This window comes from Clupea harengus, chromosome 22, assembly GCF_900700415.2.
Source record: "Clupea harengus chromosome 22, Ch_v2.0.2, whole genome shotgun sequence".
NCBI lineage: Eukaryota > Metazoa > Chordata > Actinopteri > Clupeiformes > Clupeidae > Clupea > Clupea harengus.
In genome coordinates, this window is record NC_045173.1 from 14,527,138 (window position 1) to 14,663,093 (window position 135,956).

At 40.7% G+C, this 135,956-nt stretch overlaps 3 protein-coding genes across 5 annotated transcripts in view; 1 reads left to right on the forward strand and 2 right to left on the reverse strand.

The window, feature by feature from the left end:
- The first annotated feature begins 25,388 nt into the window (after nucleotides 1-25,388).
- Nucleotides 25,389-120,717, forward strand: asic1c (acid-sensing (proton-gated) ion channel 1c). 3 transcript variants are annotated; one of them, XM_031559263.2, is made up of 10 exons: nucleotides 25,389-26,419; nucleotides 102,795-102,945; nucleotides 105,002-105,129; nucleotides 109,406-109,556; nucleotides 109,895-109,951; nucleotides 110,243-110,396; nucleotides 110,690-110,781; nucleotides 112,127-112,206; nucleotides 112,347-112,418; nucleotides 118,002-120,717. In XM_031559263.2, the coding sequence occupies exons 1-10, from the start codon at nucleotides 25,856-25,858 to the stop codon at nucleotides 118,104-118,106; spliced, it is 1,554 nt and encodes a 517-aa protein (XP_031415123.1). In that variant the 5' UTR covers nucleotides 25,389-25,855; the 3' UTR covers nucleotides 118,107-120,717. The 3 variants fall into 3 exon arrangements, with proteins under 3 accessions (XP_031415123.1, XP_031415121.1, XP_031415122.1); XM_031559261.1 differs by lacking the exon at nucleotides 25,389-26,419 and adding an exon at nucleotides 97,816-98,875; XM_031559262.1 differs by lacking the exons at nucleotides 25,389-26,419; nucleotides 112,347-112,418 and adding an exon at nucleotides 97,816-98,875.
- A 2,360-nt stretch (nucleotides 120,718-123,077) lies between these two features.
- On the reverse strand, nucleotides 123,078-131,334 carry cdk5 (cyclin-dependent kinase 5). Its single transcript, XM_012815369.3, has 12 exons — nucleotides 131,111-131,334; nucleotides 129,850-129,938; nucleotides 129,687-129,754; nucleotides 129,506-129,566; nucleotides 129,267-129,323; nucleotides 128,917-129,012; nucleotides 128,137-128,211; nucleotides 126,992-127,088; nucleotides 126,790-126,859; nucleotides 126,136-126,196; nucleotides 125,866-125,946; nucleotides 123,078-124,791 (listed from the first exon to the last, which is right to left on the reverse strand). The coding sequence occupies exons 1-12, from the start codon at nucleotides 131,145-131,147 to the stop codon at nucleotides 124,705-124,707; spliced, it is 879 nt and encodes a 292-aa protein (XP_012670823.1). The 5' UTR covers nucleotides 131,148-131,334; the 3' UTR covers nucleotides 123,078-124,704.
- Nucleotides 131,335-131,601: 267 nt separating this feature from the next.
- abcb8 (ATP-binding cassette, sub-family B (MDR/TAP), member 8) overlaps nucleotides 131,602-135,956 on the reverse strand; it is a 9,705-nt gene continuing 5,350 nt past the window's right edge. The window contains exons 5-16 of the mRNA XM_012815391.3: nucleotides 135,621-135,726; nucleotides 135,230-135,391; nucleotides 134,838-134,923; nucleotides 134,523-134,620; nucleotides 134,276-134,381; nucleotides 134,060-134,093; nucleotides 133,809-133,945; nucleotides 133,594-133,688; nucleotides 133,380-133,513; nucleotides 132,852-132,999; nucleotides 132,428-132,678; nucleotides 131,602-131,999 (exon numbers count right to left, since the gene is read on the reverse strand). Of these exons, the coding sequence (XP_012670845.2) occupies nucleotides 131,916-131,999; nucleotides 132,428-132,678; nucleotides 132,852-132,999; nucleotides 133,380-133,513; nucleotides 133,594-133,688; nucleotides 133,809-133,945; nucleotides 134,060-134,093; nucleotides 134,276-134,381; nucleotides 134,523-134,620; nucleotides 134,838-134,923; nucleotides 135,230-135,391; nucleotides 135,621-135,726 (1,441 nt within the window). The 3' untranslated portion in view covers nucleotides 131,602-131,915. The remainder of the gene's footprint in view (nucleotides 132,000-132,427; nucleotides 132,679-132,851; nucleotides 133,000-133,379; nucleotides 133,514-133,593; nucleotides 133,689-133,808; nucleotides 133,946-134,059; nucleotides 134,094-134,275; nucleotides 134,382-134,522; nucleotides 134,621-134,837; nucleotides 134,924-135,229; nucleotides 135,392-135,620; nucleotides 135,727-135,956) is intronic.

Genomic DNA, 135,956 nt, shown 5'->3' on the forward strand with positions numbered 1-135,956 from the left:
AATTACCTCATTTCCCCCAAAACCTATCGATTGTGTGTGTTTGTGATGTGTCACACATATCCTTTATCAGTCATTCAAGTTATTTACGTTTATTTACCGCTAGCGATTACACCGACACAAGTGTAATTCAATTGCTAGCTAGCTAGCTAGGTAAATTAGCTTGCGTAAGATACTGTACTTTTTAGCTTACCTATTACCTAATTATCACACAAAAAACATCGATTACGTGTGTTTGTGATGTGTAACAAAAATCCTTAATCAGTCATTCAAGTTATTAACGTTTATTTACCGCTAGCGATTACACCGACACAAGTGTAATTCAACCGCTATTAATGTTAACGTGACACAACATTAAAAGTCAGGCATCAACATGGTTCCCAAAGAATAAATCAAAGGTCCTTGTCCATTTCTGTTCAGGACATGTGACAAGTTTTATCCAACCAGAGTAAAGGAGTAAAGTGACGACTTCCAGTTTCAATACGGATCCTTTAGGAAATACGTTATCTCTGCCGACAACGCTTTCTACCCAACAATATGCTAATACTACATGGTAAACTGCTAGCTGGCTACGTGTGCTATTTGAGAGGACTGTTGCATGTGCTAGCAATCGATGGGTTACCACTGGGTTTGCAGATTTATCTCATTTGGTTAGAGCAATCAATGTTCCACATTATATCTAGTCTTAAATCAAAGCTATTCAGCAAACTAAGGATTGCTGCTTAGCATGTTAAATAGTGGTAGGCAACTCCTTAGGTTTACAAAAATGGTTTTACCCCAGTGCTCAGCAGCCAATGGAAACTTATGACACTCACCCATTGAAATTGGACAGCTGGTCAAATGGCTCAGAATTATGTGAAATTGACGTCTGAGAGCACACATTGACAACGTGTTGAGAATTTGTTTTCTATATGTTAACGTGTAACATATGTTACGTAGCGTGTATTTAAGTTGTTAGTTGACAGTTTTACATTAACAGTTTTGTCTTAGATACACACAAAGATTATTCATCATCTTGGACTGACAAATACTAATTTTGAAACACGTTGGATATTTATTTGTAAGTAGACCATGGTGTTTGTTTATGATGTCCCTCATCTCCCTTATATTTCTTTCAGTGTCCAACAGAAAGAACAAATACAGTGTATCATGATCCCACCTTCACCAAAGACCACATTTATCAGGAAGAGTTATCTGCTATATTCAAGGTATGTGTTTTCGGTTATCTACACACTGAGCTAATTAGAGGCAAACAAACAACCAGAGACAAAAGGATGTTGGTGATTGTAAAAGAAAAAAAACTGTCTTTTTATTGCTGTGATTCTCATCTATATGCCTTCATTTTAATGTGTGTGAGTTTACAGGCTGAGTTGTTGTAACCTCACAGAGAAGATCTGTGAAGATTTATCTTCAGCTCTCAGCTCAAACTCTTCCAGTCTGAGACGGCTGGACCTGAGTAACAATAATGTGGGAGTTCCAGGCGTGGAGCTGCATTCCACTGGTCTGAAGCAATTGTGTTTGTGTCACTTAGTGTATGTGAGTTTTTGTGTCAGTTTGTGTGTGAGTTTGTGTTTGAGTTTGTATGTGTGTATGTGTGTGTGACAGTTTGTGTGTGTGTGTGTGTGTCAGTTTGTGTGAGGGGGTTGTGTTTGAGGTGCTGTGGCCTGCTGTGGCATCTTAATCTTCAGCTCTCAGATCAAACCCCTCCAGTCTAAGAGAGCTGCACCTGTTTGGAAACAAACTGCAGCAGTCTGATGTGGAGCTGCTTTCTGCTCTACAGAAATATCCTAAATATAAGCTGACTGAAATGAGTAATGAATACAACACATACAATAACATTCCATGTTATTCACTGTGCATATAAACATGTCACTGGGTCCATTTATCATCATTTATCATATTTAGCACATCTTATACACCCCTAAAATTCCCCATATTCCCCAAGTATTTCAAGGCAAGCTGTTGTCATGACACCAAGAACAACCTTTTTTGATCTCTTGGCTTGCCTATCACAATACTGCAGATAAAACGTTTGAGTGAGCCAAATTTACCATGTGTGATCAGAGGTACAATGGTTAGTGTTAGAATAACAAGCAGGTATCGTTGCATTTTTGGATCACTTTGTCTCATCGATGGCCCATGACTTACATATACAGCAGTAATTGTGGGAACATTTCTTCAGCGACAACTACATCTTTATTTTTCCTTCACACACACACATTTCAAAGCAAATACACCACTTTTGTATAGTAGGCTGAAACCAACCAACCAAAAATCAGAATAATCTATTATATTTCAAGTGTATGATTTAATTTGTCTGTCAAAATACAGCATCTTTCCATCTACAATAATCTCCTTTGTCCGGTTTTGACCTGCAAGTTAACTGTTTTGAGCAGAGTATCTAAATGTCAGCAAAAATTGCTGTAGTTGCACAGAGTTTTGCTGGTGGTGAACATTGACTAAGACAGGTATCCATGAATTTTGGAAGAAGTGGTCATTGAATGGATTTTGTATTTAAGCAATTGAAAAGTATCCACAGTTTAGTTCACATAGTCTACTGGTATGGTGAATGTGTGTGAAAAGTGCCATTGGTATTGAAACAAGTATGAGAAGGATTGGAAAAAAACTGTAACATTTGGCCATTTAGGTGTCAGGTGTAAACTCTAAAAGTGATTTAAAGCAGCAGTTACACCAGCACCACTACTTGGATAGCACATAGTGTGTATTACGCTGTTTAAAGAGGACTTTTATAATGTTTCTGTAATTGTCCTATGCTTACAACAATCTGGTTGATGTTCTTTATTTACCGTAATGTATGTTTGTGAGTTAATGCATTACTTTTATTGCCCTCGAAACAAATAGCATGTAATACATTTTAAACCAGATATCAGTAACATTTTATGGCTACGGCCGTACGCAATTTAATTGACATTTTGGGGGTCAGGTGCTTAAAGCTTAAAAAAGGGCACCCCTCTCTCACCGAATGTTATTTATGTATTTAAATTAAGATCAAATATACCTAAAGTAGCACATCATCTATCTATCTATCTATGAGTAAGGAGAACAGACAATTGACTGTGCTATAACTTAAAGCTTTTGGTAAATTCTGTTTGAGATGACATGAAAACAGTATCATATATTTGCACGTTTCCTTGTTCTAATAACAGTACAGTGAACTACAACCTAACCCGCCTTTGATAATAATTCAGGCTGTCAATGAAAATGTGGATCAAGCTGATCATTTTCCTTGACATGTGGCTCTACAAGTGCTCAACGAGACAGGGGTACGTGGCAGGTAGGCTAACGTTTCTGATATCCAAATTAGATCGCATAGACTAATGCATATGTATTTGAGTAAGTTTCCCGACAAAGGAACTAGCGGGGTTCACTTATTCTTATTGACGAGGCTATATATTTCGCCAAAGTAGCTTGCTTGTTGTTTAGATTAATGGGGGGCTATTGCCTAAATTGGCCTACTTTGCCCACTTCAGGCAACACTGACATGTTTTGTAGTGACTTAATTTCATAACCCGCCCAGAGGAACTTCTCTGTGTGAAAGATAGAAAGTGAAATAACTTTCTATTAGCCAGATACATCTGGTCCACCCATCCATTTATTTCTATGTCTGTTTGTTTCTTGGGTGTGTTCAATGACAGCGTAAGTTTGATCGTTGTCTCCAATATTATCTACTTTACGTTATGGAGTCTACTTGCCGTTGTACTACCGGTATATGTATTTTATGTATCTTAAACATAATTTGTATCCCGTGTTCCACTACACAGGCTGGAGGAGAAGGCCTAGTCCCACACTGCAATTACAAGTTTAGAAGGTACTTTTTACCTGGTAATCTTACAGTATGAATGTGTTAATTTACATTTAACTGTAAGAGTAGTCGAGTTTTTAAATTGCTTAAGTCCCATGGGCAAGGAGATGTAGGCTATCGGAAGAGACATTTCCCGTTTAAAACATTTTTGGGCAAAATAATTTAGTTCAAGTCACATTTATAATAATTTAGTTCACATAGCTGCATTACAGTTTGACATACGTTGGTAGAATTGTACAAAATAAATAATTGCTGAAAATAGAAATGGCTGAATTTGCTGAAATTGCTGAATTGCTATAATTTGTAGTTTGACATAGATGCATTTACTTCAATCACTGCCCATTTGAAGTGGATGATAAAGAGAGTAAAACACAAAGTACATAAAAAAAAGGAATGAGTATTAAATGAGGTTTGATAGATTTAATATTAAAGCTAAATATCTGTATTGCTGTTCTATATTTCTTTCAATTCAATTCAATTCAATTCAATTTTATTTATATATAGCGCCAAAACAATAAAATAGTCTCTAGGTGCTTTACAGAGCCCAGCCCTAAACCGCCGTAGAGCCAGCACAATGGCGACATTTACTAAAATATTAATTAAAGACATAAAGAGTATATATGATATTTTAATATGTTTTTGGATTGAGAGCTAAAAGCCATTGTAGCAAATAACGTATTGTGCATACTAAATTTTCCCTGTACTGCATCTCAGTGTTAGCCACAAGCTACACCCTGAAAATGAAACAAAACAGGACTCTTCATTCAAAATATTCAAACTTCATTGTGATTGGTTTGTATTTAGTAGAAACATGTTAGATTTAATAAACGTATCTGATTTCTAATAGTGATAGCAGCTCTGCCTCCAATATGAGTCAACATAGAGGGTCTGCTGGTGGACATGGAGATACAAGGTAGTGAGTGTGTGTGTTTGTGTTATATTTGTTTGTGTGGAACTTGCCATTCACTACCACCTGACTTATATTTTTGGTAATCACCTGAATATTAATATTAACATTATGTCGTAATTTACTGAAAGACCCACAACCCAGAAAGGGAGACCAAACACTCCTGCACCCAGCTGTGTGTCCATGAAAAGTGATCAGTCAAAGGGTGACATCTTCGACTTTAGTGAGGGACACAGTCATCCTGATCCAAGGTAAGGGCAGGTCTCCATCTGGAAACAGAGTTAGTCTTCTTTTGTACATTTACTTTGACATTAATATATATTCCTAAATGTTTGGAGAGGATATACGCTAGAGCTCTACGGTATGAATCATGATAACTAAGCCAAGGTTATTTGAAGCCTTAGCAGCTACATTAAAAATAAATAAAAAATGCTTGAGAGAGTAACACTATTACAAGATAACGTCTTTATACCCTTATAATAAATTCCAAATTGTTACTGTTTTGAAAGTTTCTTAAAGGTAATGGCATAATGATCATTACTTTGTCTTATCGAAATGTATTCTGCCAGTTCACACACAAGCCACCAGCTGCTGCCTAAATACGTCTGATGATGCAAGGGGCAGTGCTCGCGCCCTCTCTCACAACTCTACAGCAGACACTAAATGACAAATCTAAACTGAATTAAGCATGAAGTCGCCTGTCACAACCACTTGGCTATCTCCTAAACGTGTTTTTGTCTGTTTAAATAACCATAAAATACTTGGTAGCATGTTAGTTGAAGTCAAAATTCCATGAAACCTATAGATAATACATATGGCATGTTATATCTTAAGACGATGAATATTGACTAAAATAGCTTACATGGTAAAACGCCATTATATTCTCTCTCTTTTTAAAAAGGAAAATGAACAGATACAGCTCAAAACGATAGGTAATACATTAAGGGGGTTGACTTTGTGTAGAGGTTTTAAAATAAATCTGCATATGATATTAATGCCTCTTCAGTTAAAAGGTCTGTGGGGCAATTACAGAATATAGCGATCTCTTTTCAATCATTTGTAGTAAATGAAACGACTAGTTAGTGAAAACAGTCATATGTTGCAAACAGAATGTGCATTTTCATCTTGTGGTAGGCCTATATGATTATATGAATCGATTTTAATTTATTTTATGTAACAATTTGACACTTTTTGTGGTATGGTTTTATAGGCAACTAGTTTTGGTACCATCCACAAATTCATTTTGATTGCATATGTTCATGTGAAGGACAGATAAACACCTGTGTCTTTCCCTCTAGCCATCCAGGATATGCACTTTGTATTTCTGTGTTCCGGGCTGAAACATCCTGCAAAAATGGAAGAAAAGCTTTCACAGCATGACATTGCCAGCTATACTGCCAAAAGTTAGTGTGTTGGCAAGCTTCTATCAGTGCCAACTGGGCTGTTGGTGGTGTTTGCAAGGTTTTTGCATGTCTTTTAAGTAGTTAACTTACTAGTTTTGGAACAGAACTACTGCTTTAAGAAACAGTAGCTGATGTATGTCAATGATGGAGCTGACTTCTTTTCTCAGAATGAGAACGCGCAACTTTGGGTAGAAGATATCGCATTATTTGTGCTTTCTCCAAAAACATATTTGGATTCAGGTGCATCCCTAGTGTTGGTGAAATGAGTAGCTCCTCCCAATGATGCATGTTGAGGTTTTACTCATGTGGGCTTCTGACCACATTTTAAAGCAAGCTAGTAGGTTTGATATAATATTGGTCAGCTAAAAATGAATGGAATATTTCAAAATTCAACTTGCTATAGGCCTAAGAAAGCAGCCACACTGTATGTGCTGTTTTGCAGCTTTTTCCAGTGACTCCTAAGCTAGATGGCCACTGGATGTCGCACTTGTGCCATTTGAAGAATTTGTTGATGTCTTGTATGTAGAAGAAGCCTTTTCATGCGGTTACTTAGGCTTCTTGTGAGAGGGTTCACTTAGCATGTGTAGCCCCTTTCGGTACAATTCATTTGGTAGAAAAATCCTCCTACTGGAAATAGCCGTAGATATGTCAGCAAATCTAGTCATGTTTTGTAAATAGCACCCTTGATGTGTGGATCCACAAATACTTTTCCACTGACAGTGGTAGTACTACTAAAATATGTTTTAATAAACAGCTGTCCACTGAAAGCTCAGATTCAACATGAGGTGATTGCAGGAAAAAAAAATATTTTTCCCTACTCTCAATACAAAGGTAGTGACTCAGGCGAAAACTTCAGCCTAACCCATTCTTGCTATGCATCCACAGGTCTGGGAGTAAATGCACCCAGCCATGCTCTGCCACACTGGAGATATAGTTTCCAATTCCCAACCGTCTACTTTTAACATTCATTGGCAAAGAGGAAGTGCAGGTGTTTTCATCTGTTCCGTGTCTCACTGTGGGACACAGGACGTCATTACTCATTACTCATTACTTCTGTTTCTGGCATGCAGGCACGGTGTGATGCAGCAATGTCGTTTGTTTATTGTGCTTATCAGGCAGCTTGTCTGGAGAGGTTCCTGGGGGTTTTGTTATCAAGGAAGGTGGGGTGCTGTAGCAGCGGGGAGAGTTTGTTTAGTTCCTGAGTATCTTTCTTTTCATACCAGTTGGAATGCTGCCATTTTAGTGGTGTAGCTAGTTTCTGTGAGACTTTGTCATACAGAGGCTTGTCCATTATGGTACAAACCTTTTGATATACTTTGAGGAACTTTTTTGAAATGTAAAGGTATTCTTTGTTAAACAAAGCAACATAGAAAAGTCCTATTATTAGGGCCGCAGATGAATTAGCGTTGTCTGGATTTGAGGATATTGGTTCCTAACTGTGTAGAAATGATTTTAGTTGCATACTGAGAAACCTAACAACAACTACAATTTCTAACTAATATTTCAATAGTACAGGGTCATTAGCATTACAGAGTCGAAGTCAACTTGCATTTTGGTTTAATTGGGTGAGCCACAGCAGTGAGAGAAGTGTGTGTTGTCCTTCTGAAAGTCAAAGCCTCTTTTTTTTAAGGATATGTAAAAACGAGAGCAGGGGCCCAAGTGAAAGTGGGTGAAAGACTTGGGCAGACTTTTGAAGCAGCTCAGTTGGGAAACAATTCCACAACCCCTCTGACCTGTTAGATGAGGAGCATCTCTCCGTGAGGAGTTAGACCTCTGAATATTTAAGCTAATTTCCAGATTCAAGTCAGGCATATGATATGAAAATGATGTCCAGTATAATATTTCATTCACAAGTGGCCCTTTTAGGGGTTAATGACCTTATATTAATTTGGCTGAGACAGATCTACATATTCAATAAGCAGTATGTGGTTGAAAAGGTCATTTATTTCAAATGAGTGTTACATTATTATTAATGGATTTAAGAACAAGAGATAACTACCTAGAAGAGTTTGAAATAACAAACCATGTAAATAACAAAGATTTAGTACGGTGGCTATAAGGGTAAGGCTTTTTGGAAATCTGACAACACTGTGGATCAGATCTCTACAGGGCGCTGGGAAGTGTCTCCCTATCCAAGGACAGGGGCTGAAAATTAGTGTTAGCCACAAGCTACACCCTGAAAATGAAACAAAACAGGACTCTTCATTCAAAATACTCAAACTTCATTGTGATTGGTTTGTATTTAGTAGAAACATGTTAGATTTAATAAACGTATCTGATTTCTAATACTTTATTAGACTGTGTAGAGTTTGGAGCAATCACAGGCTATAGGCTACATTTTGTGTCCCACTGTCACTGTATTTCAAATCCCTGTATCTATGCAATTAGAACAGAAATGAAATGTTTTGTCCTATTTTGTCAAATCCTATCCAAGTCTTGAGTGTGTGCCTCCAAATATTTGCCTTTTTTGTCATTTAAGCTAGAGGTCTGGGTGGTGAGGGAAAGCCATTCTCCTCTTTATGCAGACATAGAGAACACAGGCTAGGATTTGTGGCAGACCAATCATGGAGAATATTGACGGTGACTCTGGTAACAACCATGAAATGCAATGAAAGCTTCAGCTCAGCAGTTTGCTTGGCAAACTACTCTGTGTCAGTGCTAGAGATAGATAGAGAGAGAGAGGAGGTAGTGAGAGAGAGAGAGAGAAGGATGGAGAGAGAAGTGGGGGGAGAGTAGGGAGGGAGAGGGAGAGAGAAGGGAGAGAGAGAGGAGGTAGTGAGAGAGAAGGGAGAGAGAGAGAGAAGGGAGGGAGAGAGAGAAAGAACGGAGGGAGGGTGAGAGATAGAGAAGGGAGGGAGAGATAATTGAGGGAGAGAGAGAAGGGAGGGAGAGAGAGAAAGAAGGGATGGATATAAGGGAGGGAGAGAGAGAAAGAAGGGAGGGAGAGAGAGATAAGGGAAGGAGAGAGATAGAGGAGGTAGTGAGAGAGAATGGAGGGAGAGAGAGAGAAGGAAGGGAGAAAGAGAAGGGAGGGAGAGAGAGAGTAGGAAGGGAGAGAGAGAAGGGAGGGAGAGAGAGAGTAGGGAGTGAGAGAGAGATAAGGGAGGGAGAGAGAGAAAGAAGGGAGGGAGAGAGAGAGTAGGGAGTGAGAGAGAGAGTAGGGAGAGAGAGAGAGAGTAGGGAGGACAGAGTGGGCAAACTGATCTCCCAGAGAATCTCAACACAGTGCTCAGATCACTGGTGGAGGTGGGGTGGTGGTGCATTTTTAGGTGAATGAAGCGTAAGAGTGAAACACTTTGCCATTATTCCTCCAAGAGATTGTTAAAATGTTGAATAGAATACCAACCCAGTAAGAGAACTGGAGCACTATCTGACGCAGTTTGGGAAAAGACAAAAATGTGTTACAATACTGGTATACCGTTGCAACACATCGATTTTAGAGATTTTAGTAGATGCTGATCATATATATTATTTGCAATGTGTAAAAGTAAGTTGATATTTCCTTGCTGCTGAACTGTATTTGTAGTTGTAATAGAAGGACTGTAATTAGACAATTTTGTGTTTTTTCCGAAACTGTATTTGCAATGAGCAATCATGACCACTGTCACAAAGTGGTGTTGTTTGAACTAGGCCTACAGCAATTAGCTGTTGAACTTGTAGTTGGAAGCTTAGTATGTCGTTCCTATCTTGTTCCTATCAACATCACTGATAAAAGTTAAAACATAACGTACACTTGTCAATGAATAGGGTGATAAAACACACATTATGTATGAGTCTGAGCTCTTTTGTAAAGAGTGCGACCCCCCTAGGTGAGCACATTGTGAGCCAAAGACCTAGTGACATGGGTTCTAACCATTCCTCCCCACAGTCTTCATTTTCCTCTGGCATCTCAGCAGAGGTCTTCACGTCACTGCATATGCCTATTTCATTCACCAAACAATCATGTGTTAAAAACAAATTATTAAAATTAAATGCTGTATCTATTGTCCTTTTAAAAGTGCATTTAGTTGGTTTTGATCTTGTGTTTTTAATCATGAATATGTGCATTTGTGCATTGCATAGACTAATGTGTCTTGCACAATAGAGTGTATAGACACTTTTAGGAGCAGAAGTGCACAGCATGAGGAGCAAAACTCAGTTATGCCTATATAGCTATCGTTACCACTGTGTCATCCACCTCCCTAGACCATTACCATTTCCACTGACTATGAACGTAGAGATATCAGTCAAGAATTAGTTAAATTTGGACTTCCGGCTGTGCAATGTAAGAGGGCGCTCACGCTTTGGGATAGCTCCCGCATATTTCACAATTTGCGTGCACCACTTCGACGTTTACCCTATTTCACCGTATTCATTATTTAAAAAGTAAACTCGCCTACATTCTGATACCATTCAACTGGCTTACAATGTCGAGACCACGACAGGGAAAAGATTCTTCTGCAACTAAAGCAGCACCAGCAGCTAAGATGGCGGAGTTGCTAACTGTTACTAGCCTGGTGCAGGAGCTTGAAAAACACAAAATAAGCTTGGCCGCCGAACTCAAAACGTTCCTCTCGACATCTTTAGAGACCTCCCTTACGCCTATACGGACGTCTCTCGACACAATCAGCGCTGCATTGAACTCTCACAACCAAAAGATAACGACCATTGAAAATACCCTTTCAACCCATAGTAATGAGCTAGTCGAGCTAACAACAAGACTTGATCAGCTGGAGAAAGCCAATGCTGCACTAGCATCCAAAGCAGAGGACCTTGAGAATCGTTCCAGACGACAAAATGTAAGACTCGTTGGCTTACCTGAAGGTCTGGAAGGAGGTTCACCGTTGGAATTCATTTCGAAGCTTCTCCAAACAGTTATTGGAAGAGATGTTTTCCCCAAATATCCAGAGTTGGACAGAGCACACCGTACACTAGCTCCGAAGCCTGCCAGAGGACAACGTCCGCGAGCCATCATCGTTAGATTCCATCGTTATCAGGATAAGGAACGTGTGCTTCGATGGGCAAGATCGCAGAGGGAAGACATAAAGTTCGACGGCAACAGAATCCTGTTTTTCCCTGATATGAGTGCAAGCCTAGCCAAGCAACGAGCGACATTCAAGGACATCAAGGCCAAACTCTATGCCGATGGAATTGCGTTCTCCCTACGCCACCCTGCTCGCCTGTGCATCACCGTCAACGGGGACAAACATCTCTTCGACACCCCGGCAGCAGCAGAAACATTCTACGATCAGATAAAAGGGAACTTTCCAGCCAACACTGATGAAGAACAAGGCTAAATTATGCCTGCCACATTTGAAAGGTTTGAAATATGCCAACAGTTTGGGTGATAGGCTATTACATGCTGATCTTGGATAATTGATAGATCGCCTGAATCGCGCTTTAGACTGAAACTTAAAGGCGAGTTTTGTGTTCAATAACCGTATCTACTAGGGTGAATTGGGTAAGCGTAGGAAGAGATTTATTTTAGAAAAAAGAATGTTTTATTAAAAGTGCACTTATGTATGCGTTCAGTTATGGGAGCAAATTCCTTCGTTTGTTAGATAAAGGAATCGTTTGTACTGCATTGCTAGGAGTGGAATTGTGTAGTAGACCTGCAGCTCGCTTCCAAGGAAGGACGAGCATAGGCTTTGAAGACACCGGCAGACTGTTCTAATGCTGCTGGGCTTATTCTTTTTCTGTTTTTCTTTATGGGGAGGGATGTGTGGGGGGGTATGTTGGTCACACCCTTTAAATATAAATGTCATGAGTATCTATTATGTGTACAACTGGTTTCATATACTGTCTTTGTTTGTTTATCACATATTTTCTTTTATCATATACATTAGTATACATGAGTGAAAGAAATACTCATGGTAGGATAGATAAGCTACAGGTCAAATTCATTTCATGGAATGTGAGAGGACTAAATGGTCCTGTTAAGAGGGCAAAGGTTTTTCAACATCTTAAACTACACAGGACTGACATTGCCTTCCTCCAGGAGACTCATCTCAAGATACATGATCATACAAGGCTTAGGCGGCCATGGGTAGGACAAGTATTTCATTCATTATTTGATTCAAAGGCTAGAGGGGCAGCCATTTTAGTTTCTAAAAAAATTCAGTTTATATCAGAGAGTATAATACCTGATCGTAATGGGCGCTTCATCATTGTTTCAGGCAGATTATTTCACTTACCTGTTTACATTAGTCTGTGTGTACGCCTCCTAACTTTGATGACGCTGAATTCATGGCTAGACTCTTATCCTCTATCCCAAATATGAATACACATCATTTAATTCTTGGAGGGGACCTAAACTGTGTAATGAACACTCAGGTGGATCGCTCAAGCCCCAGAGTGACCAATCTATCAAAAATGGCGATAACACTACAGTCATTCATGGAGGATTATGGAAGCTGTGATCCCTGGAGATTCTTACATAATGATACTAGAGCTTACTCATTCTACTCACATGTACATCATGTCTACTCAAGGATAGATTATTTTTGTATTGATAAAGAATTACTACCATCTATACACTCCATTGAATATTCAGCAATAGTCATATCAGATCACTCCCCTGTACTGATAGATTTCAGATTTGACTCTCCATCAGTGGGGAACCCACAATGGAGACTCAATACATCATTACTGTCCAATGATGTCTTCTGTTCTACCATAACACAAGCCATTGAAAACTTTTTGTCTTTTTAACTATTCAGAAGAAATTAATTCATCATTACTTTGGGAAACCCTAAAAGCTAACATTAGAGGACAAATCATCTCGTACTCCTCTTACTCTAATAGGCAACGCAGAAAGACACAAACAGACATAATCGATAAAATATCTGAAATCGACAGGCAATATGCAATAAATCCTACTCCAGAGCTACAGCAACAAAAAGTTAATCTCCAAACTGAGTTTGATCTCACCTCCACAGAGAATGCAGAAAAGAACATACTGAGGTCTAAAGGGATGCTGTATGAATATGGCGACAAGGCAAGCCGTCTGCTGGCCCTCCAGCTCAAACACCAAGCAACATCACGACACATTGCACAAATTAATGATCAGTCAGTTGGTCTTACAACATGTCCCCTGAAGATCAATGCAGCTTTTAAAGCATACTATTCCCAGACTTTATACTTCTGAACCTCCTCCTACAGACTCAAACATGAACACATATTTGGACAACATAGACATACCAACTATTGATATTTTAACAACAGTTATCACTAAATCAACCAATAACCCTAGGGGAAATATATGACAGTATTAGGGAAATGAACAATGGCCGAACTTCTGGGCCGACGGTCTGTCCTCTGAGTTTTACAAGAAATTCTCCACTCATTTAGCCCCTTTATTACTAGATATGTTTAACCATTCCCTGTCTACAGGAACACTGCCAAAAAACTTTGACGGAGGCGTCTATTTCAGTTCATCCTTAAAAAGGATAAGAATCCTGCGGAATGCAGTTCCTATCGACCTATATCACTTCTTAATGTTTGATGTTAAAATACTAGCAAAAATCTGGCGAGAAGATTGGAAATCTGTCTTCCCTCAATAATCTCTGATGACCAAACTGGCTTCATCAGAGGTCGTCAGCTATCATCAAATATAAGACGTCTATTAAATATTATCTCTGCACCATCCAATGCACAAAGCCTGAAATAGTGCTCTCATTAGATGCGGAAAAAGCCTTTGACAGGGTAGAATGGGAGTAATCTGTTTAAGGTACTGGAGAAATTTTGGGTTTGGGAAAAAATTCATATCATGGATACGCCTTCTCTATTCATCCCCCCTTGCCCGGGTTAACACAAACAGGCAGTACTCAAACATATTTCCCCTGTCTCGTGGAACCCGCCAAGGGTGTCCACTATCACCGCTGCTGTTTGCCCTTGCTATCGAACCGTTAGCCATATTGCTGAGAACATCAGCACATCTGCAAGGGTATCAGACGGGAAAATATTGAGCATCGGTGTCTCCCTGTATGCAGATGATTTACTAATTTATATAACAGATCCCATTGCCTGTTCTAATAAAATAATACAGATACTAGAGGAATTTGGTACATTTTCAGGCTACAAAATCAATCTCCAAAAAACAGCGTGTTTCCCAATAAACTCTAAAGCCAAAACACTCACAGAGGGACAGATACCTTTCAATCTTTCATCAGAAAGTGTTCAATATCTAGGGATTAACATTACTGATTCATTTCAGGGGTTACATAAAAATAACATTGGCAAACTAATGAATAAAGTGAAAACTGACCTACAGAAATGGTCCAAGTTGCCATTGTCATTAGCGGGCAGAGTACAAACTATAAAAATGAATGTCTTGCCAAGATTTTTGTTCCTTTTTCAATGTCTACCTCTCTTTCTGACAAAATCATTCTTCAAGAAGCTTGACCAAATTATCCTCCCATTCTTGTGGGTAGGCAAGGCTGTCAGAATTAACAAAAGCGCTCTGCAGGCAGCAAGACAAGAGGGTGGCCTGGGCTTACCAAATTTCATGTTCTACTACTGGGCAGCAAATATACAAAAAATACTCAGCTGGTGGTATGAGAGTGAGTTGGACTGGTGTAAAATGGAGTCCCTCTCCTGCCACACCTCCTCACTTGTAGCTCTAACATGCTCCCCTTTACCATTCTCAGCCACAAACTATACTTCAAACCCTGTAATCTTGTCAACCTTGAAAGTATGGACACAGTTCTGCAAACACTTCAAACTAAACAATTTCATCCTCCTTGGTCCATTATGCAATAATCATAATTTTTTACCTTCCAAACTTGACTCTACATTTACACTTTGGAAGGAGAAAGGTATCACATCATTCCGAGATCTGTTTTTAAATGGGATATTTGTCGACTTTAAAAGTTTGTCGCATGAGCATGACCTACACCAAGGCAACTTCTTCCGCTACCTCCAGGTTCGCAGTTTTGTCAAAGATAATTGCAGCACATTCCCATCTCTGCCTGCAGATTTACCAAAGATTCTTGACAGACCTGAAAGCCTGACAAGGATGGTGTCTAAGTTATACACAAATATCCTTCAATCCAACCCCTCGCCGCTGCTCAAAGTGAAACAGCAGTGGGAAAATGAGCTAGGAGTCCAATTTCAAGACCCCTGGTGGGAGAGGGCCAAATTACAAGTGAATTACTCTTCATCCTGCGCCCGTCTTAACTTAATACAGTACAAAGTATTGCACAGAATGCATTTCAGCAAAGCCAAATTAGCAAAGTTTTTCCCTGGCACGAGCGATGCCTGTAATAGATGTGCCTTTGTCCCTCTGACCTAGCCCATACCTTCTGGTCGTGCTCAAAGCTAACAGGATTCTGGAAGAACTTCTTCAAGATTATATCTGATGCTCTAGACACAGATATCACTCCCTGTCCATTTATTGCCATATTTGGAGTGCCCCTGAACCACTCTCAATTTAGTAAACAGAAATTAAATGTTTTAGCATTTGCCTCTCTGATTGCCCGCAGATGTATCCTTCTACACTGGAAGTCACCCAAACCCCCAGCAGATAAGTCTTGGGAGACTGATCTAATGTCATTCCTTAAGCTGGAAAAGATAAAATTCTCACTTAGAGGGTCGACTGGGAAATTCTACACTACATGGCAGCCTCTCCTCTCATATTTTGATAATGTAGCTACGACTCCTACTACTTAGAATTAAAGTACCAGTACCAGTTGTATGTTGCATACAGATACTTTGATTGATTCGATACATTGATAGAGAAAGGTGGACCAACTTGGGATGGGAGTGTGGGTGGGTTTTTAAGTTTTGTATGTTTCTTTCTTTCTTGTATATCTGTATGTCTGTTTAAAAAAAAAAAAAAAAACACACAGCTAATTGTACAAGATCTATGCTATGTGATGTGATGTGTTTCAATAAACAAATGTATAAAAAAAAAAAAAAAAAAAAAAAAAAAAAAGAATTAGTTAAATTTCAAAGAGGCTAAATATAGCCTTTTATGGAAGAGATTTAGTTACAAATTAAACTATTGAAGTGACATGACATATTATGGAAATGTAAAATGTTACTGTAGCTCTGGGATAAAATGTGTAAGTTGTGCAAGTGTAGGGCAAGAGTTTGTTAGATTTTACATTTGACTGCTGGAAAATGGGGTCTTTTTCAAGCTTAGATTTGAAATACTGTAAATATTTGAGCAATAATTGTTGGTTGTAACCATGCAATTTCTTCCATTGCTTTCCTGTTATTTTTCACAAGTATTATGATAAGAAAAAATAGTTGCGTAGCAACCTATTACTTACTGATAAGTTACAATGAATTTCCGTTACGTTAAGTGAATGGACTACTTGCGGAATGATATGAAAGATGTGAATTAGAAACACAAAACCCGTTACCAATGGCAGCGGTCACTAATTTTTTTAATAAAAATCAAATATCAGACTTCTGAACGTTGGGGTGGACCATTTAAATCAATGGAACTTTTTGCAACATTCTGAGGAGCCGTACAGTAATTGAGTTATAATTGTTGCCTTATAACCATGCAATTTCTTCCATTGTTTTTCCTGTTATTTTTCATAATTATTATGATAATCCAATAGACGGCGTCACAGCTGTCTGGCAAGAGGTGTGATCTATCACCGACTGAAGTTAAAAATATCTTGATTTTGGCGTGTGGCCAACAAGCATAAGTGTAGTCTTATCAAGCCACAAGTTCTCCTTCTCGCGATAGTCTCTCCAAGAGGTGGCCATTGTCTCGCCATTCACCTCAAGATGTCCGATCTGGGAAGTGCTGAAGAGATTGCAGATGTCTCCACCATTTGTGTCACTTTAGGCCAATCAGTATTGCAAGTCTGTCAGTGCTGTAATTGGCCCCTCGGCCACTTCTCTGCCAATTGTTTCTCTAATCTGGTTTCACGGTTCAATGTTGTAGGACGGCCTGATGCACACACCAGCAGAGTAATTGCGGCAGCTGACGGTAAGAATTCAACTTCAACGTGACACGGGCAATTTGATGAGCTGAGGCCTCATAAGGTAGTTAGACTTTTATTTTCAAACCATACACTTCTTGAATGAAAAGCAGCAAAGTACAAACCAGGTGCTGAATGCAAAGCCAATCAATCAAATGGCAGGGCATTTTTTTGCAAAAGCTTTTCACAGCACACTTTCAGTTTTTTGTGGACAGAACGTAGGCCTAATACTAACTACTTACTAACCGAGAGTGAGGTCTTCCCGGGAAATATCAAACTGAGGCTTTAACGTATCGCACGAGCGATAGCCCATGACTACCCATTAGCCAATCAGAATGCTCGTACTGTCGTTGCCATATAATAAAATGTGTTAGCGCCCTGGAGACAATTTCTCCAGTGCTTTTTACCTTACTTGACCCAGGTGAAACCTTTTCTCTCAGTGTGATATATGGTCTTATTGGCATACCTACTGTGCTCTGGGTTCTAGACTTGGCCAAAGAGTGAATTTTAAGTGCATCTCCAATCTGTTTTATGGGAATAGTCCATGTCTCACAAATCGTTGGATCAAGCATGCCTACAATTTATTGCACTGTAATGCCGAGTGTTGGATGAAATCAATTTTGGAATGTACAGACTGTTTCTCAAAAGTCCTCTTAGAAGATCCCAAATGCCTCACTCCAGATGGGTTAAGAAAATGTGTGTACTTCATGTTGGCATTATCATTTCTGGCCAAAGAAAGGATCTCAGTCAATCCATTTGGCATCCAAATATGATTAAAAAAAACTTCACAGCTCTTTCTGCCAGCCGCCATGCCTGGGCAAAAATGACAATGTGGTCATTTTTGAATGACAGCACCCTAATAAGGCTTAGTTATAGAGATTACTCCAGAAATGGACTGTTAAAAAGTCACCAATTACTCACAGATTTACATTTAAAGTTCAAACTTTAAAAAAAAATTGCATTGTTACCCCTACTTTCCCACTGTACATGTAAGAAACTTGGTGATAAATGCAAAAATTCCGCAGAGGCGTGGATTTTGGATGCAGGCATGGCAACATAGTCTTCTCTGACAGAGAACATTTGCATGCATTGCCTGATGTATCATATGGCAAATAAATATCATGTTCCCTTTACTGGAAGAGAGTGGAGCATTATGTCTACATATTTCCGCAGTCAGCAGTAAATTAAAGTCATCCATGATGTAAAAACACAATAATGGCTTTTCTTGTTATTACGGTTCATTTATATTAGTCTAATTAGATGAAGGCAGAAAAAGAAGTAGTGCACCACGCAAACGCATTTTTCATAAAAGGTTTCCTTTCCTGGCATGGCTGCAACTGAATGCAATTAGGTTGATCCAGGTGGTCAAACTTATCAACATGAACTTTACTTGCAACCTCTCATATCTTACACACTCCCCATTCATCTAGGCCAATGGGTACTGCTGGTCTTGTGTTTTACGCATGGGTTTCTTCCAACCCTGAGCCGTCTCTGGGTAATGCAGAGAAGCGTCGTTGTATCTACACATACAGTCAGCAGTAGCCTCGCATCATGCAAATGAATTCATTTATCGATCCACTTTCTTCCGTTCTCTTCCTCTCTCGTCTGTTTGGTCGTTTTTAACCAAACCTTTCATTAATTAACTTCAGCAATCATGTGTTAAAAACAAATTCTTAAAATGAAATGCTGTATCTATTGTCCTTTTAAAAGTGCATTTAGTTAGTGTTTTGATCTTGTGTTTTGGCTCTGGCTCTGCCCACTTAGTGCCAGTGATCACACCTTTACCCCTCTCTCTTAACCGTCTCTTTTTTGTGCAACAGTGCCCATGCGCTGCTGTTTTTTTATCTCAAACTAGAGTCCATAATGTCACATGTCAAAGTTTGAAGAGACCATGGAAGTCTTGTTTCAGACCTGCATATACAGAGCCCTGTAACAGTATGGCCTGTTATCTGGCCTGTATATATGGCCTGTTATCTGGCCTGTATATATGGCCTGTTATCTGGCCTGTATATATGGCCTGTTATCTGGCCTGTATATATGGCCTGTTATCTGGCCTGTGTATATGGCCTGTTATCTGGCCTGTATATATGGCCTGTTATCTGGCCTGTATATATGGCCTGTTATCTGGCCTGTGTATATGGCCATGTATAATATGGCCTGTTATCTGGCCTGTATATATGGCCTGTTATCTGGCCTGTGTATATGGCCTGTTATCTGGCCTGTGTATATGGCCTGTTATCTGGCCTGTGTATATGGCCTGTTATCTGGCCTGTGTATATGGCCTGTTATCTGGCCTGTGCATATGGCCTGTCATCTGGCCTGTATATATGGCCTGTTATCTGGCCTGTATATATGGCCTGTCATCTGGCCTGTATATATGGCCTGTTATCTGGCCTGTATATATGGCCTGTTATCTGGCCTGTGTATATGGCCTGTTATCTGGCCTGTGTATATGGCCTGTATATATGGCCTGTTATCTGGCCTGTGTATATGGCCTGTCATCTGGCCTGTGTATATGGCCTGTTATCTGGCCTGTATATATGGCCTGTTATCTGGCCTGTATATATGGCCTGTTATCTGGCCTGTATATATGGCCTGTTATCTGGCCTGTGTATATGGCCTGTTATCTGGCCTGTGTATATGGCCTGTCATCTGGCCTGTATATATGGCCTGTTATCTGGCCTGTGTATATGGCCTGTCATCTGGCCTGTGTATATGGCCTGTCATCTGGCTTGTATATATGGCCTGTTATCTGGCCTGTATATATGGCCTGTCTCTTAGATATTGGTATATGTTAAGGTAGCCATGATGGGGATCATTTGAAGATTATATGTGAATAGCAAGGATTTTACTCTCAATTTCTTATTGCATTTCACCTGCAGTTGTCCAAGGTAGCTGACAGTCTATACAAACATCAGGTCTTAAACCCATTTCAATCACACCCCCATTTTATTTTCATCTCACCTTACACCTGCATTTTGAAGATAATAATGATCTCCAAAGGAATACAGCTAAAGACCAGGACTTACATTATTATTTGATTCCTGTGCAGATCTAGATGCTTAGATGTCATGATCAGCATGACAATTTGGTATTTCTGGATGCAAGTGAAACCGAATGTAATGGAAAGGCAAAGATGAAGGGGGTGGGGGTGGGGTTACATTTGTGTGGCAGGAGACTAAAGATATCTTCTCTATTAATATTCAGAGCATTACCCTATGTGAACCACCAACCACTTGAAAGGTAATTATCACTGAAAAGTTCACACATCTGTTTCTGTCAGTTGTAGAGTATGCTGGAATAAAGCTTGAGGTTGCATTTATATAATCAAATTTCCATCAGGGAATACACAGATATGTATAAAGTGCAAGAAATCTATGCTTGTAAAGTGTAAATACATTTGTATTCTGTGTTTCTTGTGTTGGGAAAATTAGCATTTTGCTGTCTTTGCTGCAAGTAGTGTTTAACTTAAGTTGTTCCAAGTGTAGAGGTTTGCTTTAATGACGGGTGGCGCGTACGCACACATAACATACAGCCCTCTCATATATCACCTCTATATCTCAACACTAGTGATGGATTTACACATTCAGATTAGCAACCAAAAATAATTAGCAAAAATTGACTGGTAAAGTTTGGGGATTATAGCTCTGTTTCCATTGAGAAACTGCTTGAAGCTGCATTCAGAATGAATCCGTTCTCTTATCATCTTTTTGCCTGTTACATTTAGGAGTTGTGGTAGCTGTAAATTGTAAATTGCAGTTGTAATCTAGACTGGTCAACCCATTAGTACCTGTGAGAAATTAAGAAGCCATATCTTGTTAAATGACGGATGGTCAAGGTGATGTTTATTTGTTAATTCCATTAAAATAACATGCCTTGAACCATGCATCATTTGCACCCCAATCTCATGTTTGGCCATGGCGTAAGGCGCCTGGAACCAGGTGTACTTAGGCCTTAGCGCCTTCTTTCTTGTGTGCAGCACATAGAATCTGTGTGAGAAAGCAAGTTCTGGTTCTGTTCCTTAAACATATGTATTTATTACCATCTAGGAATGGCAACAGTTAAAGTCAAATGAATAACAAAATGTTAACAATACTGATATGAATGACAGTGTGCTGACATAGTTTGAGTGGAAAACCGTGGCTGATGATAAATGCCCCCATGGTGTGACTTTCTGGTCATGTAATAACTAAACAAAAGTTATTTACTATTTATTGGCAAGAAGATTAAAAAAAAAGCCCAAATAAAACACATTTGAAACATTAGGATATAGCTTTCTTCCTTTTACTCCTTTCTTCATAGAACTGTTGAATATTCCTCATATAATCCTCATTGTCTGCACTGTACCCACTGGCATCTGGTCCCAAGTTCTGTAATATAAATAGCCTGATATTACTCATATAGTTTGTTAAACTAATTTATTTTGTGATATTGGATTGAACCCTGAGTCAGTGTAACCTAGGATACAAGACAAAATTAGCTAAAGCGATAATATCTTTCCCAAACATCAATATATGATTAAAATGAACAGTGCGAAACTAGAGATGTATTTCTGCAGGAAAATGAGCACACTTGAGAATACAGCACACAGTAGGCTTTAAGATGAATAAAACAGCAATAAACCAGATCTTCAAGAATGAGTCTGATTCTTTATGTTGTAGTCTATGCTGAGTATATTTGGTTGTTTTGTATTTGATTGACATTCATTTTCCTAATTAATTTTTGTCTGGAGCTAGTTGAGTGGAACCTTAACGTAATTTCCTAACTGCGGTTTATACATTGATTTTGTTTAGTTTTGTAGCCCTGCGGTTAATACTCAGGTGCGGTTTATACATGGTCATTTTTTCCCCCTTTTTTCTGTACTTCCTATCTCTAGCTTAGGGAACCATCTTCACAGTTGGTAGTTGCTAGCATGTATAATATGAACTCATGTTTATATGAAGCTGTACAGGCATACTGAGGGTTTCTACCTTTCTTATTATAATTTTGAGGAGACTGTAAGGTGTCATGCAAATGGGACTCTGGCATTTAAATCGTTTAAGATTTCCTTTAGCTATCGATGTAGCAATTTAGCTAGCATAGCAACTAGGCAACCAAGTAACACCGTTTGCTGCATAACCTTAAGCAAAGTTTAATTTCTCAAAATCAGCTCATCAATAAATGGTAGTCTTGGGTTCAGAGTGATCACAACCACTTGACACACAACACCATAACACTTAATAAATGCATGGTTATCACTGTGAGTGGGAATGAGGTAGCCTGTGTGTGTGTGTTTGTGCATACGTGCATCCCATACAACTTTTAAATGGCTAGTAGTGCTCGCACCGCAACTACATGGAATTTAGTTTTACGTGGAAGGGTGATTGAATTGTCAATACACAGGTTTATTTTATAAAATTACATAAAATGCTATAATTCTGTTTATATACGGTGCAGTTTATAGTTGGCAAAATAAGGTAAATATTGTAGATATGAAGTTACCTTGTCACTTTGAATGAACAGTAGCAAAACATCAGCTAAAATATAGACTGTTATTAATCCGCATTGGTGGTGACATCTTCATCTATTTGAAGCTACAGTAGACAAGCAGCAATATGTTTGGATGGCTCCGTTTCCTGTTCGCCCGGAACATGAACCATCTGTCCCATTAAAAAGGTTAAGGCTGTAGACGGGGTCTGGTAAAAGTCTGATATCTCTCAGACACTTTCATCCTGCTTTGGCTAGGAATTGAAGATCAAAGCAGCAAAAGAAAGTACTAATAAAAGAGAGGCTTCTGTAAACAAACAGGTTAAGCATTTGCCATATATTACACTGACATTAGTACATGCCATTAGTACATTCCGCATTATGGTTTAAAGGATGTCCAGCCATACAGCTGTTCAAGGTCCCAACTTTGATACCAGTTACTACACTAAATGTATCAATTTACCAGAACAGGAGCAATGCACCAGTAGGAATTAAAAGGTGGGGAGGGGGCACAATTCACAGCAGTGGATGCCCTGCTGATAATAATCAGGATTGCTAGTGGCAACAATTACAAAACACACAATGATATGATATCCAGGTCAAACAACAGCTTATTTCATATTTCCCTCGGAAACCTATTAAGTGTCACTTGCGGCAAGACTGGATAGTGTAATTTATGTAGTGTGTTCACTCTGTGTTATGAATAGAACTGTCTTGTATAGTATATCCAATCATGTATTAGTGGTACCTTTGCCTCAAGGCAGATGTGTTTTCATTATTGTTTTGCCTTGGCCTAACACCTCAATAGTAGCAGCGTTGAGAGATCCAAAGATCCAGATTCAAACTGATGGACTGAATTGAAATGCAGACCGTGTTAGGGATGAGGAACAGTCATTAAAATGCTGTTCATGGCATCCTTTGAGAGGCTGTGGTATAAGCTCTTGTCTGCTTGGACTGTTTATTATTTTATTGTGCCAGAATTGACCTGTCTCCGTTTTGATAATGTTCCAGGCTCAACCTTACCTGAACTTCAGTGTCTTATAGCCTGGTTCTTCAAAAAACAATAACAAGAAAACACTGCTTCTGTCTGCTAGTTATTCTACCAATGTGTGATTGTGTGTTGCATTTACTTGTATCATAGAACATTAGTGAAGTAGGAAATGAAATACAAGTTGGAAATAGTACTCAATCTGTAATTGTATCATCAATAATAGTCAGTCCTGGCAGGTTAGCTGGGTTCCTAATTATTTGATGCATAACGGCTGAATCTCATAAATACGGAATGTCACCACTTGTAGTGTTTCACATATTGATTGAAGTAATTATACATTGTAAGTACTTGTGAAGACTGTGCTGCTTGGGTTAAAGTGTGGTTTGATAGGCATTTGTATGGATTAAATATCTGGTAGGTTTCTTAAGAAGTTGATATATGGTGATCACAGTGTCCAAAAATAGAAATGCATTGGTTGGCTTGTGTGCAATGGGTTTGTTGCTAGGCTTCAAAAGTCTGGTATCCAAACAGGGGTGTGGATATATTTCCTTGGGGGGCTGGCCTTGTCCAAGGTAATTCACTCATTGTTATGGTAATCACTTTCCTCAGAGCCCCCCTGAGGCCCATAATCCACTCCTGTGTACGTGAAGCAGTGAAAGGGTTAATCCAAAGGGTGGAGTGAACTTTTAACCCCCACAGCTCATTGAGCTCAACCCAAATTGCTGAATCACTTCTTTTTCTTCAGATGCTACAAATACTCTTTTCCGGCCAAAGGGGGACAGGCGACAGTTTTTGTTGTGTTGTTTCTTAGTGTGCTATGCTATGATGGGTAAGTCTACAAGGACCGGTGACATTTAAGAAGTAAACACAGATCCATCGTTTGTCATTGTGGCGAAGCGAGAGCGTGGTCCGTCACAGTCATTTGATGAGTCTGGCTAAATATTTACCATGGGAACCAAGCCTGCTTTGTAATCAGAGTCACTGATACAGAATGCACAATTTCCTGAAATGCCTGATAAAAACATTAACGTCTATTTTTCTTCCAAATCAAAATCATTAAAAGTCATGCCTGTATTCAGCAACCTTTTTAAAGAGCTAAGCATGAACTACCTGTGGCACTCTGTAAAACTGAAAGCATGGAATTGCCGGTAGCAGGCAGAGTTACTGAGAATCCTGTATTGAATGAGATACCTCCCCCTTTCTCCACTCACAGACACATACGCAAGGCAAGCGCTCGGCAGTGGGATGGATTCTGACTACTAAAGAGCAGAAAAGGGAAGGGGGGGGTTGGTTGGTGGAGAGCTAGCTTGCAGCCCGCAAAAAGAGAGGGAAAGGCGGCAGGAGGCAGAGTATAAATTTGTATACTGAACTGGGTGGAGAGGCTTGCTTTAGCGGCTTGCAGGCTTTAAACCAAGCTTTAGTGGCCAGACAACAGCAGCAGTGAGTCTGACTGAAGACACGTTGGGCTGCCGTGGCTTCGGACCTCACTGTGGAACCAGTGACAGAACAAGGAAGGTGGATCCCCGTAGAGGCGACAGATCCCAGGCTGTCAGACACAGAGGTGGGTTAGTGGGAGGTCTATGACCCTTCATTTTCATCAGGGGAGAAGCGGAGCCACAGGAGGGGGTGGGAGAGAGAGAGACAAGAAGCGGCGCAGGAGAGAAAAGAAGGTGGCAGGAGGCGCGACATTAACAAACACACTCCGCTCTTTCATTCTTCTCCCCATTCACAAATCCATCGCATAGCATTATCCCGGCAATGTAGAGGCGTTCTTACGGATTGGAGGAGGAAGGGTCCCATTGACCATTGAAGGGTTAGCCCCTCTCTCCAGGCAAACGGAGCCTTTCATTGCAGCGCCCATCTCCTTCTCACATGCAGCCGCTCTCTCTTTCTCTGTCTCTTACTTCTACATCTGTTATTTCAACCCTGTTTGAGCTTTCTCATTGTCCGGCACACAGCACAGAATTCTTAGGGCTTCCACTGTTGGTTTTTTTTCTCTCACGAAAGTGGGTGTATTAGGAGCTGTCATTGTGTTCAGTTCCGCTACAAAAGACAGCTGAGCATGGTGAAGAATAGAAGAGGAGTCTGAAAAGCAAAAGAGGGACCCCGGGACTATGTGAACAGCTGACATCCCTGCACAAACCCACTGCGATGAAAGAGGAATCTTGGAAAACAGTTGTCAACAATTCCCAGGTAGCGCTTTAGGATTCTTTTAATGTTCTTTTTTCCTCAGTCGCCACACATTGCAAAGCAGTGGAGAGGGTCTGCCTTGGAGCACAGTTACTTGGTCCATACTGTTCTGTTGCTAAGCATAGCGTTTAACCAAAGTCCTGCTGGTTGTGAGGATCAATGACAGCCATGAAGGGAGACTCAGAGGAAAGCATTGAGAGCATCCGAGCCTCCAATCTACAAGCCTTCGCCAACTCCTCCACCCTGCATGGCATGAGCCACATCTTCGCCTATGGGCACATGACTTTCCGTCGTGTCCTGTGGTCTCTGTCATTCATGGGCTCGCTGGGCTTGCTGCTCCTGGTGTGCATGGACCGCGTGCAGTACTACTTTGAGTACCCACACGTGACCAAACTGGACGAGGTGGCGGCACCCAACCTCACCTTCCCGTCGGTCACTTTCTGCAACCTCAATGAGTTTCGCTTCTCCCAGATCACCCAGAATGACCTCTACCACGTAGGCGAGCTGCTGGCCCTCCTTAATGAGAACTACCAGATCGCCAACACGCACCTAGCTGAACCCGAGGTGCTGGCAGCCCTCAAGGAGAAGGCGAACTTTGCCAACTTTAAGCCCAAGCAGTTCAACATGACTGACTTCTACAACCGCACAGGCCATGACATCGGCGAGATGCTTCTACAGTGCACCTATCGAGGAGAGGAGTGCTTCCCCATGAACTTCACCACTGTAAGTGTGCTTTCTGGTTTGCATTATTTTTTCAGTGCTGGTCTTTACTTTCAGTTTATTTCTCAGAGCTTTGGGGAGTTTGATTATTTCATTTAGAGAGGTATTAAATTGATTAAACTATGGTGATCAAATTGAAAGTGTACTCAGGCTTCCCTTGTGTAAAATGTTCCTTGGTCTTAGTTTGTTTAAAGGCTAGATAAGTTTGCCTGAAGAATAGCTGGTCTGTTATCCTTCCTGCACATGCTCAGAGGGATAAGGCAAACCACTGTGTTCCTGAGTCTTAATGCAATCAAGGGAGACATTTGCCAGGTTGTAAGGACATTTGAGGATGATGTGTCTGCACACAGAGGAGGCGTGGTGAAATCCCCCTGCAATAAGGACATTCAGGGCTGACAGTAAATTTGGCTTGACATCAACAGTTAGGAATTCATTTGGGTTTTGCTTATTTTGTCATAGTGCATATGTTGCCTTTACACACTGTGCTGTTTCTTTCTGTTTCAGAGAAATTACATTTTATTGACAATCCTAAAATTAGTGCCTGGATTGACACATAGCTTGTTTGCCTGCTTTCATGTGTCTCAGTTTTTTTCTTTTTCTAGGCCTGTCCTCAAAGTGATTCACTACACCTCAGAGAGCCATTTAGCTAAGCAGAGACGGGTGAAGGTAGACAGTTATGCAGAGACGTGTGGAGGTAGACAGGTAGGCAGAGACGTGTGGAGGTAGACAGGTAGGCAGAGACAGGTGGAGGTAGACATGGCCTCACATCAAGAGAAGAGAACATTTAGAGAACTGTCCTGGACATACACCCAGCCAGAGCTGATATGTCCTTCAAAATTATATTGCGTAGTTGACAAGCATCACATTTCAAGGAAGCCATTCATCTGCTGTGCAGCTGTGTAGGTGCAGGTGACAGGTTGTGGAATAGCATGAAGTGCATAAGGCCCAGAATGCCTCTCACATTGGGACTCCTGGCAGCCAAAGTCACTGATGGAATTCAACCCGATCTGATTTTTACATGGAGATGAACAAGATGATGCGTTGATTTTCCAACTAGACATATACTGTATCGTAACCCGACCCATTTCCGCCCTTTACATATTTCCGACCTCGCGCGGGTACGTGTTACTTAATATTGATTTCTGTGTCATATCCGGTGTTTCCAGTTCAAATTAAAGTGACACAACAGGTCCAAAATCTCCTTCCATTCCTAAATGCTAGATGTTGATCATTGCTGTACATGATCCTTAGAATGCACACAGTTCACTGTTCACTGCACAGCACCCATGGACATATGTCCTCTGGTCCAGTCTCTTCTTTTTTACTATTGCTGCTGAACTTTCCCTTGTTAAAGCTTCCTAATTTGTTTCTGGTCATCAGTGTGAGTCGATCTACACAGCACCAAAAAGACTACTTCTTATAGTCAATCATTTCATCTTTTTAGCATTTCTTTTGCATTTTAGCCACAGGTTTCCTTTTTGATCCTGTATAGAAAATAGATAAGAGACACAGAGAGAGAGAAACTTTCTGAGACCACAGCCTTACATGCCATTAGTATACTGAGGCATTGGCTGAGGTTTTTTGATAAAGCAAAAATGCATCAGGACAGCAGCTGGCATCATGAGATGGGATGCTGTGGTATTATTATGTGTCATTTTGGAAAATGGAGACATATAGGCAGAGGTAGTGCTGTCATGAGCGCAGGTGTCTGAGTCCAAATTTGAGCGGTTTTATCTGTGACACCCATGCTTTTGGAGATGATTTGAGGAAGGCACTAGCCTGTGAGAGAAACTATCTTGATCAGAGATCAAGCACCAAGGACAGTATAGTTATGTGAGCTGCATTCATAGGTTTCTAAAGTAGAATAGAGGGAATCATGCTTAACGTACAGTATGCTGTTCTTTAATAGGTTTGTTTTCTTCAGATTAAGGTAGGAATTAAGTTTGCAGAATAAATGTTGCGACAAGCATGAAGCAGGTGAATTCGAACACACCAGGAGAATGGCTTATTTACTGTAGAACCACTCTGCCTCTGAACAACTGGACACATTCACACGGGTGAGCAGACATCACTGAATGACCACTTTGGCAGTGGTCAAACTTCACAGGGAGTTTCATTTCCTGTCATTTTTTTTATGAGAAAGGCCTCTGCTGCAGCTGAACTGATGGACCATAGCTACCTGAAGGTCAGAAGCTCAATTCCAAAGGAGCCTTACTGTGCTGTAAATTGCTTTAGATAAAATACTATGACAGACACCTTTAATGTCACTGCTGATTTGATACCTGAATTGATACCTTATTGCAGCACTATAACTTATATTGTAGATTCACTCGATGCAGAAGCGGTTTAAATCCAAGGCTTGGCCTTAGAGTTAAATGATGTCAAGCACCATTAAGGTAGTTAACTTCAAATGAGGTTAAGTAAAAATGCCATTTCTTGCATCTATGTCAGTGTGTACAGTACATCAGTTTGACAATATGTGAGGTGTTGGATGTGTGATGTGTGAATATCAGTAATTGAGCAGTTTGCCTCAAAACATTCTTCAAGAGTGTGGAAATGATTGATGATTTACAGGGTAATACTGTAATAGTTGTTGCAGCGTGGAGACTTAGGTCAAACATATAACCTACTGATTACTTCTCAAAGTTATATAGGATTTCTGTTTAACCATCTAAACATACTTTATATGTTGCCTGTAATGTGCCTAAAGCCATGTGTAGTCTTTCTTCCAGAGTGTCTTTCCTTATTCATAAAACAGACAATGTTTCCTTATCTCTCTGTTGTGAGGAATGGTCTGACTCTCTGGTGATCTGATCAATAATCTCAGAATCAATATGATATGAACACTGACGTTGACATGAGCTCTTAGATTGTTTTTTGGATTAAGTCAGTGTCCTGTCAGTCTTTTTTTCACGTAGTGAACAAATTGAACTTGAAACGGTGTCTATATTAAGTAGGATTTTTTTTTTCCAAGATCAAAACTGAGTTGAACACCTTGTTTGGGGTTGAAAATGACCAATATTTTATGTCTGTCTGAAGATCTTCCATATTTATTAGATATGTGTGTTGCAATAAAACTGGAGTATGCTGAAGTGGAGGTTGTGGTTGATTGGGCAGTTCTATTTTGTGATTCACAACAGCTTGAGTAGTCTAACATCTCAAACTGCTGATTTTACGTTAGTCTGTGCCTGTGTTGGCACCCATACCACCCATCCGTCTCAGTTGTAAGTTGTTGGTGCTCTTATGCCAGTCTTTCTGCTCTGATCAGAATTTACTATGTACAGCCCCTCAACTGGATCTGTAATTCTTACTGATTATAATAGGGGTGCTGTGGCAAATACCTCTCACAGTATCGATGGGCAGTAATTCTCAAAGTTCAAACTACCATACACAAAGTTTAAATGACCATACTACTAGTTATTAATACTACATACTGCAGTGGAAAAAATGAAGGGTAATAGAGATTTATGAATTATTTTTAAGAATGGATGTCTGAGAATCAGGCAGTGGTCTTGCAGGGCCACAATGGTATCACAATATAAATAGTTTCAACAACTTGTACCCACACAGTCTCTTCTCCCTGGCAGATCCACATCTGACCAGTTGGATTAGTCATTATAAATTGATAGAAACTGATTCATCTGAAAGATAAATTGATAAAAATTGATTCATCTAAAAGACTACTTCATACAGGAGTCTATTGACAGTCCAGTAACTTGATGTGATCTGAATCATTTGAATACCAACATGAGAAACCTTTTGAATGTGCACCTGAAATGGGTTGGAGGGATTTACTAGCTAGCCCACTAACTTTTGCTTAGTTTATTTTGCTTACGGATTTCAGCTCCACCATTTACTGCTCTTACTGTCTTAAGAGACATTTTCCCTTGTTTTCATGTAGTAAGTAAGTCATTCCCATTTCAACACACGTGCAGACATAAAAGTAATAGTTTTCATTCAGCTTTGGTGTAACCTTGAGTTGTAGTTTGCATGATGACTGGTTATACACTTTACTTGTGTTTGTTTTTTAGTGAGCTGCATAAAGCATGATGGATTTGCCCTTTGAATTTAGAAGAGCAGCAAATGGAGCTGCTGTGATGCAAGAAAAATGTCAGACAATAGATTATCATCATCATCATCATCATCATCAAATAGACTCAAACCTTATCTAAGATCACAAAAGTATGACATCAAACATGGCTCTTTCCTTTCTTCTCATATCTTCAAGGTCACTGTTCTGTATCTAAGGCACAGAAAGAAATCTCTATGGGTGGATTATAGTTAAAAGTGTAAAGGTACACCAAACATGTGTTTTGAGGATTTCAGCAAATACTATATCATCACCAAACCTTACTTTGGACATCATTTTGGAATGTTCACAGCTGTTTATGCACCATTTCCTATTCCAGAGCAACAAAGATCCTTGCTAAGTACCAATTCCTTTATCCTCGTATGGATATAATTCCCCTTTGTTGAATCAGGGTGTGAGAAGCTGAACATTTCTTCTCACTGTTTCGAACATTCCGCACTGTTTTACCGCGAATGCGACATTGACGTTGACTCCATTCATTCTCACACACACACGCACGCAGCCACAATAACACAGCGTCTTCCTCTAGTTTGCATAAGATGTGAACCATGAACATTGTTGAGAGTGTTGTTGGGTGTTTTGTGGGTTTGTGGTGTTTGTTTGTTATACGATGTGAGACTGTAATGGTGTCGGGTGTTTACCGCAAATGGGTGTATTGTTTGGTCTGCCGCGATATACAGCACTCATACATAATATTTGCATACACCTGCTGTTGTTCAATTCTACTGATATATATATATATATATATATATATATATATACTGGGTACCCACATTCTCATCCATTTGCCATTTGCATTGTAATAACATCCATAAACTGGTTCACATACATATACTCACACTTCCTGGTCCCAACGCGAAAGCGTGCTCGCGCTGGGATAGCACTTTTACATTGTGTCACTAGTGGAGGGAGCGGGGCATTATGTCACAGGGGTGTTTGTCGTGTTCACATTTCATTTAGGTAATAACTATGCATTGTAGGGTGATTTGCTAATGGGTTAAATGGTGTTTGAGTGATTATATGAGATATGTTATTTGAATGTATAATTCATGAATGAATGGTTTTGTTAATAATATGCACAATGTGCTTTGCTTCCCCATATTCATGGGTTGGCCCTATTAGGCCAATTAGGGGCAATAGCTAGGCCTTCTTAAGAGGCTAGCTCAGTGCCATTCAGGGGTGGAGGTAGAAGGACAGCTTTCCTGCTGCGAGGAGTTGTCTGTCACGGTAACACTGTTACGCTGCATTTTGATATTGAAACTTTGTTTTTGTTTGAAGTACTTTGTTTTGTGCTTATTCATACTTTTGTAAAATTCCAACCTGGAAAGAAAATAAATCTTGTTAAATTGAAAACGTAAACCACTGCTCCAGCAATTCTTTTAACCACCATCTCCAAGTCCACATCCCTAATCGTGGGCTGGCCGCGCCGGTCACTCACACAGGGTTATGCTAAAATACAGTGCATGACTCACAATAAACATCAATTCATGCTCCTTATTAGATTTTTGTCTGTCTTAAATTATCTCCTTGTCTCAGGAAGCCAGAAATGTATTGTTCAGTTGCTTGCTTTGCTTGTCAACACCAACATTTTCAAAGGGAAAATTGTTGCACACATCGTTTCAAAGCACCCTCAACTGTCAGTTCAATAGCTGTTGCGTTTACCTTTTTAGCTAGAGATGGAGATATCTTCATTTAAATGTCGGTTGCTGGGCAACTAGGCTTTCGGCTTTCAAAACTGAATCATTCATGGGTAATTGCTATTGTTGTGTGAGATGACAAACAGCTGCTAGGTCATTGAGCTGGCGAATGCAGACACTTCACTGTATTGGCTTGAATGCACTGGCTGCAACGTCACAATGCCAGTGGTAAACAAATGAACTTCAGCCACATAGTTTCGAAGAGGGCAGGCTGTGGAAACGCATCTCTGTGATGTCCTCAGAGTTCCGTTCGCTTCGCGAGGATGTGTGTGTGCTGACCGAGGGGCTGAATGGAGGTGGCGAGGTGCTACACACCATTACGCATTCCAGTGCATACACACACTCCGGCTTGTCACCGTCTGCCAGGATTTCACCGCTCCGCAGCAAACACGCCTCTTGCTCAGTGCGGCATATTAAAAAAAAAACACAATCTCAGTGCCTCACAGTGTCCCTTCCATTGTAGTTAAGGGATATAACTGCTGCTGAGATTTCATGGTCATAATACCCATGGGATAAGCTACATTCATGAAGCAGGTCCTATCTGTTTAATGATGAGGGCTACTAGTAAAGAATGTATTCATAGGTTATGCACGTCCACAGCATAAGTCATTAGGGTGTAGGGTTATTGGGCTTTGTAGAAAAAATACAGGGTTGGATTCCAGGTAAGGCTGCCATGAACCACACTGTAGGGAATGAGGTACCATATAAAGGCTTTTGTGTTAGCAACAAAGCAAGCATGCAGTGCAGGAAAGGCCATAGACAAACATATTACTGGTCGGTTGTAGTGTGTATTATGTGTGTATATTGATAGTCATTGTGAATAGAAGTGTTCTTGAAAATGGGAAGATGTTTAAGGTAATTAGCACCATAACAGAGTGTAAAATGACGAAGGGTTATTAATGTTCCTTGTTACAGTTACATTATTTTCCTAGCGATTAAACCTTTTCTGGAGGCCAGAAAAGTGCCTTAGTAGCAAAACTTGACACCTTTGTGGTGGAGTACCTGTAAGATACCTGAGAGGATCTCATCATTTTTTGGTGTCTGAACCTTTTGTATTTGTATCTTTGTGAATGGACTGTGTGCCTGAACAGCTTTGACCTTCAGAAAAAGGAGAAAAGGATTTCATTAGTCTAAAGAAAAAAGGAATGCTTGGGAGCCATTTCCGTTTCCCTCAGTATGAAGACAGCACAACACAGACTTCAATTTCATTGCTCATTAGGCCACGCTACACATTAAAGAATACAGTTGCTTTTTAATCGTAATTGCATTTAATCTACATGATTATCATGGGCAGATGTACTAACACATTCCTAAATGTCTTCCACATGATGCAAGATGAGTTCTCACGTGGGAAATCAATTGGATCTGTAAATGCAGATCAATTGTGGACCTTAGCGTTGGATTTAAGGACAAGGGAGGAAATGGAACGCTAGCGGATGCTATGTCTGTGTCATATTTTTTCAAGTAAAATCTGACGCGTCTCAGCGCTCAGTTCTCTCTGTGCTCTCAGTGCTCCCAGCGCCTGCCTCCCACTGATCAGCCAAGCCCTGTTGTTCAATAAGGGGTAGAGATGCATAGCAAATGTGGAAGGGACAGCATATCTCCTGCAGTGCAGTGCACACACTTGAAACGTACAAGTGGTCACGCAGGCATTGTCAAGTAGAAAAATACCCTTATTGTTGCTCTGTCAGGGTTTCTCCGAACTGATGACTAATACTCTTAAAATGTTCGTTCGAGGTTGATAATACATATTGGACAAATTTTTTCAAAACCACTGGAAGACACAACTCTCTGTAGCATGGTGTGGGTGTTAGAGAGCTAAGCGGTAACACACAGCGTGAAACTCATGCCTTACAAATGTTTTTTTTTTCTTTTTCCTACATTTCCTTTCACTAAGAAGTGGAATGTCTCTGTCAGGACGCGCCGCTCAGCGAGCTATAAGCCCCGAGGGGACCCGCACAATCCACAATCTGGCTCTCGCTCTTTTTTCTTTCTTTTAGCGGTGTATGCAAGATTAAACACCCAGCGTTAGTAGTCTGTGACTACTGGTAATGCCTACTGCCTCAAGTCTTGACAGTTTCCTTTTGTGTACTGACCCGGTGTGTTCTCACACTTTTGTTTCAGGAATTAGTATTCAGAGGCCTTGTGCTTAAGTGCAGACGTCTCTGAAAGGGGCATTACCTTTCATCTTAATTTCAACATGATGGCAGGCATTGAGCCTCTGAAGCACCCACTGACTGATCTGGCATATTTCATGGATCAGCACCTGCTAAGCCCCAGCCTGAGTATCGTGCAGGATATTAAAATGCCTTTTTTTTTGTTAAAAAGAGGATGCTTTCATTCGAACGGCTCTATTTCATCTATACTACTGTTTGGGGTTACTGCGGAAATGTTGGCTTGAAGTAATCACTGTCAATTTGTGTCCAGGGGATTGAAAAGAAAGTGCACCATGAAGGGGTTTGGTCTCTGGTGACCTTTTGTGAGGTCAGCCATAAGCAGTGTTTGATATGTTTCTCTGACCACTAACAGCTACCCACCAGCTCCTCTGGTGGGGTCAGGTTACCCAACAAAGGACATCAGATGTGGAGAATAGTTTTGGTCCTCCTGGGGAGATGGGAGAGCTCTTGGACTGTTCTGTGCTTCCAACAAATAGTATTTGTGTCTTCTCCCCATGTCTTGTGCTTAGAACAAAAATATATCACACTACATACCCTGAAGCATTAACAAAAAGAGTCATCCATGAGCCTGACACTGCACTAGATGTTGACTGACAGTTTTAGTTTGTTTGGAACTGGTGGGATTCAATTCAGAGTGCCTTTTTCAGCTAATTCAAACTACTCTTAAAAGTCTACTTCACAGCATTTGAGACTAATCCCTGAAATCTTGTTTTGCTGCATGGACAAAAATCCCTTTTTTTCCCTCCCCACAAACCAGCATTCTGGCTGTGGCAAACAGCTCTGGAATATTGCATGCTCACAAATGATCACAAAACTGGGAGGCAGGAATTCTGGCCTTATAACAGGAAAATAGCATCACAACGCATTCATAATCATACCTCACATATGTATGTTTTGTTATTTATGTTTAACCAAGTTATATTATATTTCAGCTGCATCAGACCCCCATGCGTCAATGAGGTCAACATGGATTAAATCGGAAGGTACTGTAGCTGTAGGATAGGGCAATTTAGCTTACACAATGTTACATGCTTTTATCAGTTAAACCTTGTGGAGAGGTGACTAGTGGGTCAAAGAGCAGGCAGTAGTGGCCATATGGCTTTTGTATGAGCCACTGTCTGTGAGTGTGCTCACTTACCAGCCAGAGGGTTGAAGGTCATGGCCCTCAGCTTTGGGTGTTACAGTATTATTGTCTCTATGAAGGCTCTCTTCCTATGGCTGAATGGGTAGTGTAAGGCTCTAGTAGTAACACCACAGTCTTGGCTTTGATTCCCAATGAGAGCACATGCTGACAAAATATTCATCCTCCCTGTACTCAAATTTGCTGGTGTTGGTAAATGTAAACCACATGGGTAGAGCAGGGAAATGACAGTAGGGGTCATGCGGTCAGCACCCGGGGAGATGCAACACTGGTGTAATAGCTTCTTTTCACCGCCCTCCAAGTCACTTAAGATAAAAAGTGTTTGCCAAAATACGAAATGCATAAACTGCACAGTCACCGTCAGCACCACTGCACTCTTCTCATCTGGCTTCTAGGGCTGAAAGGCTCCTCTCTGCTCCCTCTGCCTACGTCACGGAGGCGTCCGCCTGGGCCTACGTCACAGAGGCATCCGCCTGGGCGTAATTCACTTCCACCCAGCGCTGCGGGCAGCTTGTCTGGCACCTGCTGCCAATCCTCTCATTAGCGTTATTTAAGAGCAAACAAACCAGGCCGTCGGGAGGCTGTTTTGAGAGGGCAGACATAAAGCCTTGTTACAGAGGGGGCGCACATAGGCACAGGACAGGTACTTGTCAGTCTGAGAGCCAGGGTGTATTGTGTGTGTTCTGGGACGAGGTCCGCATAGTCATGAAAATGTTAACCTAATTTTTCTGCTCCTGTTATCTTTTTGGAATAGGCATTTTGCATTTCCCAGAAAACAAGCTTTCTTGAACTGTAAAAAATCTGCTTACCACAAATATATATATTCAAATATTTAAAGAAATGTAAAAGTCTGGCAAAGGACATTTCTGAACATCACCACTGAATATATATGTTGAAAATCTTTTTGCACTATGCAAAAAAAAAATCCTGTTCTCTTTCCATGTAAACAGGAAGACTTTAGCCTTATTGTACTCATAGCTTACTCTATATGTTACATGGTCCTTTCACCATACCATGGCCTCCAAGCATGTTATTCAAAACCTTTTGAATAAAGAGTTTGATAAGGAGAAGAGAAGACATCTTTGCCAAGTCTTGTGCCATCATGCATTAGGCTCCTGAGCACACTTAAGGCAATGCCACTGTAACTGTCTTCCACTCAACTGCCAGTCAGCTATTTGCACACCTCTGAAATGCTTCACTTCCTGCCACTTACCTTAAAAGGAGTCAAATATGTTGGGATTACATCAAACTAAAAAAATCGTCTGGTCAAGACACTAATGCATGTTTCTTTGTCTGGATCTCTTTGCATGAGCAAACATGATGTTTCTCTTATAGATCCTAGTGTCAGTAGATCTTGACTGAACTGAATTGTGATTTCATGGTACAGTGATTGCTCTTAATCTGCACTCGGAAGTAGAGAAGTCCCAGTTTCTAAGCATTTATTTTATAAGCACCAAAGCTAGTGCCGGATAAAGAAATGTTAGATACAGTATATTACACTTCTTGCCAGTGGCTGGTGAGTGGAGAGGAGAGAAAAAAAACCCAGGGAAGTGTTTTATCTCCTGCACTTAAGAAAATGGGCTAATTTAGCGCTGAAGAAGTCACACAGGAACTTCCTATAGATTTCTGCATGCAAGGGTATTTCTAGGCCAACTGACGCTGCATTAATGAGCTTGAGGTAGTGGACTTTAGCCTGGAGTGTCATGTCGGTCTACTGAACATGCCTGCAGGGTGAAATAAGACACTTACAGTGTGCACCCCTTTGAGATTTAGGTATTTACAGTTGTTTAAATTAATCAGGATTACTGGAGGAATTGAATCTTTAGTCACCTCACAGATTTTATCATTCATGGCTACTGAAGCGGTTGGGGTGGATTTGAAAGTAATGCGTGCCAGTTCAGCGTACCTCATAGCAGTAAATCACTTCTCCTTTGTGGAGAGCACTGCATGTAATGTCTGCAGGATGTTGAAGTCAAGGCTAAAAATGTAAATGCTTTTCTTGACTGATGCTAGGTACATGGTGAAAACATTAGTGTCTAATGAATAGTGAATAACCACCCTCACACATACAGATATACACACGTGTGCACTTGTACATGAGTGTGCACACACACACATACACCTCACACACGTACGTACCCATCAGGCACACACACACACACACACACACTTCTTCATTTGTTAGCTCTGCCACTGCATGTATTCAGCCCTGACAGTTCCCACAGCAAATGCTTGATGTCTGACATCATCTAAGTGCTTAAATTATAGTAATTGTCCCCTTGATGCTTGACTCTGTTAAGGCACTTGACTGGAGAAGATAAGAGAAGATAATAAGTTGAGAAAAACATTCGTGAAGGAGGTGAAATGTGACTTAATGATCTGTGACAATAAGAGCAGAAAGCCCAAACGTTGTCTTGGCCCGGTGTTTTATATCCTGAAGAAAGCATGCCAGCGTCATTACACCACTCTCTCCTCCTGCGGCAAATAATTGTTCACCTCGTTGTCATAGTAACCTCCTATTCGTCATCTGTTCAGACATTTCTGGTACTCACCAGAATAAAAGTACTGGGTGACCAGAGCATAATCTCAAGATGAAAGACACTCGGATAAACCAACACCAGAAAAGAAACACTCTATGTGTAGTTTTTCAAGCATTGCATTTCAATTTCAGTTGCCAGCCAGCAGGAAGCTTTCAGCTCCTGGGCAGTAGGCCTTTTCCACTGTAATGATGACATTCTTTTTTTTGTGATACAGTGACGTGATGCAATTTCTTCGGTACACTGGAGAGTTTCTGTTCCATAACAGTTGCCTGGAAGCCGAGAGCGATACGATTGTCAGATACGGATGAAGAATATCATAAGCCTGCGTCAGGTACAGCTCAAGTGTATTTGGGCCAGATTTCCCCCAGGCTGTTCTCCACGCCTACACTCCTCTGCTTCCTCTTAAGCGGCGCTTCTTATGCATACATCCATGTGTGACATTAGCTCCTCTATACTCTGCTTTTTAACATTTGCACTGTGACCCTCAGCTTACTTTAGTGAAATGTCTGCATGCCCACAAGAACAGGGCAGTGCTGGAGTTTCAGTCCACTGATTTTAAACAGCAGAGCGGCTGATCAACCACTAACAGAAGTAAGCTTCTACAAGTCTTGCCCATGCACTCTCTTGCTAAATATAGGAGGATAGATTAGATGTAGGTTGCAAAGCAGAAGACAGCATTAGTTATTGGTCACATACTTGCAGCTTTAAAGCAATTAAGTAGACTTGTTGTACACACGTCTGCTTAATAAGATGGATTAAATGTTCCATCAGTTCGGCTCTATCTTTCATTTCAAAAGGCACAAGCACAGTTTGATCCATGAAACATTTAAGAATGAATCTAGATTGGAATCCAGCAAAAAATATTTTTGTTGTTGTACAAGGAGAGTAATATATACTCTACAAACCGGTTCTGCATAACTGCTCTGTTCTGCTTAACTTTCGCATAACAATTTGTGTACGAGCAACTGAGGAGTGGTTGTAATTCTGTTTTGTGGTATAAAATAGAAAACAGTAACAAGGTTAAGGTTAAGTGTTCAGGTGTCAAATTGTCCAAGGTTTCAGTATTGAAGGTCAAAAGTCAGTGAAATGTAAGACAAAATGTCAGTACTCTGGAACTAGAGTTTCTCTGTGTTATTCGACACATGAGATCTCCCCATACACACACACTATATTAACAAACAAGTTTGTATTTTCGTTATATATTGATGTCAGTTAGGTAAATTATAGTGTGACATGTTGTGACATAATATTTCATGTTGTTCTGTCTATAACCATGTTTAATTCAATGCCTCATGTATTGAGTGAGTAGAACAGTTTGACATGCATTTACTTTAGCCTACAGACAAGTCAGTTATTGATCACCCTCATAACAGTCCAAACTCCAGTCAGTCAGTAAGTTCAGTGTTGAGATAATGACCTTACACGCCTGGCAAAAAGTATGCATGCCACCAGATGGCAAATGGCTGACTATTTCTTTCTTATCTCCTCAAACATAACCAAACAACACAACTAACATACAGAATAAAATCATATGATCAAACAAAATAAATTCATGATGAATCAAACATTATACACACACACAAACACATGCGAGCACATAAAAACCAACCCAAACTGAAATCAGGGTTCTCAGTGCGTGAGAACTTCTAACAGTTCTAGACATACTCAAGTTCATTCTAATCATCTGGTATGGGCTGATTTGTTCACATCATCCAAGTGGCACTGTACCAGTCATGCCAAAAATAGTCTTTATTTCAGCGTTCGAAAACAAGCTAAAAAGTTTCCTTCGCTTTCCCTTCTTGACAACCTTCTCGAGGCCCGTGTTGCTAAGGCAGACTTGGCCGTGATGCATTGCCTGCATGTCTTTGTCTGGCACCGCATTACTGGAGGTTCAGCACGATTAAGCATCCAATTTCCACTGCCTTTGAAGAGCATGTGCTTCCCGGTCCTTCGTACGGGATGAAACACAGGCAGGGCCATAGAGGAAAAGTCACAGAGGACGATGTTTTCCTAATTATCCACGCAAGTGTCTCGCAGCCGCTCTGTGTGTGTGTGCGAGTTGCAAGGAAAAACAGAGATCAGACTGGCCTCACCGGAGCCAGTGTCCACAGGGTAATGAAGTGATGGGTTTGCGAGCTTGGAGGTAGAAAAGGGTGTGTTGGTGCCCGATGATGCTGTGTCTTCATAGCAATTTGCAGGTCTTGTCTCAAGAAATAGCTTAATTTTTTATAACGTGCGCTTGTTGCTGTTCCGTGTCTGTAGTCAGTACATCAAAAATGTATTTGTCTGTTGATTTAACAACTCTATGCGCACCGGTTCATAATAATGTAATCTATGTTTAATTCTGCAAGAATGTTCTCTTGATCCGTTCTGTCATTTCGTGATCATTTTAACTTAAGAGAAAGCATAAAGAAAGTAATAATCAATGTTAAATGACTCAGCTCTCACTAATCTACTTACATGTACTTATTCAAATTCAGAAAGTGATTACAATGAGCGTAATGGTTTAGGACAGGGGTACTCAATTAGATACCCAAAAGGTCCACTCGCCAAATTTCCATTCACTCCAGGGTCCGGAACAGTGACGGTCAAAATCCAAAAACATAACTCCAACAAAAACGTTCGAACTATGCACAAAAGGTGATGTGGTCTGGCTTTATTTTTGTGAAAGGTGACACCTTTTTTGTGCTTTAAACTTGGGCATAAAAGGTGTGAAGGCCAGGCGGAGGCACCGATGTAAGTGTTCATTAGTGAGTGTGCTCCTGTATTTGTTTTTCACCATATTCATGGTTGAAAAGGCAGACTCACAACACTATGTTGAGGTATGCACGCTCTTGTTGTGTGGCTGATCTAACTATTACACTGCATGTTGCTTGCTATGATGATTGCAGATGGTTTCTGGCCCTTACCTCAGAGTTCTGGGGGTAATTTTGTCCGAAGTGTGCATGCTTTGTTTCATAGTGACGTTTCATGTTACCACTTTTGACAAGGGCAACCGTCTCTTTGCAGATTAAACACATCGGTTTTGTGCTCCCCACAGGCAGCACAAATGCATACTTGTCAGTACACTCTTTCTTTAATTCGCGATTTTTGGAATCAACTTTTCGTTTTTTGTCGGGTTTAATGCACGCCATGATTTTCGTTTGCTGAGAAACAGATACCGTTCACAAATCGATCTGCCCGCATTGTTGCCATTGACACACACAACCTGTGTGACCCACAGAGCTCACGGCCAACATTGAGTGAGTGAGTTGTCATAGTGATGTTGTTATTACAGCTCCTGATTACGGAAGATAGAAACCACATTGAGTAGGAAAAAAATATATAGCGCGAAATCATGCACCAATGAAAACTCGCTTGGATCATGATTAAATTAGAACGTTGATTTTGGCTTCGGTCCAAATTTGATTGCGTCTGGGTCCGGATCCGGACCGGAGTCCGCCTATTGAGTATCCCTGGTTTAGGAGAACCAAAGATGTATTCATGCCTTTGAGAAATCATTGCTTTGGTTTCAGCGTTTCAGTCTTTCACACTGCAACATCAAATCAAGTTATTTTTGATTTACTGGGATTTTCACTTGAATGATGAAAAGCTGACATTGCAATGTTTCCAGTCCATAGTGAACAGTGGTCTGGTGTTGCATTTCATGTAGTCTTGTAGTCAGTGTTTTGTTGAGCTCAGTGTGATGTTTCAAACAGTCACCTAAGGCATGCCATAAACTTTCAGAACCAATTTTAAGTAAAAAAGGACTGAACAACATTAATGAGCTACAGAGAAAAATAAAAACATGTCTCTGAGGCACAGACAACAATAGAGAAAACAGAAAAGTTGTGAACAAAAATCCAGTTGTCACTTAATATGTAATATAGTTTGTTACATGCCAATAAACTATCTTTCTTTTCCTGGCGTGATGTTCTGATTTAGAACTACTGATTTAAAGATACCGTAGGGCAGCTGTGCACTTGCTGTGTAGTGGATCGGATTTCAATAAATGTGGCCATTGAGAATAAGAAACCCCTTAAAAGTAGGCGCTCCCTGGAGACTCATTATAATTCTGAAATGGGAGGTTATGAAATAATGTCTTCACAGGGGACATAATCTCGCCAAATTACAGCTCTACTGGGAGGTGAGAGAACCACAGGAATCTTTCAAGTGTACTCCACACTCGCTGTAATCAGAGATGACAATAACATGCACATGCACAATTAAAACTGCAAATGACTAATGACAAATCCACCACATCACCTGATTGACTGCTAATTCATTTCCAAAAGCACATTAATCAGATTGTCCAGGATTGGTATCAAACAAAGGATACAATTTAGTCAGATTGGAAAAAAACTGTCATCTGTACATCAAACATCTGTAGAAATACGTCCTTTTTGGGCATTGATATATAAAGTAATTCTGGCTTGAGGTCATCTGATGACAGCTGCCAAAGATCGCTGTTTTGCTGTAACATAATGTATATTAAAGGGTTTTCCATGAAGTAATTCGGTGAACATGATTTGTCAAACTACAGGATAATACAGCGTTCCTTTAGATCAATACCAGGCAAGACTGTGTAATGTGATTAGCATTTCCTCATTTCCGCTGACCGGTCACATAATCAGGACATGGGCTTTAGTCCTGATGTAGCCACAAATCTAATAATTATTGGTACATGGAATAATTCATGTTTGTTTGCAGTACATACATTACTCTGGCAGGTCTCATCATTTCTAGGAAAATGTGTGGCAATGTACACCCACACAGCTTTGCTGAACTGAACATTGTTGGACTGAACCGTTTTGGCATGGACGTCTTCAGATTACCACTCTCCATATTGTTTGACAAGAATACTGGTATGTAAAAATGCATTAGAAAAAAACACCATAGTACTATCAATTATTTTTGTGTAATTGCAAACAGGTGGATAATACCTTCATAGCCACTGGTGTCAGAGACTGACTTGTGAAACTGGCTGGTGTGTGTCCCTGGTTGTTGTTTAGTCTTAATAATGTCTGCTGTTATTACAGGCTTTGATTCTAATGGACCCATCCTTCCACTATAGTCTGGCCATATGACAGGCAGACACACCAGCATCACAAGCTGCTGTGGTGGCAGAAGAAATATCTTGTGTGTGGTTGTGTCTGTGTGTGTGTGTGTGTGTGTGTGTGTGTGTGTGTGTGTGTGTGTGTGTGTGTGTGTGTGTGTGTGTGTGTCTGCGTGTGTCTGCGTGTGTCTGCGTGTGTGTGTGTGTGTGTGTGTGTAGTACTGTGAGCTCTGCTGGCAGAACCTGCCTGCCCACAGCCCCTGGCAACTCAACATGGAGCTGAGACACACTTGGGAAAATTGATAAGAATGTAGCAGTCCTCCAAAATGATGAGAAGTCAACTAAAAAAAGCTGAATTCCATGCATTTCTAAACGTTGAGTAATTAAACTGTGGTGTCTTTTCTTTCTGTTTTTCCCCTCAGACGATGACTCCAGCTGGAATCAGCTCAATTTGATAGTATCAAAACAAAGTCTATTTGGGAGAAATAATGAATTAACTCTCTGTTCAGAGAGGACTGGACCCCAGGTGGCTGCCATTTAACCTCGTGAATTCTGACACGCTGAAGACAAGGTTTTTGGAGGGATTAAACTCAAGCAAAATAAACTGCTTATATCATTGGAACGTGAAAAGATATTAAGCAGCCCAAACACATTATTATGTCCTCCCCTTACGTTCCATCTCAAATGACTTGTGTGATACAGAAGCATTCTGTGAGATTTAATAAGTCAGACTGCTTCAGGCTCTCAAATGCATTCAAAAAGCAAAGGAATGAGAAGACCACTTGGAAGATTTTTCCCTGAGTTCTTGCTCTCTTAACACTGGTGGGAAGTGCAAGTCTCTTTCGCAAGAGAGAGACGCAGCTTTGAAATGTGTGGGCAGATTTGGTAGGGGGTGTGTGACAGCTTGGCACCAGAGGGTAGCCGTCGGAAGAGGCCGTGTTACACCTACTGCATCCAGGGAGATGTCAGAGTGTGTTCTCCCAGCATAAAGCCTAGATGGATGATTGGAGAGCAGACAAACAGTCCAGCATCCTCTGCAGGACTAATCACTGTGGTTTGCCAGCACGCTGCATGTAGAGCCTCCTCATTGTTATCAAAGGAAATAAGATTTAATGGTGAAGCCTTGACCCGGGTCGCCATGAAATGAAACCACACCCACACAATGACGAAGGCTTAAGATGCCTGAAGTCTTGGTACAGTTGGTGAAGCTGAAACTAAATTAGCACTTTGCAGTGTACTGGGTACCTTTGCCAAAATAAAAAAGTCAACAGTCCCTCAGAGCTCCTGTTGCCCACAAAGTCTGTGCCATTTATTTTGTGAAAATGTTGGACATTTTGCATGAAGGACATTTGGATTTTGGTTGCATTATTGAGGCAAGTGTATGTCCTAAACTCTATGTTTTTATGCATTGCTGCTGAAGATGTGGGCAATCATGTTGTTCGGAACAGCAGATTACACAGTGCTATGTTACAGTCCAGGGCTACAGTAAACACCTTATATGGATAGGTTGCCATGAGAACAGCAGCAAAAAAACACAGAATGTTTTCAGAATCACAGCTGTGATTCAAAGCTCAAGCCCACATGTGTTTCAGGTAGGGATATTTGCAATTGTAATTACCTCTACTGGAATGTGTGGTGCAAGTCTACAGAGGGAGGAACGATTAGTCACATCTCTCATATTCCGCTTGTGTTGGCCCCCAGTTACTTATCTAAATTAATAATGTATTCAGTTCTCACTGCGCTGTTTTCTTTCCACGTCTCATTCATGCGCTCACATCGTGGCAGGGCAGAATGGCTTCGCCTTCACGAGCCCACCACATAACAAGAGTTTCAGAGTGCCTGTCTTTGTTGAAACAGAGGAAGGAGGAAGTTCTTATCAAAAAATGTAAATGCCTCGGACTTAGACAGGAAGTCATTTGCATAACAATTAGTCTGTTAAGAATGTGATAATGACTGATTCTGCTGCAGTTTGAGAAGGAAAAATGAAAGAAAAAAAACTAGTTGATTTACAGCAAGCTGACATTTTTTGTCCTTATTTATGTTCTATAGTAGCTCGTTATCATAAAGCACCAGTATATGCTACAGGCAGCTCTTAACCAGTGACTCTGAATAATGGCTATAACCTTTTCCCCGGTGACCTTGGATCGTTTTTTTTTTTCTTTAATCAGTCAAGGATCCTGGGTGAATAGATTACCTGCAATAGCGGAATGACAGAATCGTTGCATTTGACTGCCTGCAATGAAAATCCTATTTAAAATAGCTGTCCAGAGCCATACAGCATTTAACATGGGGACACTGCCCTCTGGCTAATGGTGAGGTATTATGATAATGTCTATAAGACTTCAAATTTGTACTGGTTTCCATTCATGAGGCCATCAATTGTTTACAGAAAAACAGACTTATACAGATTTACTTGCAGGAATATGCAAGGACCTTTTGAAGAAAGAACATACATATTTAGTCATTTCCCCACCAGACTGTGATGGTGTGGTACCTTGGAAACTTTGTATCTTTTGAAATAATGAAAAGACAAAGCACTGGGTTTTCTAAAGTTATCCTTGGGATGCTGTTGAATCAGAGAAATTACAGACTTTGTTGTATGATTCAGCAAATAAATAAGATATGAAAAATGTAGTTTTAGTATTTATTTGGCATGCTGAAGTACACAGGAGACATAACGTCAGTACAACTTCAGTGGGTGAAGGAAATGGAAGAATGTGAATTACATACGGCTTTTATTTGAACCAGAGCTACGAGTCATATTGGTGTCTGTTTAAAAAAAGAATAACAGCCCCCCTTCACTTTGTTTTCATATGACCTGCATGGGTATAACATCGCATGAATCTGTCATGGCTTTAGAAAGCTAGTAAGGCCAAACATGATTTCCTTTCCTGTTCTGTCTCGGGATCACAGTGTTTTTTCTTGTTACAGCAAAAGAACCCTTGCCTGTCTTTGGTATCTTGGGTAAATTGGTTTGTTATGGTTTAGTGGTCTCAAGGTATTTGGTGACATATTAAAGGTCTAAAAAAGAACCATAAGGTTTTGTCATTTACTTGTTTATAATTTTCAAATCTGTTTAAAAAATGAACATGCAGGCCTATGAATTGTTGATGCTTCTTTTAGAAATCAGTAATCCCAATCTTCATTGCTCTTTGCGCTGCTGATGCTTGTTTGAGAGCCCTAGACATTTCCACATCTTTCCCTTATCACCCCCCTACACACACACAAACACACACACACACACACACACACACACACACACACACATACACACACACCAGACCCATACCCTCATCTCGCATCTAGCCTAGGGTCTCCATATCTCCTTAGAAAGAGGAGAAAGCCAGAGGGAAAGCCTCAATGGTTACATCTGCAGATAAAGCCTGTCTGTTGTGGACGGTTGCGGCTGTGCCTGGTTTGGATTGCTGGACGGTTCTCTGCAGACAGACCAGTCGATGCCTCTCCCAGTGCTGACTCAGGCACGCCTGCACGCCTGGGGGAGATCAGGGCCCGCCTGCATATAAATGAAGGGAGAATGTCTTCATGCTCGCTTTGCGCTCACAGTGGACAGCCAGCCAGAGTTTCTTCATGACTGGGGCTTATTTCTGGAACTAATGGCAGAGGCTCAGATGCAGTGGAATATATTTGAGATGTAATGTGTAATTAATTGGAGCACTTTTTCTACATGTGTTCAGGGAAACGCGCTGGGATTATCAGGCCTAATCGTCAGCATTTTCATACTTTGATGTAATGGGGAGTTGGTCCAGCATTAGATGCCTCGGATGAAAGATGATAACAACATTGGATCCTTCAACGATAGTGTGTTTGGGTTATACTCTGCCTCACTTTTAAGTTGGTTTCGAGGAAAGTGTCTTCTTCCGAATGGAAAAAGTTTAAATGTAGGCCTAACGATATGAGTTGTGAGTAAAAGTAAGTCATTGTAGTAATCTTCCACTCCTTACGGCTGCATTTACAGTCATCCATGGAGTTATTTGAATGTCAATATTTGTGGTATGCCCTTGTTTTTAAACAATACAAAAATAACCCCTCTCAAACAATGTATTGTATATGGGCATGTGTTTGTACAGCATGCTGAAAATGCACATTCTGGAATGTCATTGTAACTCAGGCAATTCAAAGTAATATTTTAAAAAACATTGGCCCTCTCCATATTACTGACAGAGGCTTGTGGCAGCCAGGGCCCAGTGCAGGGTGGTGCCCTTCAGTATGATGCATCATTACCTGCTGTTAGGTCGTAAAATTCTGGATGACATCATAAGAAGCCTCTCTCTTGTTGTGGGAGGTTGTTTCTGGTAGTGGGAGAATGTTTCTGGTTGTGGGAGGCAGCAGTTTTGGCACAAAGTGCATATAGAAACAATACAGGCTAATGCTAATCCTGTTTCTGTCAGGCTTATTTATTTATTTGTTATTTGCTCATTGTTGAATGTTCCCTTGCCTCCCAGAGTGCACCAGGAAATCTTTTTTTTTTTTGTATAAATTTCCATTCATTATCAATGAGGTTAATCAGGTTGCATCTCTGCGCACCACGGTTAATCCAACACATTAGATGCGCGTTTGCTCAAACATCTTGGAGAAGGATCCATGCAGCTTCGAACGGCTCTCTTCAGTGGAACCAAACGTTTAGCGGCGAGACCAATGATGGAAATGACCAGTGGTGATGATTTGCATGTATTTGTTGCTGTGGGGAGCAGGGACCTGCTTTAGTGGAAGACTGTTTGAGTCCAGCAAATGTTACAAGCGTTTAAATATCACACATCATTTGTATGCGGCTGCTGTCCTCCCATGAGGGAGAGCAGAAAATGGCACCGGAGAGACAGCGCAGAGGAACTGAGAGCGAGGCGAGGCGTTAGACCTTGGCACTGAGCTGGATCAATGAGACAAACACAAGGCTGTTAATGTCAGGCTCTGCATGTACACAAGCGATGACTTTAATTTGATTACTGTTGGCTGCTCAAGGGAGAATTTTGCTGGTGAAAGTTCATGTTAAAAATGTGCTTAAAATCGTGAGTAAATGACCCAGAGGTCCTGTGGACACGCTCTCTTTGTCAAACTGTGCTGTAATAAATCACAAGACCATCGTCCAATCTGTGTCTAACTTCACTTCACAACATCACTGTTAGGGCATCTAGAGATGATGTTGGCATGCTGGGGATATGAAAGGACTGGGTTGTGTAACAGTGAAACTGCTGCTAGTCATACCAGCTTGCTAATTCTCTGTTCCTCAATATAATCCTTTTAAGCGTAGAATTAATAAACAAAACATAAATGAACTCTGAGTCTGTATTTTGGACTGAGCCCCAGGTGTTTGCAGTGTTAGCGCATTAGATTACCCACACATCAGCCCCAAATCATCCCAATGTACTTAATTTTCACTTTAACGTGTGACACCAACTTCTGAGAAGCTGCTGAAGGATATCCTGAGGCATGCTTTCCAATGGGGAAACATGTAATGACAACAAGCCGGGTGTCAACATCCAGGATCACATAGGGCATCATGTGGCTGTAAAGCTACGTATCTGTTGCATTAACCACACATCGGCACCACACAGCTGTTATTACAGCATCCAGTGGTGAAGCCATCCATCACTCCATCAATTCCCCATGTATGTTTTCAAAAAGCCTTGTTTACTTTCAGGAGAGAGCTTCACTCAAGGCCCGTCTCAGGCATGGGGCCAGCGGGAGCGTTTAGACAGAGCACCAGGTGGCTGTGCAGCAGGAAGCGTTGCATGTGGCAGCAGGAACCAGAGACAGAGGGCGATGATTAAACGAAGGTTGGCGAAAAGAGACCGTTTCACACCCGTCTCTATGAGAGGCTTTTGGGGCCATGGTGCCAGTGCTATGCTAGAAGCATGTAGGCGTTCAGCCAAGTCTGTCGTGGGGATGGGCAAAAATCAGGGGGGGGGGGTGTTATGCAATGTGGTCTTGAGGCGAAAGCATCTCTGTAAATGTTCTGTTACATTATACATGAGGGCTTCGTAGAGAGGATGCTTCATATGGCCCTGCTAAAAAACACCATTATTTATTTCACTTGAGTTTTAGCCAGACAACAAATGTGTTAGAAACATTTTAAAATAATCATTGGTCACTGCTGTTTGCAAATAATCAATTCTCCACTTAGCAATGAACTCTCCTCCGGTCATAATGTCAGGAAGCTGTTACGCATCCACAAATGTGTTTAAGATATTCCATAGCCATCATCCAAAAATCAATTTAGAATAAAATACGTATCAGTCCTAAAACAGGACTGTTTTTCAAAGCCACTGAAAAGAAAATGCCACCCCTTGGCCACTTCAACATGCAGTCTATCATACTGAAAACCCCAACAGTATGAGTTTGCAGCATACTGGGTGAATCCCATGGGTAGGTAGCAGTATCTGTAAGATCTCGCTTCACAGTTAATCAAATGAAATGGCATCTGTCATGAATGCAATGAATCAGAGTTTAATTTTACGGCACTCTGTGCTGTACTGGGATGAGATGGCTTATATCTTAGGTAGTCATGGAAAAACTGCAGTTGCTATAGGGCAATACTCATGGCCACCTACAGTGAGAAATGGAAAACCTAGTATTTCACTGCTAGATTCTGTAATCATTTGGTAGTCTTTGATTTCTGTATTTGTTAGCTCTTGAAATCTTGAAATGCCATATCATTACTGTATCATTACTGTAACATCTATCTATTTGTTATATGAAATAGAGTGAATGAGTTATGTGGCCTTGGCCTAAAACTACATTTACAGCATATGCAACTAACTTTATATCGGTTTGGTTCAGCAGCAATTGGTTAAAAATATAATAACTTGCACAGTTATTGGATAAACTGCCTCATTCTGGAAGGTGAAAAACTCAATGTAAAATCTAAAGAGTTGCCAATACTTGAGCTACCCTCAGCTCAGCCCAGTTGGACCTCAGTTTGCTTTTATCGTTTTAAATCTTTTATTGAATTAATTTGTATCTTTTATTAATAATTTTGTAGAGCTGTCTAAACCTATACCTAAAGAAAAACCATTCATTCCTTCCATTTATAATCTATTTAGGTGTTTCTCATCAATACAATCCATGCACCTTCTACCTAACTGTTGGCCCCCTAGGCCCCGCCGTTGGCAGAAATGCTGGTAGCACGGGAGCATTTCACTTTTAAACTGCAGCAAAAAGGTTGAGTGGTGTCAGTGAGAGGCCACACGGTCAGTGGTATAGTCTGTAGACCAGAGATGCTACCATAAAAACTCAGCTTGATACCTACATTTCTGCCATCAAGTGAGATCAACAAATAGGTGTTGAAATCACGTTTGCTGGTAAAGACATACTATGAGAGAAATTACATTGTTTAGGAAAACCTTACTAACAACATTGTAACAAAGACTTTCAGGTAAAGGATATTTCATCAGTCAGCCTTCTCTGTTTCAGGTTGAAAATGTTTATAGCATTAAAAAACTCCTTTGCAATATCTGAATCAATACAGTTAGACCTTCTTTCCTCTTGCATGTTGATTAACAATTGACATGCATTTGTGTTCTCCAAACTGACCTTCTGCCATGCACTTTTACTAGCTACTTAAAATTGATAGCGATACTGTAGCTTGGCCCAGCTACAGCAGCTAGAACACGCACATGCGGCTAGACATGCAGGTAGAAAACAGGAAAATATCACACCTATTCTCGCATGATATACTGGCCTCCAGTCTCACTGATAAGACACTTTGTGGTCTAGCACCTCCATACATAACAGAGTGTGTGTTATGTAAAGGCAGACAATGTCAGCACATTTATTCAACCTGTCCACTATATATCAGCTGTGGATATCTGCTGGCAATAAATTCCAGTGTTGCCTCTTACTTGCTGTTAAACCTCACTATGACACAAAAAACCTCAGTAACACTTCCTCTAAATGTCTTCTTTATAATGCATTACAATCACATTTCTTAATATTCTATATGGCATTATAGTTTAAAAAAACTGCCCTTGGGTTAAAGTGTACCACTTTTATCATATGAATAAAACCAGAGCCCAGACCCATATGTTTCAGCACTGACCAAAGGCAGTTAAATTCAAGGCAATCAAAAGCTTTCATGGCATCTAAAGAAAATATTCCACAGGGAGAGTTAGACTGATCAGCAGAATAAATTATGTGGAGAAGATGTCAGAGGTTATCAGAGGCAGAGCGTGATCTAATAAAGTAAGCTGTCACAGTACCATGACATATAGTTTGATGTTTGTTCCAAGCAAAGAAAGGATGGTAGGTAGAACATGAGGTAGGGTCCTTAGTAGAACATGGGGTAGGGTCCTTAGTAGAACATGGGGTAGGGTCCTTAGTAGAACATGGGGGATGGTCCTTAGTGGAACATGGGGTAGGGTCCTTAGTAGAACATGGGGTAGGGTCCTTAGTAGAACATGGGGCAGGGTCCTTAGTAGATCATTGGGTAGGGTCCTTATCTTTTTCAGAGGAAGGGAAATAACAGCTGTATTAATGTATTGTATAAAGGATCCTTGCTCAATGTGGCATGAAGATGTATGTAAAGTAAGTAGAAGGAGCAAAAAGTTTCATTATAGTATCATTACATTATTAGTTAAAAGTTCGCCAGAGGATAATTTGGCAGGGTCTACTCCTATCAAAATATTAATTTTGCCTAGTTCTTTTAATAAGAAACTCTGCTGTAGCTCTAAATAACTCCTTTTTCTGTGACACTAATTTCTACAGGCTGTTTCGACTCTTGATTTGATCTCTCTAGTGAAGCAAGCTGAGCTTCAAGATCAGATATTTAAGTTATGAGTGAAGCCTCTTGACTGCATCCCAAAGTCAATGAATTTCAATAAACTAAAAGTTTTGCTTTTCAATTCAGTGCAAAAGTTTCCATCACGTGGTAATTGTCACATGGACTGTATATGCTCTTGTAGAAAGGATTAATCAAACGCCATAACTCTACCAATGATACACTCAGGCGTTGTATCTCTTCTTTATCATTGGAGAGTGTCAGAGAATGGGTTTCACTCCCTCCTGATCTATCCCGATCATGGGACATGAGGCCATTCATATCCACCCCCTTCACCATATTGAGTAGATGATTTGTCAGCACAGAGAGGAAGTTAGGGTCATAGGTGGATGGAGCATAAACAGAAAGAAAAAAGCCAACTTCCAATTTTCAACTAATACCTTAATGTGAGTTTTTGTACCATCTGAATCATTGCCCTGTTCCAGTACATGAATATATACAGTAGGTTTCTCCATATTAATGTCTTAACACCTTTAGATTTGTTAAAAGCAGTTGAACAAGAAACACCTTTGTATAATGAATTGTTGCACCAGTGAACATCAACGTTAGATGAGTTTCCAATTTGTTTCTTTCTCAACAACTCCCAAAAAAAAACATTCAAACCATTTATATTCCAAGTGAAAATATTTTTGGGTTAATGGATAAAATAAAAGACGAAAACATGACACAGCTCCAGATGTTTATCAGCATCCCAACCCCCCACCCCACCTTTATCAGAATCAAGAACCAAAGATCCATGTAAAACAAGTCTTCAATGCTCCCTATTAGCAATCTGTGACATCAGCAATGGCTCACACACAGTCAGGGTGCTGACAAAGCATTGTCCCTATAAGCAGGTGCTTTAACAGTAATGAGTAAGGAATTATATGAAGTGATTACTGCTGGTAAACTAAAAAATAGGGACAGAACACAACAAAAGCTTGACTTTTGGCAAAATTATTCTCCAATAATGTAAAATAAGGTGGAATTTTTAGGCTACAGAGATTGTCCCATCTGCTGTTCACCTGTTAACGAGTCGATTTTCGAGGACATAGTAGTCATGTGTGAAGATAACTAACTTCTCATCGCTGCCAAATCTGACTTTAGATTGCACTTGAGTCTTGCAGAGAGTCCGCCATGCTAGCAGTATTAGCACGACTGTCCTCCGACTTTGGCTTTTGTGGAGATGTAGTTAGAGTCAGCTGTTTGTGTACCATTGACATTTAGAAGTGTAAACTTACAGAAATGAAACAACTAATTCAGTCAAAAAGAGGGCTATTAGTCAGGAGCTCTAGCAATGTGTGTGTAAGTCCATGGATGCGTCGCCTGATCTTGACAGCCCTGTATTTTTCTTATGTCTTACATTAAAACATACGCTTTCATATGAATTTCCTTGTGGCTCCATTCCTTTCTGTACTCCCAACAGCCCACCAAGAACTTGCAAACTTCAAATACTACAGTTGCCTAACATGCTGAGGTTCTTCAGTTGGAGCAAATCATCTGTGGTGTGCTACTTCTAGATATGACTGTGATCAGCAGACCCTATTGGTCCTCTTCCATCCATGGTAATGTGAAATGCCCTACCTCATTCTGGCATGTAGTAATGAGTTACGGTTGGTGGCGGCCGTGGTGGAGGTGGCGTTGGAAGAGGGAATGGGAGTTGGCTGTGGACGGAATGGAGTGGAGGAGAGAATTATGGTAGGCACTCAGCTAGTCCTCCAGTACCCCCACCCCCACCCCTCAACCACACACATACACACATTGGGCTAAGTGCCAAGAGAGAAGACTCACTGGTGTGTCTTCTCTGTTCAGTGAACACGGCACTTTGCTTTCCATCAAAAGGGCACTGGAACTATCAGCTGGAACCATCTCTCTTGACACAGGCAGAAGGCAGATTTATGGCTAGCTTGCTGCTGGGTGAACACTATTTAAGGACGGTCAACTGGCCCCTGACCCAGGGATGGGCTTCCCTTAGAGTGGCCTCTCTCATGGTGTGACATTTTTAGTAGATTACTACTACTGCTACTCTTCCAACCATGGCTACTACAAGGAACATGTTGTAGGTATCGATCACCCCATGTGGATCATACTGTTAGTGCCTCTACATCATAGACTTCATGAAGTGTGTCTACACAGTTACATTTTGTATGCCTTTAACTCAAATTGGCTGTACATCAAATGGTCTTTTTACACCTGGCATTACCCCACCCATTTTGGGTGTTCGGATTGCAATCAGATAGTGCTTGACCACATGAAAGTACAGGTGTAAATGCACTCAATGCAAACCACCTCCGGAGGAAGGCCAGGAACGCATTGTGACCACATTGAACACAAGCATGAATGCAATTGCATGTCGATCCACATACACCATGTGATTGTACGCGACTGTTCCAAACCAGCAATGTTTTGGAAAGCAAGCAAACAATAACACAGCTTCACAGATGGCTGCCATCTTCTTCTATTTTTCATCTATCTTTTTTTGTAATTGTTTGTTGTTTTTGTGGATCCGTGCAAATGAGAGGAGAATTTCACGTGAGCTGGACACAGCAATCAGATCTCGATGTGCACACTGGGGACACATATTAATACCAGGTGTAAATGCACTCTGGTTAAAAGCACAGATACAATCTGGATACGTGACGCATTTAAAGGGCAGGTATAAAAGGCCCCAAAATGGCTGTACATCCAAAGTCTGCGGTTTGTACATGTATCTCACACAAGAAACTACTAGACACTCTGAAAATCGTATCCTTGGCCTTTGTTATGAATACAAGCAAGACATCTTGCCTGCAGATGCCACTCAGTAATATCACGTTGAGTTTGTTTTAGGTGCTGCACAGTCAGGTGTGATGAGACCAGCTATTACCCTTCCACCAGAGCACTCTTTGTTTTGGTCAGTCAGAGTGGAGTGAAAATGTACCGTGGCAAGCCTTTCACAATGGGATCCCGCTCGTCACTCCTGCAGCAGTGAGAGCTCCTGGCTTTGATTTCGGTAATTACCTTTGCTCCCATCAGTGGAATGATGGCAGGGTAAAAATAGCACATGTACACACAGCGCAGACACAGACCAGCCATGGCAAGATGAGACAGAACTTTAGAACTACACAGACCACAGGCTAACCTTTAGCCTTTTTTCTTCATGTCATAACATTTAGGATGTGAAGAATCTTGTGCCATGTTTTAGGATCTAGTGTGTTTACTGGTGTGTGTGTGTGTGTGTGTGTGTGTGTGTGTGTGTGTGTGTGTGTGTGTGTGTTGTGTTGTGGGGTGGGGTGGGGGAGTCTCCATCATCCTCCATCCATGCTTTCAAATGGACTCCATTAGCCCTGGGCACTCTGAGGAGGTCCTGATGGATGACCCTCTGCCTGCAGTGGGAGACCGATGGTCACTGCTCTGTGAAAACAATCTGTCACTGGTGTCAGCTGTGTGTGGAAAGAACATAGAGCTCGGCCGTTTCAGCTCGCCGCATTCTCCATGTTGCAACTGGAACACTGGAGTTATATTGTGAGAATATCTATGGATCCAGTGGTTAAGTTTTCATCATAAATCACCATGCCTATGGTGTAGACATTAATGTATAGATTATACATGAATTATAATAGACATTAACTTGAGCCTGCTACTTGCTACCATGTAATACTTGGGTTAGGCTGTTGGAGGATTGACTTTGCTGTAATTTCATTATGCCATAACTGTTTGTTGTTGTTTTATGATGCCTTATCAAGTTCCAAAATGTATTTATTGAATTAATGTTCAAATTAGTTTGCACAGGTTACTAAACTGCATGTCCTGGTAGTCTAACAGCAAATGTTAGAACCGTTCAAATATCACACATCATTTGTATGCAGATACTGTTCACCCATGAGGGAGACAAACAAATAGCCTGAAGGTCAACCTCTGAAATGTTAGATGTTGCTCCTTGTATTGTAATAAAACAGTTGTTGGTTTCCTTGGAAAGCACCAATACAAACAAAATACTTAACTCACAGTAGCGGTTCCAATAGGCCCTTCAGCCATATCCTGATGCATTTTATTGGTAGTTTGTCAAATGCATACCTCCATTCGTACATCAAAATAGCATAAGCTGTTATTTCAGCCAAAGTGTAAAGATGAGACGAAAGATCACATCATGTTGCCGTGGACCATCAAAACAGAGACCTCAACACACTTGAGAGCTCCTCCTACTAGACTTCAAATGTCATCTAACCAATGTGTAACACTAGAGCATAGGTCAGCTGTCATCTTATTTGTATTGTTCTTAGTTGAATATTGAACCGTTAAATTCCCACAGTGTCTGTTATGATTAAGTGGTGCTGTTGTTTTGTATGGACTACGATTTTGCAGCCTCACCCCAAAATAGTACTGAGCGCTAACCTGATTTTTTTGCATATGAAACCTTAAGTTCTGCTTAAACATGATAGTATGAGTGGTCATAATACATTTAATTTAAAAGATGGCTGTACGTAAATTCCACATCTGATCAATCAAAATTGTGTAAATGCCAGAAATGAGCATAAACGGGCACACACCCTTGACTGCAGATTATTGAGTGCTTGTGCTCATGAATCTTAATTTATCTCCTTATGTTGCCAAATTTTGCCGGTGCAGGATAAAAATCTTCTTGGCCAAATCTAGAAGAAAATGCCACTGCAATCCCCTAAAGGCAGTAAGGCATAAAACATCGGGAGACATTTCCTGCTCTGATACGAAGCCTGCAAACAAAGAAGGATGGCAATTTAATCAGGCTGTGCCGCCATCCACTTCTGTTCCAGCCATGGAGAAAGATTTCCTCCCTGATATTAAAAGCAGTGTCTTTTATCATTGCTTGGAGGCAAAGGATTTACTACCACTGCAGTAACAACAGGAGGACGTGGCATTCATATAAAAGGTGGGGACAGATATTAGGACTATTTCTCACTAGCTATTTAAAGCCAAACTAGCCAAAAAGGAAATTGCACTGTCAGGTTTTCAGAGATTTTTCTGAAGTGAATTCATGCGCACACTTCGTACTAGTTCTCCCTAATAATATTTCACAGTAAAACAGTTAAAGGTGTGGCATCAGTCTCCTGGTTCACATCATTGGACTGCCCCTTGTTAAACAGCAAACATGGATGTTTTGTCCACTAGCTGGTGGCCATTTTTGGTGTTTGTTGTTGTGTGTACAGCAATAGTACACCTTGATGCTAGAAATGTAGAAGTTACCAGAAATAGATGGAAGTCATCGTAGTCTTCAGTGTTTTATGAAAGCTTTTATGTTTGATATTATTTGTGGTGTACACACTACCTGTCGGTTGGGTTCTGAACAGCAGTGTGGTTTGATCTGTGAACATCTCAGCATGTGGAAAACCACTCACACGTTTACACATAAACATACTGTTCAACTGTGTGTGTGTGTGTGTGTGTGTGTGTGTGTGTGTGTGTGTGTGTGTGTGTGTGTGTGTGTGTGTGTGTGTGTGCGCGTGCACGCTCAATGCCAGGGTAATTAGTGTCATCATCTGCAGTGTGCTGATGATTTGGCGCGCTGGTTGTGTTTCAGAAATGCAGTCATTTGTCATGCTGACAGCCACTCATGGCAATGGAATCTCTGATGTCAGTGTGCCTGCAGATCTGATTCCTGAAAGGGTGCAAGGGACATCAGCATATCGTCTCTGTTATCAGATAATTTATGCATAATCATGGACAATTACTGCTGAGAGTACACAGCACTATTTGGAAATATGGCAAAGTCATTTCTGTCCATGCACCCTGTCCCCGGCCAGTGTCATCATTTGAGCTCTTCTGGATTATGTTTGGATTATGAGTCGTGTCCTCTCTGGTAAGAGTATGATTTGGCATTTCAGCCAGTGCTATGGGGTTGAAACATGCCTCTTCTGTCTGTCCTTCATTCATTCATTATCACATTGGTGGTACAAGTGAGATATCATTAAATAATCCATGAGAACGCCCGGTGATAGCGAAACAAGCTAGGTTCATTTAAAATATTGATACACTGATTAATGGAAGCCCTCGGCCAAGGCATTTTTTCATTTTCTGCTGCCTGACCTCTGGCGGTTAGAGGCTAACCTGAGAGGCATACCATGTGCTGACAGCTGGTAGTTGAGGGGGAAATGAGTTGTGAGAGAGGAAGGAAGATTTGCGATAATGTCATCTCACAGGGCCTGTTGCCAGCGTGTCCTTGAATACCATTTTGGGGGGTTCCAGGGAAGGTTTACTATTGCATTGCATTGATAAAAATGAGGCTGTAAATCAGCGTCCCTTTCAGAGACTTCTGATAAAGCCAAGTGAAGCTTCAACTTGACCTCCAAAAACGATCCATGTCCTAAATAAGTTCTCCATGTTCTAATGTTCCCCCTAATGTCCCAAATGCAAGCCTGAACTCCCCTGCCCCTGAGACCACACTTAATCAGCATTAAGTCAGATGGAATGTGATTAAAGACCGCTGTGGTATAGATGAAAAACAACTCTATGGTGTTTCTATGGGCGAAAGCTATAGAACAGCCCCTATCTCCAGCCAGGAAAACAGGTTGCATAAGTAGATGGAGCAATGAAGATGCTATTACAATGTGCATTGGCTGACCAACCTGTTTATCTTAATCTGTCTTTAAGATAACAATCAGTAACTAAACTAAACTAAATCAGTCACTTTTCTAAAGCATGTTTTTAAGATTGTCATGGTTGTAACTCAAGAATATTGTACGAGAAGACGGCAGTACCCATGTTAATTTGCACAGGGGATTTCCCACAAATGGGTTTGGATCTTCCCTCTATGCAATGCTTAGCATGTATCACAGTTTATCACAGCAGTTTCAAAATCCAAGGAATGACGATATATTCCACACTGAAAAAAGAAATGAGAGAAATACATACAATGCATTGCCATTTATTTGGTATACTTGTAATTCAGAGGAGGGACAAATTGGGCAGATATAATTATGTGTGTCTGGCTCTTTGGCCTGGTGCATGGTTATTGCTCTGGAGACTTGGGTTTTAGGTAAAGTGGTATTATTAGTCTTTGCCTTTGCCACAGCAATCCAGGGTAATCAGTGTTAAAGATTTTGCCTTGGTAACAAGGCCCGAATGCTGTAAGCATCCTATTTAAAAGGCAGTTCTTAAAATAAGCAGAATTACTGTAAGTCATATCCCTTATTCCTAATTATATAGTTAAAACAAATGAACACCGTATGTGATATAAGGTTTCATCATATGGACTTTTGCAGAGCAAAAGGTTAAGCAAATTCACAGTGAGGCAAACATAGGCAGCTCCGGGTCAGCTGAATGTAGCAGATGTGCAACAGCAGAATTTTCACAGTCTGTCCCATGCTTGAAGCTGGGCAATTCAGACACAAGGTCAGATGTTAATACATGCATACACACATGCTCATCGCAACACACACATACAGATTGAAGCGTCAGAAACACCAGTGTTTTCAAGATGTGTTTTGCTTTTGCACAATCAAAGCCATTGCGTTATTTTACCAGGAAGGTGAACAGCTGCCATATATTAGAGCTGGATGTAGTGGATCAGACACTAATTATGATAATATATGAATGAAATCCCATTGAGTTTCCACCATATGCATCTGCAATGTACAACCACACAATGTTATTCCTAGTTCACGGTATTCATTGTCTGAAATAAATTTGCTACGTTGGAGATTACATTATTTAAACTGTCCCATAACATCAGTATTGAGCACATGGATTCTCCGTCCAAAAAAACCTCCTTACAGAATGTTATTTAAATTATTTTGTTTCATAATTTGTAACTGTGGCCTTGTGAATTATTTTATGATAAGGCTTTGGTCTGCATCATTATTTTTGTTACTTTTAAGTTATCTTCTCAATTATAAAATGTATGTTTTAAAAAAATAACCAAAGGGCTAGAGGACGTGGAAGTAGAAGGACATGTTGTTTGGCTGATGCAATTAAGACCACGGTCTGAATATAAATCAATTATCAGTGCAACAGTTTGAAGACCAAATTATGTTTTAATCTCTAAGAAAGCTTCTTTGGGGTGGGTTAGGGTTGGTGTTAAATCTAGAGTCAGAGATTCCTTCACAGTTGTGAGAATTCAAGTCCATGTGGTTTCTATAAAATCAGAGTGGCTTTTGTTTTGCTATTAAGCAAGTGAAAAATAGGACACATAGTCTAAGTAATACAACAAGAGAAATCTCTTAATTACTTTGACAATCCCTCTGGGTGCCTTCATACTGTTAAGTTCATTGTTTTCATCCACAATTTTTCTTGTTCTTGGTCTCGTACAGAGACACAGTTGTGAATCCACACACTCTTTGGCTGCCTCGGCCGCTATTGATTTTCGTTTGATCAAGCCACCTGACTGATGATGACTCAGTATATAGACTCTAATGGATTTGTCGTTTTTTGTTCAGGTTTGGTGGCTCTGACATCAGAACCTCTCGATAACCATCTGGGGCTGTGGATAAACCTTCTGCACTTTTGTGGATACACCTTTTTGCTTTTTGTGCCTCAAAGAACAGACTGCCTGTTGTGCTATCTCTCCCAAGCACGATCGTCTACTTATCAACCATGGTGTCAGCTTCAGCTCTTACTGGGACAGGCACACATTAATCATTAGTTTAATACCTTTGAAAGCCACTGAATTGAAGTGAAACCAAAAGTTGTTTTCCTGAGAGACTATCTTGGGAGTGTCACCTTTAAAAAATGCTTTAATTCAAGTTGTGAGAAAAATGCCCTCTCTCACACACACACTTTTTCTACTTCCCTCTGTGTTTGTTGGTGTGTGTGTGTGTGTCTCACTGTTTTAGTTTGTCTTTTTTTGTCTCCATGCAGCAGTTGATTGGAAACACACTTCTCTCAGGAATAATAGATTGTGTTTTTGTGTGTGATACGTTTTGGAGATGTAGAACATGTAATTTACTTCCACTCCAATTCTTTCAAATAACTTCTATTGAGCAATTTGACAGATGCTGAAAATCTTCAGAGTAAGCTATTTAGATTCTTTTGTGAAGCGATACATTTTGAACGGTTGTATACGGTTGTAGCTTCATGACAGATGGACACAGCAGGAGTCTTGAATGTTTTGGATCAGCATCTACATAAATGATGAGATTTGTTGAAAATCCACTCTAAAAAAATCCAACCTCCAGGAGGGTGCCTCAGAGTGTTTACAAGAAAAAAACAGGAAAAACCAAATTTGTTTCTGCAGTAGCAATGAGCTGCAGCAAGAGAGCTGTGCAGGTATTTGAAACTTGCCATGGTCAGTCTTGTATCTTTCTGACTATCTGCCCCACTGCAGGGGGAGTGAGGAAGAACACTTCCATTCTATTGCTATTGACTTCCCAGTATATAAAGAGACGTTCCTGAGAGCTTTGCATTTAGAGCAGAGCAGAAGGTGGAAAATTCCACATGTTTATCTCTCTAAGCAGTGAAGCTCAAAGGAGATACGGCTCCAGGTCTAGAGGTTTCTGACTCAGTGAACCAAACATTTTCCCCCCTCTCCCTATCTCCCTCTTGCTCACTCCCTCCCTCCCTCTCTCTCTCTCTCTCTCTCTCTCTCTTGCTCACTCCCTATCTCTCTCTCTCTCTCTCTCTCTCTTTCTCTCTCTCTCTCTCTCTCACACACACTCTCTCTCCAGTTGACTGAGATTAAAGTTCTCCTTGTCACACCCAAGCCGAAGCCAATACAGTCCAAATGTTTTAGTTTTAATAGGTTTAATTAGACAAGCTAATTGATTTGTAGCCTGTCTGAAAGAGAAAAGGTTTTCCTCCTGTTAGTGTTTGACAGATGAGGGAACTGGGGAAACTTTGAAACTAGCCTGCTCACCTACAGTAATGTTGAAATTCTAAAGGGTATTTTTGAACAGAATTACCTCTACATTAATCATTTAAATGGCTTCCCCTCCCTACCTCAGAGTATTCATCAGCAAGGCACACAGTCTTGTTATGCACTGATGCATGATTAAGCACTGAGACACAATTTTAGGCAATTACTAAACAAACAAGCAAACCATGTTGATACATTTTAGCTGGCAGTGCAGTCAGGTGCTGAGATGGATGATTGTGCAGTTGTAATCTAAGCAATAGTCTGAGGCCATTTGTAACAGCATTTGCACCGCGAGCCCAGTTGGACACTTGTTTTCAGAGGTGGACAAAGTACACAGCTTCACTACGTCAAATCGCAGGCTGGATACTCCTGGTCAAATGTTCCTCCGATACAAGTGAAAGATTTTTATGAATCATATTTTTATTTGAGTAGTTAAGTAATACTTAAGTATTCATAAGTGCATTTTCTTTTAAAAGTCAATACATGGTTGTTGTGTTGCCACAATGCATTTACAGAACCTAATGACACTGAAACAACCTACTGGGTGCACTGTTTTGCTTGTAGAACCTGTAGAATAAAAAGCTTGCAGAATATGCTCCAAAAGGCGCTTTCTCGACTGCTGGAACAATTTCCCAGGTGGCAGGGACATTTACAGGAACGCCCCCCTAACCCGCCCTTTCGGCCTTTTTGGTTCCATTGTGGTGCAGGAACTATGGATCTGCAAGTGACGATACAGTAATATTTCACTCTTCAATCACCAATTCCGAGGACAACTAAATAATATGATAGATGTCTCCAAGCAGCACCGACATTACACCATTAAACCAGAGATTTTATAGATAACATTACGATTGCCTCAAGGTCGAGTAGAGTCGAATAACTTGATAAATGACTTGATAAATGTAATAACTTGATAAGTGGATACACCAGCACCACTTATCATGGTGTTTCCATTATCGGGCCAGACCTGGGCGAGCTAGTGCGTGCCAAGACCAGTTGCGTCCAGCCATCACGATTGTAAAACATTGATAGGTGTCATTCTGACTCAGTTGATGGGCATAAAAGCTAAGAAATGTCAAGTTGCACAACTACAGAGGTACGCGGTAACCAATTAAACCTAAGGTTTTAGAGTGTGAAGCTAATGTTAGCTAACTTACCCAGCCTTTTACACACTGCAACACAGGTCAGTTATAGTGGTGTCACAGTCATGAACAATTAAATTATTTTCTCTTTGGTATGAACAAAGGGAACCAAGTCGAACTTGAGAGCCATCCTTTTTATCATTGTGCCCAAATTTCACTGCCTGCCCTAAATCCATTTCACTCCCCTTTATGTGAACAGTGAGAACCGGCCATTCACAAGAGGTAGATGTTGTTGGGCTAGGTTCCTTAAAAGCAGAATGAGAAAGATTTGTTGTTTGCTTTTTGTGAACACACCATTCAAAATTGTCCACCCTCCCCGGCTCAACAAGAGAGAGAGAGGAACGGTGGTCAAGCGAGCTAGAGAGTGAATGGAAAGAGAGAGAGGAGCGGTGGTAAGGCAAGCTAGAGAGTGAATGGAGAGAGAGAGAGAGAGGAGCGATGATCAAGCGAGCTAGAGAGTGAATGGAGAGAGAGAGAGAGGAGCGGTGGTAAAGCGAGCTAGAGAGTGAATGGAGAGAGAGAGAGAGAGGAGCGGTGGTCAAGCGAGCTAGAGAGTGAATGGAGAGAGAGAGAGAGAGGAGCGGTGGTCAAGCGAGCTAGAGAGTGAATGGAGAGAGAGAGAGAGGAGCGGTGGTAAAGCGAGCTAGAGAGTGAATGGAGAGAGAGAGAGAGGTGGTCAAGCGAGCTAGGGAATGAATGGAGAGTGAAAAAAGCAGTGAATCAGAGAAATAAAATTTGACTTTCTGATTGTTTCACAGCATTTGCATTCTTAAGCAGAAATAACACGTGAAATAAAATTATAATGGTGGGATGTCAGAGTCTGAATCTGATAAAAATTTGACCCTGTCATTATCCTTTTCTTATTTCACAGATAAACCTAGTAACCCCTGCCACCTAAATGACTGGAGCCATATACTGTCAGTTGGCACTATTCGAATTATGTGGCGATGAGATTGCTACTGTTGCTATGGATCCGTGTCAATAGTGGCTTAATAGTCCATGCCCCATGGTGTTCAAGTATGTTGGTGATCCAATGGTGAGCATTGATGCCTTCCAAGCAGTTGTCCCTAGTTCCATTCACATCATGCCCAATTTCAATAAATCGATTATGGCCAGTAACTTTAAACAATTAATGATGTCACAAAGTTGCTGTCTAAACATATGGCCTACGCTAACTATGCTGTGTCGTGGAGGTGCAGCGATGGAGGTCTATTGGGGGCACTAGTGAACGGAGGTGCCCGCGTCAGGACTGCCCTATTGCCCCCGTGTCAACTAAACCAAGCTCCGCAGATAAAAGAAAGAATAAACGTTGAGCCGATTAATACTGAATGAAATGTGTTTCTTGGTCACTAGCTCATTATGTGCACAAACAGTAACCCAAGCCTTATTGTACACACTCTCTTTAAGCTCAGCCTGCCTTACAATGAAAGATTAACTCTCCTGGTACCTGTTGCGTCAAACTCCCTCAAAACTCCAATGTCTCCAAAAGTCACTGTGAAACTGTCCCTAAGGTATGTCTTTAAATGTCTCAAGCAGCTGACCTTTTCAGAAGCAGTGGAGACAGGCATCATCAGTACTTTAATCATATTGTAAATGTTTGGGTACATGTCCACTGTCTCTCTTCAGCTCAGCGCTCAGAATCAGTTCCCTGCAGCATTGTTGTGTTGCGTCAGCTCAAGGTCCAGCTCCACATCTGACAAGTCCAGACTCCACCCTAGGGCTAGGCCTAGAAATTGGTTAAATGGTTTCTTTGAACCATATTTCTTATATTAGAAAGACTTTATCGTCTAAGTAGCCAAACTTTGTGTTTGACGTGTACCTCTGCGGGAGAAATAAATGTCAATCAAATGCAAAACAATGAAACATACATAGCATAGGCTACACCAGAAATCATCAGACTCATTTTCAAAGATGTGGGCTTCTGTTAATCAGTGTATTATTAGATGAATCTGCTACATCCAATAACATTTTCAGATTTTTCAACAGTGAGACTATTTGTTCATACCTTCCTTTACACCCATTTTACAAGCAGAGTCAGTGGTATTGACTTAATGAAAGATTCATTGACGTTCTTTAGACTTAAAGCATGGAGGATGGGTAGGACTAGTCTTTTAACACTTTAGACCTTGATTGTAATAAATGGCTATAAATGTAGCTTATTGATCACAACAAAAGTACAACAAATGCAAACTCGTTTTGAATACTGTTTTATTTATCACAAAACCTACTGTGTGCTGTATCCTCCTGTGTTCCAGGTTATATAATTATAATAATCAGTGTTAGGGCTGTATAATCTGTCATTTGCTGGGCAAGGGTCAGCAATCCCCTGCTGCTGTTGAGCAATCATACTTAACATTTTCTTGTTGAAATGCATCTCTAGTTTAAACAGTTCATGTCCGAGCATAACAACGCTCTTCACATTTTACAGCACCTTCTTTGGTGGTTTGACAGCCTCTCAGTTTTCAACGTTTCAAACGATATACTATTGAAATTATATTGAACTGGACATGTACTCTATAAATCATACTCTCCTAACATAGTGAAGTTTTGTGTGTGGATTTAGATCTCCACTGAAGGTCATACTCATGGTGTTTGTCAGAATGCTGTCTCATCCGTTATAATCTCTGAGAAAAATATCAGCACACCATCCTGGCCAAGGCAAGACAGTGTGAAAGCCGCCCCTGCCAAGAGCACCTCAGAACTCCTCAGCAGTTCTACTCCAGCAGCCAAGACACACATCTCTGTGCTAACAGATGGGCTGATAGATTACCTCTGTGGCTGTCAGGTCATATTGAATGTCTGCATTCTATAATGCAACTGTTCTGACACAAGCAAAGTTGTGTTGCCCTGAAGGAGGCCTGAATCACACAGAAGAAGTGAGAAAGGTGCGATGAGGCAAACCCCACGTGTGAACCACAAATAATTACTTTAAGGCAAAGGCGCAGTGCTTAATGGAGATCAGTGTCAATTTAATGACTCACAAATTTCTATATAATGATTCACTTTGGATGGATTATGAGTACATAGGAGAAATGGTGGTGCTCGGACAAAAAATAACAAATGAGGTATTTATTATGAGGATTAGTAGTTATAGACTGGGAAATTACTGTGATGCATTGTAAATGTAAATGGAAGTTAAATGGGACTGAAAGGGGAAATAATTATGGGTCTACACAGGGGGCACGGCAAGTGAATCCACCATGTTCCTCATTCTTCATAATAAGCCCAAAGTAGAGATAAGACTCCCCCCCCCAATCACCCCTAAATACTCTGCCATGTTAAAATGTTGATGTTGCCTATGGTATACCTTTGTGTTTGTGTTTATCTCAATAATACCACATCTTTAGGTCTTACTGTTTTACTAAATTGGTCAAAGGGAGCAGTGTGTGCCTAGCGACACACTCCAAGCTGTCCTTAGCATATAAAGCAGGCTTGAGCTGCTCACGGCTGCTTTGAACTGTACTGTAAGATTGGCATCACATGTCATGCGTGTAATTGGAGCACTTTCCCATTGAGAACATGACTGCCCAAGTACTTCCACTTACAGTAGATTTATATAAATTAAGAGGTGCATTTGCTGTTCAACAAGCGTTTCAACCTCAAGAGGGGTTTTTGTTTTCTTTTTTTGTCGTCAGTGTTTCTTGACTTGTCGTTCATCATTTTTCCCATTCCCGGAGCATTAAAGGTTTAATTAAGCTGATGTGGTTTATTGCTACTCTCGTCTAGGCTAAACACATGCATGCTACATGACTTGCACACATGCAACATCCAGTTACAACCAACCAATTGATCATATCTTGAGCACTGAAATGAAAAGCGCATAAGAGGCATTTCCAGCAGTATACAGCCGTGAATCAGATACCCCCACCCGCACTCCGCTCTATGCCTTGCTTCTATAAATAGCCCATGCTTTGCAGCCCTCCACTCTTATACTGACATGCCAAGCCTGATCTGCTCTCTGAGCCACATGCCTTGTTTTCACAAAAAAGCTATGGAAATTACCCCCTCGATGAACTAATCAATTATTGCTATGTCAGCGCATTCTCCTGGGGCTGATTAAGTGGCAGACCACGCCTTCGGACAGATGTGTGTACCTAGTGGTTTAGAGTATTGCATCCTGTCACCATGAGGTGTTACACTGTCACTGTGTGTGTTTGGGTCACGGGGACAAGGTTATCTGATAAGTGCATTCTTTTTCAATTGTGTTGCTTAGGCCTTGATGTACTGCATGATGAAGACGTTTAAGCCCTGTTATACACAGCCATTGAGCCCATCTTCCTAATCAGATTTCATCTGAAGAAATGCAAGTGTTCCATTCTGTGCCACACTGCCATTTGATGGCCACTCATGGTTGCAGTGTCGGTGTGCGCTGGTTTGCCATATCACCAGGTGCAATCACAATGGAGACATTTGCTTAATGCAAAGAGCACTCACTCTGCCTCCAGGCTATCACTGTGTCGTTTTCCCTGTATTAATGAGAGACAGTGAGGGGTGCTTCAAAAGGGGTGTTGCTTGTGTGTGTGAGAGAGAGAGAGAGAGAGAGAGAGAGAGAGGGAGAGAGAGAGAGAGAGAGAGAGGGAGGAAGAGAGGGAGGGAAGGAGAGGAAGAAAGGGAAATGAGAGACGAGAAAAAAAGAGAAATACCTGCAGGTTAGGATAACTTCTGCTTAAGTAACCGAGGATGCGAAATGAATTCGTTTATTAAACCCTAGCATTGAGCAGCCGGAATCGATAACAGTATTTTTAAAAGGACATTACCCACAAGATACCATATGGACCATATTATTTGTATACTTGACATGTGGTTTACATTATAGACTTTTAATGAAATTACTTAGAGGCCATAGTATGTCAAATCAAAGTGTTTGTAACATCAGATATAGATGTGGGTATTTATGTGTCAGGCAACATAATATTAAAAATGTACTTTTTAATGCAAGCTGCTGAGAAACCACGGACCTAAAGAATGGGAATTTTTTTCCCTCCCTCAAACTGGTAGACTTTTTTAATGACATTTCATGTCTCTGTTTGGGAGTGACCGAATTATGAATTCTACCATTACCACTATACAACCCTCAAACAAAGAGATATTTGAAATACAACATTCTGATGCATTCAGTAAAAATACACACAAAGTCACTTTTGTCAAATGCATTTGATTCTATATTGCATAACAAAACCTACTGATCATAACGTATGGACAGAGGGTGGCATTGTTTAGAAATGAATATAAACACACATATATACATATATATAATTATTGTACTTCAAAGACTTTTTGCCAGGGATACACATATCTGAATACTACTGTGTTTTCATTATGTTCAGTGCATGTATTCTGTTTGTGGTCCATGTCTACATTCTGTGTCATGTTTTCTCACAGACTTTGCTCACTTCACCAAGGCCTACATATTAGTTGGACTAGCTATGACACAACTGCACAATTATGCATCGCCATTATTAATTTTATCTCCATGTCTTGGATCAAGGTGTGTAAAGGTTTTTCCTTTGTGTAAATGGAACCCCAGAAGCACACTGACATGAGAAGTCTGTTAACAGAATGGGAAGAAATTGTGATTTGTGGTAGTGGTGTAATTGTTAGCAGAGTGATGATATATACAGAAAATATCTGAATGGGCTTTGATAAGCACACAGGCACAGGGCAGTGAGCAGTTTCTGTACCACTGGGACATCGTATGCACTGTCCACACACTGTCCACAGTTCTCCAGTGGGAAACATCAGGAGAGCTACATTTCCCCTTAGGAAAAGTCACTGAAAAGCAAATTATTGGAGGAATGACCAAAGCCAAGGGTGATTATTTTTGTTGATCTTGATCCTGAGGTGCTTTCATCAGCTCCGGAGCTCAAAATATATAATTCTATTAACTATGACGTCACAGAGCTGTAGAAACAGGCCTAATCCCAGCACTTCCTTCAGGACTTTCCCAAATCCCCTGAGATGTTTTTATAGTTGGAGCTGTGAATCACAATGCACCTATAAATTCAGTATCTAGACTGGTAAATTGTTACCTTGCCAGAAAGAATGGCTCAGGAGTCTAATCCTTGTGAGATCCATCTTGTTTTCTATGTAGACCCAACTAGCTTAGCCCCTTTCCCCAGGAATACACCAAAGGGAGAAATGCTATATAGTTTGAGGGAAGGATCAAAACCCTGGTGTACCAGGTTGTTTCCGGGTTTACCAAGTTCTCCGTTTTTTATTTGCTGTACACAGGCAATTACTCCTATATGTGGAAACACACATGACCACACATGAAGTTAGCATGAAGATATAAGGGGGATATCTTCTTGTTTTCAGACAGCAAAACTATGAAGTAAAAATGTATAGCACAGATGTAGCTAATAGTGTGTGTTTCATCTTAGGTCAGTTTCATGTGATCAGTAACTAAGTTAACTGTCTGAGATTCAGTATTTTATTTTTCAAATGAATCACTAAAAACACCTTATACACAAGGAAACGTTTAAGTCTATCTATTTTAAGATAAGATATTTTAAGAGTCTCGCTTTGGACAGAGGCTAAATACCTAAACTATAAACTATAGATAATTTATGACATTATAAACCCCTCCATTAGCAGCTATTAAATGGAGGAATCAAATCAAACGTTTTTAGAAAATGGCTATTAACCCTGTAACAGTTTGGGAACATGAATATTAATTATATTCTTGGAGATTATATGTTATATCATTATTTTAATTATACTTTCCTGCAAATGGCCCCCACATTTTTTTGTGAATTAATACAAATATTTCTGAATATAGTAAATTAGGTGTAATGTCATGGAACACTTATACAGGGCCACATTAATGTCCTATTATTTCTATTGTTGGTACTGTCTTGTAGTGCCTAGTGCAGCCAATCCAGGCAAGTCATTCTATAGTGTTTACGTACTTTTGTCTACTTTTATTTTCATTACACCAGTACACATTTCTCTCTGCCCAACCTCAGGGTGCTCTGTGGGAATTTGAGCCCATTGGGTGTCCTGTAGTCTTCCATTTTCTGCAGTGGTGGATGAAACCACACCAGTGTTTTCTGTCTAGTAATTTCTGCAGGGGCTATTATGCTGTATGCTGTTTTCTCCTTATACTTATACCTGTAAATGTTATGGACTTTTGCTCCACAGTGCCACAAAATTATTTTGTCTAAAAAGTCTTAACCCATCACATCGTTGTATCATGCCATTGTGGCTTTGTTCTTTAAGACTGCTGACTTTGCACTGCCACAGAATGTTCTTTACATGGTTGAAAAGGAAGGTTTAGTTAAGTATGACTGACTGTATTTTCATTCACAGCATATGACACATTGTTTTGACAAACAGACTTTAGATGGAGTTTTTTGCTAAAAGAATTACCCTTCAGCAAGCCATGCAAGGACCCTCCATAAATATTGTTTGTGTACTGCCAGGTGACTTGTGGGGGCCGTTGATCCCCTGCTTTTCAGCATGATATCAGATATGACAGCAGCTCTCCTGTGCTGAGAGTCTAGTCGGTGCAGCGTGCAGAGCTGACTGATAAGCACTGGGCCTCTACATACACACACGGCTTCCTCCCAGTGGTCTGCTGTGAGGCTAAGCGACTCCGCACTCCATCCTCCATGCTCCTCTCCTCCTTTAAGCACAGTCACCCTGGAGACAACCCTCTTGTCTAGCGCTCTTTCTCTTTCTTACTCTGTTTTTCGCTTTCTCTGTCTCTGTCTCTCCCTCTCCCTCTCTCTCTCTCTCTCTCTCTCTCATATTCCCATTGCGCAGGAGCACAGCCTCTTATCTCTGGCACACCTGTGTGAGACATCACTAGGCTTGTTTATTAGCTGATGTCCCCATAACTCACATCTTTAGCCAGGCACTAACAGAGTAGAAACAAAAGAGCTTACCAGGCCCACTTCATCATTAGCCTGTATAGATGCAGTTCTGAATAGGAGCGATAACAGACCGACTGCTAATGCAAATGGACAACAGCATACAAAGGCAATGCCTTCACTCATGCTATATTAATGGGATGTTGTGGTGGCGGGAAAGAAAATCTATTCTGCCACAGACATCTCTGAGATTTGGAAATGAGAACATATTCTTGGTCTCTCTTGTTTTAGTGCCGGAAGAAAGGGGCACGGAGGTAGTGATCCTTTTCTTATTGCTGCCGCCAGTGACACTGACATTCTACCAGGCTCAGTCTAATACGTTTGAGAGTCGTAGAGGTAAATGGCATGTTATGCATTGCTCATTGCTCACGGACAGCCCTTAAAGGAGACCACTCCCTGGCAACATCAGTCTGTTTGCAGTCTGTATGAGAGGTTAAACACAGTCAATATTCTGTACTACACTTATCACAGATGAATAGTCCCCAACGAAAATGGTTTATTAATTGAAAACGTGCAGACAGGCTGTGAAGAAAATGCTTTGTGTGTGGCGAAGTGACAGTGGGGAAAGGGTAAGCGCTTTCTCGCCAAACGCAAATGCTGTCAGAGCATTTTATCGTGGACGGGCAGGCTTGTTTTGTTTGTCTGATGGAATTTGTTATATTGGCCGCAGAGCAATGGGAAGGTACAGACCTCTGCTAGCCTATGGGCTGTTTACGTCAGCAGCAACCGAATCTGAATGATGTGTCGATGGAAAATGTCTGCAGTACCATAAGCACACCATTAGCATTCGTAACTAGCGCCACCTCTTTTATCTGACACGCTGATAAGCCCTCAGCATCAAAGGTTTTGGCCGGAGTGGATAAGCTCACATGATTTATGCACTACTCAGCTGATTATTTGTTTGGATAGAGGGAATTAATACGGGCTGTGCACTGCATGTTTTATTACTCTTGGTGAAATTGCTTTGTTCCCTGGCATTTAAAAGCTCAAATTCAACAGAAAGAAAGAAACCTACTGCATTGGAATGAACAAAATAAAACTAAAGGCACGGTATACACCATCATGTGGTGAACAAAAAAAACAGGACTTTGAAACAGTGGGATTGGCTGAGAACCTGAAAAAGTATACTTTGAGAATCATCCGGAACATCCTGAAAATTCTATTTTCTCAAGCACATTGGCAGTATCTTGCACTCATACACAGTTTAACAAATTGTTGATCAATTTCTTGTACAAAGATATTATTTATAATAAAGACCAATTATAACTCCCCTGCAGTTAGGGTTCAAAGCTGCCTATTGTATCTGTGTTCTTCACTAGAGTACTGCTCCAAGCTCGGCTCGTTTTATGTGAAACATATTGCTGCTGATTCACGTGTTGATTGAACCACTAGTCTGATATTAAATGTTACAGAATATCCTCCTGAATGCATTTTGCTGTTAGTTATCTTCAGATTTGCTATAAACATCCTGTGGTGTTCATGTGCTGGGACTGAATTGAGTTAAGGTCTTTCTGACTTCCTATTAGTTTCCTTTTCTTTATCACAGCTGTAGTATAAGCGTGTCCATTGTGTGTGCTGTGAGAGTGCTGTGGATATATGGTATATTGTGTTTAGAGCTAGCTTATGAAGGCAGTTACTGTAGATGTGTTGAATGTCTTTAACATACCTTTTGATTTGATTTTAGACCACTTTTGTTTTGTTTGTATATATAGATATGTCTATGGTGTCAACCACACTTAGAGGAGGAGTTACTCCAGGTCATTCTCTCTGCTGTTGTCATGGCACCATTTCAGCATCTTGAGTGCCGAAGAATAGTAGTGCGACTCAGCTGTGTGTTGTGTGTAGGCATAGTGTTCTATATTTATCTCTGCTCAGCCTTATCGTTGCAGTTTTGTTTTAATACTAATATATGTAGACCATGTAGACTGATCATTTCAACTGCAAGTGTATTATAACACACTATTTGACACAGTATTGAGTGTTCATATTGATTCGAAATTTTCAATTGTACTCTAACACTCCAGATGTTCATTACGGAGCTATGCAAAACTCAGACAGTACTAATTGCCCCGGAATTTAAAAAGGCTGGTTAAATTGCCAAGCTCCATTAGACTGCAGTGCTGTTGTGAAACCGTGTTGTTCAGTTGTGGCTGCAGTCCAAAAGGGGGCAGAAGACTTCTTATGATTCAGTCTCATTGGTCCTGATCAGATGATATTGATGGCTCTGTTCTCAGAGACAAATCATTGAGGAGCTTGTTTAAGCTTCTATCGTTATGCTAATTGTTGTCATGTTGCCAAATGCATTGGTGCTACTTTTTTCACTTCTAAATTGCAGTTAAAAGGTTTTCTGTTGTCCCAGACAGGGAGATACGAGTTGGGCCACATTTTTAGCTGTGAGAACAAACTAAATTGAGAACATTTTATAGTAAAGTTGCTGTACAAAACTAAAACAGTTCTATCATAGCACATCTAATAGAGTAGCATATTAGCATGGAGTTTAGGTTCTACTGTTAGGGATAGTACTTTCTGGAGACAGGCGACACATTTCCTGGGTAACTCTAGGTGTGACAGTGAGGTAATAGTGCTTTTATCCTCCCTGTCTTTTTAACCGACAGTATAGGGACTGCAGGTATTACTCACCTCAAAGTTTGGAGAGCGCAGGTGTTGTCAGTGCTGGATAGGGGCTCTAACGCACTCGAGCTCTAAAAAGAGAGAGCGATAGAGAAGGAGAGAAAACAGGCACCTCAGAGGAAGAGCGGAACTCATTAAGGAGAGATCGGGATGTACAGCAGGGATGTGAGTCAGTGCTCTCCACCACACGTCCAGAACGGGTGAGGGCAATTTAAAACCCACCCACCCACCCACCAGGCACAATGAGGGATGACTCAGGGTCCGCTTAACACAAAACCATATGGCTGAAAACATTCTGAGGGAACTGAAAAAAGTGTTATTTCTCAATATTTCCTTCCAATTAATTTTTGTTTTAACTGTTGGCAAGTCGTTTCTTAAGAAAGATGACTGAAATTGTACTCTTTATTCAAGCTTCCACCTTATCGCACCTTATTTCAAACCAAGCAAATTATTATAAGGACATGAGGCATGATTTGAATTCCTTCTCTTCTCCTCCTCCTTTAGTGTCCTTCTTTAATTTAGTTTATTTTTTTGTCACTTTATTAATCCCCTGAGGGAAATTGGAACTCTGTATTTAACCCATCCGTTGGCAGTAAAGGTGCCTTGCTCAAGGGCACTTCAGCCTCTGGGGAAGGGAAACTAACCGGTTCCCCACCTGTTGGTCCCAAGCTCAACGTCCCTAGCCTTTAGGCCACGGCTGCCCCTGATTTGCGGTGTACAGTAGCTTCAAGGAATGAGATGAACCTAATTAGTTTATTGAATGTCTGAGCCCAATGAGACAGAGAGATGCGGCACTGAAGAAGCGTTTAATTGGAAAAGGTCCTACTCCTAGTTAAAGCACTCCTCGGCAAGTGCTATTGATTAGAAAATAATATGGGAGGAACACACATCCACACAGCTCATTGAGGTTTTAAACACAATTATTTTTTTCTTTAAAAAAAAAGGAGGAAATGGAATGTCACCTTTTATTTTCACCAAGTCTGACTAATTAGCTTTACACAGAGCCAAGAATTAATTTATGTGCGAGACCTTTGAAGCACCCCCTCACTGAATTGTCTATGTAGTCATTGTGATTACTTTTGCTGGTTGACTAAAGTCCCATGCGCACACCTCTGTGATGACAAAGTAAAGCCATTTTGCATGCTGTGTAGATGAAAGGGCAGGCTATCCCCCCAACCCCACCCCCACTGCCAGATGAGCTCCAGAAGGAGAAGCATGAACACTTTTGCATGGTGACAACAAGGTGTGAGAGCGTGTGGCTCTGTTAAGCATTCTGTGCATATGCATCTGTCTAGCTGGTGTGCAATCTCAGGAAACGATATGCTGGATTGATTTTCACAAGATGAATGGCATGAATAGCATTCAATATGTCTGCCACTGAATGTCATACTGCACTGCCCGCAAGGTGTGGATCTGAAGACAAATGTTCTCAACAAATCCATCAGCTGTCTGACATGGAGCATACAGCAGTATATTTAATGGTGGACATGAATCATAAATATAACCTTGAAGGGATGTGTGTGAGTCTAACTGTTTTGTAGAGACTTTGCCCTGTAGGTCCCATCTCATCATGCCCTGAGTATGGGATATGAATCATTTGCATTTAGTTTACATGGTTTAACATATGGAAAAGCCTAATGTACAAGGGATGTTGTTTGTGATGAAATGGGATCTACGGTGTAATTTCAGACAAATAAGAGTATACAAAGTATACAGTTTTTGACATTCTTAGAAACACTCATAATTGCCTGAACTCATAAAGGTCACCATTGGTTTGTTTCCTTTTTGATGCTGAATTCCATCATCTCCATTGATATGTAATTTCTGGGCTGATAAGGTGTTGTTGTCAAAGGTAGAGTCCACGATTCTGTTTTGGTTTCGCAAAAGGTTGTTTGTATTTATGGGATTAGAATTGCGGACCGCGCCTTTAATGAGGAATGAGGGAATAGATGAGACTCATCTTTTGTAGTGCTTTTTGTGACTATAAACTGCTGTCTATCTACCTAGTATATCGAAGGCAAAATCCCTCAACTTGCTTTTCATCTACTGATATCCGAGGCAAAATCCCTCATGATGTTCCTGCTATAAATTTGGTCATTTAGCCACCAAAAAGCATGGGATTTCAAATATGCATTGGACCCAACCCCCACCCCCAAATCCACTGCATACCCAGTTTTCCATAACAACAGAAATGACCAGGGAGCACAAAGGTGATGAGCATGAGCTGCCTCTATGGCTGTAGGAGGCACAGGAGTGAAAATAGCCTGCTGTAGCTCTAGAGCCACTGTATTGGCTGACCCAGAATTCACTAATCCGACCCTTTTATTCAGGTGGCTGTCTCGGTGCACAGCAACCCAGGGTATTCAATTTTGTGATGCTTTTTCTGGCCTAGGATGATCTTATTTTTCTGCAGTAAAGTGCAAAAGGGGACATTGAATACATTCACTTTCTATGAATCAAGCTTCTAAAACACATATATTACCCTGTGAGTACATTTGTAATGTTCAAGGAAATATGTGATCATGAAAGTGGAAAAAGCGCTTTGCATGAGTGTCCATAATGTAACATGCATAAATAACCATGCTTGCAATAGTGCAGGAAGCTTAATGAAGCAATACATGTCCTCCATGTTCATGCAGGGTATGAAATATCCATTATTACAACTGAAATCATAATAATTTAATACGACATCCATCCAGTGACGTTCTCTGTCATCTACACCAGGCTTTCCCAACCCATGACCACGGCCCATTGGTGGGCCGCCGAGCACCATCCAGTGGGCCACGAAAATGTTTCAATTTTTTTTTTTTTTTAGAACATTTTTAGTTGAGAACAATATTAATTAGGGATGTCCAAATTAAGGCGTTAATCTATGAGTCTTTAAGTTATCACTGTAATGCAAAGCACCCGACAGAAAGCAGTCCCAGGTTAGATGGTCGCCAACCCACACTCCACGACTTCTCTAGGAAAGTAACTAGACCAGTCCGAAAACCTGAAAAGGTTACCAACGCTGTAGAAAAATTGAAAGAATGACAGCACTGGTAATGGCATACTACCGAAAACTACTCAAATTCAGCGTGAATACAACCCTGATTATATTACATTTGGTTTTGTGAATGGAGGTGACGTCGTCGTTGAGCCCAGGGCGCAGTGTGTCGAGTGCGTTTTAAAGCTGTCTAATGAGGTGCTCAAACCTTAAAATCTGAATCGACATCCAGCCCTTACATACAGAACTGGAAAGGATGAAAGGTAGCCCGTTCCTTTTAAAACAAGTTAGACGAGTCGACGGACGTCAGTAAAGCTGCATTAGTGCTGTTTTTTGTGTGTTATCATTGGAGTGGTATTCTACAAGAGGACATGCTTTTCTGCGCAGAGCTACCAACTCGAACTACTGCCCAGGAATGCTCGGTTCTATTTATGTTGATAATAGATTGCAGCCACAGATTTAAATCATTATTTCAATTATTTGAATCATTATATTGACCTATTTGAACCTATTTATTTGAACATTATTTTAACCTATTTGTTCGCATGTCTGAAGCATCACCTATTTTAATTAGGCCTAGCTGAGTGGTCTTGTTTGCATGTTTCATTACTTGTTTTGAGTGCATGCTATCTTTTGAGTCTATTCTGGTTTTATTTCCTTGCTTGTTTGCTGTGCACAAATAGACCTAGGCCTACTGCAATTAAGTTTCTTTATTTCAAAACTGGATAATAAATCCCTTTTGACTGAAAATGCTCTGTGCTGTTTTATGTTGTTTTCTGGTGCACAATACAATTTTGATTGCAATATCTAGAGGAAGATTTTCTTGTATTAATTACTAGGCTTCCACCTGTAGCAGGTGCTGATGTTGCTCTTTGTGACACATAACAATAGCTTATTAATAAGAATGGAATATAGATTAGCTAAAATAAGCAGGGTGTCTGTTGGGCCCCGACCTGTTACAAATACGAAAAGGTGGGCCTCGGAGTAGAAAAGGTTGGGAACCCCTGATCTACACTACTCTCCTAATAGAGCTGACTACCTTTTACAGCACCACATTACCCAGTCAGGTGTAGGAGTCTGCAGCCTACCTCTTTGTTGCCTGGACGTTGCAGACGCTGCATCACCTGACGGCGCAATCAGCATTGAAAGCATTGACGGCCTTCACCACTCCACACCTAACTGTCCAGGGCTCCTACCACTGCCGAGCGTGAGGCGCCTCAAGAGCAGCTCTGACATTTCCTGACATGTCAGGGATACAAAGCGTCTAATGAAAGGGGAGCAGAAAGCTTCGGAGGAGATCAGTTATCTCGACCCATGTGAATGCAGCTCTTGCTTCTCAGAGTCGGGGGGGAAATTGTACTTGGCGTTGGGATGAGGACGCTGACATCCTGAATTGCTGATGTAGTGGAAGTAGCATATTAAGCACATGTCTAAATCCCACCCTTAAAAAGCGAGCTTCGCTTCACTGATTTCCTGAATCCCACAGACGTACGCTGACATTGGGAATTGTGTGGTCAGAGCAAATTAATTTGGTCGAGCCAGAAAGGGATTTCACAGGGAATGTAATTTATTTTCTCCAACACAATTTGCTCCTACAAAGTCTGTAGCATCATGCTGCGTCTGGCGTCTGTACGTCATCCAAAACACTAATTGTGGCTCAGCTCACGCCTGCAAACCACTAAATGAGTTGTGTAATTGCCTGCAAGGTCAGGCATTTCAGTTTTAGGTTAATCCACTTAGACTTTCATCAAAGCCGCATTTTCTTGGTGTGATATTGGCCATTGTTTGTCTCAAGGACGGCAAAGTTTGGCTGTCTACTTGTTGTTTGGTGGTGACATTAAACTAAACTGGTTTTAACCTGCAGCCTCCATATTGCCCTTTGGTGTGTCCCTTCAGTACAAGACGCCGATCTTTTCTCAGCAAGAAACTACTTGGAATTATCCGTATTTATGTGGACAGTTTTCCTCAATGGACAGCAGCCTCTATGCTGTGAACACTGCTGTCCTTAGTCACCCCAGATGTAGCGAGGCACTCATTGTGGTTTCTCTGTAGTCTAACAGGGTCATAGAGAGAGTGGCCAGTGTGCAGCACAGCAGTAGCCTCACCCTGCCATCCCACACTCACTGCATCCTTTGTGGTCTGGAAACATTCCACTGGATGCCGCCAAGCAGGTCATTTTTTGTGACTCACACAGGTTTAACAGGCAGCGTGAGGTGACCCAGTATTAATGAATCTATCCATGGAGCCTGTACAAAATGGAATTTACCAGATTATAGCTTCAAAGCTAATTTCTATCTGTGGTTTTAGAGTAGGAAAAACAATAAGGTCAGTAATTATCCAATTTAGTGTGTCACATCAAGTAGATTAAGGTTAGCGTGTCAGCTCTCTGAGCAGTACAATTTCAAACATTAAGTTCAGTATATAATGTGTTATTTAAATCGCTGTGTCTATCTCATTAAGCATTACTCAGCCTGCTGTAGTCGGAAGTCCTGTGCCGCTGGTGAGCCTTCTGTGGAAAGCTGTACATGGTACTCTACTTCGGGAGCTGGCAAGCGAGAAGAGAACCATTCATATGCATTATGCCTACAGGGGACTCATAACAGATGAGATCAGATGCAGTTTAAACCTGCGATCATTTTTCCTCAAACACATATTTGCACAAGTCAATGAAATATTGAAACAGATGCTTCTCTAAATGCCCCTGACATGGAATCCAACTATGGCATTTGTGATAAATCACGCCTCTCTTTTAGAACGCAAATGCATTCAGTTACAGAGAGGCATTATGCTAATTAATTTATGTATTTAAAACTACATACCTGGAGTGATGATGGAAATAAGTAAGAGGTAATGGGTAATTTTTCATCAATAACTGTGTATTGGCAGGAAGAGTATAGTACCTTATTGATTGGACCTTGATAGGTTATTTTGTTTTACCTAATCAGAACTATGGTAAAGAATTTAATCCAAGACTGACTGTTGAGGGCCAAGGGGCAAAATGTTTTCAACGTAATGGTCGATGACAACGTTTGTGACAACGTTTGTGATAGGCCGTGAAGTCTAATCAACTTTAAATATCGACATTTAAAGAACTGTAATGAAATGGCTGAGGTTTGTGACAGTGTGACAGTGGACCACCACTCCCTCATTACCCCCATTTGTAACTAACCATGTAAGATGTCAGTTAAGTTATTAATAGTTGTCGAGCTTCCCCATCTCTCAATAGTTTTAATTGATTGCAAGAATGATAAGTGGCTAATATGATTACTCATTCACCTACTGAATACACATAGAGTAACCCAGCCATTTCTTGTGGCTGGCTTCCTCTCTCTTCCCTTGCTCATATTTTTATTGATTGAACATGATTGCTCTGTGTAGTTTGCATCTCTGTTTCATGGGCCCCGCCCTCCTCAGTCCACTGTGGGACCATGGCTCACCCCTGGAGAAACCCAATCTGGGCCTCTTCTGCCTTTGCCCTCCAAGAGTGCGCAACGGAAACCGCACCCATCAGCGATCGTGTGGGCTGCTCTGGCTTCTGATGACCCACCCCTTCCCAGAATTCTTTCTCGGGGCGCTATTGAGACAACAGAATCTGGCTGCCCGTCACTGGTATATTGTTGACTGCGCTCCCGCGACCAGGTCATTTGAAGACTTACCCCTGGAGCACAAAGACAGTGGTTGTGATAATCAACGACGCAGCTAGGGTTAGACACTAGCTCCGTGTATTTTCTGAGGCTATGGGCACCCCTGAGGAGGAAGAGGAGCCTCGACCCTCCGACATCACCGTGTTCGGAGCCAACTGCACCCTCCACGGCCTCAGCCACATCTTCCTGCCGGGCGGCGTGACAATCCGTCGCCTGCTCTGGGCCACAGCCTTCACCTCCTCTCTCTCCATATTTTTGTATCAAGTGGCGTGTGCCTTCATCCAGTATTACCAGTACCCTCATGTCACTATCCTGGATGAGATGGACAGCCCAGTCATGCCCTTCCCCGCAATCACCATTTGCAACTTCAATAGCTTCCGCAAGTCGAAGGTGCGGAGGAACGACCTGTTCTGGATGGCTGGCCTTCTTGGGGTGGAGCAAAGCGACTTCGACGAATTCCTGGCCGCTCTCGGGCAGCCTGTGGAGGAGGGCAAATTCTTCCCCAGCAAGACCTTCAACATGCTGGAGTTTGTGCAGCGCACCAGCCACAACATAGAGGAGATGCTGCTGGACTGCAAGTACCGGGGCAGGGAATGCGGGGCAGAGAACTTTACCACTGTGAGTAAAGGCTCTGCAAAGGCATGTGCCTCAGTTCAGTGATGGGACATTGTGTTACGGTTCATGTCTTAACATGGTGTTGACTGCAGGCTTGGGTTTTCAGAGTTTCAACAAAATCCTTTTAAGGACAGGAGGTTTTCAAGGGCAACAAAATAATATAGGAAAATCAGTAGTATAAGGAATGATTAAGGATTCTGTGTCGTAGGGAGTTGGTTGCTTAATAATGAATAGTGTGGTGTGGTGCTTATTACCATATGCTAATATAGAATAGATCAATGAGACTAATCACTGCAAGTCGTAATACTAAATGTGTCTGTTTAATACCCCTTGTCAGCTGTGTCATTCTGTCTCTAAATGTTGTATTTAAGCAAATAATCCGAACAGGTCTTTTGACCTAATTATCCCCAGAGGCTGAAAAGAAAAAGCATGTTGCCTTTACTATTTACTGCTTGGTTAGTTAGTTTTTGGAGTTTGAAGCAATTTATTCATGTATTTGTTCTTTCCTTCATGTAAAATGGCCATCTTGGGCCACCAGTACTGGGAGTGCCTTGCTATTAGAGGTTACGCATCGTGGGCATTGTTCCATTGTGTTTCTGACCCTGACCTTGGGAAAGTACTTAGTTTGAGATTTTGTGTCCATCTACTTAATGAATTAAAAAATCAGAATGCACAAGTACATAAGCAAACCTATCATAATAGTCATGTAGTAATTTCCAGTCTAAGTGTATTTACACACTTGATGACTCTGAAGTGTTATATTTTACTTAATTTTAGAATTAATATACTTTTCACTGGATGCTTTACACCCCAGCAGTGAGTGTGTGTGTGTGTGTGTGTGTGTGTGTGTGTGTGTGTGTGTGTGTGTGTGTGTGTGTATGTGGGTACAGATGGATGTTCAGATTTGCCCAGTGCGGCACTTGAGGAGTTTGCTCTTTGCCAAGTGGTGCGGCGGCATTACATGCTCTACCAGCGCATGAGGACTGATGTTAGCCAGTTAGCATGCAGACAGTCTTTTAAGGAGCACTTGAGGGCTGATTTGAACCTTTCTCTACGAGCACGGCACAGATTATGCTCTCCTCTCTGTTACCTCAGCAGAGCGATCGCTCCACTCCTGAGCCACTCAAGAATGTTTGCAGGTCCACAAAATCGCATTGCTAAGGCATCATTTCCAACTTTCAAGTGCACATCTTTTTCACCGAGCCCCAGAAGTAATTGCGTTGTTTTGAAAAAGGGAAGTACTTCAAACTGTGGAGTCACAGGTACCATCTGGCTCTGCTCAATTGCAGCTGACACTGAACATCATACATTATGAAGCAAACATATGCTGTGTTCAGTTCCAGCGTCTTCGTCATCCCAGACATATTAAATGTTCAGTGACCTCAAAGGGATCCATTTTAGTATTGTCAGGGATTTGTCAGGGATTTTTTCCCACAGCTGTCTAGCATTTTAAATGCAACGAATGTATCCATCTAAAAACAAAATGATTAATAATTAAAACGTGCTGTAAATACTATAAATATAAAATGTATGTATTACATAGTATTATATATAATTATATCACTAATTATATACACATAATTAATATTGCCAATTAAATCTGAGGTTTGGGGAGATGGATGGAGTTGGATGGGGATGTGGTGATGAGAGTTCATATTTTTTATCTCAAGCCCCCCTTGTTTGTGATAGATCACTGTCTGTCAGCAGACACCACAGGGAACTATTCACCTCTAGCAGCAAGTGCAGAGGAAGGATTGTGTTTCAATGAAATGGGCCATTGATTTGAGAAATGAAAGCCTAGAACCACCGTCGGTTTATCGCTCAGGACTCTGTGAGTGGAGGATGTGTCGATGCTGCTCCACTGATGTAGAATTAATATTCCTCTTTGTTAAGGTTTAAAATGCACAGAATGGGAGATGGAAGCAGAGTTTTGCAAACAAAATAATCCAAGCCTCATCTCATCTTATTTCTTTCTACCTCAGGAAGAAACGATCACACCTTCAAGATATACTGTCATGCTGTTAATTATAAAAGGGTTTTATTTCAGAATGTGGCGTAACTTTGCCAGTTTTACACCGAATAACCCCATCAGTTGTTTTTATTTACTTTGGAGGGAGGGGCATTGTGAAAGAGATTTATAAGTGAACAGGACTACACTTGGCTGAAACAAGCTCCTCTATGTGAAGCTGATCTGTGTATCATGAAGGAGAAGTCTGACACTGCCCTGTTTTGCCATTCTGCCATTTGCCATTGCCCAGTTCTGTGGTCCCGACTGAAACACCCCATGAACAAATGGGAAAAAAGCTTTTACAGCACCAACTAAATCACCAAAAGACACAAGCTAGCTTTTTCACAAGCTTTTGTCAGTGCCAGCTGAGCTGTTGAAGGTTTTCCATGCCTTTTAGGTAGTTACTGTAGCTCGCTAGTACTTACTAGTCTCAATGTTTGGGCCTGGCATAGGTTGGTTGGGTTGTATCCAGTGCTTGCCATGTCCTTGGGACAAAACTGGGGGATTTTCAGCTGAATGCTGGGAATTTGAGACCCACTGGTGGCCTAAGTATAGAGAAACCTGTTTAAAAATGCATGAGGCTTTGCCATGCCTGCATTTAAATCCTCGAGATATCTCCACTGACAGAATGGAGTAGCACTGAGCAGGGTTTATACCAATGAAGAAATAGTGACTTTGGCATGATCAAAGGTTGATCACTAAGAGGAATAGGGGAATTGGTCAGTGTTGTTGATGATATATTTGAAATATCTTGTAAATAACCTTTGTAACCTTTACTTTTGAGATAATGTATGTCTGTTGTCTGTTGTCTGTTGTAATGTATGTCTGCTGTCATTTTAGCTGTTTCATTCTCTTCATCAGTATCAGTAAATAACAGTGGTAGCCAGATCAACTTGTGCATTCTTGTTTGCCATGATTTGTTGCTTTACTGTTTTAATGGGCTGTTCTGATTTGATCTAAGGTGATATGGGCACCCTGCCATGAATGGATAGTGTTGTTGATATGGAGTGAGAGAGGGAGAGAGCAAGAGACAGAGAGGGAGGGAGAGAAAGAGAGACCATGCATGCAGGCTGCAGCATTTGGATATGAGCAGATGCTTGCTTTAATGAGTCTGTCTAGGTGATGCGGAGATGATGTGGGACAGTGGGATAGCAGATATGAACTAGGATTCAGTCGTCTTATGGGCAGGTGGAAGCATGGGAAGAAACTACAGGCTTGGTTAGTGGTGTGCACCACAGATGGCTATGCACCTAAAGGAACCTTAAAAAGTGAGATAATTACTGACACCTGTATAGAGCTATAAAACAAACACCACTGCCAACAGCTTCTCACATTTTCCATGGAGCATTGCCACATCGGTTGGGGAAAGGCTGAGGTGTGAAAAGAGGAATAAGAAAAAGGAAAGGAAAGAAGCATTTTTAGGACGTTTAGGCAACCAAATTGGGATTGTAGTCAATGGTCCCTGTCTAATCAGTGCTCAGTATCCTGACGCAGCTCAATGTTTGCATCATGTATGGGAGAGGACCATATCCTTCCCAGTGATGTTTCTCCAGGACTCAGGTACATCAAAGAGTAAGAATCATTCTGATAAGAACAGGGTGCAGGAGATGAAAGAGAAATGGTCACTAAACCTTAGCTGGTGGTCAAAATCTTGCGTTCTGCTGTCATGACAACATTTATTGTTTGAAATCATTTTATGATGTTTTTGTGTGTGTGTGTGTGTGTGTGTGTGTGTGTGTGTGTGTGTGTGTGTGTGTGCGCGTGCGTGCTTGTGTGTGTGTGTGAAGGGAGACATTTAGTAGAAGTTGGGTACATTTTTTCCCGATGTGTAGCTTTTTCTCTTTAATTTTTTTATAGAAGGGTCTCGCTTTGTAAAATAAAACCCAAAGACCTTTGTCAACCTTTTAACATGTATGGTACTCACCTGACCCTCTGGGTCATCCCCATCCCACCCATGTGTGTGTTTGTGCGTGCGTTCGCCGTGCGTTCGCCGTACGTTCGGCATGCGTTCGGCATGCGTTCGGCATGCGTTCGGCGTGCATTCAGCGTGCGTGAGCATGCGTTAACAAACATCCCCTGTCAGCTTTGGCTTTATCGATTTACTGCTGGCATAGCAGGTTGATTCAGTGTGAACCCAGTGGTCTTGGTATGTGTTCTTAAGGGATAATGTTTGGACAGAGCTTTGCTCTGAGGGTTTTATGACGGGTTTTATCAGACTCTTCTGGGGTAAGTGATATATCCAGTGTGTGAGATGGCTACATATCCTAAATCAACCATAACAATTTCATAGCGAGTCATATCTCACCGTGTTTGCAATTTATGTCCAATGCACCACATCCTTTCATCAGTTAAGTGTTTTAATTCAATTAAAATGCTTTCTTCCATAATGAAAGTATTAAGTCTAAATTTGCTTGCAGACAACCACCGAATGGGACTGAGTGGAGTGGAGCAGACACGTTAGCAGCCATGTGACATAGAAGTTGATTAATTGGCGCATTAGAGCTTCATTCTGTATCAGAGACAGGAAGGTGCTATTTTAATAAATCTCTTGTCAGAGGCTACATGGAGAGTGTTCACTGAATATGATGCTTATCTATCACCATGTTACTGTCACCAGCCGGGGGGGGGGGGGGGGGGAGTTGATGTCACTGCATTTACCTGACAGTTGTCCTCTATTAACCTGCCTTTTCTCCAAGAGTTTCAACAGGACTTAAGTGACATTTTTCACGCCCCATGGAGCCATAATAAATTGGGATACAGGGACACTGTGGGATCCGCAGGTGTACAATCTAAACTGAAGTCATCTGGCTTTTGCGTAGCTCGCTTGGATTTCCTAGTGAAGTATGCTGAGTGTGCTATTAGAAAAGATAACATGTTTCCCAACCTTGGGGAGAGAAAGGGATATAAATATAAATGGTAGTGTATAAATGGTGAATTTTATGAAAATGCTGCTTTCTGCATAGAAACATAAAATCAACAATGGGTGAGGGCTACCGTAAAGAAAAAATATGAATTGATGAAAAATGTAAACGTTAGTGATTTTTTTGTTTTCGCTTCAGTGCTGTTTGAGGCTTCCTACTCATTACTTACCAATGCTTCCTTTTTCTTTGAGTTTTTGCTTGACCTTTTGTCTAGAGTTACCTGTGTCAGGGATTAGCTTTGGTTTCCTCGAAGCACTCGGGGATCTATATTCGGTCCCGTCTGCCTAGATGAAGGCATCTCTAGCATCAGGGTTGGATTGTGTGTCCACTCTGAAGTAAATTGAGACCCCCCAAACAGCAAGGCACGGATCAAAGGATGCCCGTGGTCTGGATTATTGATGGGAGAATGTTGTTGCAAGAGCTACCTATCAGAAAAAAGAAATCCTATGATTTATGGATAACATGGTCATTACTTCACTGGCATGTAACCTGTACACTTGTACATATACTGGTGATACCTTGAATACTGAAAAACTAGCAGTCTTGAAGTCATTAGTATTGAAGGGACTGTGAAGAAAAATCAGAGATGCAGTTCTATGCCAGACACTTTCAGAATGTTTTACACAATGTTTTAGATTCAAGCTGGGGAAAAAAAAACACATTAAGACAAGGTGTTACAGAGGGTTACAGGAGGAAGAGCAGCACAAGGTATGAAGGTATAAGAAAAGAGAGAGAGGAAAAGCAAAAAAAGAAAACACGGTCTATCAAAGTGCGCCCGCAGGCCACACCGGCCAGGCCGTGAGTGACACAGCTGTTCTGGGTTTTATCCCTTCGTGGATTACGCGGCCTGCCCCGGCTCTCGGGGACCCGGCGGAGCGCGGGTGCAGACGAGGAGCCCAGCAGCTGTTATTTACCGATACAGATGGCTGGGACGTGAGAGAGGTGCTCCCAGCAGCCAGACCGCCTGGGGAATACAGCGAGACAGCAAGCGAGCGGTGGGCCTGAGATGGGGAATACAGCGAGACGACAAGCGAGCGGTGGGCCTGAGATGGCCGGCTTCGTTTGATTGAGGCCGTCTCCCCACGCCTCAGCTCCTCGGTCACGACAGCAGCCCAGGCCGACAGACACAGAGCTGCTCTGAAGGGAGTGCAGCAGTTTCCCCCTACGTTACAGATGAAAGGGTGGGAGAGGAAGGGAGATTTCACAATCATTTGCTGCACTGATGTTGCCCCTCTAATATGTGTGAGCACACAGCGCTGCCTAGGGAGCTCTGCATCCCTGGGAGTACAACAACCCATAACATTCACAGCTGTCGACCAGGATAATAATCTTCTGAAGAAGTAAAGGCAGTTGTATACGGCAAGGATTTTATACCACAGGGCACTTAAATTAGAATTGGATCAAAATCAATTCAATCAGAACCTCTTTTATTTAAGCATAATCAAATGCAGTCGCTGTTCATTTTTAATTGAGTTTTTCTTCATTGATTTAAGTGAGGGTGCATTGATATCATTACATTTCTAATTCAGTAATGAGTTATTCGGAGAACCTCCCTTTGTTTTATTGCATTGTATTTTTGGATGCTCCACCCCTCTCACCTCAGTAAGTAGTCCACAAGATGTCACCCTGCACAAAGGAAGGCAATGGGGGAGTTGGCTGCCATGTTATCAAGAGGGAGAAACAATGTATACCTTATGTCCACATCAGATACGACCTACCCCAGCATGCTCATTACACGGATTTTCAGGTGTTACAATAGGACAAAAGGGTCTCAAAGGAATTTGCTACTTCTGTGTGTGTGTGTGTCTCAGAGAGGGAGAGAGTGAGTAGCAGAGAGATAATGAGAGGGCAAAAAGGAATACATAGCCCCCCCTACTCCCAGTCTCATTGCTTTCCTGATCCAGAAATGTAATAGCACCCTGAGAAGAGAATGGCCTTCACCTTTCATTTGCCCAGCCAGTGGGATCATAGCATTTGAATGGGGCTCTGAGGACTTAAGTTGTTTGGGGGAATTTCAGAAGGCCACTCTAATGTCTCAAGAATGAGTCCATATGGAATACTGAGTTTTTGTACTGTTTCACTGTAAATTAAAAAAATGTTGCGAATTGAAAATACCCAGGCTAAAAAAATTGAATAAAATCGATTTAGGAATGGGAATGGCCTAAATCAAGCTTTTGCATACAAACAGTCAGATAAGTGGGGTTATTTCAAGCTCATGATTCTCTTCCTTATCACGCAAATTGCATTTTTAATTACAATTCCCAGCTATTCAACAGGCCCCGAAATTAGATTGGGTTTTGTGTGAATGCAGCCCTTTTTTGGTCCAGAATTACCAGTGGGATTCTTGCTAATGAGTTGCTGTTCTAATCCACTTTCCCTCTGCTACTGTCAGTCCTTTGGATGGCCACCAGGGGGCCTGACAGCCAGATCCACTGTGATAAATGTTAATATAAACCATTCAATGGCCTTAAATAGCTGGCTGAACTGAGCCTCCGTGACTGTGTTTTAATAATTTAAGCTGAAATCGACCAATGCCATAAAAAACAATGGCAATATAAATGGCATATTAAGCCAGTCATTTTCACAGCTCTGCAAAATCAGCTCCTAGAATCCAGTCTGTTCAGTGCTAGATTACAGGATAGGGTTGAAATACCTTGAATTAGTTAACATGTGAAAAGTAAAATGAATAATACATCTCTGATGCGTCAGTGGGTCTGTATTCTTTATTCAGTGGTAACTGAACCTGAAAATGCGACAACATTTTCTAGAGCATCACAGAAGCATAGTCAGCTTGCTGAAGGACAGTATTGGCACTGCATGAGTCTATCTATAGCATATTTATCTATTTCCTTTTGTCTTATTTATCAATAACTCATCCTGCAGACTCTGGCCCGCAGCAGTTTAGTTAAAGTATTTGTACTATATAACCAAAAACTACAGGAAAAACTGTAGTGAGGTATGAACAGAAAATAAGTTTGGTATTAGTTGGTTGTCAGTGTTCTCAGCAGTACGCAGAGAGAATCAGAGAGGGAGTCAGATCCTGACCACAAGCAGGAGAACTTCATATTAACCTGAAAACATGGCAGAGAGGAAAGATTTTCATGATTAAAACTAACATTAAGATCTTATCGACTGTAGAATGCACCAGACATTTTCTGTTTTAACAAGATGGGAGGTGCTTTTTTCCCCCTCATACAATCATGGGAAACCGCACAAAGATAATGAAAGACTAAAGATAACAGTGCAAGCCATGAAAAAACAGTAATTGGGCAGCTATTATTAGCTGCTGAGTGTGGTGAGACCTGTGTCTGAGAAAACATCATTTAGTTTCTCTCTGTTTTTGACTGGCTTTGTGAATGATTCTGATTGTGGGAAAGTCACACGTTTGGGTCTCAGACTGTTTCCTGTTTCCCGCTGTAATAACGCACGGTGTGTTGTGGAGTGATTGTAGTGGAGAACCCCCGGGGTGTGACTTCAAGGGCCAGATGGCTTTTGCACCTTCTATTAGGTGTAAACATGCTGCGCTTGCTCCCAAAAATATGTGTGAAATGAATCGAAGCGCCGCACAAGGCGTGAGGTGTAGCTTCAGTGAGGTATCTGTGTGAGAAATGACAAGTTACACATCTTTCCCTCATAAAATATGGTTTAATAGGACAATTGTGCAAAAAACAGTTAAACTAAAAATAGGAGGAGGCCCTGAAAGCACATCTCACCAAAGTCCAGGGGGACTGCAGGGGTTGACATTCCAGTGACACATAAGAGTTTGTTTACTCCACTGTGGTGAATTGATGGTGCACTGTGGGAAAATATTACCTGAAAACATATTACCAGTATTAACAGTAGTGCTGGTAGTGCACTGATGTATTTTGAATGAACAGCTACTTTGATTTGACAAATATCTGTGATGGCACTTCCTTGCCATTTAAACCAAATGTTATTTGGACAGCTCCCCTTGACACCATTAATGGTTATAAAACCACCTTAATGGAACATTTGAGTTATTCTCATTTCGTTATCACCACTGACATCAGTAATCTTAAGCATGTCCTGATGCCTAAGTGACAATATCTTGGCTCAATAAGTGTATCTTTCCGTTTTGTGTCAATATTTGGGGACTATGTGGTCCCATGCATTTACTGCATGATGAGTAATATGATTAGCAAGTGCCATTTGCTGCTTTAACCTCCTCATTTGTGGTGTCATAGAGTTGCCATTTGCGCTGTGCCCTCTGAAATTTGACCCAAAGTATACTGTGGATGTACTGCATGCAAATTATCAGAACAAGCATTCCGTGGATTAAAAACCACAACGCCCTGTGATTTGTCAGGTGAAACTTGGTATGTATGACTGCAGATGTAGGAAAGGAGTGAGAGGTGAGTAAGACAATAGATACACAAGGCCTACTTTATATGCATGGCTAACATGGTCACAGTGTTAAAGGAGTGGTATGGAATTCGATACTCAAATAAGGCTATTACAATTCCCTCCAAGTGCAGTTTCTTAATGAGGCCTTCAACCCAACATTTTAGTATTCCTTGTGTTCTCTTCCCTGGTATGTACCAGGAATGTTTATGAAGGGAGAAGAAAAGAATGCCTCCTGACATTTGATTTAAAAAGGAGGTGTTCTATATTTAGGGACAGTCATGCATAATCCAAAATAGTATTAAAACATTCATTTATTTGATCATGTTAAATGCCTAAAACAAATCTTTCACCTCTGGCACCTACTTTAGATAGATGTGCATTTGGAAAATGTTACATAGACTTTTGGGGAATTAGATTGATATAGGTTATGTGAAGCTGCAGGTTTTACAACCTGTACATACACAGATAGACTATTTTGTTAAGAGCATGGAAAAAGGTAGTACAGAGAAATAGTTTTCCTGTAAAACGAGATTCGAGAAGACGAATATACAGTGAGGTATGGGGATTTTTATAGTGAGAGAGTTAGTGGGGGAGAAATGAATTGAAAGAGCTTGACTGCTCCCTGATGAGAGCCTCCACCTTGACGAAGGGACTGCCGACTGAGACACCTTTTATCCTCTGCTAATGAGCGCTAATTAGGCCCAGCTGCCGTCTCTAATCTCATTGGTATGGTGGGACAGGGATTGGCACTGCCTCTTCCTCACGTGCACCCCAACATGGCCAGAATACTGTGGGCGCTGTCCGTGGTGCTGAATGCTCATTTTTTAGGCTGTCTGGATCAGGCGTGACAACGTGGTGCTGATGTTTGTGGATCCATGTGGGTTTGCTCTACAGCTTCAAGGAAAAACATGCACAGGGCATTTACATGTGTTTTTATTCCCATATATCTGTACCCCATTAGAGTACATCATCACATTACATAACTATATGCATTTTATACCCTTAGTGATACATTAATTACATCCTATACTGTTCTGAAGGGATAATTGATATTAGTGTGGATGCTTAAGCCAGTGGATGCAGGTTCATCATTATATGAATCATTTTGTTTTTATTTTAATTTGTTTTTTATTTGGTATGTTTTACTTTGATCTTCATCGTTATATGGCGTGACGTTAAGGGGTTGGATAGACTATATCTCTGTTTTATTTTCTATCTTATGTTATGCATTTTATTTATTTTAGTTTTTGTCTTGGGTCTTTATGAACTCTATCCCTGTTTTTTTTTATGCACTCTATCCTGGTCTTTGTGTTTTGTGTTTATTTGATGTCTATTTTCACTGTGCATGTAATTTCTTTGTACGCATGTAATTTTTTTGTTTTCTCACAGCTAGGGATTGCAAATGTCAGTTTGCTGAGTGATTGTCTATTTCAAATTCTTCTTCATCCACAGTGGCTGAGGTTTGCTACTGCCTTCATTTCCACAGCCTTAATTTCTACTGTGAAATTTAGAGCCAATGTGACACATGGCAGAAGCCATTTTAACTGATGTGCCTGTTTTTTTCATGTGAAAACTGAAAAGTGCTTCAGAAGTGTTCTCAGAATTGCATTTTGGGTATTATTCTGAGGATGTCAAATGTGTCAGAACATTAGTTTTGCATTGGTCCTTATTTGCATCCTTCTATTTCAGTTTATGTATGTAATGATGGCTTCAGTTGTATAATATACCCACCTCCATCCTCAGGTACATCACCTCAGCCAGTAACAGTCATACACAGGCTCTTGTCTCTGGGGTATTTTAATGTTGCTCATAACAATCCATTTTAATGTACTGCTTCAAATCAGTGAGTCACTCATAACACAGATACAATTCTCACACCCAGAGGCTATGAGAAACTTAAGCCTCCAACAGTAGGAAAGTAATAGACTTGTGGATGCAGACTACATAAAAGTGGATTTTCTTTTAAACAAAATGCTTTGGTTTTTGGCACTGTCACATGAGACTGGTACCAAAGTTTCCATCAGGAGCACTACTCTTACTAACCCTCTGTTAACCTACAACCATTATGGAAATCGGCTTTATTATGGTTTTTCAATTCATGCAATGAATGTGTCAGCTTAAAAAAAATTGCATAGGCATTAGGGATGCAACGGTATAGTGGGCCCACGATTCGGTATGTATCAGATTTCTTTGGTAATGGTACGATTTCAGTATCTTTATATTTAAGAGAAAAAAAATGAAACAATAAACTATTTATTTTGCCCTTGGACAAATACAACTTTCTTTTCAGATATTTGTTTTCAAATTCTCTCTGTGATGTTTCAAAGAGCTTTACTGCTGAAATGTGTGTGGGAGGGGACATTGTAACCCGAATAATTTTTCCACCAGGTGACAAAATCCTGCCTCAGTAACCACCGAATAGGGCTACAAATCTTTGGCTAAAATAATCCCACTGCTTTCGTTATTACCTCTACCAAGGTTTTCAGTGCAGTTTGTTTGTTAGTTTTTCTGTCTGTAAACAGGATTTCGCAAAAACTACTGGCTCGATGTCCATGAAAGGTGTAGCATGGGCCACGGAATAACCCATTACCTTTTGGAGCAGCCTCGGTCTGTACTCTCCGAGGTCTGCGTTCTCTGAGTGCCCCTTCTAGTTTCTTTGTCTTCTTTTATCTGTCTCAAATTGTTGTTGGAAGGCAACAGCGTGAGATAGTTGTGTTTCCGCTGACGAGTGGACTCTCCCTGCTCCACCTGGGATAGGGCCGAGTGATGGCAACGTAAATGATACATCATGTTAGAACTGTTTCCACTCCAAGTAGCCAACAATGCCTGTAGAATGTACTTTTTTTGTTTACAGTCTTCTTATCCTCGTCATCGTATTGAACGCTAAATCCAAAATGTTCCCACACAGTGGCTTTGAAAGGCGCGGTGCCTCCCCAAATTTGCTTCTCTCTGTCTAGCTAGTGTTCACCATTGTCAATTCGGAGCATTGTTTTTATTTCCCCCTCTCTTTGCCAACTCCTATTTGCATACAGAGCACTGATCTGAATGTACAACATGCGTGTAGTCAGTAACCTAGTAAGCAAGTTTTGAAAATTATAGGAAAATGACAGGCATACCATAATACCACGGTTCACATGTGCGTATTGAACCGTAGGGGGAAGACCAAACGGTTTGGCAATATACCGTGTACCATTGCATCCCTAATAGGCAAATATGTGGGGCTCAGTCAGTGGCTGGTAGAGAAGGTGAGTGTACAGGTTCAATACAAATGATTGGTGTCTCTGGTGTCGAAGAGCTTGGAAACAAGACTGCTGTGGTGAAGGCTTTTTGCATCCCTGATGATGGTTAGCTTAGGCCTGACAGCCTTATTCTCACTTGCTCATTTTCGCAAGGTGTGAGTCTACAATTTCTCCACTGAGAAATCATTGCGATGGATAGGTTTTTGTTAGTTTATGTTAACATTGCACTTTCACATGGTACTAAATGGTTGAGATGTCAGTTGGATTTTGTTGTATAGAGTATGACATTCACAAAGATGTGCTAGATGTAAATTCTGCCAGTTCTATTGCATTCATTCATTTATTCATAATAACTGACAAAGCAAGGTCAGAATGATAAGAAATACACGGAGAGAGAGAGAGAGAGAGAGAGAGAGAGAGAGAGAGAGAGAGAGAGAGAGAATTACTGGCCAGAGTATCCTTGCCATTTTTGTTAGTTATTCTCTGACGCGACAAACCAATTTGAATGACAGGTCTGATTCTGGATCACCAAAATGGATGCCATTCTTTTCTATGGTACACTTCACCCGTAAGTGTATCCTCAGGGTTGACTGGGGTCCACTACGTTTGTTTTAAACCTGAGAGAGTCCATGGCAGCCTGTCCTGAGGGAGAAAAAATGTCCCTGTAGTGTTTGGTGACTTTCCTTTAACATGCCACTGCCAAACACGGTCTTCTGAAGCTCACTTTTTACTTCGAGATTTGACATTGATATTATGATCCAGTCAGTCTCAGTGTTGTGTTCATCTATGCCTATCAGCATTACCCCTAACCCAGTGACAACAAACAGAATTTAATAACTACAGCACTGTAAGCCTTTGCTGTTTTATGTGTTTATCTTCCTTTGCCTGCTTATACCTATTAAACAGTAGTCTGGGTTTTTTTTTAAATGCAACAGATTAAAAAATGACATGGAAATGTGTAATTTCTGGCAGTAATATACTCTGCATACAAAATGCAAAATAGACTGTTCATGGTGATGTGACCGTTATTTGAAATCCCAACAAGGCCATTAGATTTTAAACCTCCTCCAATCAATATAAAGCACTCCGGTCTGCATAGATCCCCACTGATCATTGCCTTGTCTGCTATGTCTTAACGGAGACAGGCTCTTAACAACATAGAGCCGAAGAATCAGTCAAAGGGGTTGTCATCATTATCTCTGATTGGAAAAGGACAGCTTAGACAGTTGAAGTAATGATTTTTCCTCTCATTTGTAGAAGACCCTGCACTGGAGACCTGGATATAAAATACATGTTATTGCTGAAATGTGTACTCATTTAAATAATTTAATTTCTTAGTGAAGAAAATAACATTCCTTAAATAAACCCTGTGGATATACTGTTGGTGTGTTAATTAGGAAACATACTGAAGTTTGACTGATTGAAGTTAGGACTATATGAATGTGTGCTTCGCTGTACTTGTCTTTGAAAGATGAGGAGAGTGACTAGAGAAGGTAATTAAAAAACTCATGTGACTCCAAGCAATTCATGAACAGATCCTTTCATTAGAGTGGTCCAGTGAAGTGTGAGAGCCACTGTAATTGAAAGTAGAGATGAAGGAGATGTCTCAGATTATAGACCATTTTATGGTGTCGGTACTTGTTTTCTCAGACCACCAGTCTTATTTTCATTTACAATATTTATCCTTTTAAGTCCTCGGGGACGATTTGCATGACAAAGACTATGGGAAATCAGCTCACCCATGGTAACACGGGGCAATGAAATCAGGCTCTACGTGCATGCCGTACAGTGTTAATTACAGAACAGATGGAAGAAATTTGTCACTTTTGTAGGTGAAACCGGGGTTGCTACATTAGTTTAATTAAATCAGTCTCATAAAATGTAATAATCATTAAATTTAGTATTTAATATTTTATAATTAAATTACTAAAACAATGAAAAGCTCTAGTTGTACCACTATGCTACAGTCTAAGTATGGTATCACAATACTATCGTACTACAATATCACTACTAAGTCTATAACACTTCATGAAACAACCAGAGAAGTGAAGGCATTTGAAGTACTTGATTGGCGGAAAATGGCTTTCAGTGGAATATTGGAACAACAACAGACAAGACAATTGTTTAAGTCTAAATAAACAATTTATTAAAGGTAACAAACAGTAATTAATGGCTAATACTAATCGTATAAACAACTGAGTATAACAATGAAACAAAGCACAAAGTGGAGTTGGGAATACAGAGGAGGGGGCATAAGATCCTCCTCGTCTCTGTGTGTGTGTGGGTGTGTGTGTGTGCGTGCGTGTGCAGGTATGCGCGGTTACGCGCTAACTGGAGAAAGAGGGAGAGGCTATGCGCAAGCGCACAGGCGATAGATAGTATATGCGTGAATGAATATAGTGCGCCGGGCATCACCTAGATTGGGGATGGTGAGCGGATGCGAGTGCAGATCCGAGGCCAGCTTTGCCTGGTTTAGGCGCCAATTTAAGTTGGAGGATGGGCACAAATGCAATGAGTAGACAATGGATTCTTATCTCGAGGGTAGAATCCAGGCTATAGGCCTTTAACGCAATACAAAATATATAAGCTGCACTTAAAATCGCGATGTGTACGTGTATATGTTCAGATGGTGATTGAGGGAGTTAGAGAGAGAGATGGTGCATGCACGTTCTAACAAAATAGCAAAGTAAAAGAAAGCAAGATAATGTCACGGTTACAAACCGTGCAAACTGTGAATTACAAAGTGCGCATTTAAATCATAAATGAAATAAAACAAGGATACTTTCACACAGATATTAACACACATATAAGACTAATCTCTGCCCAGATGTCAGCCTTACTTGATTAACGCTCTTGCTCAGTGTTAAACGGTGTATTACGGAATTCCAACTGAACAGCGCGGGACGCTGGTTCGGGGGAAGATGCCCGTGTCCTTCCTTAGCTCGTCAGCTGAAAACTCGTGCAGGCCTCGGTGGGCATCAGACGGTATTGAAGGAGGTAGAAGTTCTGTTCGTCGACGTGGAGAAACTAATAAGGGAAGCCGGTCGCCTTATCTTACTCAGAACACTGCTGGGCTGCAGTATAATTTTACCGGTATATCTTAGGCTGCAACTAAACGAGTCAAAGTATTTTCGTAACTTCGGCCAAAAGTTCAATATGGTTCGTTGTTGCGTGGTCCTTTGTTCTTCTTCTGCAGAGAGGGTATCTCTTAAATGAATGGTGTTTAATGTTGTAAACCCACCGCCAGAAAGACAGATATGTGGGGTTTTCGTGGTTTTAAAGGAAAAAATGCGTCACCTTATTTATCACCTTGCGGTGACCAATATGGAGTCAATGAAATGTAGATAAGAAAGTCAAAGTGATAAGAGAATTGTGGGTAATGTAGTCTATGGTGGGACATTCACTTACACTTTTCAGTGACATGGATTCAGAGGAATTCCTGAAGTTCTTAAGGGCATATTCTGTGCGCAGGGTACTTATTCAATTTGCATGCGTTCGGGGTGGGAAAGAATGTGTGCTAAGATTTTGTACACTTCACCGTATGTTTGTAAGGCATATTCATTGTCCTTCAGATGGAGGGAGAGATTTGTGCTGCTCTGCAGATGGTTCGATATTTAATATTCAGTTCACGTGTTTTTGTGTTGTTCAGTAAGAAGTAGGTCATTTGTAAACAGCAGAGGGTCGTACCATCTACAGGTGCCCCAGGCTAAGCACATCGTTCATTAGCTGCAGGGGCTGGAACAGGTCCTGCGGAGGCATCTCGGACTCCTGTCCTAATGGAACGAGCGGAAAACATGAAAAGTGGCTCTGTTGTTCTGTCAGTTCCACTTCCACAGACCCACGTCAAGGTGATGGCAGTGACGGTTATTTGAGTGTGAGTCTCCGTGTGCTACAGGATGTGTGATGGTAGACAAGAGTAATGTGAGTTCTTTTCAAACACATACAGTCCAGTGCAGCCACTGCTTCTCCTGAGGAAGAAGCTGTCGGCGGGCTTTTGCTTCATCTATCACAAGTGTATTTCAGGATCTAAAGATGTCCATTTTTAGAATGCTGCCTGTGTTTTATGTTAGGCTGTGTTCCCTTGGTTTGATCTTGCTCAACAGGTGGCCAGTGGTGAAGAGCAGAAAGTTTACTTTCATATTTCTCCAAGTCATTTGCCTCAATGCATCTGCAAAAAGTGTATTATGATCCAAACTCCCTTTTTTGCATGCACAGCATATGTTTTGGCCTTTAGAGAGTGGTTAAGTTAATTATGACAGATAGTAAGTTTGCAGCTCTCAATCAATGAGCCGTGAGACACTGATGGATGAGCAGGCTCCCCCCCTGTGACAGTGGATTACATTACAGAGCAAACATCACTGGAGATCTCCTTCGAGTTATTTGGGCTGTGTTTGACCAGCGACGCCATTCATATTTTTGCATTGACAGAAAAATATTTCACTCCCCTCTCCATAGGGCCAGGCTCCTTCCTCTCCATTACCTAGTAGCGACTGGCAGAGGGAAAATGTAGCTTTGTGAGCCTGCAGCAAACCCACCGACACAAAAAGGGAGAAAAAAAATATCTGAGAGGGAGGGGTTGGGCTCTTAGAAGCACACTCCACAAAAGGCAAAGCTGGAGGTATCGTGGATCCATTGCTTTACTCACGAGAAGGAAAGGGAAGACAAGTGAAGTGTCTGTTGATTACCAGGACTTTGCCTGAAGTGGCTCCCTCGCTTAACACACTGCCACTTGGAACCTGTGGACTAATAGTGATTGACACCGTGCCGACACTGAAGATTAAATTCATCTATCTGTCACTCTGGACTGTGAGCCTGGTAACATTCTTTTTTTTGTATTGATTTGTGTGCTTTGGTGGATATGGTGATTTGCTGATACCTTTGCGTAATCATTCAGCAGCCCTATCCATCGAAAATGCCTTGACTGTTTTTTAAGGTTGCATAATTCCTGTAGTGGGTCTCAAGTGGAGCCATTGTTTACTGGTCTGAGATTTCGGGAGACTGAATAGCTCAATGGAATAATATAAGAGAATCAGCAGTGTAGTGCATTTGTTCGTGAGACAATTTTTTTTAAATCGAGCTCCCACACCTTTACTGTAAAATGCATTTTGTATGACGTGCCCACATCAGGAGATATACAAGCAGGATGGTACTTGGCATAGTGTCAAAAGAAACAAGTGAGAGGGATCTACCCAATCATGGGACAGGCTCTCGCCATGCTAGAAACACAGCTCTGAAGAGCACCCTTAAAGATGTCACCGCAGCGTTTCTGACCAGGACCAAGGTGCACGGGCTGAAATATGTCTTTTCACGGGACAAGTCCAAACTGTGTCGCACCCTGTGGCTCCTTTCCATCTTCGTGTGCATCGGGCTCCTGTGCACCTGGTCGTGGAACCGCATCCTCTACCTGCTCTCCTTCCCGGTCGTCACCAAGCTCCACATGGTGTGGGCGTACAACATGAGCTTCCCGGCGGTGACCCTCTGCAACGAGAACTTCTTCCGGGTGTCGGGGCTCACCCAGGCTGACCTGTACCACAGCGGCTACTGGATGGACATTATGCACCAGAACCACTCGGTTAACCGCAGGAGCGTGGCCATGCTGAGGCTCAGCAGCCATCACGAGCGTCTCTTGCGCCTGCTGGACTTCTCCGACTACAGCCCGCCACTGCCCCAGCACCACTTCAACACCACGGAGATGGTCAGCCGCCTCAGCCACCAGCTGGAGGACATGCTGCTGGAGTGCAAATTCCAGGGCGAGAACTGCACCTACAAGAACTTCACCCCCGTATGTAAAGAGCGAGAGGTTAAAGATGCAGTGTGCGATCCTGGCGAAAGGTTCTTGATATTTTAGTTCAACTGCCGATCAAATTACGTCTTCCGTGCTCCTAAAGCAACATGTTGATTGGTTGGAGTTGTTTCTAGCTCGGTCCGAGATATTACTGTTCACTGTTCACTGTTCACTGATATCACTGTTTTTTTGGGTGCACACACTGAACAGAGAGCTAGAGGACTTGTGAGGAGCAATTAGCTGAATTTGACAAAAAGTGTATTGCAGAATCGCAGACTGCATCTTGAAGGCTTTCTGCTCCCGCAGTTCAGTTAGTTAGAGAGATTCACGGTAATGTAGAAATTTTTTATTTAAGGCAGACATCTTAAGTCCACTTTGCCGGTTCAGTCGGGTTGTTCATCAATGAACCATGAATATTTTAGTGGAAGTGGGGCAAGTTTTAATTAGATGTGCCCACTGAGCTCAGGCACAGCCCTGTATCAGTGAGATGCACTTGACATGTTGTTTATGGGTACCCTCAGGGGTAAGAATATTATCATGCTATTCAGCAGTTTCTTCAGGTACGCTTTTCCTGGGGACAAACCTTATGTTACATATTGGAGCACATATTGAAGAGTCATAGATTCTATCAAGTTTGAACTGTTTTGATGTTGTTTCATATAATCTATTCAAATATAGTTCAGACTCAGACTCAGACAGTCTTGTTATATCCCAAATATGATCTCAAAACAGAGAACCTCACATTTAAGTGATAAAAAGATGTGGGGATGTATCTTAATGAAGCTCTGAAGAGTTAAATTAATTATATGACCCTCAGTAAAACCTGTATGTGTGTGTGCATTCATTACTCTGACTACTCAGACTGTTTAACTGTTTATGGTAGGACATTAATCAGTACTAATAACATAGTGTTTTCATCAGACCCTGGTCCTTTGGATTCCACACGTTCTAGGGGAAAAAAGGAAACAAAAAAAATCACCCAACTGCTGAAAGGTGATGTTTAATCATTGCCTCAACCAATTTCGTCCTGACTGTAAACCTAAATTGCATCAGAGCAGAGACTCCCTCAAAAGGAATTAAAGCCGTGCCACCATCGGGAGAAAGATTGTTGTTATAAATAATGCAGAAGCAATAAATTCTGTAGCGTCCCCTCCAGTGCTGTTAAGGTCTTATTAGATCTGTGGTGCAACGGGACTCGTGAAATAGTCCAGTGAGACCCACATGCTGTGGCTACAGCTGAGACTGTGGTTCTGAGGTAACGGTAATGAGTTAACCAGCTCCACAGAGCAGCAGGAGCTTCCAAGTGTGGTGGCCAGTAGCCAGTGGGAATGGAGTTACCATTCGTCTGGTTGGAGGGAGACTTCTCTGGTGCTGTCTGCTGCTTCGATTACTTTTTGTCCATCAGGATCCGGTGGACATGCTGACAGAATCAAGATAATGGGGGGCCTGTTCTGAGTGAGTGGCATGTGGGGCACATGCCCAGTTGTTGGTAGCATGGAGAGGTAATGAATGGAGCCGGCGTATGCCCCTCCTCACTCGCCTTCTTGGGTAGGTGTGGGTGTTGCACCATCCAATTAGGGGGAAACCTGTATGACGACCACAAATCTGAAGAGGGTAGGAGAGCTTGACTAACACAAGGCCAGAGTGTCTTTGGAGACAAATGAAAAAATAATAAGGCATTTAGCCATACAACAAATCATTTGCACACCTAGCATGCCAGTGTAGCGCTAGATAATTCAAACCAGCTGACACAGAGCAAGATTTTTATCGCTGGTGTATTCGTTTGGAGATTGTCATCTAAATGAGCGTTCCTGTCTTGTTGCTCCATCTTTTTATAAGCGCAAGGAGGGAATTTAGAACAAGCATAATTGGCTCGAGACTGCACAGAGTGCACAGCGAGACATTTTAAAATCCCTACCAGTTTCAGAGGGTGACTATAGGGCCTTTAAATCCTGGCACTTAAAGAGATTCAACAAAAAAGAGTGTTTGAAGGCTCAACATGTCCAGTGTCTTTAAAACTGTCGGAAAGCACACATTATGAGCAGCTCATTAGAGCCAGGGCAGAGAGGATAGCCTTGTACTGTTTGTCAGTGAGAGGCCACCATCTAGCGCTTGGCTCCAGAGCCCACCAGCTCATGTTAGTGTCAAGATTTGTTCCCAAAGGACATAATTGGACCTAACAGCCTAACAATTATAAGCTAACTGTTTTCTCTTTTTTGATTGCATGCAGAGTAATAGCCCATATATTCATCAGCCTTTAAAATGATGCTGTGGATATAATAAGAATAACTCATGGCCTTTCACACCTTTACCCAAGGTAGGGCCCAAATACACAAGACCTTGGTTTACAATATCTATAGATTCATTCAAATACCATCACTCAGGGCATTTTAAATATATTTCACTTAGAAGACATGACTAAAGAGATTACTGGCTGGTTCACGTCTCCCACTTCATGGCACTGATATTATGTACATCCATTCTGTTACTTTTACGAGATACCACAGCTGTGTTCAAATTACTTAGCCAGGTTTTGCTAATAAAAACAACAAACATAAATGCAGTGAAACAAGTGAACAGGCACAGTAAATAATGATCATAAAATGATTTTATTCTTTGAAAGTTTCAGTGGAATAATAGGCTGTTAGCATACGCAATAGCATATATTGAGCTACATGTAGGCAGTTAATAAATATTGAAATACTTTGAACCCAATCTCAGGTCTGATCTCCGTTGGGAAGATTCCTAGAGTTTCTTGTTTTAGGTATAGAAAATGTCAGTAGAACATAATAAAATAAGCAATAAAAAGAAGAATATATGAAATAGGATATTGATCATTACACCAGTATACCTCAGCTGGTCTTAAAGATTTCTAAGTACATTGCAGACTTTCCAGAATGTTGACTTTCACAGTTTTGCCTTTCCTCTTTGCTGCCATCATTGCCTGATATCCCTCACGGAAATGAGCTTTGTGCCGTTCCTCCCTAGCAGGAGCTCTAATATTAAACACTCTTTATGCCTATATTTAGAGATTCTTAATGATCAGGGTCACTAGTGAAGGGAGCTTTTAATGGATCGGGGAAGGCTGGGTCGTTGCAGATCAATCCTTCATATCTCTGTTCTGGTGGCCTGCTCGATGTTGTCATCAAGCCAGGCAGTTATCATCTTCGTCATGTTCATGAGGGATTGTTCACCACCCCCAGTGTGATCTCTCCCTGGAGGAAAGGGACTTAATGAGCAGGCAGTAGATCCACAGTGACGAGTAGTCATCAGTGATTGGGTACTCATGAAGAGGAGAAAGTACACACAACTGGGGCTAGTTTTTCCAAATGGAAACAATGGCAAATAGTCATCTTTCTTTTCTTTGTTCATCACCTACAAATGGAATGAATGGATTATAATACCCTTAATTACAGTCACTTAGTCTCAGACTTCTGTAGCTTCTGGTTTTGCAGATAATGCCAGATCACCTTTCCAAACGACAAAAAATAGGTTTTGTATTCATACTGACCGGTAATGCATACATTAAGTTAACTGGGCCAAAAGAAGCCCACTTTTGTGGAGAAGAAAATCTATTATATTCACTGTCATGCAGCCCCAGGCAGAGACTATATTGTTTTCCTTCTTATCGATTCCAAGCAGAGGCTTCTCAGATTCGCGCTACTGTTTTACAGTCCCACATGCTGTATTATACCCTAGGCTTGTAAATGGTGACAAAAAGCTTGTCCAGCCCAGTAGGTTTCCAAGCTATGATGTGCTTTACACCTTCAATAAAACTGCCCTCTACATACAGTTAATGACTGATTAGAGCCATTATGCAAAAGAAGAAGAAAAAAACAAACTCCAGATGCCATTTTTGCTTCCCATGGTCATTTATACACACCCTTTCTTCTTTGTCTCTTCTCTCTCTCTTCAGATTTATACAAGATACGGAAAGTGCTACACGTTCAACTCTGGCTTGGACGGGAACCCCCTGCTCACCACGCTGAAAGGTGGCACGGGCAACGGACTGGAGATCATGCTGGACATCCAGCAGGATGAGTACCTCCCTGTCTGGGGTGAAACAGGTGAGGGCTTCCCTTCTGCAGAGACGGTATAGGAGACAAATCCACTGATGGGAAAATATATGGGGGAAATAGGAGGAAATCCGTAACACTAAACATGGCAGATTTGTAACTGGAAGTCCTGCCCTGTATTATAAAGAGCCAATCGCATAACTGACGTTTGTCCTCCCTGCATGTTGTTTATTTCCACTGTTGTTCACAGTGTTCACACTGTCTATGTCAGGTTTAAATATGGATTCACGTCATGTACTGTTACTGTCTGTTCGACCATCGTATGTGGAGTTATGGATCTCTTTTCATTCATTTAGATAGGAGTCTGATCTTGTTTGCCTGAAATAGCTGCCAGGAGGTGTTGCCAAGATGGCTACCGAGTGGCGAGACTTGCCTATAAGGACTTTGACTTCTGCTTCTGCTTCTCTCCCTCGCGCCACTAGTGACTAGGGGGTGGGTGGGGGGCTAAAAAAAAAAATTGCTGAGTCTTTTGTGCATGCTGGCAAAGTAGTGCAGCTCTCTCCTCTCATTATAAGGAAGGCGATTTGTTTAAAGCTCCATGGTGACAGTTTTTGGAAGAGAAAGGGAATGCTTTGGTTTTCTCGAATCAAGCACGAGTTATGTAAATGGTTTGTGACAGTTAAAAAAAAAGCAAAAAGACAGATAAATTGAACAATACCTTTCAAGGACCATCAATTGTTCACATGAGAGGTGGACCCCTACTGTGCACTCCCTACTAAAGAAAACAATACCACAATCCATTTATATCTATAAGGTTTTTTTGGAAAAGATATTGACATGTAGCATAAGTCGAAATTACAATGTCTTGGTAGCTGTAGTAGTGAAGCGAACATAAGTGATAATATTGCTTGACAATGCAAACATTTATTCATCATGGTAAAAAGCAATATCTCTATGAAATGATTGTTTGTCCTGCGTATCTGCATGTCTGCATTATTAATTGAATAAACAATGAATGCATTAATCACAGGATTAACTGTAATGTACACTGAAGCAGGAAAGCTAATTAATATGCAAATGAATTAGCATGTTGTAAGCTTTGAAAAAAATGCAAATAAGACCGCTAGAACATTAGTAGGTTATGTCACAAATTGTTTTGGCTGTGAACTGTAACCTAGACTATTTCCATATTTTAAAGAGAATGATTGCTATGATGATTGCCTTATTACAATCTCTCATTTATATGGGAACATTTGATATGCACAGCATAGAGTATGTTGCCTGTTTTAAGTTTTGAGTTTTTGACTATGTTTTAATATGTCTGAGACAAATAGAAATTTTTATGAAAATGTCAAAGCTAACACCTAATCTGAGCTAATTGTGTTATTTTCCTTTGACTCAAATAGAAGCTCAAAAAGCAACAGCAACAAACAAAAGAAAAACAAAAGCAGTTTCTTGTCACATTTAAATTCACATTGTACCCCTGCCACGGCAAAACTGCAGGGGAATATATTCTCATTCGTCAGAGGGCACCTTGAGGAAAGGCTGAAGGAGTCTTAATCAGATGGCCTTGGGCTTTGTCCATTGCTCATTGAATGGCATTTTCTCAGCAGGGTTATGAATGCAGATTCGGTCACCTATGTGTGGATGTGATATAAACATCTAATAATGCTATAAATCTTTTAGAATTAAGGGCATTGAAGAGTATTCCTAACCTAATGGTATGCACGAGGACACAGCTGCCTGGAGCTTTTTACATCGTTAAGTTGTAAAGCAGCCATACCACTCCAACGCTATGTGTTTTTCTGTAAAAAGACAAAGATTAGTTGTATTTAATTGTTATTATCAAGGTTACATATTGAGGCTGCCTTTCAGAAATAGAAAGTGTGAACATGACCTCTGAAAGCATTTTGATATTGTGAGATGTATTAACACCCAACAGTTATTACAAGTAGCCATGATGTATATGATAAACCTTCACTGTGTGAATATCACAAGAAATGTTTTAGTGCAATGAGTTACGTAAAGCCAACACATAGCCTCCAGTCAACAAAACAGGCTTCTGTAGTGCAAGTGACTTGAATTCTCTGGCGTTCTGTATTCACAGACGAAACATCCTACGAAGCAGGCATCAAGGTTCAGATCCACCACCAGGATGAGCCGCCCTTCATAGACCAGCTGGGATTTGGTGTGCCCCCTGGCTTTCAAACTTTTGTGTCATGTCAGCAGCAACTGGTACCTAATGCTCAGCCTAAAGCACATACCCCCACACCCCCAGCCTCTAGCTCTGCTTGTCTCTGTACTCAACTTTTTTCTCCCTTCTCACCACTTCATATTTCAAACCTGAAGAAAACCAGAGTATTCAGTTGAAAGGTATTTTGGGAATTGATGCTGGATGAAAACAAAAATGTTAGGTAACAGTAGATATAACTATGTAACATTGTAACCACCAGTGGTTTAGTGATACACACTAATTATCACAAAAGAAACAGCACTTCAATACTACCACTGTGTTCAATACTAGCACTGTACTATGTGCTACTGGTCCAAATTGTAGCTACAACCCAAACTCTTGATAATTAGAGACTATGTACTAGTTGCATAGTCTACTATAGACTATGTGATTACTAAATATAAGTAACTTCCCATTTCTCTCAGTAAGGCCTATGATATATACAGTGTGCCATGAAAAACAATCCATGTGTGTGCTATCAAATAGTTGTTTTAACATTACCATGTACAATTCATACTCCATGTAAGGGCTTTTATAGTGTGAACAGAAAAGTGCCCAGTCATTAGATAGTTGAGAGTTTTATCAGGAAGATTTTCCAAACATGTTTACAATTCCCTACAAAATGAATGTAACCTCACCAAGGTCTTTAATCACTCAATATTCATTTACAAATCCCATGCCATCAAAAATATCGTAATATTATCCTAAGGTTTTGACTTCTTAGTTCAAATTGTATTCTTTTTTTTTGCAAGAATCTGAATCCTCAGTTGATACAGAAATAGTTGTAGCATCTGAAAAGAAGTATCTGCAATGGCAACCATTCAATGTGCAACAGTGCAGTTTCAAACAGTATTAACATGCAGTTATATATTTAGCCATGTGCTAGTGTATTTAGATGAGAGGAATGAGCTAATAGGAAAATAAGAACACGGTGAGGATCCAGGTATGTTTACCATACATGTGAATCTGTTGTACATGCAGACCTGTCTCACCTCCATTGATTCTTCAACTAACTGGAATTCTGCATTGATCTTGTATATATGTTGCATTGGCTGATTTGTGCATGCCATTCCGACTGTATTCCTCAAGATGGAGGGAATGCATAAAAAATAACAGCGCAAATTCAGTCTGTCTCTTAAAGAAATTATGAAGTGACTTCAGTTTTCTTCTTGCTGTCATTCTGTCTGTAGATGAGGGGGACTGGTTGAGTCATTCATTCGCACCAAAGGTCTTTCAGGCTGACTTCTTGAGACCCTAACTAATTAAGGAAATGGAAGGAGTGGGATCCATTGGTGTACTTGAATCATTTTCTATCTATCACAAAATGACCAGCAAATACAGTATATTGCCTCTTCAATAAACCCATTGTGAATTAGTGAAATCGATAGCATTCCATGCTCCCCAAGGTCAAATGCTTCTCCTACCATAGTGAAGGATCGATACCTCCATTACACTGCTGGAGAGAAAAAATGTGCTTCTATGGAGGAAACCCTTCTTTGTCGCTGAGTAAGCTCTTTAGCTCTTTAGGTTCTCATGGATCTCTGGTACTTTGGTGTAACATGGATTAGAAACTGATATAACAATATGGACTGTACATTGAAAAGAATGCTTTTTAGACAGTCTAGTTTATTCTGAGTTCATGTATTTCCAGCATTAAACAAAAACTGCATCCTCACCCGACTGTGTTTACACAGAATTAAATCACAGTACAGTAAATTGTCTACAATTTGCTTTGTTTTACTACTGTGGTATTGCAGATATTGCAAATGACACAGTTTACTGTGTATAAGATACAAGAGGAGTATCCCTTAACTGTGTCAGTGATGGGAAATAAACAGAAAGACAATATGGCAATGGCAATGGCACCTCCATAACGATCAACCTCTTTATTGCAAGCCAAAGAGCATGCTCAGGTCAGGATTTAATTAGGCAGCCAAAATGCCATGAGAAGTCATTTGTAGTCGCTGATGAAAACCTCGTTTTAGAGTTAATGTGCGTGAAGCTTTTTTGGACTCTCAAGCATGTGTGATATTTCTGTCATCCTACAGCCTGAGTAATGTGGCGTTATCTTAACAGCTCAGAGGCAAATATTAGCTTTACGGATTTTAGCTTTCAGACTATCTCTTGTGTAACAGCACAATCAGAATATGCATGCGACTTTATTAACCGGTGCAGCATATTAAACAGCTCTGGCGATGTATGACACATCAGGCAGCTGAACCTGCAGACCCTGTGGAGGTACAGGAATTGCTGCAGCGATTTGAAGAGACACACTATAGGCTAGTCCTCCAGCCGGCATTAAAGCAAAGTGCAGAAGCTCTCAGGTGGGTTTTGTTTTTCCACCGTATAAGCGTGAACGTTTTCCCTCCCCTTCCCAGACGAGACTTCCTATGAGGCCGGAGTCAAAGTCCAGATTCACTTGCAGGACGAGCCCCCTTTTCTCGATGAACTGGGCTTCGGGTGTCCCCGGGCTTCCAAACATTTGAGACTTGCCAATAGCAAAGAGATTCTTTTGAATGAAGAGTGCATTACAAATAAAATAAATAATTATTATTATTATTAAAGGGTACTGTACCGCACGTGGTCCCCCTGGTCAGCTGCATGCGCCTCCCCACTGGCTGCTTCTCAGTCTGAATGCAATACACTGTCCGTGCCTCTTTGTGACTTCGCAGTGGTCACAGGTCAGTGTTCAGTAATGTAGACCTGCTGTTGCCAGTCGTCATCTTCATCACCCTCATCATCATCCTCCTTGTCACCATAACTATCGTCATCAACATCGCTGCTGTCATCCGTCAGTCCAAAAGTTACATGTTTGAGTGAATGTAAGATACATTAATGTAGGCGTCGAGAAACTGTTCAGTGTCTTCTGTATAAGTTTGAAGTAGTTAATATATTCCCTGCAGCAGAGAGTCTTTGTTTTAGGTCTGTAATCCCACTGATGGATTTCTATTTTGAGAGATTGCACTGAGACAACCACTCATCACAGAGCAGTTCTTTCGGTTGTTTTGTAGGCTGGAATGGTTTCACTGTGAACACATTATAGCCCAGGTCAGGGATAATGCATTGTGCTCATGTGTTGTGGTAAATGGAAGCTAAGTGTTTGCATCTAGAGATAAAAAAAATGGCAAATTATGTAAATTCACATCATTCACATTCATGGCTATCAAAAGCTGATTGTCAAAGGCTGATGCTAAACAGAAGAACAATGCACATAAGCCTTTGAGAAGGTTTTCTGAAATGTACCTAAACCTTTTTCATCAAAATAATTGTAATTATCCAATCCATATATGTGCTATTTGGATTGCCTTTGGTGACTAAACAGTATAACTATTTCAGTAAGCAAATATCATAGTCGAGATTGTGCAACTTTTGCAAAAACAAAATTGGGGACGTTTAGATGCTTGAGACTGCTCTGTAAGATGGCTAGACCAAATAACTGAAGCTGAAGTAGTGTTATTGGTCCGTAAATGTCCGTAAAGAGAAGGGCAAGTTCTGGTAAACTGTTTTAGCTGCCAAACTCATTACAGATATTTTGCAGGGAAGGAGGAGTTATTGTTGAATGCATTTGTTAAGAGATTAAGTATATGTCTTGAAAGAGCATTCTTAAGCTAAAAGGCTTTTGCAAAAGTTTGTACATTGCATGCAGACAATTTAGAAGTGCTATAGAGTCATAATTTACTTCATTGAGCTTAGACAACTATTATCTACTCTTAGCACATAGTTTATATTATCTGATTGCCTGATAAACATAAATCCACAGTCCTGGAGTTACACTGAGAACAACTACCAATAAAATCCTAAGTACTACTTAGTTTATCTTTTTAAGGAGTTATTTTTGATATTACATATCATGTAACATACTTCCTACTTGATTTAATTTGTAGCACACTCACTGATCCTCTGAGTGGCCTGGTAGTTAAACCCTCCTCCCTTTTTAACACATCTTCCTGACCTGGCTTAGATCTTCTTAATGCCTCCATTTCCCATGAGTCTCTTCTTTTTCTTCAGGTTTGATCCAGCATAAGTGATGTCCTGCATGTTCTGCCTGTCCCTCTTTCTCAGTAACTAGTGCATTTTCTCAGTACAAAAAAAATACTTATTTAAAAAAGTTCATTGACCAACCTGAACCACCTTTAGTTACTCTACCAATCCATATTCTTTGTATACCTTTTTCTTTGTCTGATATTTATTTATTTATTGCTTGGCTGGGTTTTGGGTGATTTTTTTTGCGGTCCGCCTTGTGCCAGTAATGAGCAAAAACCATGTGGTGTGTCTCAGCTCCAGTACCTCCCTCCTCCCTGGGGAGACTGCAAGTCAACCCCCATCGACTCTGACTACTTCACCACGTACAGCATCACCGCCTGTCGCATCGACTGTGAGACGCGCTACCTGCTGGAGAACTGCAACTGCAGGATGGTCCACATGCCAGGTAGTTTGAGCAGTGCACACTACTGACCATATTCCCCCTTTATAATTGGTTGTCCAGAGGCGGTGAATAGTTTGGGGATTTCTTGGATTCTGAGGTGCTCTGGGAACACTCCAGATATTCTGTGCTTAAAAGCACAATTTAGGAACAGTTAGGAGCTATGCATACAAGAAATGAGATTTTCAGACAATCTATTTAATAATAATCTATTTAATAATCTATGTAATAATATATTTAAGACTAAAAACGCTGCACATACTACTTAAGTCTCAGCTATTCTAAACTTTAACTGACTCTTTATTAGCCTTTCTGATCAAGTGTGGATTATTTCTGTGAACCAGGAACTTCCACTGTTTGCACACCAGAGCAGTACAAAGACTGTGCTGATCCCGCCTTAGGTAAGATCACTTACCAAAATTAAAAACTAGCCTTGTATTTTAGACTGTGTGTTTTGCACTTTCTCAAGCAACCACACACAGACGTTTGAATAATGTAGAGACATCATGAATATATTTATGATTATTATGAAAGTAAGCTGCAAAAAGGAAAAATCAGCTCCCATAGTTTGTTTTGAGATTCTCTGTATTATCCTCTGGTAAATGCCCTTCATCAGACAGTGCTGTCTTACCTGCTGATCTGACTTAGTTGTCTGTCTTTTCATGAGTGTACCAATATTGCCTCTACTCCAGATTTCCTGGTAGAGAAAGACAATGACTATTGTGTGTGTGAGACTCCCTGCAACATGACCCGGTATGGCAAAGAGCTATCCATGGTGAAAATCCCCAGCAAGGCCTCAGCCAAGTATCTGGCAAAGAAATTCAACAAAACCGAACAGTACATCGGGTGAGTAGCAGAGCAAGAGTTTATGGATATTTTCACAGTTAACATGTCTTACAGAGGAACAGGAAAACCAACCATTTAATTTGTACAAGAAACCAACGTGTGTAAATATATGTTATGATTTTATAATTGTCCTTGTAAGTGTGTTTATATACAAATGAATGTGTATGGCAGTACACACTGTACCATACATTTACTATAAAATTCTTATTAAATAACAGTCCCCTTTTTGATTGTCATTGAGTATTAAAAAAAGGAGATTTAAACAATATTGTTTCTCATTGTGTGTGTGTCAGGGAAAACATACTGGTTATGGACATCTTCTTTGAGGCTCTGAACTATGAGAAGATCGAACAAAAGAAAGCATACGAGCTCGCCGGATTACTAGGTGAGACTAATCATCCATCCACAGAATCACATTGAAAAGAATTGTTGCTAGGGCAACCTGCAATGATGCCAAAGGTGTACCTTCTGATTTGGACTGAGACACATAAAGGCATCTTAAGAAAGCTGTGCCAAGCTGTGAGGCCTCTCTCCCAGCATGCAACATTCACCATCATTCATCATCCCCATCCTGTACAGGAGAAGAGACCCCATGCTCCGATAGGCAGTTTGTTTCCCATTTATGGCACTGTCTGTGGCTGGTCAATACCTCACACAAACAGACAAGCACAGATTAAGGATTTAAAAACACATATTGACTGGGTTATAATGAACTCATCAATATCGTTAACAACAAGACAATGGTAACACGTTTTTTTTACCTCTCCTTTAGGGCTACATTTTATTTTTGCATCTGTGCGGATAGCTGCTTCCCCATTGTATGAAATAGATGGCCCTTAAACAGGGGGAACTACTGATGTGAATTCCTTTTGGCGAATGCTGCATTGAGAGCCTGTGGGGGCTCTGACGTGTGGCAGAGCCCTGGGGTTCACTAATGAGCCTCATCCTAACCTCCACATGCTGAGTCGCCTGGTGTTCAACAGACCCCACTCTGCAGTGCAGTAGACACACAGGCACACAGACATAGTAGCATAGACAGATCAGTAGACAGACAAATGCACACAGGCAGACAGAAACGGTAGGTAGTCAGACAGCACACAAGGCAAAGCAGTGCAACTGACAGCAACACCACGGAGCACACAGATAGACAGATAGACAGACAGACAGACTGCATAGCACGAAAGGCAGAGGCCATGTTCCTTCCATGGCTTTTGCCTCTTGCCGTGCACCTAATCGGCTGGCTTCCCTCCCCTACAGCAGGTTGACAGCGCCCTGCACACAGACAGACAAACAGAACACAGTGAAAAGATCAAAGCAGACAGACAGTACTTTGCAGACTGACAAACAAAAAGCAGGCTTAGCTCAGAATGCACACAGACTGACAGGAGAGGCAGACGGCAGCAGAGAATGTGCTGCAGACCATTCATACAAGAAAGATACAGACACAACACATCAGACAGGCAGGAAGGCAGACAGACCTCATTGTAGATTGCCAAACTGGCAGACAGCGCAGTAGACACACAGACAGGCAGACAGGCAGACAGGCAGACACCATTGTAGATTGCCAAAGTGGCAGGCAGAGCACAGCACGGAAGAGATCATTACCATTGGGATGTGACACCAATACAGATTTTATAAGATATTGACCATTTGTCTCCAGCTTAGTGCATTTTGTGCTTTCTACCCCACCTGATCTTGATGTTCTCTTCCTTTTTCTTTTTGTTCTTCAGGAGACATTGGGGGACAGATGGGCCTGTTCATTGGAGCTAGCGTCTTAACAATATTGGAAATCTTTGACTACTTATACGAGGTATGAAATTATCTCGTCCATGTCTGCTCCGTCAGGACTTACTTTTCAGTGTAATGTTGTTTTCTGATCATGATCTTAGATTTGAGTATTCGTTTACAAAATTATACTCAGACCAATCAAATATCTCCTTCCTCGTGTAGGTGTTTAAGGATAAGGTACTGGGTTATTTCATGCGCAAGAAAAGACCGCAGCGCTGTCCGAGCGACAATTTGGTAACTAATATTCCTGGCTGTCCGTGCATGCATTATTGAAGCTCTGTGTGGTATGAGATTTCTTTGGTTTCTGATGAGTGTGATGTATTGCATGTCAAAGCAGTGACTGCTTTACTCTGTGTCAGTGCCCCCAAGCTGGTGGTCTGTGTTACTGCATGGTCCGTGTGCATGCATGGTTGCTTCGGTCTCTTGAGAATATGGCTCATGTTCAAAAGTCTGTTTGGGTTTTTTCCCCCTAAAGAGTTATGATTCCTCCCCTGGAAAAAAAGACACACATTATTATTTTACTTTTTATTTTCTGGGTAAACTGTTTGACTATACCCTTATTTCCTGCTTTTCAACCCTTTGTTTTTGTGTTTCAGAATAGGCATGTACTGTTTAGTTCTTGTTTAGTTCTTGCTTTTGTCCAAGTCTGTGTCAAGCTATTTTTGAAGAGTGGAATGTGTTGTTGTAAGTGGAAGTTATTACAGACATAATATTTGTATTAATATTTGTCCACAGACAACATATATTTCAAAAACAGTCAGCGGTCAAGGATAAGGCTATTGACAGAATTGGGTGATGTCCTGTTGGCATTACAAAGAACTGGCAAAATCATAGACAGCTGTATGTTAGATTCCAGCTCTGACTGTAGGCCGCACAAACTACTACACTGGCCATTCACTGCTTGACACAATGAAGTCCAACAAGACCATCTATATTCCTACAGTGGATGGCTGTATTTAAGATGCATCTAAATATTTTCACAGACATGGGTACCATAATTGAAAAGACAATTTTATTGTTCTGGCGCTATATAAATAAAATTGAATTGAATTGAATTGAATTGAAAAGAATGCCAGACAAGTAGCAAATATCTTTGATAACAGACTTTGCACCTGAGACCTGAGACCTATGTATCTCTAAAAGAATACAGATTGGTTGTGGAGCTAACTCTTCGTCCCTAAATGAAGAGGTTGTTGATTATAATGTAGAAATAAGCTGTAGGATTTGAATATTAAGTCATTTGTAAAACAGAAGTAGACATAACTGCACTTGCTAGATATAAATATGTGAGTCTGCATAAATACTTAACCACTGTCTTTTGACAGCAACGTCACAAGGTTGCTGCCACAAATCAGTCTACAATACAATCAAATATATGAGGGAAGCTCGGAGTGGAATGCGTCAGGGATTTAAATTGCAGCTCATTGATTGCAGATGCAAACCTTAAATCTGAGAAGCCTGACAGCAATAGAAATGGCAGCCAACGTGTATAGAGATTTAGAGATTTATTCTGTATAAGAGTTTAAGACCCCTATCGCAAAAACCCCTTAGCCATGTGATGGTCGGGATACAACACATTAAATATGAGCTGTTGACAAAACGTTTGCACGTTGTGGAAAGATCAGAATGCAGTCATTGTTTATCTTCCGTTTTTTCTCTTCCGTTTTTTCTCTGTCAGAGGCATCACTCAAAGCAGTTATCAAAGTTCGGGCTGCCACATTATGACAGTGCTACAAGATGTTCGATTTTTGCTGGAGTATGGGGTGAATGATTGATGTTGTATGTGGTGTACGACTGGTGTAGTATGTGGTGTATGATTGACGTATGTGATGTACGACTGGTGGAGTATACAGTGAATGATTGATGTTGTATGTGGTGTACGACTGGTGTAGTATGCGGTGAATGATTGATGTTGTATCTGGTGTACGACTGGTGTAGTATGTGGTGTATGATTGACGTATGTGATGTACGACTGGTGGAGTATACAGTGAATGATTGATGTTGTATGTGGTGTACGACTGGTGTAGTATGCGGTGAATGATTGATGTTGTATCTGGTGTACGACTGGTGTAGTATGTGGTGTATGATTGACGTATGTGATGTACGACTGGTGGAGTATACAGTGAATGATTGATGTTGTATGTGGTGTACGACTGGTGTAGTATGCGGTGAATGATTGATGTTGTATCTGGTGTACGACTGGTGTAGTATGTGGTGTATGATTGACGTATGTGATGTACGACTGGTGGAGTATACAGTGAATGATTGATGTTGTATGTGGTGTACGACTGGTGTAGTATACAGTGAATGATTGATGTTGTATGTGGTGTTTAACTGGTGTAGTATACAGTGAATGATTGATGTTGTATGTGGTGTACGACTGGTGTAGTATACGGTGAATGATTGATGTTGTATGTGGTGTACGACTGGTGTAGTATACGGTGAATGATTGATGTTGTATGTGGTGTACGACTAGTGTAGTATACAGTGAATGATTGACGTCGTATGTGGTGTACGATGTTGTATATAGTGTGTGTGATTGATGTAGTATACAGTGTGTGTGATTGATGTAGTATATGGTGTATGATTGGTGTTGTATGTAGTGCGTATGATTGGTGTAGTATTTGGTGTATAATTGATGTAGTATGTATGATAGAGTGTGAGTAGAAGGACTATGGCCTGTAGAAATGGTTGGATTTACTTTAATCATACGAATGGGTCATATCTGATGCACAGTGAATCCTCCTCTAATGTTGCCAGCTCAATACTGTAGTTTTGCATTCTGCTCCCAACCGCAGGATATCTAGACTCCACACACCTTACCCGGCAGTTTCTAAACAGTAGTAGATGTCATTAGTCTAAAACTGAAACTAGTCTAATTGAATTTGATTTGATCTAATGTGGTGATCTTTGCCTCCCTGTTTGGTGTTCATGTCATTTGATCATCCATATAACTCATGGAATATATTCCCAGCATTCTGGCTTTCAGCATGTCAAATGGCCTCTCTTTCCTTTTTTCCCCTCCTTTTTGTTTTATCACTGTTGCAGTTCTTAATGGACCATGTGTCATAAAACAGTCACACAAACATGCATACCTTGTAAAATACACAGAGGTTCAAGTCATATCTTTTGCACAGTGTATGAGATACAGAGACGATTGTGCATCTTTTAATAATGCTTAGACGTCCAGGGAGCATTTGAACTTATTTGCCTCAAATGTCTGACCTTTCACTGAATGCCAACAAACACAGACAGAAGAAGACATTCTCTATCACCCTTGTCCACCTGCAGCTCATTCCGATTGCTCCCTCTCAACAAACATGGCAAGCAGCAGCTCCATGTTTGGACTACAATGAGCCAGTGTAATGTGATTCTGTTCATGCATCTGAAGTCTTACCTCAACAGCAACATTCCCCTGTGCCTAGCCATAACAATGGCTCAGAGGAAAAGATTTTATTAACACTCTACATGGTTATAATTTTAGTTCCATTCCAGTCATCCTCATCATTCTTTTCATCATGTCTATTCCAGGAATTTCCAGAGAACCCAACCAGCCCTGGTGTCACGCCCAATCATGCCCCCAGGTAGTCACCCCACTGATAATAGATCCTCCCTCCCACTCTGTCCTCCTCTACAGACATTCTGGACTCCATTTCATATTTCATTTCCCCTCCAATTGATTTACACCTTCTGTTACAAATGAGTGTGATGGCTATTGATGATTACCACCGGCCAAATTTCAAGCTTAAAGAGGTTTCCGTGACTGAAACCATATTTTAATACACATCTAAAATTGAACTGAGTTTGCTTAAGAGAATCGAACGTGATTTTAAATGACAAGTGTTTCTGAAGATGAGAGCAGCTATTTAATTGCCAAAACGTGTGTTTATTATGAAGTACTTGTGAAGACATTCTTCATAGATACTGTGCCAGAGCATCAAAGTGTCATTCTTTTGATCGTTTTGAGGAAAATAATACTGTAACTTGTGTGTTACTTGCATTTTTGGCTGACATTCTATTGAATGTTTTATTGGTCTTTCTTCCTCCTTTGTACTTGTATTCTGGTAATCTTTGAAGGAAGTGCTTGAAAGCCTTGTATACAAGGAATGAAAGCTATTGAATGAATGTCGCCAAGCCTGTTAAGTTGAAGTGGAGTTCCTGAGGCTTTTTCAGCATCTTTGTTCCAACATCTAATGGAAATATCCTTCAATGAGTGCCAGTGGCTGCAAGCATCTGCTATAATCACAAAGCTTAGCATTTCTCTTGATGCTACACTATATAAACACCTGGTGCATTTTAAGAAAGGCAGACTGACCTCAATGCACTTCTCAGGAACAACACAACTCTGGCTGATGTGTCTTTTGTTGCTTTGGGCTGTCATGTAATGGGTGACGTTAGCGTCCGCATAGAATTGTGTTTTTCAGTTTAGGAAATTGATAATTCAGCATATAAAGAGGAGACGAGGCATACGCTTTCTACTCTTCAGCAAAAACGGTAGCTAGCAAGGCTCTCAGATGGTTCACCTGCAGGTCACGGCACTGTCCACAGGGAGCAGCCTACAGGAGAGATTGCAACAGTGTGGTGCCCAGTACAAATTGAGATGCTCAACAACGTTAGTTATGACCTTGACATACTGACTGAATAAAAGAAAAGAGACAGCATGGACATTTGCCACACTTCCCATTAGCCGTTAGCATAAGAATAGTGTATTGATTGATTGCTCAGACTCAGAGCAGAGAGAGCGAGGCGTTCACATGCCACAGCAGCATGCCGCTATGCAGCCGCATTAGTTAATTGAGTTGAGATTAAAGTGGTGCATCTCTACACTGGACATGATTTGGAAGTAGTGTAAGGCAGACATACAACTCTTTGCACATTCATTTTATTTTTCTCAAGAAATGCTGTAGGGTTCACCCTGTCTATTTGGCACTGCATCACTTACCGCAAGAGGCACTGAATTATTTGGAGCAGTGATGACCAGCTTGGCAGCAGCACGGAAGGCCATTTTTGAGGGCATTGTAATGGAACCTGTGTCCCATAACATCACTAGATGCATTCCTTTGTGATGTCATCACAGGTCAGCATGCAATGAGCTTGCACCTGACGCAGAGAAGGCAAAATGGCTCTCTTCCGACCTGCCGGTCAAGCTGCAGACTGCTGGCTGTGTTTCGGAGCCGCATATGATCAGTCTGTGCAGAAACAACCACAGTCAAGCTGAAGCGCGCAAACATGACTGAACTGCTCCCTCAGGTGTATAGGCAGGTGGGGCAGGGCACTGTTGAAAGAGACCTTGTTCAGGACTAAAACATGTCTTGTTTTCCCCCCTCTCCCTCCTCCATTATTGTTTTGTTCTTCATTCCTTTTATCTTCCCTTTCTCTTTATCACTCTCTCTGCATGCTATGTCATGCAATCCCCACAACTGCCATAATGCACCGGCCCACTTTCAATGTAAACTATTTTCCTGTGCATTTGTGTCCAATGTGCTTCGTCTCTTTATATATTTTGTTCGTAATTTTTATGTTATCATAATCCACACTCCCCACCCCCTCATCCCATACTTGCGTTGTTATATTGAACATGCTGTTCTTTGTCATGACGTTTCCACTACTTGGGAACCACTCACCCGATTCATTTACCACCTCCTCATTCTCCCTAATGGACTCTTCTTCTCTTCTCTTCTTCTCTGATTTGGTTTGCACTGTTTGCCACCACCTCCTCCTCAACACCCCCCCTCCCCATCCTCTTATTCCCAACCCTCCCCTAACGCATTTGAATTCCTCCCCCCATGCCCTCCCTATCCTTCTCTTGTCTTGCAGAGCACCTGTGACACACTCCGGAGTCACTCGGACAGTCTCGGATTCACGTCGAACATGCTACCTCGTCACCCGACTGTAGGCAACTTCGAGGAGTTTGCCTGTTGACGACTCGAGCAGCAGGCCAGGGTGGGTCCAGGAAAACTAGGGTTAGACAGCATACTGTGAAGTCATATGTTCAAGAAACAAACAAACACACAAATAGGAAGTCACATCAAAAAAACTCCAGTCACATAAAGAATGAATCAACCAATCAGTCAATGCCTGACATAGAAATAATATTCTTCTCAAGTACAAACGAGCGACACTTCCAAACCAGAACTCAGGTTTTACTGCCACCTATGGGCATCAGTGTGACACTTCATCATTTCATCGTGTTTGTATCTCTGCCACACTGCATTTTAGTCGCTTTAGCAGGTTAAAGACCCTGATGAAGACAAAATGCCATCATGAAAAAGAGGTGAATAGTTTCTAGCAGTCCTTCATTGTCTTTATTATTAATTGTGACTAAATTAGAATCATTGTGAAGACTTGGAAACAGAGCGAGCTCAGAAACATCAAACGGTATTTCCATTTGAAGGGTTTCTCTGACATGCAGTAAACGTTCAGGTACAAATTAGAAGAGGACAGGAGGTTGGTCTGGCCATCTTATAAGCTGCTTCTAAGGTTTGAGGGATAACAGCGATATTCATGATCTTTCCACCCAGTAACATCACACATTTACCCATTGCCTTGTTTCTGTTCATTTTCAGATTTATTTCTTTGTTATTGAAGTGTGTAGGTTACTCTCTCATAATTATACTGGCATCATACTTCTCTCTCCCTCCATGCCAGTTTGATCTTGATTATGACATTTAGAAAGCTGGCTGCATTATAATGCCTAGTGAATTTCATTATTAGATTTCATTTTTTATAATGAAAAGGTCCATGGTACTACACATTGAAACTGGTCATTTTGTGCAGCATAACAGATGGAAATTTCTATACCAGGATTTATATATATTGTACTAAAGACCAATGCAAAAAGTTCTAAAATGTTGGTCAAAAAGCACCATGAATTTAACTGCATTGTCATTTAATGAAACTCAATTTTAAAGAAATCAATCTCCAAGAATCTCCTCAAAATACTGTGACATTATTTGCACAAATTTGCACTTTGCAAGGCATTCATTTTGGAAACATTGACACAAAGCTGTCTCATCTGACACCACAAACCCTACAGGTTTTGCACAATTACTACCCTTATTTGAGTCACTTCATGAAAACTTTCCCCCTAAAATCATGTAAATTATTCCATTTGTTAAAAGCATTTATTCTTACTTGCACAACCTACTTTTTAAGCTCTTCACTTTTTTTTCCTGATTCCCACAAACAACTGCAGACATTCAAGTAGACCACAAGTGTCTTCCAGTTGGCATGGAATCAAATTTCTTTGACCGATCACTGAGAAAAAAGAGCTTTGTTTTAGATAGGCAGGACATTACACAATAGCTTAGAGCAAGCCTAGGAAATAGCCCCCCATCTGCCCCATATAATGTATTGCATTTAAGTGCACTGTATTATTGCATTGTTATATACAATTGTAACAGGATTTCTAGTATATGTAACACAGAAAACCGTAAGTCGTGGAGTGTAAATTAAGTACTATAATAAACAATATATTTAACCATCTTGCTATGTACATATCTTTTTATGTTTGTGTCAGTCTAATTTCTGGCATTGTGCGCCCCCAGTTAGTCTGCTTACAATGTATTAACTTTGACGTATTGCAACATGTCTTGTTAATGTAGAGTACACATTATGTTTGTCATAAACACATCACTCTGCTCTTTCACGAGTGTTCTTTTAAAGAATGTAAGTATGACGTGGCTCAAATGCCATCTGTGTGAATAATGTCTGGACTGTTTACCCTGTGCATAAACTGTTACCGGGGCGGCGACTAACACTATGACGACGGACCTCTCATTGTGGACAGTGTTTGTGTCATCTGCACCAACTACTCTGCCTCGCCGTATTGCAGTCCTGATACAGTGTGTAGTGCTCTGAATGTGTCCAGCTTTATTGACAGTGTAAGAGCATCCAACATCAGTACTTTAATCCTCAGGTGTTATTGTATTGGTTTGTTTTGCATTACAGTCATGCATATTTATTGGATAGATTTGAGAACATTGGGATCTTGAGAATTATGGCACTGGTATTGTGTAACTTTGGATGGATTTTTTTTTTCATACATTGATTAGCAAATAACCATTCTGTATGTTGAGGGAGCCATTTGTTTACTGGGATACTGCAGTATTATAAGTGAAAGTTTCAAATCCAGTCAACATGATGTATTTAGGTTACAAGCAATAACAATCAAGTGAAAATGCTAGCTCTCCAGTTACGGTCTACTATAAAAATCACATCAATGCCATCTCGTAATGCAGTGGTCATTTGTTTAAAAAGACTATACTAGACTTAATGTGGCATTCTTGATACTTGATGTTTGATCAGTATACAGTTGTTGAAAAGTGAATGAACAGGCTGGCTATATTCATAGATTTGGAGGGAGAGGAGAATATAGGAGGTGTTAATGTGCTACTAGGTTAATGTATGAATTGTGTGTCGCTAAAGTCACTGTTGAGTTTTGCCATCAGAACAATATATCTTAATTTTTCAAAATCAATCCCATATAAATTTAAACAACTCAAATGGCAAATAAATTTGTCCTTTCCTGGTGTAAAGTGTCATTTATTTGGTTTATTAAACTTTAAATCTCAACAGATATGACAGACCTATTTAACAGATACTTATAGTGTAAATAGTTAACTGAACCTCTAGTTTTATACTTTAAATGGATTTTACATTCTCAACACCATCTTTAAAAATGTCAAATTTCAAACCAAATCATTCAGAGATGAGTGACAATGGTTGTTACATTTACATTGTATAGGCTACAGATGTGTCCATTTGCACAGAACAAAGCAAAGGTGTAATTTCAATTTGGCTGCAGATATGTCACAGAATAATGTCAATGTATTGTGATTACAAATGAAGAGAACTGGTGTTAGATGTGAGTGTTTGAGGTGGTCACTGTAAGCAAGGTGTTACAATAATTTAATGAATTTAAATATTTGTGCAACTGTAGACTTTTAAAGACACGCGAGATGTAGATGTGGCAGACTGTATATTAGGACTTCTGTATCTGTGGTTCCCTCATGGGTGATGGCTAAGTAGGCTACAACATGGAATTCCAATATGGATTCTCAAGGCTGACGAGAGCTCCAAAGTGTGGAAATAGTTTTAGTTTTTGCCTTAGTAAATCAGAGGAAAAGATCAACATGAGTGTTTAACAGCATAACATTTTAGGGAAAGTTATGTCCAGTGTTAAGTTCAATGCAAATAACATTAAAGAAATGTCCATCCATCTTATTCAGAAAGACATTACAACAGTCTTACCTCCTCGCCAGTGAAGGGAAGAGCTCCATGGCATTTCCAAGCACATGTGAGTGGATTCCCTGAAGTATTATGGCGACTGTAGTAAGCTTTATATTTGAATATTTAGTAAAAGCACAATTTGAAACATACATGAAACAATCCTGCATATATATATATATATATATATATATACATATAATGAATCACAATGTTGTCTTAAGCCTGTCGTAAATTTCATGAACTGTCAGTGTGCCATGAAAATCCATCTGAAAGGGTTCAGAAATGGGCATCTCAGTGTCTGAATGTCATTGCCATGTAAGGTGCTTAACTGAAGTATCCCAGCTGTATGTGTGATGCTATTTAAATGCATCTCTAAAAGAGGACTGAACATTTTCCCCGCAAGTGCTTCATACATATGAATGATGCAGCGTAGGCAAAGCACTTGCAATAACAGTTTGTTTTTCACAATTTCTATGACTGCATTCACAACTTTCACTTCAGTCATCCTGTACATACATTGTAAATATATGCCTATAAATAAAATCCTTGTCCCCGTCACTTGTGCCATTTGACATCAATGCTTCCAAGAACGAATTTGAACTACACACTTAAAATTACATTAAGCCACAAATATAATTTGAAAGAAATTCCACTACTCCTGTTCATTAAATAGTTGCTTTCTCAGAAACAGCTCTAGAAGTACCAACAGATCAGTAATGACTGAACCCAGTTGCAGTTAGTGTAATGGACCTAGGGCACATAAGAACAGTGGGGAAAATCCCAACACATTTATGTGTTATTACTAGTGCTGTCAGTTTAACGCGTTATTAACGGCGTTAACGCAAACCCATTTTAACGCCGTTCATTTTTTTATCGCGAGATTAACGCGATTTCAATTTTTTTTTTTTTTTTTTTTTTAGATTAACGTTCTTTTTGGCCTCGCAAACTGTGCAGTAGGCTAACGTTACGGTTTGAGTGAATGGTGAGCGCAATACGGCTAAATGGATGATAAAAAGCTTCTGAATGGAAAGTTTACTTTTAAAAGTTGTGTTGTGCAAAAGAAGCAAGCTTCACTGTTGTCTGAAAATGTCAACAGGCAGCTGGCTGAAAGCAAAGAAGTAGTAGGCTTACCTTTTATTGGTAACCTAACTGTTACGGTTCATTGTTTCTGAAATAAAAGGCCTGACTGCTATGTTCCCAGCAAACTTGAAAAAAAGAAAATATTAAGCCATGGTTTAACTGCCCTATAGGCTGAGTCCTTGTTTACCTGGAATGTGCACTTTATAATTTTATTTTGTACCGCCCTGTTTGGCAATGTTGGTTTTCAATAAAATAAAACATTTGCATAAAGCAAGCCAATCCACTTTTCCATGTTGATAAGGGCATTAAAATAAAAATTAAATTATGGAAAAAATAAATAAACGAAGGGACATTTAGAATAGATACAAATTTGCGATTAATCGCGATTCATTTTGAGTTAACTATGACATAAATGCGATTAATCGCGATTAAATATTTTAATCGTTTGACAGCACTAGTTATTACTCATAATTACACATTTTTGATTACAATTCACCCCATAATGATTTGCTCGTACCTTACAGACTAGACTAGATCTTTAAGAAATTACTTTTCACAATAGTAATAATAACTGCTTCATACTTATTGTGCTCCACCAGTTTATTTTCAGTTGTAAATCAATGAAAATATATCATACAGTCACAAAATACAAGGTGGAGCAAAAGATGTTGCACCCCATCATTCAAAGCAGAGAAATGCTACCAAGTCAAAAAAGTGACATTCTGTTGTACTGGAAACAAAATGTTTAATGCCAACACACGAACATTCAATTATAAATAAATACATGCATTCTAAAATATTGTGTTGACATAAAAATCTAAAATGATGTGGTCTTTACAAAAAAGAAATTGAGGATAACAAAAAAAATCATTGCAGTTGAATGTGTTATATTTCCTAGCTTCATTTAAGATAATACAAAAGCCAAGATGAACCGGTGTTTGAGAGGAATCGTATATTAACTGCAAAATTAGGCAAAGCCAATATTACAAGAAAAACATCAAAACTTCTTGTTAATAAAAAATAATAACCTAAACTACAAATAAAACATTAAGAACTGACTCATAGGTCTGGTCCACTTTTCATAAACAATGCCATTTGCTGTAGTATGCAGGAAATGGTTGCTCAAGAGGTTTAACTCCAAATGAATGTTGAGAGAAAGATGACCTTATCACCTGTCATCCACTACTAAACTACAAAGTGCACTGAAATGAGAAAGATGTTCAAAAGCAGTAACAGAAAAGCCCAGCAGTTATACGTATAAATACGTCCACTTCACCTTAAAATCTTCTATGAAAGTTAGCTGGTGGCATAACTATTATCACTAATCATTGAAAAAGATGCAAGTCTGTCTGGCCGACACTGATTGTTTTGACCTTGCTTCAAGTGCAAAAATAAACAAAACTATACAGATCATTTGTAGTTCCCAACCATTTGATCAAACATAAAATTTGATCAATCAGGCTTTTTCCATGATACTCAGCATTCTTGCAACAGCAGAAGCTCACACTGTTAGTCAGTTATCAATCCACTGGTGAAATGCTGTGGTCTATATGATGAACGCACAATGCCATGTCATTTAGAACTGTACTCGAAATGTGCATGTACCTCAACAAGGCAGTTAAGGACAGACGCTGCAGAATTCTCCAAATGCTCAGAGAGGTCAGACAGTGCTAAAGAAATTTGGCAAGTGGCTCAGACGGTTCTGGATTTGTGGAACGCTACAGAAACTAAAACACATGGTTGGTTCTTGTGTGTAGTAGTGTGTGTAATGGCTAAACAGACAGCACACAGACATACCTGCACAGGGACTGACTTCAGTCCCATTATGTCAAATGAAGTTGGGTTCAGAGGCAAAGTCTAGACAGGAAGGAGGAACTACAGTAGACAAGGGTCCTACAGCAGAGCAGAAGAGTATTTCACAAAACAGAACAGCTTGTGTACTGTGCAGGTCAGAGTCACTTGTATTCACTTGATTTTCAACAGGCACCACAAGTGACCTGCTGTTGTCAAAAAGGTTACATTTTGGTGGTATTTGTGGTATGCACTGGTTAGGCTATGAGCTTAGTTTGGACAGTACAGAACAGGACAGTATGGTGAGAGAAAAGTCTTTTGTAGCCGGCAGATCCAGTGAATCTGTTTTGTGAAATCCCCCCCGCGGGAGTGACAGTACTGATCCAGATTGTTGACTGTGGCTCGGTGGGCTTGGCACCTATGGCGGGCAGAAGTCAGCGAAGTACGGGTGCTGCAAGGCCTCTTCGGCTGAGATTCGCTGAACTGGGTTGCACTTCAAAAGATTCTGCAGAAGAGAAACAGATGTTAAAATGACTGAGTGCCTAATGAGGTATTCAAGCACAAGAAAGAGGTATGCAATCATGTAATTCTACTACAACTTTTAATACTAAATCCCCCTAAATACAGTATAATTGCACATTACGGAATATGCTAAAGACTTTAAATGATAGTTTGCTTAAAATGCAAAATTCTATTTTCTATAAATTCTATTCAATTTAGTTTGAGCCACATACAAGGCGCAGATTCATCTTTGGATATCTAAATCCAATTAAGACCATCGGACCTGGACATCAGAGACCTCTCTGAAGACAGAATAAATTACATAAGTAATTACAGATTAAATTCTATAAGTGCTGAGGAAGAAATTCACAGCCAATTTTGTAAATTTACTGTACTTAATGAATGCATTAAATAACTTTTTTCACAACTTGGCTCTATCACCACATTGCCAACTGGCATGACATTATACATATCCTATGAACCTAAATTAACAACACTGAACAATACATAACTAATAATAATTGCCTGACTTGCTCTAGACAGAAACCTGTCTAATAGAGCCCATATATTATGCTGTGCTACTCCCGAATACCGCATTGTTCCGGGACTGCACAGGAAAATCAATATCCTACTCTATGCATTGTCAAAAGAAATCCTCAATCTTAAACTCAAAGCTTTTCTTGTAATCACAAATATGGCTTTCAGGATGAATACACAGCCATCGTACATAGGGCCACACCTCAGTTCCTGTAGCGCAATGCAAATAGATTCTCCAAAATGTGCCACTTCACTGTACTTCTGATAAATTGGGCTCAGGTGCATCTCATTGTTATTCATGCTAGCTGACTAGTTGAGTCCAACAGCACAGCACAAGCCATATGGGTTATGTACACCCAAGTACACTGGGTAGGCACGCCAGCAACAGGGGGCAAGGTCATATAATGTAAATAGCTAATAAACCAAGTACACTGTACAAGCAACCTCCAAACAACATTTCAATGGGAAAAATCCCTTGTCCAGACTACTGTGAAAGTACTCCTCTGTTGACCCCAGTGGAGACGTCTTTGTTTGAACATACCTGGAGCAGGTCCCGTCCAGTGCTACTTAGTTTAGGGACAACATTCACCAGAGATGTAGTGGCAGGGTACATGGGATACGGCTGTTAAGACAAACAGTGTTAAGACATCTTCAGGATTGTATATGTGTAGAATGTAATTGATTGAGCTCTAAAATGTTCATGAATCTTTAATACAAATTTAAACAACCCATCATCTCAAGGCAAACTCCCAGAAAGCCACCAGCATAAGATGGCCATGCAGAGCAGAGGGGAGAAGTAGCGTGCTCTTACCTTATAGTCTGGTAGTTTGGTCATTGTCTGCCACTGTTCCTCTGTTGGTGTCCCCAGCAACGTGCAAAGTCATTAAAGAAAACTTAATGCGCTCACCAATGGTCCCTAAGACTGATATCAATCCCTGCAGTGCCAAACAATATATTAAACAAGTGGTTTCTGAAAAGATGCAAACAGTCATCTTACAGGGAGTAAAAATGCAAACCAACACCATCTGGTGGTTTCACTAATAACACTTTCATCCACACTTATATGAATCTGAAGTAATTTATGCACTGTAGCGTTTACTTTCACTTGGAACTGGACCACTGATATGAGTAGAACACTGGGCTATTCAGGATATGAATTTTGCAATATATATTACTATATCAGCAATATTGTTACCATTTTAATTGAAAATTGGTCGATATGGGTCTTCATCAGAATCAGACATGAGGGTTTTGACCTAAATGTGAATGAATATGAACCCATCTTATCCGAGGACTTCACCTCAAACTACTCATAAAATCTCAACACATTCACAAAGTGCTGTCGACAAGACATCCTGTGCTGTTTAACCGGTAATGTGTGATGCATCCAATTCACTTTTGATGCAGATTTTCAATGGAAACAGCAGGGGAGATCTAAAGGCTCCCTCCTCATTGTAAAGGATATCTGAAGATCCTCTTCAACTGGTCATCAACGTCATTACCAGGGAATAGGGGTCTTCCAGCATTAGCCAACTCTGAAATGTACAGGACCCAACAGGGATAACATCAGAAACCTTAAAAAGATGTCCACCAAATCTTTATGGTGACGAACACCACCCAAAAAAGGACGTTGCATTTCAGATTGCTATCCATGTGTCATTTCTCACCTGCAAATATGCATCCGGCTGACCACATGTCAATAGAGGTAGAGTAAAGCTTAGCACCAAACAGCACATCTGGTGGTCTGTACCATAACGTCACCACCTGGGAAAGGGCACAAAAGTCACTGGGTGAACAATTAAAAAAAGCAGCTTTTTTCAGAGAGGGTTTCAGCCTAGATTCTGTCCTGCCAGAAGTTACTATAAGATGTTTTAGGTGTCATTCCGCTTTACCGCTAAAATGTTCTGAGGTGAGGCATAGGAGGTAGTCACAGACGCAGAACAACGTGTAAAAAGGTACAGCCGGCATAGCGGAACAAGGGTGTAACGCAGCTTAGCAGCTAAGGAAAAAGAAGCAGGACTAATGTGTTGTCAGAACACACAAATCTGACATGAATTGAAAATGAACATGTACATGATGCACATCAACTTTGTTTGAGTCTGTACATTGCTATAAATGTGCACGGCTTCCAAGAGCCCACGAAAACTAAGTTCACCCATCATTGTTTTTAAAAGTGTCAATTTTGATGCATACGTTATGGCGCATCCGAGACTCGGAATTAAGAACGTCCGACATGATATTACCCAGCTCTGACTTGAATGCGTTCAAGCTAAATGTAAATACAATGATGTGGTGATGACTCATCAATAGATTTTCCTTCTACCTGCTGGCTATGAAAATGTATGTATAGCATTTTCCTTGTTCTTGTTTTGCTATTCGGGTCAGTATAAACAAGCAAAAGATATGATTATTGCGCGATCTCCGTCTAAAAAGGACTATAGAGTCTGCACTTCTGAGGGCATGTGGGGTTTACTGGAGTTTGAGAATACATTAAATAAGTTAGCCTTAAGTTTTAATTTCACTGGAGAAAAACCACGGAAAAACTAAATTCCCTTTTAACAGTACAAGGGGGTTCAATCATTGCCTAACTAAGCAGCACAGAGAGAACTAAGGTTTTAAACACTTAAATCAAATTAATTCACTTTTCATTCCCATAGCATAGACAATTTCACCTGATTGTATTTTAATCACAAAACGGGAGTGTCTGGTGTCTCCAGTGGATTTTGAATCTGCCTTTAATTACACGTTTGCTCTGCTGAATAATGCTTTACTGCAGGAGCCGCACTACATGGGAGGCCTGTGAGTGACTTACTTCTGCAGAGTAACATCGCACTGGAATCCCAAAGGCTCGGGCCAAGCCAAAGTCCGCTAACTTCAGTTCTCCATTCTACGAAGCAAAAGTAAATCATAACAGCACAGTGTGATATGAGTGATAATGCATGCATCTGCAACAAACTAACAAAGCACATAAACATTGTGAAATTGTTAACAAAACAATATTCCAACAGCGGAAAACACTGAGCAAGGAGGAGCTTTAATTACACTGTATATAGTAACAATTGCAGCAGTCCCACTGGACATAAAAGACATACATAGAAGGAATTCTGGGTGATGTAGAATGTCTAAATAGAGGATCTACACTAGTAAATATTACATGTAGTTGCAAGAGCAACTATTCATAGTTTTGTCTCTCATTATGTTCATTGTCTTATTTGCTTAATTACAGTGGACATTAATAGCCATAACCTACTTTTTGCTTTTGTTTTTGCTCTTCCAATTACGGCAATGACCACAAATTTACCCAGATGGGAAGGGAGCTTTGTCTGCCCCAGACTCAGCAATAATTTACTTCAATTATACACATGCAGTATTACATAAACTGAAACAATAAAGCATAAGTAAAAATCAAATGACATGGAGCTGTTTGAAGTACAGGACACATAAGTAGGCAATACCACACTAATTCATACATAATAGCTTTTGCAGCTGCTTGTTTTGACATACTACATCACCACAGAATAAGTGGAAATCTTGAATGACTTGAGCAAAGTCTTTAGAGGAACTCAAAGGTCAGCGCAGCACTCCAACCTACCCTGTTAATGAGCAAATTCTGTGGCTTCAGGTCTCTGTGCAGCACATTCCGACTGTGGCAGAAGGCTAGCCCCTTTAGTAACTGGTACATGAATGACTACAGAGGGACCAACAGAACATAAACAATATAAAACAATCTGAATTACTCAAAATATTCTTTAACAACCACAGACACTCTTCACTCAAATCAAAGCCTTAAAACAGGGTTGTCTGAACAACATACAAAAAGTGTCTATTTCCATGTCCAGGTTGTTATGTTTCACCATGATGCTGTAGTAATCATACCATACAGAAGATGAACATGAGGGTAAAGTATTATAATATTCGGTCATCTTACTGGAGTCCACTCACCTTTACAATCTCTGGATCCAAGTCACCATTGCAGCTATCAAAATACTTCTTTAAGTCCTAAGCGGGAGAGAGTGAGACAACACCTTTAAATATCTCTCTATAATGTGAGAAAACTTGGTGACCAGACTGTGACTGTATGGTACACAACGAAGCTGCATACCATTACTAATTATTCAAACAATTGAACAAAATGTTCACAAAGAAATAGGTTACATTTGGTCGATTAGCTGGCTCCTCACCTGATCACAGTATTCAAAAACTAAAGTAAGCTTCTTATCACTGTGAAGGACGTCATGCAACCTTAGAATGCAAAACAATTTATTGTCAATTTTTTTGCTTGACAGCCTTATGTGCAACATGTGTATACCTTTAATTATCCTGTAGCAATAAAACACCTGACACAGCATGCGCTACTCGTACCTGACAATGTTTTTATGCTTCAGTTCTTTCAGCAGACATATTTCTCGTAATGCTGAGCTTGGGACGCCCTAAAGAAAATTATTTCAAATATACATGCTGATTAATTTATCATCACTTGTAATGTTATGTTCAACGTAATTGGTGCGTTTAAATCAAAGCATACCTCATCGTCATCGTCCAGCCTGACTCTTTTCAGGGCCACTATCTCATGAGTCTCACGATTCTTTGCCTTAAAGACAGTTCCATATGTGCCTGGAAAAAAGGGGTACACAAGTCTTGACTTGTTCCCATTTGTTTAAACACCTCGACTGTAACTCCAGTCCAAGAAGAGACATAACCACCCGAGGTCTAAACAATGCGGTTAACATGGCAATGATAGTTGAATACCATTTGTGTTGCTCTGGATCCACCAAACTAACGTTACATGAACCCATAACTTAGCTGGTCCCCAATCATCACTGCCCAGCTAGAAATTGTTAACGGTAGCGGTACCATTCAGTAACGTTACCCCAGCTCAAAGTGACAGTTCAACTTCTTAAAAACAACGTTAACCAATATGTTTAATGTGCCGTTAGCTTTAACTACGGGATAGTGGCTGTAAATTGTTGTTTTGAATGGCCCCGCTACGTTCCACCTTAGCTAATTAGTAAATGAGGTTACACTGAGAACTTGAGCTATTTAAGCTGTCGTTGGCTGTCCCCGTACCTGCAGGCTAAACATTTCGAGCCAAGGGCTAGGGAATCTATATCTATCACTAGTACTAAAGCCAATACCCAGACGGCAAAGGTATTGTTTCTGTCATCACCTAGCTGGCTAGCTAATTTGTCAGCCGACGTCCAAAAGTAACCAGTAAACCGGCTAACCAGATATAATAGCCAGCAAACGTTACTATTAGATGCTATGGTAGGTTTAGGAGATAACGTTATTTGTGCAGGTTCGTGCTTTCAGTTGACGCCTACTGGCAAAGTAACACAATTTGGTCAACATTATAACTAAGCAGCAAGCCATGTTACGTTTTCTCTGGCCAGCTTGCTACCAACCTTGCTATGAAAGCAAAAATAGCCATTGCAGCATGAAGGTACTTGGACTAGCTAGCTAGCTAGGATAGTAAGCTAATGTTAGCTACATCTCGGTTGGATTTTCTGGTGTGTTACTTGTGACATAGCAATACCTCGTAATTTTTCATAACTAAACCAGTTAGCTAGCAGAGTGTTCATCCCATTGGACATACCTAATGTGACAGCTTTATCAATTCCACTGAACAGGTTGGATCTGATAGGGTTAGCTGAGGCTACACAATATTATCAATTAGCAGGCCATTGCCACGGTAAACCAACATATGCTACATTGGCTAAAGAGCTTGATGTCACTAGTAACATTAATCCCACCCTTCAACACTAATTGTGAATTGAAAAATGTCTTACCCTCTCCGATTTTCTCAAGCTTCTCATATTTCTGCATGGTTTGTAAACGAAGCCAGCCTAAAAATAGCTGGGGCAATTCTCAATCCCAAATGTTGGGAGTGGAATTTAGAGGCAACGTCAAAATGAGTCTGAGATCTGTGGTCATCTACCGGCAAAATGACGAATTGCAGCATGAGCTTTAGTAACTAGACTGTTGATCCCAATCAATGGTTTATCCACTGCATTTCCCCTCGGTTAACCTCGCCAATGTTTAACAACACAAACCAAACAATGTGTCGCCTGGGATGGGTCAAGGCATGGCATTTGGCTTTTCCCATTTCTTTTCATGTGCATAAAATGGCCTCGCATCAGAATCTTGTTTTTCCAAGTTTCTTTAATATATACTTGTACAATTTTTAAGATTCATTATACATCCGGTGCTGCCTGTCTTCATCTCATGTAGACTATTCATGGTCTCAAATGAGTTGGAGAAATAAGAATTCACTGACTGCTACATTCAAGACACATTTATTAGTTTTAGACAGCACGTTCTGTACACTTTATTACATATTACTAGCCAGTGTGTTCTATGAAAATGTTCACCCTTATGCTGGCATTATTTTATGATGTATTGACCATTTTAATAGGTAAATATTATGTATAAAATTTAAAAATATAAGTGCTCCATATACACATTATGTTTTTAAATCAGTAAACATAATCTCATAAATAAATACATATGTTCGGTGCTTTCACTTGAGATAACGAGACTCCTCATTTAAAAGGGTATGTTCTACAATCTGTCCAGTGAAAACTGTCTACAGGTTCATTTCTTTCCCTCAGACCTCTGCCTGCGAATCAGCTCAGCGTAAAGTCCTCCCTTGCTGAGCAACTCCAAGTGCGAGCCAGCCTGCAAAGAAAAAGTGAGAGGGACATCCAGTGGTCAATCACATGCTTCACAAGCAAATGAGGCTTGGTTCTTTTTCTCAATACACAACATGTTTCTATCGGTTCATGAATAGCTAGAGCCAGGCTGCAGAAATTGTCCCTATTTTAGTTTGGGTTACAAACACAATGTGAACATGAATGACAAACATCCTTTCAATTCTAGACATAATCTTACAACTTTTCATACTGCGATGTTGTCTAAATCTTTTTAATATTTCAATGTTTCCATTATTTTGAATTTCACTGTTTATCCCTCATTGAAACAGCTTCTCCTACTATCCACCTATGGCAGTACATTTGAAACATAAATGTGTAATGGACACGCTGTCCTTGTAATGGTGGTTAGGGTTAGGCTGACTTTGAAAGAGGTATTTGTGTTCCCTTCCTCACCTCCACGATATGGCCGTTGCTCATGACACAAATCAGGTCAGCCCCCTGGATAGTGCTGAGGCGGTGGGCGATGATGAGGACAGTGCGGCCCGTTGTGGCCCGGTCCAGGGCCTCCTGCACAACACTCTCTGACTCGGCGTCCAGTGCGCTGGTGGCCTCGTCTAGGATGAGGATCCTGGGGTTCTTGATCAGGGCGCGTGCGATGGCAATGCGCTGCTTCTGACCTCCCGAGAGCGTCGCCCCACGCTCACCTGCGACAAGGTAGACAGCTGGGTATCAGTTGCCCCAGTATCCATAAGTCTATCACACTTCTAGTGCACATTTGCAGCATTTAACTAGTGCCCATTACACCAACAGAAAGGATCACCAGGTGAGCCCTTGTTAGTATGTACTATATGTGATTTTTTTTTTTTTTTTCACTTACCGACAACAGTGTTGTACCCATCTGGAAAACCAGTGATGAAGCCATGTGCATTTGCTTGCTTGGCTGCAGAGATTACCTCAGCGTCAGAGGCCTCAGGTTTCCCAAAGCGGATATTCTCCAATACAGATGTGCCAAAGAGCACTGGCTCCTGTGGATATAACAGAGGAATATTTATGTTAACGGAGATGTTGAATATGTAAGTACAGTTGTAGTGAACAGGGGAGGAAAATTTTACTTGTTTGTCTTTCTGTGTTTTATCCCCAGTACTATATAAGCAGGAACCTGTACACATATTTATTTGGGTTTGTAACAAGCCGTCATCAATTTAAACACAGTTCTAAGTAGACCATAACTCTCCTGAGCCTTACTAACCCAAAAAAGCAACACACTTACATAATGACATTATATGATGATGGTATATTATGTATTTCTTGGCATCTCTGCTGTATTTTGAATGGACAAGGGCATGAATGCAATTACATACTAAAAATATCAAAGTTAGGCAAGACAGAACAAAACCACACAGACCTGGTTGATAAATCCAATAACTTTCCCTCTGAGCCAGGAGGGGTCCAGTGTTTTGATATCCAGTCCATCCAGCATGACGACTCCACTTGCTGGGTCATAGAATCGCTCCAGTAAAGCAGCAACTGTAGACTTTCCTAAAGACATTTGGACAGTGATGTTTATGATCATGTTCACGACTATTATTCTAATACTGTCAAAAAGTAAAAATCAATACCTCCACCAGACTGTCCAACAATCGCGACAGTTTTAGAAGAAGGTAGAGTCAGATTTAGGTTCTTCAAGATGTGGTGACCAGGCCTTGTGGGATAGCTGAAAGAAGAGTTGACAGTTACACCAGTATCATGAATCACTACCAATGACAATTCCAGTGTCATCCTCTTAAATATCTGTGACTATTGATTAAAAAAAAAAAAAAAAAAAAAAACTTACCAGAAGTTGATGTTCATGAAGTCCACTCGTCCAATGAGAGACTCAGTAGGGATGCGGCCTCCACCAGTCAGGGGGATGCTTGGCTCCAGAGACATGTACTCAAAAACACGGGCACCTGCACTGCATCCTCTCACCATCTAAAAACAACCAGTGGCACCCACGTTGGAGATTAGTCATTTGCTCATTAATAACTGAAGTAGTCAAACATTTTGAAGAAATGAAAGCTTAAATGATGGGACATTTCTACTCACCTGTCCAAACAAGATTGAAATACTGGCTAAAGATCTAAAAAGAGAGGGACTGAAATGTGACTTCTGTCCATTTTGAATCATGCTAGACCAGTCTAAGCCCTTCAGAATCACTGATTTAGAACATGGCCAGAGTAACATAAGAGTGATTTAGACCATAAGAGTGATTTAGAACATACACGTGATTTATAAGTGATTTAGAACATATGAGTGATTTACCTTTGCACAGTTTGGGACGCCACCAGGAAAGACATCAAATCACCAGCAGACATCTCATCACCTGCCATCAAGGACCCACCAGCGAAAATTGTGCCAAGAACAATGCCTGTAAGGATGGATAAAAAAAAACATGATATTTGGAAATAACGTGATGCTAATTCCAATTACTCAGTATTCATAGTTAGTATCTCCTAGATACTAGGCAGGTATAATATGCACCATAAACACGTGTATTGAAAATGCTCACAGTTCAAAACTACGTTTGAAAGGCCTTGGAACACAGCTATGCCACTTCCCAGTGCTTCATTCATTTCACAAGATTTATCCACCTCAACTGAATACAACCTGTAAGATATACAACAAAGTTCAGTTTTTTTTTTTTCAGAAATGGGGGAAAGATTTTTTTAAACCCATAATCAAACAGGCTTCCTACAAAATCAAATTTGATCATGCCTTGACATTGTGACATCTCAAGCCAGCTGTGCTAGTCCCCTTCTCAGCTAATGAAGACATAATTGAAAGTATAAAAGTTAATGGGAAAGGGGATTAGTGCAATTCTCACTGCAGCTCTCGGTCCTCCATGGCAAAAGCTCGCACTGTCCGCACGTTGCCCAGAGCCTCATCTGCCACCCCTGTAGCTTTTGAGACCTAAATGAGACACAACAAATTAGGAAGTATAAGGTTCCAAGAGTCTTCAGCTGATTCCCTCCAGAACCATATAACTGCAAAAGTGTTAAGAGTCTAGGATCTAGTTAGATTACAACAAATTATACGTTGTCAAGTCAATGTCTGTGCCATTCTCATACAATTCTAACACAATGTAAACCATTTAAATGAATTAAAGTGTCAAATTAAATTTATTTTGATACTTTGCTAGTCAAAGTGACATGTATGTTGTGAATAAAACCATGGTAAATCATGTTAAACCCATCTGATGTAGTAGCATGTGTTTACCTGCTCCTGGGCTTTTCTGGAGAGCTGCCGTAGGAAGGAGCCAATGATGGCCCCCGCACCCACCAGACAGGGCAGGACCACTACAGTGAGGCCTGTGAGCTTAGGGGAAATCATGTACAGCGACACAAAGCAACCCACCGTCTGAGTGGAGCTCCGCAAACCCTACAAGCACAACAGTCACAAGCACAGAGAAAAGGTCACCGTTCATTGAACTGTGATTCATTCACAGACAGCTACGTTCTCATTCTTAACACTACTGAAACATACGGCCTGCTTTCATTTGTATGTGGACGCTGTATTACAGTTGACATTAAAACCAAACGAAGGCCAAACGAAGTAGCTGAGTTTTAGACGTGGATTAACAAATAGGATTAAGTGGAACCCTCCATACCTGAGAGATAACCAGTTTGAAAGAGGACTTGAACTCCTGAATGTCGGCAGTCAAACGATTCACAAGGTGGCCAGTTTTGTTAGCATCAAAGAAGGCCACATCTTGTCTGAAATTATACTGAATTTCCTTATCCTTCATGTCAAAATGCCTTGCATGCATAGTTTTATTGTTGAAATAAATATATATATTAGGCTCTTCATAATCAAGTAAGAACAGCTACATACAGTCAGTTTTCATATTCTATAAACATGAGAATGGTCCCAGACCTCCTATAATCATTTATTTACCTTGCTGTAATCAGGTCATGGGCTTATATATTTATAGGAACATGTCAGT

Excerpts from the sequence above, each read along its gene's own strand:
- asic1c (XM_031559261.1), top strand. The coding sequence starts at position 98,237 with ATGGTACTTGGCATAGTGTCAAAAGAAACAAGTGAGAGGGATCTACCC. Across the intron at positions 105,130-109,405 it reads TGTCATGTCAGCAGCAACTG|CTCCAGTACCTCCCTCCTCC; the intron begins GTACCTAATGCT and ends GGTGTGTCTCAG. Across the intron at positions 112,207-112,346 it reads TCTTTGACTACTTATACGAG|GTGTTTAAGGATAAGGTACT; the intron begins GTATGAAATTAT and ends TTCCTCGTGTAG.
- cdk5 (XM_012815369.3), bottom strand. The coding sequence starts at position 131,147 with ATGCAGAAATATGAGAAGCTTGAGAAAATCGGAGAGG. Across the intron at positions 129,567-129,686 it reads AAGCATAAAAACATTGTCAG|GTTGCATGACGTCCTTCACA; the intron begins GTACGAGTAGCG and ends TTGCATTCTAAG. Across the intron at positions 127,089-128,136 it reads TGCGATGTTACTCTGCAGAA|GTGGTGACGTTATGGTACAG; the intron begins GTAAGTCACTCA and ends GCCCTTTCCCAG.